Source organism: Balaenoptera ricei, chromosome 1 (assembly GCF_028023285.1).
Source record: "Balaenoptera ricei isolate mBalRic1 chromosome 1, mBalRic1.hap2, whole genome shotgun sequence".
NCBI classification, from domain to species: Eukaryota; Metazoa; Chordata; class Mammalia; order Artiodactyla; family Balaenopteridae; genus Balaenoptera; species Balaenoptera ricei.
In genome coordinates this window covers 33,886,577-34,028,619 of record NC_082639.1, presented here as the reverse complement: position 1 = coordinate 34,028,619, position 142,043 = coordinate 33,886,577, and the positions used below count along the sequence as shown (strand labels likewise).

General features: G+C 51.4%; 1 protein-coding gene across 2 annotated transcripts; it reads left to right on the top strand.

Annotated features, from left to right (window-relative positions):
- Positions 1-37,491: 37,491 nt before the first annotated feature.
- Positions 37,492-136,686, top strand: HIVEP3 (HIVEP zinc finger 3). 2 transcript variants are annotated; one of them, XM_059919977.1, is made up of 7 exons: positions 37,492-37,580; positions 77,926-83,526; positions 87,387-87,532; positions 121,482-121,657; positions 128,104-128,190; positions 132,518-133,416; positions 134,532-136,686. In XM_059919977.1, the coding sequence occupies exons 2-7, from the start codon at positions 78,457-78,459 to the stop codon at positions 135,339-135,341; spliced, it is 7,188 nt and encodes a 2,395-aa protein (XP_059775960.1). In that variant the 5' UTR covers positions 37,492-37,580; positions 77,926-78,456; the 3' UTR covers positions 135,342-136,686. The 2 variants fall into 2 exon arrangements, with proteins under 2 accessions (XP_059775960.1, XP_059775956.1); XM_059919973.1 differs by having other exon boundaries at positions 134,529-136,686.
- The last annotated feature ends 5,357 nt before the right edge of the window (positions 136,687-142,043 follow it).

The window sequence follows — 142,043 nt, the reverse complement described above, 5'->3', positions numbered from 1 at the left end:
TGCTTGCTGGGATTCTCATCCAGTCAGATTCAGGGTGGAGTTGAAGGGGCAGGTTGCACAAAATCAGCAGGAAGGCCTGGGGGAGACAGGACCCAGAGGGCTGGTTTTCAGGCTGGAAGGAGCATGGCTGTGTTAAGGGCCTGGAGCTCCTGAGGGATCCATGGGGGATCCATCTGTATCCCCAGCCAGAGTGGCAGATGTTTCCATGTTCCCCAGCTCTGGAACGTATGGGAGGAAGCCGTCCAGGTACTCTGTATGTCGAGCACCTACTAGATGCCAGGCATAGACCCTCAGAGCTCTCCCAACCTAGTGGGGGCATCAGATACAAATATTTCACTATAATGGGATAGATGCTCTGATGATGTATGCAAAGCAAGTTACAGGAACGTTGTGGGGAGGAGGCTTTTAATTCTACTGGGGTGGGGAGGCTGGTCAGGAAACAATAATAACACCAGAGTGTTCGAAGGAGAGGGAAGGGCGGATGGGGGGATAGGAGGAGAAGGAAGGGCATTCTTGGTAGAGGGAAAAGCATGAGCAAAGACATGGAATGTGAACATTCCTGTTGCATTTAGGGAACTAGTGAGTGATCTTTCCCAGGCCAGGCCCTCCTTGCAGGAGGACTCCAAGGCCAAAGGATGGAGGATTGGGGTTCTCACCACCTGCCCTGAGAGGTCAGAGAGGCTACAGAGGGAGGGAGCCTGAGCAGGGGTGGAGTGAGACCATTTCTAGATTTCTTTGCTGTTGTTAGATGGAGGCTCCAAAAGTTAGCTTTCACACCAGGCCCCACCCCTTCCCATACGCATGTCTCTTTGCCATCCCTTCTGCATCATCTGTTGCTTTTATTCACTGTTACTGTAGTTATTTTCTGAGTGTGCAAGTCCTCTCTGGAGCCAGACTGTCAGATGCACAGGCCCCGTCAGGCCTCATTGGTCTTGCCTGGGGACTCCTTCCTGACCGCCCCCTGCCCATCCCCAGTCTCTCGCCCTGGGCTGGCCACATGGGTGATAGCAATCACTGTTGGATAAAAGTCACGCAAGGGGAGACAGCTTTAAGGCCATCCCAGAACTTCCCTTTTCTTCCTGCTGCTCCCGAAACTTTTTCTTGTCAGACCTGTTACTGTTTTTTTTTGTCTTAATGTTTATGGGGTCCGATTAAATTCTCATTTCCTCCCTTCCCTCACTTTATGAGCTATTGTCAAAGACTGAGTCTCATGTATCAAAGTGCCCTCCAAAGACCTTGAGTGGAGGTGGTGGGAGGGGCTCCCTTTATTGAGCATCTACTACAGGCCAGCTGCTTGATACTCACAATGCACTGACTCCTTTAATTTTATCAGCTCTTATTTGATCTTCGTCATCCTTCCCTGAGATGTGTTATCCTCCCCATTTTACAGCTGTGAAAACTGAGACTCAGGAGAGTTAAGCAGCTAGTAAGGGTCAGAGCCAGGACCCGCACGCAGACTGCCTTAATCCAAGCCTTAGAAGCTGGTGCTCTCCTGCTGCACCTCCCATTGAAAGGCACGAAGCCATACGCAGAGTAAATAGTGCTTGTTATTGATGATCTTGCAAGTCGGCCCCTTGGCTTGGGGAAAACCTGTTCTCACAGCTGCCAGGGGGAGTGACTAATCTTCTGATTTCCTGGAACCAAAGGCCCCACCCTCCCCACCTGGGGTTCACTGGGCCCTGTGGGAGTCCCCAGAAACCCTGGTGAAAAGCCAGAGTGAGGCAGACGTGGTGTTCAGGCTGAGCCAAAGCCTCAGTCTAAAGTGTAGGAAAAAAGGATGCTTTTGTCATTTGGAGAAAACTAGTCAGTGGGCTGGAGGCCATGTGGCCTCTTGTAGTTGTTTACTGGACAGGACGGCCAGAGGCACAGAAGTCCGTCCTTAGTATGCTCTGAATACCTGTGACGTTCCTGGCAATGAGGAAGACGTGGCTGTGCATGGAGTTGAAGAAACTAAAGGGGCGACAGATAGATGAATGAAGTGACTGCACATAGTGGGGCACAAGCCTGGACATCTGTACCAAACGGTGGAGGTTCACAGAGAAGGAAGCAGCCAATGCCACCCAGGGGACCAGGGAGGCTTTCACAGGGGAAGTGGCCTCTGAGCTGACCTGGAAGGCTGAATGGGAGCCGGCCAAGCAATATGAGTAAGGGGAACAGTACAGGGGACTAAATATGCAAAATGCACTCAGCAGGTTCAGAAACAGTGAGCAGTTCTGCATGGTGGGAGCGTGGGGTGGTGCAGAGAGAGGGAGGCTTGGGCAGGTGAACTGAGGCTGTTAAAAGAGGCACTAATAGACAGGGTAATTTAGCTGGGCAGGCACCCACTTGAATTTGTCTTAGGGAGTTTCGCCTATGTGGAGAATGGATGGGAGGGGGAGATGGGCAGGGGGATCAGGGAAAAGGCTGTTGTAACTGGGTGATGATGGTGGCCTAGACTGGGGCAGCAGGAATGGAGAAGGGATTCTGGCTCAGTCTTGGGATGATGGGCGCCTCCATTAATGAAGATAAACAATATAGGAGGAGCAGGATTCTGGATCACAATATGGGAACAAAGTAACAGTTGCTACCGTTTATTGAGCACCTACTAGGTGCCGGGTGCTCCATCAAGGGCTCTATTTCAGTTTCTTGTCAAATCTTCACAGCAGCCCTTTAAGATGAGGAAGTCAAGGTCACCAACATCATGTAAACATGCCCAAGGTCACACAGTAAGTGGGGCTGGGAACTGAAGTCAGGTCCTTGTGGCTCCAAGGCCCATGCTGTTACCCACAGCATCAGATGAAGGATGAGTGAGTGCCTGACTGAGTCAGGAAGCTGGAAACACAGCCCTCAGGCTGGGGAGAGAGGTTGGGACTGAGTCCACCGGCAGCCCAGGAGGTGTTCTCCATAAACTGTAAGAGTCCCTAGTTCTCTGTCCCAGGAGAGAGATGGCTACCTCTGTGAGAAGTGAGGACTGATGTAACAGATCTGTCAAGAGAGCACAAACCACACACACACACACACACACACACACACACACACACACATCGACAAACAGAAAAACACCACAAAGCATCTGAATCCAGGAAATCATAGCCATGGGGTCAGGAGGGTGGAGAGAGGGTGGCTGGTAAGTAAGTGCAAGACCCAAACATAAATTCCCTGGAGACTCTACTGGGTGAGTTGCTCAGCCCCACCTTGAAAGCTCTCCCAAGGCCACTATGGCAGTCCCCAGCCCTTAGAAACCATGGTGTATTCCAAAACTGTATCTGTAATTTGGTTGTTAGGAGTTGGAAACAAAATTTCACAGAGAGACAGCATCCTAGATGACAGATCAGATGCCAACCATCTCCCCTGCTCCAATCTCTTTTAGTCTGTAAATTCTCTACAGCATGATGTTGGCTTCACAGCAGAACCAAGCCCAGTGCGCGCGTGCGCACACGCGCACGCGCGCGCGCGCGCGCGCGTGTGTGTGTGTGTGCGCGCGCGCGCGCGCGCAGTGTTTCCATGGAAACAAGCATTCAGCAATCTAGCCGGGACACCTGGACCACAATCTCCCTGAATTGTAGCCCCAGAAGTAGAATGAATCTTATCTCTCACCTCGTGTGCCCCTGCCCTGCCCCAAGCTTGGCAAACAGCACTGTAGCACTTAGCAAGTTGCACTGGGATGATCTGTTTACCTGCCAGTCTCCATCCTTGGATAGAGCTCCTAGAACACAGGTTTGTGTGTTGCACGTTCCCAGAACAGGGAAGGAGCCTGATTCATGTTTGAAGAATGAAGGAATGTGGGAAAGCCCCCAGGGCCAAGCTCTGGGAATTTCTCAAGACCTGGCCCAGTTATACGCAGGGAAAGGGCTGATAGGAAGGAACTGGCACCTGGCACCACCTGCCTTCTCACCTGGGGCCCATCCAGCTGCAGGATGGGAAAGGTGCCTGGGGCCCCAGGGTAGGGGTGGTGGCTCACGGAACAGAGTTGGGCTCAGGCTTCTAGCCTTGAAGCAAGGCTGCCTGCCTCCATCCTGTGTCCCTGAGCTCTGAGGCTGCAGTCCTGAAGACCTTCTAGCCTCCAGTGAGAATTGGCACCAGAATTGGGATGGGGGCTGAGTCTCAAGACAGAGGACAAGGAGCTTTGGTTGTAGGAGGAGCTGAGTGAAGGCTTCTGGGCTGACACTCCTGGCCTGGAGGATGGCCACAGCTGGATGGGAAGTGCAGCTTGAGGGGTAAATAGCAGGATCTTTGCAGGGTTCCGGAAAATCCAGAGTGACTATGTCTGGCACAATGAAGGTGCTTGATAAAACACACTTTCCTCATGCCTTCCCTGCTACTTTGCTATAGAAGGGAAGTATGGACTGTATGTTTGGGGGTTGGGATGGGAATGTCCCAGGCTGCCTAGATGGGGCTTCACAGGAGTTTGCTAAGGGAAAGGAGGGGGAAGACAAATCCCAAGCCACAGAGAGTTGAAACAAAGGAGCGGTCCAAGGAAAGGGCCTTGGCAGGGCAGCCTCTGCAGGGCTGGCACATCGGCCCAGCTTCCTGAGCATCCATTCCAGTCTGGCTGAGAACCCACCTTCCACCACAGCCCCTAGCCAGGGCCCCTGGAACCTCAGGTACAGCTCTAAATTGGATCACTCTGCCCCTCCTATGGTTAGCTTGTCTCTTGATTTGCCCCCCTGGATCATTCGTTCACTTAACAAACATTTGTAAACTTCTCAGTCTTGGCAGGAGAGAAGAACCAAGGTGGAAATATCCTGGCAGCTTCCAATCTGGAAAGAGGGGAGACCTCTCCCAGCTGACTGAAACTTGGGGTGATGGGTACGTGTCTAGAGGCAGGAACCATTGAGTTGCCTGTGACAACATAAGAGGGTGACTGAATCCATTAGGAGTTTCCAGTGGGGCAGGGCCAGCCTTCAAAGCTAGGAGAGGGTCCTCATCCTGGGGCAAGAACAAGGCTGTCATCTAAGCCTTTGTGCAAATCACAAAATGTCACCCCTCTGGGCATATGAATTATAACAAGACACCCACTTGCTCCCACCTGGAGCTGCTCCCGGCCAGGAACAGTAAGCAGGGCAGAGAGGGCAGGGCAGGAGTGGAGTGAGGGGCAGGGTCCTATCCCACGGGGTACCCTGTCTCACTTGCCCTAATTAAGAGAGAGACTTATGTCAAGGGCAGGCTTGATTCAGGGTGTGAAGGACGCAGGAAGGGTAGAGAGGGCATTTCAGACAGAGGAAAGTCTGCGCAAAGACCCCCCAAAATGAAAGCTGGTGGAAGGTTGGAGAGAGGGCTGGCAAAGGATGCAGAGGGCTGAGCTGCAGGAGATGCAGCTGGTCGATGGGGCCTTTGTCAGAAAGGGGATGACCCAATTAGAGCTGGGACTGAGAGCTGCGAGCTGATGGAAGATGGGGGGTACTGGGCTGGTGGCGATCAACAGAACAGCTGGGAGCCTTGGCAACCAGCCAGCGGGTGTGCAATTGTGTACGTGAGTGTGCAGGCCCAGTGAGTGTCCAGCTGCGATCACACCTCCCTCCACCCCCTGCAGGCCCTGGAGCTGTGGTTCCCTCCCCAGGGCACCTAGGAGTGCAGTTCCCCTTTGGAAGTCGGGGTTTCTCCATTACAGCTGGTGGTCCGGGAGGGGTTTGTTTGCTCTAACCTGGCTTTGGAGGGAAGGTGGAGGCTCTGCCAGAAGCTGTTGTATGGAGAAGGCACAGAAATCCCCGGGGCCACTAGCCCCTGGCCTAGATGGCCTCTGGCCAGGGGGAGTCTAGATGGCCTCTGGCCAGAGGGAGCCTACTCCTGTGACTGGCAGGGCCTTGAATTTGAGGCCATCACTTTGGAGCCAGAGGAAGCCTGGGGCCTCCGAGGCCTTGGTGGAAGCCCTGGTCAGCTTAGTGGTCAGTCACCCTGTGGGTACTTGAACTTCTGTGACCTGGCGAGGGAGTGCCTCCTTCAGCTGGCACCCTGGGCACTCAGCTTGCCTCACTCTCGTCCTGACTTTGGCCCCAGGCCCCAGAACCTCCTGACGTTGTTCCCAGCCAGCAGAGGCCAGGCCTGGCGTTAGCCAGGGTCAGCCCCTGTCCAGCAGAGAGTTGACCTCGGGTGAATCACCTGACAAGTCAGAACCTCAGGGTGCCGCATCTGTAAAATACAGATCCTGGTGAGGTCTCCAGGCCCCGGCCGTTCGCTCCCTCGGGAAGCAGCCCCGTGGGGGTCCCAGCTGGGAGCTGGCCCAAGCGGGGACCAATGTGCTCAGGTCCCAAACCCTGGGATCCGGTAGCTTCTGGCAAAGTCAGGCCGTTGGGGAGCCCCGGGGTGGCCCCACCCTCACCCTGAGGCTGGAGCCCAGGGAGCCCGGCCAGGCCTGCCCCGCCCAGCGCTCCTGAAGGTATATTCCCGCCTTGCGAGGCGCGGGCTTCCCGGAGCGGGGCTGGCACACGAGAGCAAGGCGGGGACCGCGCACTGTGGGAACGACGATGGACGCCCGCCGGGCCGGCTGCTGCAGAGTAGGGGCCCCGCGCGGCGGCGGCGGCGGCGGCGGCGGCAGCGACCGGGGCTTCCCTGACTGCCCTTCCCGGAGGGCCCGGGAGGAAATGACAGCGCGGGAGCCGGGGCGGGCGCGGAGGGAGGGGCGGCGCCCGGAGTGACACGGCCTGTCACCGCGGAGGCCGCCTCGCAGACCCTCCCTGCGGCCTCCGGGAGCCGGGGATTCCCCAGACGCAGACCCTCCCCGGCGGCCGCCCGCCCGCCGGGACCCGGCCGCCCGGGGACCCCAAGCGGCGGGCAGCGAGGCCGGGCACGCCGAGGCCGAGCCGGCCGGAGAGGCGCCCCGCGCGGGCGCCGGGGTCCCCCGGGCTCGGCGACAGGAAACTCTGGGGAGTGAATGGAAAGAAGTGGGTGGTCCTGCCCCTGCGACTTCCCCTGACATCACTGCCCAAATAAGGAGCTTCCAAGCGGCCGCGGGGCGGCCCAGAGCCGCACCCGCCGCCGGCGCCCGCCCGCCAGCCCGCCCCGCGCCCACCCCGCGCCGCGTGGGCCGCCAGCGAGCGCCCCGGGCACCGCCGGGCGGAGCCGAGCCGGGCGGAGCCGAGCGAGCGGGCGCTGCTGAGCCGCGCGGAGGCAGGGCGCGCAGCCCAGCGCAGCCCAGACCAGCCCGGCGCAGCCCAGCCCGGAGCCGCGGAGTCGCGGCCGCCCGCAGGTAAGCAGGGAGCGCCAGCGCCCCGCGCCCCGCCGCGGCCTGGCAGCAGGGAGCCGGCACCGCCAAGCGCGCCAGCAGCCCTGCCGGCCGGCAGCGGGATCACCCTTCGGAGCGCGGCGGGTGGGAGAGGGCTGGGCGCGGGCGCGCGTGCAGGAGCGCGTCGGGCCAACTCCCCGGACCTCCGGGACTCCTCCGCAGCCTGGGGTTGCCTGGTGCACGCGCTCTCCGCCTGCGTTTCCCAGACGCTACTTCTGTCACCGCCCCGAGGTGACACCAGCGTTCCCGCGTTCACACTTCTCTCGCACACTCGTGCCTGGTACAGCCTCACTCGGCCCCTGTGCCCCGAGCAGACCCGCACCCCGCCGCGCCTCCTGGGCCTCGCACTGCCGGACAAGGCGGGACAAAGCACCCCGGTGGGAACTGCCGAATGACTTTGGCAGCCCTAGCCACGCTTCCCCCTGGAGGCGGTGGCAGTTTCAGACTGTCACAGCAGACCGGCCTTGGGCTCCTCGGGCTTACTGGGAGTGAGTTAAACTAGCATTGATCTGGCTCCTCTTGCCCCCTTGCAGAGTGGCACCTGGCACCGGGGATATTGCCGAGGGGGATGTACCTGGCATGGTCAGGAGGGTGTGGCGACTGGCAGGGAGCTAGTCCCGGCCTCCCAGCCTGGGTGTTTCCAGAGCGGCTCTCACTCCATGGGCATTTCTCTGAGCACCCTCCCCTCCCCTCTCAACCAGTGCAGGCTGCCTGGGATCCCGGACAGCAGTGGTGGCTGCTGCAGAACAGGTGCAGGTGTGTCCGCCTCGACATCTGGCAGGGGGCTCTGTGAAGTGGCTACAGTTGCTTATCTGTAAAATATAGTATGTCGTTATTGACGACTTGATCAAGGTCATAGGGAAAAATGATAAAGGCAAGTAATGGGTCCATCATTTAGTGGCTCTGGGCAGATTCCTTAATATCTTTCGGGCTGCATTTTATCATCTGGAAAATGGGGAGGAGGGTCCTCAGAGGAATGTCGTCAGGGAAAATTGAGATCATATAAGTGAAAATGTTCTGTAGATATAGAGCCCTGTGCACATGCCAGTTCCTGTGGTTTGGATGATTCTGGGCTGGTATCTGCCATGGCTCTGCTCTGTGATTTAGGGAGACTGAACGCCACTTCTGTTCTGTCATCTGCAAGAAAGGGGGCATTAACAAGTGTCCCGTGTGCCTGCTAGCAGATTCCCCAAAGTATGTTCTGTGAAACATTAGTTCTCAAAGCTGTGCCACGAGTAAGATTTCCCTATCCTAGTAAGTCTGGCAAATTCTGCAAGCTCTCTCTAACCCTTCTGGCCAATCATAATCCATATTGGCAAATTAAAGGCTTTGAGAAGTACTGCAATAAAAAAAAAACCCGTTTAACATTGTCAAACCCAGCATTTCCCTGGTTGACCCTGTAGCCCTTTTCGGGTTACACATGCTTGTTCTCCCAGGAAACAGTGCTTCTGGAGCTACCAATAGACATGATGTGGTGTCATCCAGTTGCTAAGTTCTACTTGCCTTCTTGAATGAAGAGTAAGCAGAGGCCCAGAGGAGTTGAGTTCCTTATCTGAGATCACAGCTAAACAGTGGCCCAAGATCACCCGGTAGTTAGTGGTAAAGCAGGGACCAGAACCCAGACTCCTCATCCAGTGCTCTCATCCCATTCGGTTACATCCAGAAGTTGACAGTTCTCTTCTGCTGCTTTATGTGGACACCCTGCAGAATACATTTGGCAAACATAAAGATTTAAATGGATTCAATGATGATCAGGTACCTACTATGCGTCATTTGTTGGGGGCGGAGGGAGACTTTAGTATGTAAAGTTCTACCAGATGTGGAGGTTGTGGTGAAGAGTAATGGCACCAGAGTCCACACACACACACACGCATGCACTCCTACACACTCACACGTCCACTTCCAAACACAAATCCCTATCTCCCTACGCTCTCACCCATGCTCACACACTCGACCCTGTATACTCATTCACACCTGTGCCCCTACACCCGCACACACACTCCTACACATGCACACACCTGTCTCTGTACATGCACATAGCCACTCCTGTACACACTCACACACATAGCCATCCTGTGTGCTCTAGGCTGCAGCCAGGAGGCACTAGTGGCAATGGGCACGTCCCCTTTTTCTCATGTCCCTAGAGCTGGGGGCGTGTGCCTGGCACCAGCTCCCCAAGATGAGTATTGAGCACGTGGGAGGCCCTGGCAGGGCCAGTCTGATGTTTGCATTTCCCCAGTGTTTTCCCATTTCTCCCATTTTCTGCCATACTTATCCCCCCACCTTTTTTCCGTCAGCTATTGTCTGGTCACACATGATATGATTGAAACAGCTCTGGCTTCTCTTGTGTCGTTTGTTTTAATCAACTCTCAAAGCTCGGTTAGGGCAAGGGCTTGGTCTCATTAGTTGGATTGGAATCCCCAGCTCATAGGAGTATGCCTGGCACAGAGGAGACGTTCAATAAGCATTTATTGAATGAGTGAGTGAGTGAGCGAGTGAGGGACTACTGGCTGCTAGGATGCCCGTGACCCAGGCAGACATCCAGGTGGATTCGCTGAGCATGTTTGCTGAGTGCCTGCTGGAACCTAGGCACCTTTTTAAGGCAATGCTTGCATTCCAGTGGGAAGAGAGAATGAATCATAACGGACAAGGTAATGCTCACTGGTGATACACACCATGAAGAAACTCCAACAAGGCAGTGTGATGGAGAGTGTCAGGGAGGAACAGGGGAAGCCGGAAGACGGCCCTAGGGCATCCTCTCGGAGGAGTTGGCATTTATCCTGAGACCTGAACCATAAAAAAAGTGATAGCCATGCCAAGATCTGGGAAAGGAGTATTCCAAGCAGAAGAACAGCAGGTACAAAGGTCCCACTGCAGGAAGGAGCAGGGCTGAGGGTCCGTGGAGAGGCCACACTTGGGGCCACTGCTGATTCCCTTGCCAGCACCTTTGAAGGGGGCATTGGCTGGTATCTGGTCTGGGACCTGATTGTCTTCGTGGTACAATCACAAAACCAAACTTGGTCCATCCCGGGCTTCGGGGTGTAGGGCTGCCTCGACTATCTAAGAGGGCTGCCTCCCCATCTTGTCCAACCCCACCCCTATAAATGAGGAAAGGGTTGGGCTCCTAAGACCCCTCCCAGCTCTGCCATAATAGAATCTGATGCTCTGTGTGCAGGAGATTCACAACAGTTCAGGTGGTCCATCTGGAGGGATCGTGAATTAGTTGTGCCGCTTCCATTATTAATAACCATGATGTCATACATTTGTGTGGTTCCTGATGGGCTGCAGAGCACTCTCTCCTGTGGACTCATCTGCCAAGTGAGGGAGGGTTAAGAAGGGGGGGATGGCGGCGGTGGGCAGAGAGACCTCAGATACTGCCACGTGCTGCTGCAGGCTCACCCCAAGCCGCTTCACCCCCGAATCCCTGCTTCCTCAGCTGCAGAGCAGTACACAGGAGAGCCTACTTCCTGAAGCCCTGGGGCTGTGAAGTGAGAATCAGCATGTCAGGGCCTGGCATGCCATCGTAGGCACTTGGTAGCTGTTGGTTCCCATTTTACAGATGAGGAACCCAGAGCTAAGAGCACTGTGGCTTTTCTGGTCCACTCCTGTATCTTCATTCTTCCCAGCACAGAGCTTTGAATAACTATGCTGTTGAATTGATTTGCCTAAGGTTGCACAGCTAGTAAAGGACTAACCCAGGACTTTGGGCTCCCAAGTCCTTTTCATAAACATCACGCTGTTTGGGAATAATTGTCATGGTTAATAAAGACAGACCGTCACACCCCATCTGTAGATGATCAGAATTATTGTTGCTTTGTTGAGAATGCTAAAATTGTAAGGTCTCGGGTTCTGAGGCATGATATCCTTTGTAAAACATTCAACGAATATCTTAAGAAACATGTTGGAACCTTCTGGAAGAGCATGTAGATGTGAAAGAATGACCTCCTGAGGAGAGTTGAGAGCAGTGGTTTAACCAAGAGTGTCCTTTCCTGTTACCTGAGTGCTTGTAACGGAAGAGTTCCTAGTTCTACCCCCACTGTCAGATTCAGAGCTTCTAGGGATGGCATCTAGGCATGTGGAGAAGCCCCCTGGTGCTAGAAGTTCAGCCTGGGGATGAGAAGCCTGGCCAGCTAGTTGCCGGGGAAGTCTGGCAGGCCCTCCATCTGCCTCCTTAGCTGTGGCTCTAACCCCTTTGTCCCCACCTCACATCAGCCATGTGGGAGGAGCACGAGCTGTGGAGCCCCACAAACCTGAGTTTGCATCTCCTGCTTTCTAGCATGTACCTTGGCCAAGTTCCTTTACCTCTCCCAAGCCTCAGTTTCCTCATCTGTAATATGGAATGCTCACTCTTCCCTACAGGGTGGTTGGGTGGATTACAGGAGACCATCTATGTCAGATATCTTATGAGATATCTGTGCCTGGCACGTAGTAGGTGAACAGGAAACAATAGTTTCAGTTATTATTATGAAAAATGAATTATAATAATAAAACAACTGCAGTATTTGTGAACTGGTTGCTACTAAAGGGTTCAATAAAAATAGACCAATTTGCTCCAAACACCAGACTTTTGAGAAGAGAGTCCACTCCATATTGTAAACACCAGTCCTTGGATCAAAGAATTACCAGCTCCGCCATCTTCCCACACCTCTTCGTTGCTCAGTTCCGGCTCTGGTGGGGAGCTGGGGGCTGCGTGGGAACCAGGGCTGGCCTCACTCTCCACACCTCTGACAGATCCATGGGCTCAGAGAGGGGGACGTGGGGTTTGAAGGTCAGTGTTGAGTTCGGGCTGTGCTCACCTACGTCAGCCTGGTCTCCCGTTCCTGAGGTCACTACGTGGAGGCAGTTGAGAGGCAAGCACGTGGGCTTGTGGGAGTCACAGGACGTTGCACTTCTAACCTACTCTGTCATTCATTCATTGATTCTTCGGCAGTGGGTGGAGCCCTTCCGTGGGCTCAGTGCAGGGCTAAGCACTGGGAGCGCGCCTGCATCCTCGCGAAACTCAGAGTCTAGCCACTCACTAGCCATGTGGCGTAGACAAGTTGCATTTCCTCTCCAGATGTCAGTTTCCTCATCTGTAGAATGGGATTGTTCTGGCTACTTCACCAGAGGCAGATCTTGGTGTTTTGAGGCCCCACCCCTCTCTGGAGTGCTGTTGAGGTTTTAGAGTCTCTACTAGAGCAGGCGGGCAGAGGACAGGGCTTCGGAACCGGGAGGAACTCCACTCTGCTGCTGGCTCTGCCTTGTACTTGCTCTGTGAGTCGCTGCATTTTTCAGCTTCTCTGCGTTTCCTTTTCCTCACTTATCTAATGTGGTTATGGCACCTTTGTCGTAGGGCACTGTGAGTGTGAGGTGAGATGGTGATAAAGAGTACCTGTCTGTCAGTAAATGTGACCCCCATTTCCTTTCTGTCTGGCTCTTTACTGTCCTGTGCTTTGCTGCTTTTGGAACGTGACCTCTACCCACTGCTGCCCAAGACCATCAGGTCCCCGGGAATGGGCAGGGGCAGGCAGACAGCCATCCCGGAGCTCAAGGAAATAAGCACATGTCCCTTGGTGAAAAGTGGGCCTGGGGAGGTGGTTCCAGCCCAAGAGGAATCAGGGCCAGGATGCAGAGCCAGGAGTCCTGGGTTCTGTCCAGGACCTGCCACCAGGTCACTGTGTGTCAATTGCCAGTTCCCTCCCCTCTCTGAATCTCAGTGTCCTCACTGAGGCCAGTCTTCCAGATCCCCTGGCATCTTCCTGCCCTGAGAAGCCCATGGGCCTTTGATGTGCACACTGAGTAGCCTCAATAATGGAGTGGGCTGGTGGGGTATGGGGGTTTCACCAGTTTTTTCTAGCCTGGGCTCTACTGGAATTGATCCTGTGGAGAAGCCAGCAGACAGACTCTGGACAAAGAAGAGACTGTGGTTTCTAATTGGCAGAGCTGCTCATGGGAGGGGAGGCAGATGAAGGGACATTAATAGCATGAAATTAAATTAAAAGAAGGGCATCACTCCTTTTTTCTCCCTTAAAGAAGACCCAGAAGGCTCAAAGCCACCTGCTTCACAAATAGCTTTTCTCTCATTTGAATTCAATAGTGTGTTTGGATGGGAAGAATTTGTTTTCAGATGATCAGGATGGAGGCAAGAAGTTGCAGAGTGACACTGGGAATCCAGTCATTTACTGAACGTCTGTTGAATACTTCCCAAATTCTAGGCACAGGGATGCAGCAGTGAACAAAACAGACAACAGTCAGTGCTCTCCTGGAGCTTATAGACTAGCAGAGAGAGGCATATCGTGAACAAAGGAGCTCATAAATGTGTAATACGTCATATGGGTTAAGTGCCATGGAGGAGAAGCAAGTAGGGTAAGAAGTTCAGAGAATGCCAGGGGAAGGATACGGGGGCTCTTGTATGTAGGATGGTCAGAGAAGTTATCACTAAGGTGACATTTGAGCAGAGCCTTGAAGGAAGTATAGAAATGAATACACTAATTTAAGCAGAGTTGTCTTTCTCTATGGTGTACCTGAGAGCCTTTGGAAAGATCTCATTTGAGGCTGAAATGGTCAGCTCAGTCAGGCAGCTCAGTCTCTGGGCCATCCTGCTTTAGATACAGGATACCAAGTCTAATTCATGATCGTCGTTACACCCGCATTAATGATAGTATCAGTGAGCTGGATACGACTCTAAGTGGATGGATCTTTAAACCTTCAAAACGCCTGTCCACATAGACTGTCTTATTCAGTCCTCTAACAAGGTAAAGGTATCATCTCCATGTTGCAGATGTGGAACCTGAGAAATCTATATATGGAGTGACAAGCCCAGGACCATATCCCAAGTGAGGGACAAAGTGAACATTCAAACCCAGACTCTGCCACCCATGAGGTCTGTGTTTCTCCCTGCGGGGCAGCTGGGCACCCAGCATACCACCTTGCATGCAGCAGAGGATGATATTTATTTTTTTGAAAACAAAAATAAATCCATAGACTAAGAGGATATGATGACTAAATGCAATATGGGATCCTGAATGGGATCCTGGCACAGAAAATGGACGTTAGTGGAAAAACTGGTGAAAATATGAATAAAGTCTGTAGTTGAGTTAATAGTAATGTATGAGTGTCAATTTCCACTTGACAGAAGTACCTTGGATATGGAAGGTGTTAACGTTCAAGGAAGGTGGGTGAAGGGTGTATGGGAACTCTCTTCCATCTTTGCAATTTTGCTGTCAATATAGGATTATTCCAAAGTGAAAAATTTATCCAAAAATAAATGAATAAATCCACATACACTCCGACTCGCCAGCCTCCTCCAGGTTAATGAGGAGAGTCATAATGGGTCATCAGGTAATTGAATCCCTGCTGCTACTAGTCATCCCTAGAGTTACCTGTGTGAGAAGGAGCAAAATTATAAACCAATGCCTGTAACCACGCTGGAAGAGGAATGGAAGAGGTATCTCCCCCGGAGGCTGCCCCCAGGTGAACTTCTCGTATACCGTATAACCTATATTTTAGGCTATACCAAGTATGCCCTTTATATGTGATGAAAGGTCACCAACTCATTCTCACTTGATGCTGCAGCAGACAGATGGAAACCTAGTTTTATTTGTAGGGCTGCCTCATGTGACTCTATGAATCGGGGTGACTAATGGCAGTGAAAGAGTGGCGGGAGGTGGTGAGAACAGAATCAGAGAGGGAAGGTGTAACGCCGGTTTTCTCTTATGGTAGAAAACATCAGGGCCAGGGAACGGTGTCTCCTGGAATGAAGGAAAGAGAGCAGGGTCAAGGGCTTCCTTGCCGTGATTTCCTACTCACAAAGCAAGCGGGCTGGGGATCAGTCCCTCCAGCTGAAAACCACTGAGTCCAGAGCAAGTGATTGGTCCAGCCTCACTGTGCAACTGCCCGGGAGACACAGCTTAGCCTGTCTGGGTGACCTGGTCTCCTAACGGTTTCCAGAGGGCTTGTTCCTTGGCATGTGGGCATTTGGTTGGTGTAGCCCTGAAATATAGGACAGGCAGAAGATGCTCAAATGGACAGGAAACCATCACCACGAGTCTGTTAGAAAGCATCTAATGTTTAAAAGAGTAGGGCAGCCACTCCAAGATAGACTTTATTTTAAGCAGGCTCTGATCTTGTGAAATAAAGAAGTCCAGCCTTTCCCATAGTGTGTTTTCTAGAGCACAAGTGCCATGGATGGAAAGATGTGTTACAGGGAGAAAATAAAAGTGCTCTGTGTGCAGTTTTCCAAGCTTGATTGATCAGAGGACTCATATATATACACATACGGTTTTATATATATACTTATATATGTACATATAAGGAATAGATTTTATGTACGTGTGTGTGTGTCTGTATGAGGAAGATGTATACATATATAAGATCGCTGAACTAGAGTGCTATACAGAAACATTTTGGGAAACACTAAAGTTATCTGAGGTCAAAGCTGAAAAAAAAAAAACCCCAAAATGAATGCTAAATTGTGACTCTAAAACTTGTTTCTGCATGTTCATTTTAGCAAGTCAGTTTCCCACATTTTTTTTTCCTATTTTGTTAACTTGACTGCCCTTTTCTCAGAAGAAAAATGGCAAATGGCACGCAGATGACCCTTCCCCCTCCGTTGTGTACTGTGTCCAAGGGAGACTGAAGTACTGCGTGTGTTCCCTGAGATGAGGGTAGCCAAGCCATGTGACAGCTCGGTGGTGGGTCTCTAACCCAGAAACCCTCGTGCGACATGGGTGTTTTGGGAGCTAAAAAAGAACCTCATTAAAAATGCCACTGAAGCCCCAAATTTGGCCTCTGTCAGGTGTGGTTTTCACACAAGGGATCCCCAGCACTTCCACAAACACAGGTGTGTTTGTCACCCTGTACGACGAGCATCTTTACTGCTCCCAGTGCCAGGTCATTGGACATGCCGGGATAGGTGAGATCGCTCTTTGACTACATGACGATTTCTAGCTAAGCTAATCCTCACCCCACTCCCTGGTACCAGACTTTCTCACCCCATGTTGCCCCCAGGGGAGAGTCCTGAAAACTGCCGACCTGACCTTTGGAAACTGCCTGCCAGCCCCTTCCCAGCCGGGGTCCCACCTCAGCCTCCACGTCCCCTGACTCTTTACTCCCATGCGTAAATTCTGCCCCCACCCAAATCCTACTTCTCACTCCTCCAGGCACGTTCCCAACATGTCCGTGTCCCGTCTAAGGTACAGGGTCCAATTCCATTTTCTGATTGCCTCTGTTAGAAACTGAACTTCAGTTTCCTACCTGGCATATTATATCAATGTGTACTTAGACTCCACAAATAAAGTAAAGGATAAGTAACAGAAAGAGGGAAAATTTAAGGAAGGAATTTTCTTTCTCTATAGGTTAGATGTCGGGGAGAGGGAGCTTTTCAGATATCTCATTTGAGGATGAAACGGTTGGTTCAGCGAGGCCCTCAGACTCTGGCCTGTCCCTCATCAGACATGTGTGACCTCAGATGTCATTTGAAGTCTCCGAGCCTCTCTTTGCTCGGCCGTAAACATGGATTGACGCTCCCACTTCCCTCTTGGGGTTTTGATTCAATGCTGTGAAACTTGCGGGGAGCCTAGAGCAGTGCCTCGTGCATAGAAAGCTATGTGTTGTTATTCTTAGGATGAGAATTCCATCAACCAACTGAAAAAACAACCAAGTTGAAAAAAGTGTGCGAAGATGTAAACAGGTAGTTCAGAGAAGTGAAAATGGCTCATAAACATATGACTAATGCTCTAGGTACTAAAAAACAAAGGATGATAAATAAAAATGCTTCTAGAAGGCAAAAATGTGAAAAACTAGAGACAATCTAGTGCTGGCAAGGGTCAAGGGGACTTGTGAGCCTAAACTGGTATCAATGAAAATGATAAAGGTACATACCTGCCCTGATCCCAAAATTCACCAGCTATGGAAACACACATGTACACAAAGATACACACACACACACACACACATATATAAGGGTGTTCCCTTGCAGTGTTGTTTGCAGTTGAGAGAGCTTAAAAATGACCTCAATGTACATCAGGGACGGCGCTTTAGAAAATTATGGTGAATTTGTACTGTGGAATACTTTACGGCCATTTAAAAAGAAAGAAGTGAATCTATAGGTCCTGACATGGGAGGACATTTACAACATACTTTTAACTGGAAAAAGGTTTCTGTGCGATATGTTTAATCTGATCCCATTTTTATACAGAAACAAACAGTTATATATGTGTGTGCACGTGTAGATGTGTTTCTGTGTTCATGAAAAGAGCATGGGAAAATACCAGGGAACTGTTAGTGGTAGTTTCAGCTGGGGAGTAGAAATTGGGAGGGTGAAGGGGGACTGGTCCACGTTTTCCTTTAAATACTTCTGTGTTTTTTAAAAAATATATTTTTAAACAAAGAAAACAAAAAAGAAAGCCCAAGGAAATGAAGAGCAAAGACTAATCTTTATAGCACAGGATTATTGAGAAGATGAAATGAGATCATGCTTGGCAAACATCTAACACAGTGCCTGATGCTTACTAAGTACCCAATAAATGCTTCTGTCCTCTTGGCCCTCCCTCCATAGACTCTGGGCCACCCTGCCCCTCTGAGTCCATCCCGGTGTTTTCCCCAGACCGCGAGCTCAGTAAACACGCAATGGTGATCACAAGCTGGACAGCACACCAGGCGCTGTGTGCACCACCCCAGTGCCTGCCCTCATGGAGCCCCTGGTCTGGGGAACCCACCCTGTTTCATTTCCCAGCCGTTCCCTGGGTCCTTTCTTCTTGGTCTCCTTGTAAAAGGCTGCCTTCCTTCACTGATTGCTGCCGGCCACACCTCCTGTCTCCCAGAAGGAGCCTCTCACCACCTCCCAGCGTGGGGCCGGCTTTGTCACCAAGCACATTCCAAGGGTGAATCTTATCATTTGGGTCAGGTCTGCTCACTGGTTTGTTTCTTTTCTGTTTCCGCTCACGGCCAGGCTTTCCCACTCCCGGGCGGGTGTGTGGGCTTTCCTGGGTCCCTTCCCCCACTAGCTTCCACCTGGCTTTGATGAATTCCATCATGTCTGCTTAAAATCATTTCACTTCCAATTTGCTAATTTACTTCTAGTCTTACAGAATTTTGGCAACCCTGCCAAATTGGGTGCCAGATGCAGATTTAATGAGCATATTTCCAGTTCTTTTTTTTCTTGTCTGCATGGAGATGCTGAAGAGAACGGGTTCTGGAACTAGTCCCCAGGGGGCTCCCTGGAACACCCCACCCAACGTTTGACCTTGAGGCCCCGGGCATGACCTTCCAGCCAGGTCTCTCCCAGTCTGACAGGTGGAGCTCATGTCTGCTCCCCTGGGAAGGGAGCTGTTATTGCATCATTCTCCCAGTCCTAAGAAGCCTCAACCCAGTTCCCATCGTTTGGGCTTCACAGGAAGTGTATTTGGAGAAAATTACTTATTTCCTTCAGCCCATGTCTTCCAGCAGCCATGTGCAGCTCAACAGATGTTCACGGATTCGTCTCTTTTACAAACACATACTGAGCATTTTCTAGAGTGATTTCTCAAAGTGTGGTCTGTTGACAACCTGCAGTGGAATTCTGGGTCGGGGGGGGAGGGGGCGGATAATGCATATTCCGGGGCCCTACCCACAGCTGTAGCATCAGCCTGGATTCCAACCCTGAGGGGATGCTAGGGCCTCCAGCAATTCCAAGTGTTACCTCATTTCAAACTCATACGGACCCCTTACAGAGACATTTTAGTCTCCAAGAGAAAGACTCAGAGAAGTCAAACGGGTGGCTCAGGATCCACAGTGGCGAGTAGCAAAACTGGGACTTGGCGTGAGCCTTTCGGTTCTCAGCGTAGGGCTCTTGCCGTCTCTGGTCACAGTGGCTCAGGGCTGAGAGCTGTTGTTCTCGATCCCAGTGGATTCACAGCAGGCCTGTGCCTGCCCTCGTGCATCCACACACACCCTGCTTCACAGACGAGGACACGGAGACCACGTTCCCACCTTGCCAAGCCGGCAAGTCTGCAGCGCTGTCAAAGCAGGGGCCACGACTCACACCACATCTGGTTCTGAATTCTGTGCCAAGAGACGCAAAGGGCTGAATGGTGGAACATGGACGTTCCCTCGAGGACCAGGAGAAATGGGCAGAGCTCTCCGGTTCCGGCACGGAGGCCTGCCCTGCTGCTGGGCGAGTCACGTCTATTCCTGAGCCTCGGGCTTGTCGTCAGTACAGGATAGGGTTGGCTACGGTCGGTGATTTCCAAACTTCTTTGGAAAGTTCTCACTTCTTTGTGGCCGCAATAAAATCTTGTACAGTGTGTACAGAGAGACAAAACTGGAGATGCCTGGAGTGGCTCAGAGCTTTCCAGGAGGCAATTTGGAACATCTCAGTTAGCATTAGCGTGGTCATCTGTGTGCGTCCTCCGGCCACCCCGCCCCCCAACATGACAGGTGGCTACAGCCTAGCCTTGGGGTCTGGCACCTCGGGCTCCCGTCCGGGCCCTACCACGTTCTGGCTGTGTGACCCTGGCAAGTTGTATCCCTTCTTTGAGTCTCCGTTTCTTCCCTGTGAAGTGGGGACCATAGCAGTTGAGGTGAGGATGAAATGAACTAGTGCGTGCAAAATACTTAGCACAGTGCCTTGCATGTATCAATAGAAGGTATGGTGACTCTTGTTTTCCTTTGATGGGATAGGATGTAAAACATGAGAAGTTAACAGTCATGGCAGAGATTTCCCAGGGCCCTAGAAACACCATGTCGTATGAGTGCTGTGGACGGTGAGGCCCGGATATTTGTGGGTCTGTATATTTCAGCAAATTTTTTAGCCCCTGCAGGGGGTGAGATCTTCTAAGAGAGAAACTCCCTGGTGGGGTGAGGGGCATGGTTTCGACCGAGATTCCCAGGTGGGAGTCCCAGAGTGGGAATGCCGAACAGGCTGGCAGGGCTCACCTGGAGCAGAGGCGGGGCGGGGCACAGCTGAGCTGGTGTGAGTGGGCCTCTGGCTGCTTCCTTCCGTGGGACCTGCTGCCTCAGGGCAGGGCCCGGTCACATCCCAGAGGCCCAAGGACGGGGCAAGATCAGAGCATCATGGGCTTCAAGCCCACGGGGGTGCCCAGTGGATCCCAGTGCTGGTGGCGAGAGGTCAGAGAAGGAAAGGTTGGGACACTGCAGGAACCGGCTGGAACCTCCCGTGCCCACAGTGCCACAGGGCTGGGGACAGTGAGAGTGAGAGAGTGAGTGGCACCGAGGAGGGGATGTTTTCCAGCTCAGTGGGACTATTTCTGGCTCTGCTCCTGTTCCCGCAGTCACTGTGGAAACTGCACGTGCCCAGTTCAGTGTGGAAACATGACGAGTTTTTCAAGAGTGATGTACACTAAGCAGCCAGCCAGGAAGCTGCCGCCACTGCTGCTGGCAGGGTGAGAGTGTGTGTCTGCCCGCCCCGGCTCCCCACCCCACCCCCATCTCCTTCTCTCTCTGCCTGGGCTGCCTTTCTCCTGGAGCTGTATTTGGGGGAGGTGTGTTCTGTGCAGCGTGGTAGGTAGGCAGAAAAACAGCATTCAGAAGACGTCCCCATCCTCATTCCTAGAACCTGTGAATACATTACATGGCAAAGAGGAATTAAGATTGCAGACGGAATTATGGTTGCTAATTAGCTGAATTTTTTTTTAAAATAAATTTATTTATTTATTTATTTATGGCTGTGTCGGGTGTTCGTTGCTGCGCGCGGGTTTTCTCTAGTTGCAGCGAGCGGGGGCTACTCTTCGTTGCAGTGCGCGGGCTTCTCATTGCGGTGGCTTCTCTTGTTGTGGGGCATGGGCTCCAGGCATGCGGGCTTCAGTAGTTGTGGCATGTGGGCTCAGTAGTTGTGGCTCGTGGGCTCTAGAGCACAGGCTCTAGAGTGGCAGTAGTTGTGGCACACGGGCTCAGTTGCTCCGCGGCATGTGGGATCTTCCCGGACCAGGGCTCGAACCCATGTCCCCTGCATTGGCAGGCAGATTCTTAACCGCTGTGTCACCAGGGAAGTCCCTAGCTGACTTTTAAATAGGGAGATTATCCTGGATTGTCCACTTGAGCCCCGTGCAATCACAAAGGGCTTTAGATGTGGAAGGGGAAGGAGACTCATTGTCAGGGATGTGATGTGAGGGAGGCTCCACTGCCGTGGCTGTCTTTGAGGATGGAGGAGGGGGCCGTGAGCCCAGGAATGCAGGCAGCCCCAAGAAGCTGGAAATGGTGAGGGAATGGACTCTCCCTAGAACCTCCAGAAGAAACAGAGCCCTGCCAGCACCTTGATTATTGCCCAGTGACCCGTTTCAGACTTGTGACCTCCAGAACTGTAAGAGAACGCGTTTGCGTTGTTTTAAGCCACTGCGTTTGATGGTTGTATGTTACAGCAGCAGCAGCAGGCAGTGACCGGGGAGGCTGAGACTATCATGGGGAGAGGTCCGCAGAGAGGAAAGCTGCAGCCACGATCTTTTGTTTCCCTGAGGTCTGATCATTGCCTGTTGCCTCACTCTGGACACGGGTCCCCTCTGGCCAGCTTGTTCTCTGAGTGGGCAAGTGACTGTCCCCTCTGTTTCCTCCAGGCTTCCTGTCCTGTCCCCTCTAAGTGACTTCTCATTCCTCTGACACTTGGTGCCACTCCTGGGGCTTGTCACTTGGGGACCTTGCGTTGTCTGCTTTAGCCACCAGCACGCTGCTGCCCCTACTCCCACACCCCTCCCCCGCACCAGCCACTCGCTGGGCATTGCCAGAACCTAGGGGAGGAATTAGTGACTTCTGCCTGTTGAAGCCGGTTGTGCTCCCAACTGGTCGGAGCCACGCTCTGTGCTGTGTGCTGAAAGGGCCTGGACTTGAACACAGGGTGCCTGGGGTTCGGTCCTGGCTGTGGCACCCGGTAACTCCAGCCCTCGGCTGATCACGTCCCTCCTTCCTCATGGAGAGGCTGGAGGGAAACAGGATTGGTGTGAAAGCCTTTGACAACACTGCTGTCCGGGTGAGCGTGGCTGTCAGTGTTACTTTTCTCTCCCAGAGCTGAGTCCAGAAGTAATAGCTCCTCTTCCCACTGTGGCATATGTCAACACCCTGCCTGGAGCCCTTCTCCCCTTGCTTTAGACACTTCCCACATGCCTAGACCTGGGGAAGCCTAGAGAAAACGTGGAGAACCAGGGTTGGGATGTGGGTGAGGCGAGTGAGGTGCCCAGGGTGCAAAATTTCAGGAGGTCCTCACCCTTAGCGTCACGCAAACGTGGTAGGGAAGTCTAACCCCACACTCCCTTAATAGACGAGGAAACTGAGGCCTAGAGAGTGGAATGCCTTGCTCCAGGGCACATGGGGGGCTGGCGGTAGAGCCGGGACCAGAACCCAGGTCTCTCCCCTTCAGCTCCAGGGCAGGTCTGCTCTTCTTCCAATTAAATGCATGAGTGAGTGGCTGAATGACTTTATTACTCCAGCATATATTTATGGAGTGCTTATTCTGTGTTTATAGTGTGCTAGGGGCTGGGCTTCAGTTTGGGAACAAGGCAAGCAGGGTCTGGTCCTCCCCTGAGAATTTATATTCTGTGAGGAAAGAATAAGTAATGAGGCAGTTAGTTCTTTAATTACAACGATGATGAATGCTATCCAGGGGTTGGAAGTCATGGGCTGTGAATGGTTGTGCAGGTTGTGCACTGCACAAGTGCACGTAGCAGTCCTACCGTGGGGCCTCCATTAAGGAGGTTACAGTATAATTTGGAAGACAGGACTAGGATATCCTTAAAGTACCAGTACAAAATCATGAGTACTGGTTTTAACCACCATCATTGTGTTTAAAACAACAGGCTGGAAGGAGGGCCCAGAATTGCAGCCCTTGTTCCTTCTTCTCCAGGGCTCTGGGCCCTCACCTCCTTTCCCTCCTTGTTTGATAGTCAGATCACATGCAGTCAGCCCTCACTGGGAGTCTCAGAGGAGGAGCCCTGCAGCCAGAAGGGCCTGGGAGACCAGGAGGAATGAGGCATTGCCCTCTCTTGGGGGGCAGAGCTCCTGTTGTCCTGGACAGGGTTCAAAGGCAAGGAGTCCTGTGATGGCAGAATAGGCTGGAATCTTCAGAAATAAAAGCTTCTCTGCCTGGACAAAGTCCAGCTCTCAGCATCACCTATTTTCTAGAATGGTGGGCCTGGAAGGAGTCTGGCTTCTAGGAATTAGGTGTCTCCCTGCCACCAGCGCACTGCATGGCTTTGCACCCCGTGCATCTCTGGATGTTTCCACAGGCATGGAGAAAGCGTGTGGAAAAGCATGGGGAGGTGGGTGTTGCTTTACTAAAGTATCTTGCCTGTCTGTCAGGCAAGGCCAGCTCCTGGGCAGCCATGGTGTGATGTCCTGGGGGCCAGCAGCACCCCTCCCACACACTAGTTGGGGGACTTTAACAAGCCCCTCACCTCCCTGAACCTCACTTTATCTGTAAGACAAGAGTGAGAAAGACCTATCTCACCCAACTGTTAAATTTGAAAAGAAGGTCCAATGTGTGCAAGGGCGTTTTAAGTCTCTGGTTTATGAGGACACAGAAATTGCCACCAAATGAGGGCATTCCTTCAAGAATCAAAAGGCCATCTAACTGAATAGATAAAGAAGATGTGGCATATATATACAATGGAATATTACTCAGCCATAAAAAGAAACGAAATTGAGTTATTTGTAGTGAGGTGGATGGACCTAGAGTCTGTCATACAGAGTGAAGTAAGTCAGAAAGAGAAAAACAAATACCGTATGCCAGTACATATATATGGAATCTAAAAAAAAAAAAAAAAAGGTTCTGAAGAACCTAGGGGCAGGACAGGAATAAAGACGCAGATGTAGAGAATGGACTTGAGGACACGGGGAAGGGGAAGGGTAAGCTGGGACGAAGTGAGAGAGTGGCGTGGACATATATACACTACCAAATGTAAAACAGATAGCTAGTGGGAAGCAGCTGCATAGCACAGGGAGATCAGCTCGGTGCTTTGTGATCACCTACAGGGGAGGGATAGGGAGGGTGGAAGGGAGATGCAAGAGGGAGGGGATATGGGGATATATGTGTATGTATAGCTGATTCACTTTGTTATACAGCAGAAACTAACACAACATTATAAAGCAATTATACTCCAATAAAGATGTTTAAAAAAAAAAGAATGCATTGTAGAGTTGCAGTAAGTTGAAAACTTAATTATAAAGATTTAAATTATTCTTGAAAAAAAAAAAAGGCCATCTAACATATTTCCTTAGTGAGAGGTCCATCCTGGCTTTCAGGAGGAGTAGAGAAAGACACGTGGTACTCTGTTTGTTTTTTTTAAAATAAGGAAGAATTATTCTGACTGGTAAATAAATCAACTCCTTGGCAAGGAGATAAAAGAGAAGGGGTCCTTAGAGATGGGCTTGTTCTAGTCTCTGGTTTGACAGAAGGGGAAACTGAGGGCTAGAGGAGAACATGATTTGTCTTCGGTCACATGGCTGGTTAATGGCAGAGCTGGGGTCCTGCCCACCTCCTGTGCCACCCCATACCCTGTCCCATATTCTGGGAATTTAGCTATTTAAAGAACAGTAGGTAGAGACAACCTGTCAGGGAAACAGGAGGGTGACCCCGGTGAGAGTAAGAGGATAGGAAGGTGGGCACAGTCCGGACAGGGGGTGAGCAGGATGGGCAGGAGGGAGGCAACAGCATGGAAGGTCTTGGTTCCGAGTGGCCAGAGGCGGAACGCCCTTCAGATTCCCCTCCTCCTGGAACCGCCCGAAGCCTCAGCCCATCTCCGGGTTCCCAGGATGTACATCCGCCACAAAGGTAAGCCTCAGGCTGTTTGGGGTCCTAGGCTGCTGCACAAAGGGCGATGTTGGGGACCATGGACCTGCTGGTTTGGCAGAGTGACATGTTGCTTGTCCTGGAAAGTGAGTTCCTGAATGTGGTGATGTCAGGGGCAACACCCTGGAAGGCAGGCCAGTGGGGGTGTGTTTACTGGCTGTTACTCATCACTCATTCACTCCGCATGCCAAGCGCTGTGCTAACAAGCACCGGAGGTACACAGACGGTACACGTTGTTCTTTCCCCAAAGGTGCTCGCCGTCTGTGGGGAAGACAGACACACAGGAAGATAACTATCACAGTGTGGTGGGGTCGGTGTTGCAGCAGAGCTCTGGCTGGAGGGTCAGGAGCAAGAGAGAAGGGGGTTCCAGCCCGGTCCCTGGATGGTGGAGGGGCTGGGGGAGAAGGAGGAACTACCAGGGCCGAGCTTTCAAAGGATGGGTGGGAGTTCGCCTGGCAGAGAGGGGAGGGAGGATCTTCCTGAAGAAGGGTTTGGAACCTGGGAAGAAGGTGGCATGTCCAGGTATTAGGTAGCTGAAGAGCAAGGAGTAAGGAAGAGTGTCAGGTGATGGGTGAATCTGGAAGGTCACGGTGGCCGTATGGGGAAGAGGCTCTGACACCCACTTAAGGAACCTGGATTTCTAAGGGCGGTCAGCAAGCACTGGAAGTGGTTATGGCGCACCGTGATACTTGCTTACTCTGAGATGCAGAAACATCGCCCTGCGTGGCGGGGAGAGTGGGCCCAGTGGCGGTGGGTGGACAGGAGTCCAGGGGCTTGAGAGACTCTTACGGAGCCGATTCACTGAGAACCTGGGGACACGTGGAACGTAGGGGGTGCAGGAAAGGGAGCAGTCAGCCACAGCTCCTGGACTTCTCAGGATGCCTCGGATGCTTTGCAAGGCCCCTATGCTGAGGTTCAGGGTTCCACCCTGGGCGGTGGGCTGCTTACCTGGGACAGCAGTGGAGCCAGGGCTGGGCTGGGGCTGTGAGCCCCTTGAGGTCCTGACTGACGCCCCATCTGCTGGTTCCCTCAAGGAGAGCTGAGAACATGTGGATGCTCTGGGGCTGTTGACTCATCTTCACCAACATACCTACACTTAGGGGTGGTCAACTGAGAGAACTCAGAGTTTATCCCCTCGTTCATTGTCGTGAATTATGCTCAAAGCTCTGTGAGTGAAACAGAGATGTGTCACACACATCCTAGTCCTGTCCTCAAAGGTCATGTGGTTTGTCTGTGATGCTGACAAACATTTGCATAAGTATTATGTTCCACATATACAGGGGAGAAAAGGGAAAGGCCACAATAAAGAGACCACGTGCTGTAAATGAGAGATCATTTCTGGCCAGAGAGGGGAGGGCATGGAGGGCTTCATGGAGGAGGTGGCATATGAGCTGGGCTCACCTGGGTGGATGTGGTTGGATTTGGCCACAGTGAAATGGAGAAGAGCATTCCAGACAGGCAAAAGTGCACAGAAGCAGGCCAACTGTGAGCATGGTAGTTTGGCAGGAGCAGGGGTTCTATAGGGGAGCATTGATGTCAGGGGCAGCCTGGCTATTAGTAGAGGAGATCTCAAGTGTAGACTTTACTCTCCAGGAAGAACCACTGAAGAATTTGGTACAGGGAGGGGCGTGGTGAGAGCTGAGTGTCAGTTTATCTGGCCTAGTGGAGAGGGTGACCTTTCAGACGCTGCTAGGTACTGGTCCAGAGGAGGGGATGTCTACTGAGGTCTTAGCAAGGGTGATGGAAAAAGAGGCCTCTATCTATATTTATTGATGTTTATTGAGGCTTTAGGCCAGGCACTGTTCTAAGCACTTTATATGGATGAACTGAGTCTCCCCAAGTCCAGCCATGCGGGTGCTACTGTTATTCCCATTTTACAAATTAGTTTACCGCAACCAGAGATGTTAGGTAAATAACCTGCCTAGGCAGGTCACACAGCTAGGAAGTGGAAGAGGCAGAGATTCGAACCCAGGGGCCTGTCCTCTTAACTTCCACCCTAGAAATGGCTTCCCAAGGGGACAGAGCAGATGAAAGGTGGCCCTGCCAAGGTTGGAACGGTTTCTCCCACCTGTCAGACCCCCCCGGAATGGTGGGGCTGTCTGGCTCTGAGGGCTGACCCTGGTGCTCTTCACCCCAATAAGCAGTGGGGGCCCCTCTGGGCCTGATTGGTTCACCGATTTGAAACAGCCTACATATAGGAGGTGACAATGTAAATAACTGATGCAATGGAAACTTTCTATGGAAAAAGGTACCCACTCAAACAGCTACAAAGTCCAAAAAAAGGAAGAACAGCAGAGCAGACCCAGAGGGCTCTGTAGCAAACAGTTTCCTTTGGCACAGCCTTTTCTGTCTGCCTGAGGCTCTGAGCTGGTGGGGGAGGAAGCCAGCAGCACTGGACAGGTGGCGAGCTAGACCAGAAGCTTGGCTGGATCCCTGGAGGGCCCGGGGTCATCAGGCTTCCCCTCTTAGCTAAGGAGGTAGCCATGTGGGTGCAGAAAGCAATTCTTGCTCCAAACACACACCCTGGTTCTCAGTCTCCTCCGAAGGCCTTGATTGGGGCCCCTCCCCTCTGCGGACCAGTGGTTGAGGTTTTGCAGTCCCCAGTGTCTCCCAGGGCTTCAACCTGCTTTTTTTTTTCCCCCGTGCCCTCCCTGTCAATAAGTTGCATCAGTCTTGTTATGGGATCTGGAATCTTCTTATTTTAGCACACAAAATCATTGTAAATATAAGTAAAGCTAAAAGGTCAGAAATAACCAAAAGAGGAAGAGGAGAAGGCCATTTTCTGGAAAGTTGACTCTGTATTATTTAATTCTTACACCGACCCGAGCTCTGCACTGTTGCTCCCATTTTAGAGATGAGAAGACTGAGACTTGAAGTGTTAAGTGACTTGCCTGAAGCCACACAGCAACAGAGACCAATGGTGCCTGGTTTTATCTAACACTAAAGCCTGGGGCTCTCCTTCTGCTGTGCAAGGCTGTCCACATCTCTGTTTCCTCAGCTGTCAGATGGTAGCATCAGTGTGACAATGAGATAATAGAAGGACAACACTGGCACATGGTAGGCACTCAACAAATGTGGGTTTCCTTCCCTACCCCTCCCTTATGCCTCTACAAACTGGGGAGATGTGATGAGCCTTCTTGTGGGGAAACAGCCCGAGTTTGGGGATCCTTGGGAGGAAGGGAGGTAACCACTGATTTTCTGGCCCGTCTTCCCTACTTGATCGAGAACACCCTGTGGCAGGGGCCAGCACTTCTTCACCTTTGCACCCTGGGGTCTAGCCCAGTGACAGGGAGTGTCTTGTCCAAGGTGGCTGGATGCAGCTGGACCTCAAAGGTGGACCAGTCCAATGGGCTGTTTATTGCACCCGGCTGCAGGAGATTTCCGGTGAGAGGGGGCCATCACTAGGTGTGGCCTGGTATGGCAGGAAACAACTCCTCTACCCTTCTACCCGTGGCAGCTGTCAGCACCTCAACCTCACGTGCAGGCCCTGGGGTTTCATCTGCGCTTTCTCTTCCTGCCACTCTTTATTCTCTTAGACTCCTGGGCTGGGTGCCCTATATGTGCATTCAGGGCCTCCCTCCCCCCTTCCCTGCAGTGTCTTAAAACCATGGATGTTTCTCCTGCTAATCCCCATATAGAGTTTGTGAGACCAGATATTCTTGCCTATCACTAAACGGAATCCATTACCCTGCACTTGAAGTTCCTCTTTTTCTGTCCTCAATACAAATGGAAATATATCACCATCCCCTATTTTTAAAAACTCTGCTTTTACTGGAAAACATTTCCCAGGTCTTCTCAAAGTATGTCCTGTCCATATCAAAGGCTCTGAGCTCCACTGCCTCTCTGCTCATTTTTCTTGTTTGGGACACCTCACTCACTACTCCACGGGAGAGAGCAGCTTCTTGTCTGGAGAATGGGGCGAGGAACCAGGAAGGATCCAGAAGCAGCCCGTGAGCTGTCCAGTGCTTGTGGCAGTGTTCTCAGCCTGAAATGCAGAAACGTGAGGCAAAGGAGCGCATCCCAGGAAAGGGAGAGCCCGAAGCCTACCACAGGGAAGGAGGCGGGAAACCTTGCAGAGCCAACCCCAAAACGGGATCCAGAAAGAGGAGAAGTGGACAGAGGGAGGACGACTTGGATGGTCTCCCACTGTAACTGAAGAAGAGCACAGGCATTAATTGAGTGCCTTTTGTATGCTGGGTCCACACTACATCTCTCACACATTTTGTCTCATCCAGTCCTCACAACAAACCCAGGGAGGGGTGATGTTCTTCACTTTTTACTCATGAGGAAAGAGGCTCAGAGAGGTTAAGTAATTTAGCTGAGGTCGCACAGCTATTAATAGGTGAAACGAGGGTCTGAAACCAAGTTCCTGTGATATCAGGGCTGTCTCTCTGTGCTTTCCTGTGCTGCTTCCCTGGTGTTAGGTAAATGAGGCAGTAATTCTCCCCATTTCCCCTCCCAATTGCTAAGTAGCCCCACGTGATCCCCCGAGATTATTCCATGTGATTCTGCCATGTGAGTCCTGGTGTCTTGGATTTTTGTGTTTTCTTATTGGTTTACAGACCACCGTAACAGAAATAAAAATAAAAATGAGAAAGATCCGTCCCACAATTCCCTGCCCCAAGCAGATCAGACTCAGCTTATCCGTGTACCAACCCCATCTGCAGATGTCCCATTCACAGTGGAGGGACAGTCTGTGTGTCAGGAGGGCAGCCGTGGCCTCAGAGCGGGCCTTGTCTACTTTCTCTGGGATCAGGGTGTGAGGCCCCTTGCTGGAAACCCAAGCCCCCAGGCTCCCCTGCCAGCCCTTAGAAAGCCACTGTGTTGTGACCCAGTGAGGCTGGCCCCTGCAGGCATCCGGGGTTTTTCTTTAACCCTTCATCAGCTGAACTTCCCCTGCAGTGATGCCACCCCAGTGCCCAGGCCGGATGTGAGGCGCCCTCCACCTGCCAGCGGAGGCCGTGCTGTGATGCTTTGGTTCCACAAGGAGGGTGGGGAGGGGAGAGGACGGGCCTCCCTCCTTGTGGTTTTGGGTGGGGCCTGCAGAGGAGCTGGCCCTGGTCCTTCCTGCCCTGGGTAGATGCCACCTTGCAGATGGGCCCCTCTTGCCCTAGTGGGCCTTCCATGTTCAGCTGCTTTCTAAACACAAGACAGTTTTATATCATTTTAAAATTGAAATTTTTAAATTCTAAAAGTGATACATGCTTATTGTAAAAAAAAAAAAAAAAAAAGAAGAACAGTATAGAAATGTATAAAGAAGAAAATGCATGCTCTGAACCCCACTCACTGCACAGTCCCACCCCTAGGATGTGCTGACTACCTAATCCTGCAGGTCCTTTGTGGCATTAAAAGCTACACAGATATGTGTGTGTCTGTGATGTTGCTTTTCCCCTTTTCTCACGCCGTCCCATTGAGGGGAAGTGTGTGTAGCAGCTAAGTGTGTAGGCTCCGGAGTCAGACAGGAACCAAGGTTCACCACCTGTCAGGTCTCTTAGCCTCACTAAGTCTCATGTGGAAAATGGGACCAGCAATAGTGCCTTCCGTCGAGCAGGCTGTGAAAAGTAAGGGAGGTCACTGTGAGAAGTGTTGAACCCAATATTCAACACATAGATAAAGTCACAACAAGTCTCTATTATTGGTAGAAGTATATATTTATTTCTAATTAAGAAAAGTTGTTGTCCCATTATTATACCATTGGGTGGATTTATCATCATTTACTTATTAGGCCAATTCCCTGCTGATGGGTATTAAGGTTGTTTCCATATTCACTGTTAAAAATAATGCTGCAGCCATTGTGTGTGTGTGCATTTGTGCGTATGTTGTGTAAGATGTGTGTGTATTTGTGTGTGTGCACTTTTGAAGCTGCTGGTTCAACATAAATTTTGGTCAGTCCTTCTCTCCAACACTGGATGGTAGCAGTCATTTTTGTCTTTGCCAGTCAAATCGGGGAAAAGGTGATATTGACTTTTAACATATATCCTTTAATTATTAATGAGACCAAGCATCTTTGCATCTTTATTACACATTGTAATTTCTTGAGTAATGATCTGTTTATTTCCTCTCTCCATTTCATTAGCTGTGCATCTTTCCTTATTGTTTTGTGGGTGCTTTTTATGTATTATAGATATTGACCCTGTTTTATATATGTTGCAGATATTCATATCTAGTCTGTCATTTGCTTTGTAACTGTTAATGGGGTCTTTTGTTGTATGTAGTGCTTAATGTTTTTATGTAGTCTATTTTATTAATCTTCTTCTTTAAGAGCACTGAGATCTACTTCAGGCTTTGAACGTTATTTTCCAACACTAAATTATGTAAATATTCTAACAGTTTTGGTGTTTTCATGGATTTGCTTATATGTTTTGTTTATACCTTTAATTCAAATAAATTTTTTTGTAAGTGTGGTACATGTACTCTATTTAAAATAGAATTCTACACCCTCCCTCACTCTGTATCCCATTTTATTGTCATGCCATTTATTTTACCTGCATGTTTGTTTCCTGCTCATCTCCCCTGGCTAGACCCTCAGCTCTACAAAGGCAGGGACCCTTTCTGTTTTGTTCATTGCTGCATATCCAGTGCCCAGAATAGTGCCTAACATATAGTAGGCACTTAGTAAATATTTCTCAAATGAATATACAACCAGCCAGTTGTCACAGCTCTCTTTAAGTAATCCATTCTTTCTCACTAATTTGGAATTCTATCTTTGGTAGCCTTTTCTGTTTCTTCTTTTGTTATTGATCTATTCAGATTTTCTCCCTCTTCTTTAGTTTTACAATTTATGATTTTCTAGAAAATCATCAATTTTCAAATCCACTGACATTAAATTATGTATCACATTCTCTTAAATTTAAAACAGTGTTAATATACATGATTACAATGCCTTTCTTAATGCTTATTTGTGATTTTGCTCTTCACTGCTAGTCAGATTACCCAGTGGTTTGTCCGTGTTGTTTGTCTCAGAGAACTAATTTCTTTTGTTGCGGTTGCTGTACTTTTCTCATTCATTCATTTTTGTTTTCAACTTTATTCATTTCTTCCTTCTAGATTATTCTGGTTTATTTTATTCTTTTTCAGCTTCTTAGGTTAGATGCTTATTAATTCATTTAGTTTCAATCTTTCTTCTTTTACCATAAAAGCATTTACGGTTTGTATTTTCCTCTAAATGCAGCTTTGGTTATATTCCACGGGTTTTTTAAGTAGGTTTCTCAATGTTGTACATTTATAAATATTCTACAGTTTCAGTTTTGCTGTCCTCTTTGACTCAAGTTTATTAAGAAAAGCATTTTTAAATTGTCCTGTGCAGAGTTTTTTTTGGGGGGGGAGGGTTTGTTTGTTTCTTTCTTTGCTACTTGTTAGTTTCCAATTCTACTGTATTGAGAACTGAGCCTGTGATATCCATGTTGGAATTTGAGATTTTCTTGTTGTCTACTACAAAGACATTTGAGATAAAGGTGTTTTGTTTCTTGAGTATATATGAAGTTAAGCTTACTATCTTCAAATCCTCTATATTTTTCTTATATAAGGTTACATGTACCATCAAATTTTGAGTAATGAGCTCAAGATCTCAAGATGTTTCCTGGGTTTTTGGTTTGTTTTGCCTTCTCCTTGTGTTCCTAAAAATGTGTTATTTCGTATACTTTATGGTTCTGTTGTACAGGGTGACGGTAAAGGTTCATGATTTTTGTGTCTTCTTGGAGAAACAAGACTCATTAGCAGTATAAAATGCCCCATTTATTCTAACAGTTTTGCATTTTGACTGATATTAATATTGACTTTCTTGCATTCTTTTTGTTACCATTTTGTCTATTGATGTCCCTTTGCCATTTCTTTGATTTCAACCTTTATCAATTTGTGTGTTACTTCCAAACGGCATATGGCTGGATTTTTTTCCCCCAATCTAATCTGTCCTAGAGTAATTTCATTTATTCACATTCTTGTATTTATGATATGTTTGGTCTTACTTTCATCATCTTACTTTATGTCTTTTGTTTGTTATACTTTTTCCTTTCTTGTTTTCTTTTCCCTTTCCTAACTCTTGCTGAATAATTGAATTTCTTTGCTCCCCCCAACGGTTTTTAAATGTCTGTATCTTATTTTTCTTCAGAAATGGTTACCCTTAAATAAAAAATAAAACCCATACTTCTCTGTCAATGTCAAGAACTAAATGGTATCTAATTTCCAACAAGATGAGACCATTATTATTAACATTTGTTTAGATTTGACTGTGCGTTTTTCTACTCTTAGTGTTCATCATTGTTTCCTGTGTATCCTGTCTTGACCTTTCTTGAATTACTTATTCTGATACAGTTTTTATTTTGTTGGAGTAATTCCTGGAGTAATTTTTTTTTAAGAAAAGATAAGTGGGTGGCGTACTATTTTTAGTGCTTCTCTGTTTGGCTTTGAGACTTGGCTGAGTAAGGGATCTTAGGGCTTTAACCGTTTTTCCTCAGAGCTCTGTAGTCTTGGCTCTGTTGCCCTCTAGCAGTTAATGATGCAGATGTCAAGTGCAAAGTCAATTTGATTCTCAAAATGTGTATAGAGACTGTCAGAGAGGAAGCTGAGTTTATTGCTCACTGGGTAAGGGGGAACTTCACCTCCATGGAGCCTTGGCGTATCTGGAGGGGCGAGGCAAGGTCAGGATTTGTTGAGGATTGGAAGTCTCTAAAATGGGTATGTCAGCATGGGGCTTGACTAGGATTGTGTAAGAAATACAGTACAGCAGTTGCGGACCGGTAGAAACAGTGAGGAGGAATTTTGAGGCAAGGCAGGGGATTCAAAGAGCTTACGGAGCCTTCAGCACGTTTCAGTAATGAACAGTCAAGCCATTTGCCAGGGCTAGAGTCTCGTGAAAGCACTAAGTAATACTCATGAAGACAGTAAGGTGTGTGGGCAGGTGGTTTCTGTCCCCCGCCCCCCCCCCCCAACTTTGGTCTCTCTGGCAACCTGAAGGATTCACTCATTATCCTTGGATGTCAGGAATTCCATCCCTCCTGCCCTGCCCCAGCTCTGCTGCCTCTGTGTGAGTTTCCTGGGTGTTTGGCAGCTGGGCCTTTCCCTTGCCCATGTTGGGTGAGGCTGGCTGAGCTCTGATTAGACTCTCTGTGCCTCCCACTTGTCTGCTTTTCCTCAGACTTGCTGGCCAGCTGGTGCTACTATGGATCTGTTCTTACTTGTACATTTCTCTTTTCATTTCAGTGGTGTCTGGGGGAGAAGACGTAGACAGATGGGCCCAGTTTGCCATATAGAACCTCAAGTGTGTGTGACATTCCTGGTGACCCCAATGCAGGTGTGTCCGCCGGGCTCTCCCACCTGCCACCAGAGGCCAGAGTGGCATTTAGGTTACGCTGAATGAAAGAGAGGAGAGCCGTGGCTCCCTCCTCCCACCTCATCCCATCTTCTCCTCTGACCACACCCCTGGGCCTGACCACATTACCTCACTGATTAAAACGGTTTGGTGACCTCACTCCCCTACAAGATCAAGTCCAGACTATCTCATATACCAAATTCTTTTTTTTTAATACTTTTTAAAATAGATTTATTTATTTTTATTTATTTATTTTTGGCTGTATTGGGTCTTCATTGCTGCGCACGGGCTTTCTCTAGTTGCGGCGAGCGGGGGCTACTCTTCATTGTGGTGCGCGGGCTTCTCATTGCGGTGGCTTCTCTTGTTGCGGAGCACGGGCTCTAGGCGCGCGGGCTTCAGTAGTTGTGGCACGCAGGCTCAGTAGTTGTGGCACACGAACTTAGTTGCTCTGCAGCGTGTGGGATCTTCCCGGACCAGGGCTCGAACCCGTGTCCCCTGCATTGGCAGGCGGATTCTTCACCACTACGCCACCAGGGAAGCCCTATACCAAGTTCTTTCCCTGCCCAACTCTTCCCTCATGAGCTATCACTGCCTGTTACCTCCAGCCATATGGACCGCGTGCAATTTCTCGAACCTTCAGTCAGTTTGGGATCTCCTGTCTATTTACACTGCTTCCTTTGTTTGAGATGCCTTCTCTCTTTCTCACACATTCAGACACCATCAGAATTGACTGCTCTTTTCTTTACGCCTTCACCATGTAGCAGCTTAGAACCAGCGATGCTGTAATGCATTCCTTTGATTTCTTGCCCCTCACCCATCCCCACCCCAAATGTGATCCCCTTGAAGGGAGGGAATAAATCTTTGCTGTCTTTTATCTCCAGGACTTACTACCCAGCCTGGCCCCAAGTAGGCACTGAATGCACATCTGTTAAATGAATGAACGGCCGAATTAGGTTCTAAAGAGATTTGTTCTGTGCTGTGTGTGACACACCATGCCTGGCTCTAGGGGTGGGGGGATGAGTCAGACCAACCTGCCCCAGGCGTAGGCTGTCTACCGAGGCTTTAAGACTCCTGGAGTCTCTGTGCACAGGGGGTGCTGTTACTTACCCTAAGAGGCCAGCAGATGTGCTCTGGGCATTCTGGGGAAGCAGGACTTAAGTCCAGTTTGGCAGGAGCTGGGTGAGCCTTCTGAGGAAGGATGGGTAGGATTTGGCCAGGCAGACATGGTTATGGGGCGAGGGGAGTAGCATGTGAGCAAAGGCTCAGAGGTGGGAAATTGTGGACTGTGTTTATAGAATAACATGTTCTGGGACATTGGTGTTTCTATACGCGGAGGGATAGAGCCAGATGTTTTTATTAATAATTTGAGATCTGTTGGAGGGCATGAGGTCAGATCTGGAGATGATGGAAAAACATGGAGTGGTGAAAAGTTTGGGTGCCTTGGACAACAGAATTGGGAAATCATAGACAGGAGCCACAGAGCAAGTTCAACCATTCCGCTGTGTGGTGGTGCGATGCTGCCCTGGGGTGTGGGACGGGGCTGGCTGGATTTGAGAGCAGCAGGTATAGCAGGGAGGGGACAGCAGAGGGGCTTTGGTTAGCTGTGCATTTGTAGGAATCAGCAGTAGGATGTAGTTGCCAAAACATTAACTATTCCAAGGCTGTGTCAATATAAAGCATGGTGCCCAAGAGAAGGAAGGTGACAGTGCCCCAGGCATGCATGCAGGTTACCCCAGACCTAGATCACTAGATGCACTGGAATAGTATCCACAGTATGACATGGGCTGAACCACGTGCCAGGCATGGGTCTAGGCCCTTTACATGTACTGAATCGTTAAAACCCTGGGAGGTACTTGCCATTCTTAGCCCCTCTCATCAGGCAAGCAAGGCTCAGCAACTTTCCAAAGCAGAGGTAATGAGGAGAAGGCCCAGGCTGGAACCCAGGTACCCCGGCCCTAGGTGCCCTGTTCTCAGCCATCACTCCACACCACCTCCAGCAGACATACCAGAGTACAGCTCAAGGCAGCAGCGTGGATGTGACACGCTGTGCTAGAATCAACTAGAACAGCTCAGGCTTTCTAGATCATGAAACATGTTCCTCTGTATTTTCTTGTTTGATTCTTACCACAGCCTGGTAAGTTGATTATTAAAAACTGGCGCAGTAAACGTTGTTGCCTCCCTTGGCCCTGAATGCTCTGTTTTGTTTGATGGTTTGGGGAATACAATGCGCACTTATGTCTATTATTGCGTTTAATTCTCACCCAGGCCCCAATAGGGGTCACTTTTGCAGGTTGTCTGGGATTCTCTCTTGCCGTGTAAGAAATTACTGCCAACACCGCGGCTTGAAACAACCCTCCTTTGTTAGCTCGCAGTCCTATAGGTCTGAAGTCGGGCACGGAGTGGCTGGGTTCTCTGCTCAGGGCTGAAATCAAGGTATCCGTAGGCTGAGTTCTCATCTGGAGGCTTAGGGGGAAATGCCGCTTTTCCAGGCTCATTCAGTTGCTGGAATCCAGGGCCTAGGGGGTTGCAGGGAGTCAGCAGGAGGTTGCTCTCAGCTCCAAGAGGCTGCCCTCAGGTCCTTTGCACACGGCCCCCTCCACCTGCAAGTCAACAAGTGCATGTCCAATCCTCCCCTTGATTCTAAGCCCTATGACTTCCTCTTCTGTGACCAACCAGAGAGAACTCCGCTTTTAAAGGACTTTCTCAATTAAGTCAAGCCAGGGAATAATCTCCCTATTTTAAGGTCAAGTGCGCCCTATAACAGAACCTAATTGTGAGAGTAAAATCCATTATATTCACAGGCCTAAGGATCACGCGTGATGCATACACCAGGGGGTACAGGAAACCTAAGGGCCGTCTTAGAATTCTGCCTACTTACTGGTGAAGAAATAGCAGCTTATAGAAGTTAGGTGCCAGGTACAAGGTAGAATATGGTAGGCGCCAGGGCCGCCACGCCGCACCGTCTCCCCAGGGACCATGGAGCTCTGGCCTGGAACCAAGACAAGCGGCCTGGGGCGGAGTTGGGGCCTGGGCTTCTGGGACCAGGCAGACACTGTTCTATGTCTAAAGAAGTTGACCAGACAAACTCTTTGACCATGTTTTTCGACCGTCCCCTGCAGGATTCGGGGTACGAACCCGGCAGCCTCAAACTAGTTCATGGAGGAGCCTCAAGCGACACTGGCCAGGAGAGCCCTCCTCCCTTCCAGAGGGGAGAGCAGAGCGTGAGAGGAGGCAGCTGCTGCAGGAGTGGACATGAATGCTGGTTTTCAGAGAGAACAGCGTTTTAGTTTTGGTCATCGAAAGTGGTGCCTTCAGCACAGGTAGGAAACGGGCGGTCGATGAATATGCTTGCTGGGGGCTCCATGTGGTCTTTCTTGCCTGAGCTTGCTAGAGTCCTTCCTCTTTAAAATGGATGGTGATGGTGAAGATGTTGGTGGTGATGATTGCCTTCCTTGAGCCTCTGTGAAAGTTGGACGTCCTCGGGACTTCCTTGGTCAGGAGTAGAAACCTTGAGGGCCAACACTCTTTCACTGCCCCACACTGTCTCCCCCAAAATGCAGTCCTGTCTCCCCAGTCCCTCAGTTTCCATTCTGTCCTTGGCAACAACACCGCTTAAGGAACCACGGCCTCCCTACATGCCAACCCCACCATGCCGTCCTGCTGGCCAGCTCCACCCACTTCTCTGTGCCCCACCTCTGCCTCCCAGGATGGCTCTTGCCTAAAGAGGCCCTGCCACCCCCTCCCTAGTTAGAACATCACAGTGGGTACTGAAGACAGAGCAACATCTTTCAGGGCCCTCCCAGATATGAAGAAATGAAAGGATGTTGGGTGCTCAGCCCAGGCTGCATATTAGAATCACCTGGAGTTTTTAAAAATTCCAATAGCAGGGCCCCATCTCCAGAGAGACTGCCTGAACGGCCCTGGGAGAGGGCCCCAGCATGGCTATATATATGCTTATTTAATTTGTCTTTAGCTCTTTTATTTAATTTGTTTTTAGCTCTTCAGGTATGAGTTGTGGTTTCAGGTTAGAAGTTCAGGCTGTGATTCAGGTTAGGTGTGTGGTGTTAGAAGCTCTTTGGGTTGGGAATATGTCTTTGGATGTTTCATCTGGCCGTGGAGTGCATCAGAATCACCCAGGGAGAAGGAGAGGGGAGGGGGAGAGTACCTCTGTTAAAAAAAAAATAGACTCCTTGGCCCACCCAGGCATGTTCTCTGAATCAGGATCTCAGGAGGTGGGGACACAGGCATCTCTATTTTTATTCTGATGCAGCCAAGGTTTGGGTGCTCTGGGGCCTCTGGAGATGCTTGTCCTGTGTTTGGGTCTGTGGGCTCTGCTGTGAGTCCCAGTGGGTGCTTCCCAGCCTGGTGTGCCGTGAGCAGTGCCCATTCCCTTCGTCCAAGCAGAAGTGTTCTCACTTACAGAGAGGATGACAGGGACCCAGGCAGCCTTCAGAGACAGCATCTCTGTAGCTGTCTGAACTGCCCGGTTGCTGGGCCTGGGCCTCTGCCCACAGCTCTGCCGTACCACGTGGACCCCCTAGACCCAGGCCATGATCAGGGTTCTCCAGAGGAGGTGGAGGAATCATCCCCTGGACTCTGATGAAGAATGACTGGGCATCTGAGCCTCAGTTTGAGGGCATGTTTGATGTGGTACCTAATAGTGGAGGCTCTGGATCTTCCCAAGTTCAAATTCCAGTTCCAGCCTTTACTACTTCGGGAGGCAGATTGCTTAGACTCTCTGCCTCGTCTTTCTTGCTTGGAAAATGGGAGAGTCATGGCTCTTGCCTTACAGGGCTGCTGGCGAGATACAGGTGAGGCCCTGGGATGTTGCCAGACACCTAGCAAGGGCTCCCCAACATGAGCGGCCCTCTGACTCATGCAGGCAGGTCGACCGCCACTCCGCCCTCCTCACTGCAGCACTGTGACAGGTCTGCCATACTCTGCCATCTGGTCCCGGTGCATGAGTTCCTAAGAGAGAGTCAGGGTGAAGTTAAGGGCCAATGCTGCACATGGGGCCTGGCGCTTTGCAGACAAGACTGAGTCCTGCAGAAACCACAGTGAGGCTGGTTCTATTGCCTCTTTTGTACAGGAAACTGAGAACAGAGAGGTGCAGTAATTTAAAGACAGTCACACAGCTAGTAAGGAGCAGAACCTCTGGCTACAAAAGACCCAGTACTTTCTTCTCCACTAAGATGCTTCCAAAAGAAAGGCAGTAACAGCTTCAAGGAGGACTTCTCCCCCAAGAGTATCTACCTTTTAATAGAAGTCAGTAGCACCATAATACAAACGAATGGGTCCCCCTTCCTCGGCCTCCTGGGATACCTCATTGTACCTCGATTTAGCATTTGTCTCCTTGTGCACGTATCACAGTTAGCTGTACATGGTCTCCTCCACTAGCAGTCTCAGGGCAGGGTCTGAATTTATTCAGCTAGGTGTGCAGTAGACACTTGAACTATGCTGGAAGTAGAAACTTCTGAGGGTTGCAAGCAGAGAAATGGGGACACTGTCATGGGAAATACAGATGGGGGAATCCTCCCCAGACCTGGCACTTGTCCTTCCCTACTTCACTCTCAAACTCTCTTTTTTGTCCACGGGGGCCCTGGCAGCTGCATGGAAGCATCTGTAGGGGATGGGACCGGCCCAGAGGGAAAATGAGCTGTCAGTTCCAGTGAGAAATCTGGTCCCCACCCCTTCCCGTGCTCCCTCTGGGGAATACAAGCATACGTGATTAATGGGGTGCTGACTCAGTGCTTCTGGAGTGTCCAGGCACTCAGGGCCCACTGCTGGCACAGCTTCCCCCAGCCACCAGCGGGGAGGCTGGAATATATGGCATCTGAACGAGGTGGAGGGCTCAGGCCCAGGCAGGCAGGCAGGGGTGCCAGGTAGGAGCTGGCCGCGTGCCGGTCTTCGGTGGCCTGGCAGAATCCCCCGTGCCAGCAGGGCCCGTTAATACCATTTGAGGCTTGGGAACGGGTATGTTGGAATTATTTGAGGGCAAGGAGTTGTGGAGTCATGGCCCTTCGCCTTTAGTACAGGCCTGGACTGGGGCTCTCTCCAGAGTAAAGGTAATTTTTGAATAAGCGATTGGAGGATGAATCTAATTTGAAGACGGGTGTGAAAGCATTTTCTTAGCAGCAAAGCTTTCTGCTAGTAGTTTTCAAACTTTTATAGTTTTAGAAACCATTTTAAAAAGTCAAATCCTGCATGGAATGCGAAGTTAAAGTGGTAGTTTATTAACACACATTTATTTTCTAAGTTTAAAATGTTAACATCTATTTATTATGAGAATCCATTAACAGAGCAATGACTCAGCTTTGATGCATAAAAACATTGAACGCTCAGGGTCTAGATCAAGTGTCAGCAAACTACAGCCCGTGGGCCTAACCCAGGCTACCGCCTGATTTTTGTAAATGAAATTTTATTGGAATGCCGCTATGCCATTCGTTTAAACGTTATTTATGGCCGCTTTCCCACTCTAATGGCAGAGTTGAGTAGTTGTGACAGAGACTGTCTGTCCCACAAAGCCAAAAATATTTACTGTTTGGCCCTGTATAGAAGAAGTTTGCTGATCTCTGTTCTAGATGATCATTGTATCGGAATATCAGCTGTAACATCCAGGATTGCTTCGTCATTTTTGTTTTGTTTGGCTTGGTTGCACGATATTAAGAAAATTCTAAATAAGACAATGTGAATTGGTAACAGATTTCTCATAGCTGATCTTGCAGCCCAGGATGGTCTTCAGTTCAATGTTATGTAGACATTTAAGGAGGAGGAGAAGGGAATTCTGGTTTGCATCACTAACAGTGTCAAACAGTTTCTTGGATTCCTTCTTATTACAGCACTCAGGAAGCACACAACCATTTATGACATCTTCATGATAATCCATGTAATCCATTCTCATATCACTGAAAGCTTTAGCATGTACTTGTTTGTGTGGTTTTACAGAAGTGTGTATAGTCCTGAATTTTAAAAACAACAACATAAAGATGCCCAGTTAGGGCTTCCCTGGTGGCGCAGTGGTTGAGAATCTGCCTGCCAATGCGGGGGACACGGGTTCGAGCCCTGGTCTGGGAAGATCCCACATGCCGCGGAGCAACTAGGCCCGTGAGCCACAATTACTGAGCCTGCGCGTCTGGAGCCTGTGCTCTGCAACAAGAGAGGCCGCGATAATGAGAGGCCCGCGCACTGTGATGAAGAGTGGCCCCCACTTTCCGCAACTAGAGAAAGCCCTCGCACAGAAACGAAGACCCAACACAGCCATAAATAAATAAATAAACAAACAAACAAACAAACAAACCCAAAGTTTAAAAAAAAAAAAGATGCCCAGTTAGAAGCTCTGGTCTTTCTAGTTGAAGACACATCTCAATACTGAAGTTCAAGATCCACCCCGGCCTTAGTCCGAGGTCTGTACAAACCACGTTCAGCTGGCCGCCCCCGTTGGCTCGACTCCGTGTTACAGTGTGCCGTAGAACATGTTTGGAAGTTCAGGTCCGTTTTCCATAACAGTTTTAATAGGAGTCAAACTATATTTTTAGAATAAAATTCTCACACGACATTTGAAGAACCTCTGAAACACCTCTGCAGAACACAGTTTGAAAACCGCCCCTTCAGCAAATATTAGTGTTTCTCGTTTCTGTGCTGAAGGATAACGGAGGAGCCAAGGATGCTGAGTCGGGGTTGGGAGGCAGAGGAGTAGGTAGTGAAAGACGGTGGAGGAGAGCAGTGAGGGGATGCTGTCCATGGTGGAGAGGGTCATGGGGCAGGGAGCGGGGGGTGGTCAGTAGTGGGAAAAGTACTTGGGAAACACAGAGAAGCCCCAGGAGCTCCTGCCAAAGCTGGAGGTGTCTCCTAACAGTTGTTGGTGACTTAAACACAGCTCTCCGGAGCTGCTCTAATAACTTCCAGCCATGGGCTTGGGAGAAGAGGTCCAGAAGATTAAAATATGCTCAAAGACATGGTGGGGGAGAGTGTGGAAGGCTCTTACAAATCGCTTCTAATCATCATGCCAAGGACCTCTGAGGCCACTCAGCAGATCCAGGCAGGGGAGGGGGGCAGGGGAGAGGGAAAGGGATGGCAGAGGGGTCCTCTGGGTCAGCATGCCAAGCTGGTTTATGCAGGAGGAGGACACGTGAGCGTGTGCAGTGCTTGTGAGTGACCTGGATGGGGACAGATGTCAAGGCCCCGAGGAGGTGGTGACTGGTGTTGGGCAGTGGCTTTGGGCATTCGAGGCAAAGCCCACATAGCCAGGAGTAAAACCCAGGAGTCCCGGCTCCCAGGCCCCCTGCCTTCCCCTCGGAGGGTGCAAGGAAGGGAGGGGCAGGCTGGTGGCTTTGGGAGGCTGTGGGCTGGAGAGGGCCTCTCGGGGATAAAAAAGCACAAGTTCTTTCTGAGGTTTTGCTGCTCACCCCATAGAAAAAGAACATTGTTAGATTTTAAAAGGGTGACCTCATTTTTTTCTTATTTACATAGCCCTGTTTGTTTATATAGCCCTTTAGAAATAGCAAACGTGTGCTAAGCTTAGTACTCCCCCCACCACCAGCGGCAGAGCCACTGTGCGGGGAGAAACACCTTTTCATCTAAGAGAGGGCAGCCTTGTTTCCGAGGACAGATGGGAGCAAAACGGGACAGGTAGGAAGTTTCGTGGTTTTTCGTGTCGCTTTTCCAAAATAGCCACATGCCTGCCTCCCACTTCCTGCCTGGCTCGACTCAGGGTAGATTTTCTCCTGCAGAGGACTTGTGTTCTGTGAATTCTCAGAGATGCTTGAAGGGATCCATCAACAAGCAAACAGCCTCGACCCCGGAGACCTTGAGCTTGGCACTTTGCGTCCCGCCTCTGCTGCTTACCAGCTGTGTGACCTTGGGCAAGCTGCTTCACCTCTCTGTGCCTCATCTGTAAAATGGGGATAACAACACTCCCTGCGGTGGCTGTGCAGATTAAATGAGGGAGTATGTGTGAAGGGCTTAGCCCAAGGCGGTCACACAGCAACTCTTTTTTTTTTTTTTTTTTAATTAATTTATTTATTTAATTTACTTTTGGCTGTGTTGGGTCTTCGTTTCTGTGCTAGGGCTTTCTCTAGTTGCGGCAAGCGGGGGCCACTCTTCATTGCAGTGCGCGGGCCTCTCACTATCGCAGCCTCTCTTGTTGCGGAGCACAGGCTCCAAACGCGCAGGCTCAGTAGTTGTGGCTGACGGGCCCAGTTGCTCCGCGGCATGTGGGATCTTCCCAGACTAGGGCTCGAACCTGTGTCCCCTGCATTGGCAGGCAGATTCTTAACCACTGCGCCACCAGGGAAGTCCCCCACACAGCAACTCTTAATGAATCTCTTAATCCACAACAGCAATTGTGATATCCGTCCCCCGCCTGGACAGTTAGTTATGGCAGCCTCCCAGCCACCTTCCCTTCCTGCCGGCTTGTCTGCTCCAGCCCATCCCTATGTTGGCCCAAAATAATAGATAAAGCTCCAATCTGACCGTACTATCTCTTCCTTAAAATCCACCCAGAGCTTTCAAAGCCCGTGGCCAGGATCCGCGAAACTTTCTTTCGAAATGGCCAGGTGTAAATCTTTTAAGCTTTGCCAGCCGTACAGTCTCTTGCAGCTACTCACCTCCATTGTTGCTACGTGAAAGCGGCCGTGGACAGTGTGTAGAAGACCTGGCGTGCCTGTATTCCAGTAAAACTTCATGAACAAAAACAGGCAGCGGGCTGGATTTGCCAACCTCTGACCTACGAGTCGGGTCCAACTCCTTAGCTCAGCATTCTTAGTCCAGCCGTTCCCGTCATCTCCATCCTTCTTCCTCCTCCTCCCTGGCTCCTGTGGAACTCCTCACACTTTAATCCTTTGCGCATTCTCTCTGGACTTTCCTCCTCTGCCTCCTGTGTGCCCCTCCCCTGTGGCATTAGGAAACTTTGCTCTGGGATTCCCTATCTTTACTTCTACTCTGTCGTTACTGTTAGAGAGCACCCCCAGGCAGGAATTCTACCATTCTCCTATGACACTGCAGTGCATGTGTTGGTCTTTGTAGATGCTCAGTAAGTGTTTGTGATCAAACACAAAGATCTGCGAGAAGACGGTTGCCCTCAGGGAGCTTACAGGCTGGTTAGGAAGCCAGGATGTGAGCTGGTGAAAAGCCAGCCAGCAACCAGGCAGGAAACGAGGGTGCATGGATTTGTCGGGATATCGATGACAAGTTGGAGGAAGGAGAAGGCGTTTGAGTCGGACCTTACAGGATGGAAAAAAGACTAGCAGAGAGAGGGAGGTCAGGAAGGCTTTCTGTGCTGGGGAAATGGCAAGAGAAGAGCAGACTCAGGTCTGGTTCAGGGTGATGAATGGACAGACCAGTAGGGTGAGGGTCTGATCAGGGGTTGGGTGGGTGGTGAGGGAGTTTGGACTTCATCCTGCGAGCCAGAATTTCTCTAAGTGTGATCCACAGCTCCCTCCGCTCCAACAGAATTGCCTGGGGTGTTTCTTTAAAATGCAGCTTCTGGGGCTCTGTCTCAGACTGGAGGCTAGGAGCTGCAGGGGGTTAAGGCCACGGTCCAGAAGAAGCTGCAACATTGTTGGGGGTGATGATCATGAATATTCTTCAGATTGACGTCACCTGCGGGCATCACAGCCAGGCTGGGGAGAGTTGAGGTAGGGATGCTTGATCTTCTCCCAAAGCAGATGAGGACACCCAAACTCAGACACGGCAAGTGACTTGCCCAAGGTCACACTGTGAATTACCTGCAGTTATGGGCCTGACTAGTTCTGGAACAGGGCCTGGGGTGGTCCTGGAGGTTCCACAGAGGTGGGAGGGACAGGCATGGTGACTGTCGCAGTGCCCAGAACAGCCTGGTGCACACTGGTACTTGGTCAGCAAGTGCTGAACAAATGAGGGCATGGGTGGGGTGGGTGGGTGGGTGGATGGATAATATGGGGGCAGAGGAGAGTGGAGGTAGTTTTGAGATAGTTCTGATGTTGCAAGCCTGAAGGTTTAGGAGAATAGTGATACCAGAAGCGTAGGAGAAGAAAAGATGAGTTTGGTGCTAAGCATATTGAATTTGAGAGGCCAGCAGGATGGCCAAGCCAAGAGGTTGACAGCTGGAAAGGCAGGGTTGGGGAGTTCCGGGGACAAGGCAGGTGATGTGTGCAGCTGTGGAAGCTGCTAGTAAGACAAGGTGAGAAATGTAGAGAGAGACAAGTAGGGGATTAAGGACCAAAACCTGAGGAACGAGCACAGGCATCCAGGAAAAAAAAGGTTCGGGTGAAAGAGTCAGAGCAGTGCTCAGAGGGCCAGGAGCGGAGTCAGGATGGGCCGGGGCAGACGGAGAAAAGAGAGATTTCAACAGCCAGTCACCCGGGTAACTCAGCTTGGGCCCCTCTTTAGAATAAAACCAGCCAACCTCAAAGAAATTGTGCCATAGGTAAATAGAAATGTCAATCCAAATAAAACCAAAATCACGAGTTTCTGTTTGCTTGGGATTTGTGCTCCCTGCCGGCAGATCTGCAGGTGTGGGAGAGTGGGCGAATCCTGGACCCGCCTGTCCCACCTGTCAGGACAAGCCCTGCTGTTTTGTCTCTGCCCGGTTCTGGTTGGCATGCTTCCTGGGGATCACTCTGTTGCTTGGAGCCTTCGCCTTCCTCCCCTGTGCCTCACTTTCCCGCTTCCCTTCCACCTCTCTCTTTATTCATCCAACAGATATTTATTATTGGGAATAAAGCTCTGTGCAGAGGAGCTCAGCTGAGGCCCCTGAACACAGTGGGGCCTATAAGTCACCCACTGGAGAGATTTTTCAAAAACAGAGAGAGATTCCTGAACTTGCAAATTCAAGTTGCCTAAAAGCAAGAAGGAGCCAGCGATGCCTGGGTCCTCACAGCCCCGTCTGGGCCGCTTCTGTGTGGCTGCTTCTGTGAATGAGCTGTTCTGGATCAGCTCTGCCTGGGCTGTGGGTCTGGGAGGCACTGAGGCCCCGGTGTCAGGGTGTTTCCCCCATAAGGCCCTAAAGATATAGCATCTGGGCCAGCTCTAGCTGGCCTCCCTGGAGCTTTCAGAGTCTCTCCTTTCATTGATCCTGCTTGTGCCACCAAACTTGTCCCCTCCCCCCACCCCTAACACACACACACACACACACACACACACACACTATGTCACAGTGACACCAGGACCTCCGTCACCATCATCCATCCTCAAAGGGGTAGATCACCTTTAAAATCAGCCCTGCCTGGACAGATGGTGCCGCGCACCGTTTTAAGTGACAAAACACACACATTCCTGCCTCTGAATATATTGTCACCTTATCACGTATTGTTTTGTGAGATATTAAAGATATGAACATATTGTCTATAAAATAAATATAAAGTTATTATCTTTTACTTATATAAAGTATGTAGTAGGTGACAAGATGACATCAGGAAAGGAAAGGAATCAGGCGGTTAGGGAGGGCTCACCAGAGAAGTGGCATTTGAGCAAAGACCTGAGGGGTGAGAGAGTGAGCCCTGGGGCACCTGGGGAAGAGTGTTCGGGCAGAGGCGGGATCCTGCCGGGTGGGAACAGCAAGGAACAGCAAGGAGACCAGTGTGGCTGGAGGGGCAGGGGTGGGGGCAGAGGAGGAAGATGGTGGCAGAGGGTGAGTGTGTGCAGATAATTGAGAAGCCGCTGGAGGTCCAAGCCCTGGAGTGGCCTGATCTGCCGAATATTCTGGAAAGCCCAGCCAGCTGTGTGTGGAGACCACACTGCAGGAAGCCAGGGCAGCATGGGAGGCTGGTGCCGGCATCAGGAAGCGATAATGTCGCAGACCAGGGTGGCAGCTGTGGAAAGTGGTTGGATTCTGGGTATAGTCTGAAGGCAGAGCCGACATGATCCACCAGCAGATGGGATGTGTAGTGTAAGAGAAAGAGATTCGGGAGGAGAGCCCTGCTGGTGCTCACATTTGCTCACTCTGCTCTCAGGCTAGTCAACCTCTCTAAGCCTGTTTCCTCATCTGGAAAATGGGGCAGTTGGATCGATAACTTCCCAGATCTCTTCTGGCTTGAAAACTCACCACTTCAGCTTAGGTCACTGGTGGCTGGCTTTAAGGATGTGGGGTGGAACTTGTGCTTTAAAAAGGGGGCTCAGACTAGACACAACTGACAAAGAAAGGAAAGGGAGACGGGCATTCCAGGCAGAGGGAACGGCAGGAGCACAGACTAGGGGGCAGGGTCAAGAGGCCCAAGAGCGATGCTGAGGAGCAGCGAGCAGACTCCATGGCTGGGGCCGAGGACCTCGGGAGGAGGATGCCGGCGGCTACAGGGACGGGCATGCTACGCCCTTTGGAATAAACCAGCAGGTTCAGGGCCCGAGCATTTTTTGCAAATACTGAGGCCCTCAATTTTGAGCCTTTTCAGATGGATACACTCAGGGAGGAAGGAACAAGGCTTGGCTGCTGTCCGGGGAGAGTTAACCTCCTGGCCCAGCATTGCATAACCACAAAGCCTGCTGAGCGCAAGGAGACTCTTCTGTGTAGCAGCCAGAGTGGCAAGCCTGGTGGCTCTGGGCTCTGGCACCGTCCCGCAGCGGAACAAACAGCCCTCCCTTCCTAGATAATGGCCCTCATTGAGCATTGTGTCCATGGCCAGCACCCAGCGCAGGGCAGCTTAGCCTGGGTAAGTTTCCTCTCTTGGCTGCTTAGCAAAATGTTTACACTAAGCCTTTCTAGTAAGACGGTTCCTACGAACCAGCAGGCGGAGAAGCTAGAGAAAAGTGCCCCCCAGCGACCCTGCTCCCGGCTCAGAGAAATGCTTTTGCACACCCCACGTGTGAACCTGGGTTGGTCATTGCCCTCCAGGACTCTTTTGTAAAATAAGGCATTGAGCTGGAAGATGCGTGAAGGTCTGTCCGGTTCCAAAATTATCGGCATTTTCTCTAAGTGAAGAATGAGTCCATTTTCTCATTGGGTGGGGGTAGAATTAGTCTGTCCTTTAATACTTCACAAAGGGCCTTTTTCTCAGGAAGGCATGTGTGTGATTGGGGGGAGCTGAAGATAAGAACTCTGAACCCTGCCGACTTGGATCTCTCCTACTGCACCATTGGCACCAGCAAAGACGCTGCCCCTCTGTGCGTGTGTCCTTCAACGGGGAGGAGGTCACCCCAGAGGATGCTGTACTTTAAGAGGTATCTGGACCAGCCGTAGGGGACACCAAACCATGTGGACAGAGGAACATTTGGGGAAACTGGAGTAGAGAGGACTGTCATCAACCATCCTAGGGGTCATCCTGGAGAAGAGGGGTCAGAGGTGTTCTGTGGGGTCCTCGGGACAGAATCAAAACCAGTGAGTGAAAATCGCATGGCTCATCCTTAGGAAGACACCTGGAACAATAGGCCCCATAATAATCCAGCCCAAAACACACATACCCTTTGACCCATGGTCCCACTTCTGGGAATCCGGCCTATGGAACAATAGCACCAGTCCGTAAAGATATGTGTACAAAGGATGTTTATTGCAAAATTCCAGTGGCAAAAAAATTAGAAAAAAATATGACACTCAACAGTAGGGAAGGCTCGAAGGTATTATATTCAACCCGTGGCCCATCATTCAGCTATTAAAAAAGAATGAGGGGATTCCCTGGCACTCCAGTAGTTAGGACTCTGCGCTTTCACTGTTTCACTGCTGAGGGCCTGGGTTCAATCCCTGGTTGGGGAACTAAGATCCCATAAGCCAAGCTGTGTGGCGTGGCCAAAAAAAAAAAAACAAGAGAGAAAGAGACAGACCCTGTCTCTGTTTAGAAAGGCAGTGAGTGCAGTGGTTAGGAACACAGAGGCTGGAGGCAGACTGCCAGGGTTCAGATCCGGATCCCGCAAACTGTGTTCCATGACTCTCTGACCATCAGTCTTCCCTTTGGTGAAGCAGGAATTATAATAGTGCCTGCCCTATGGGCTTGATGCAGGTGCCTGGTATGTAGGAACTGCTCAAAAAATGTTGGCCTTTGACCTAGAAAGATTGTCCGTGAGAAAAGCAAGGTATGGAGAAGTGTACACAGGGTGATTCCATTTTTACAGAAACAAAAAAATGCTTCCCCAACCCCCCTTGCAAAAAGAGGAGAGCAATGGCTGCCGCCCCAGGTCTTGAGTGGCCTCCTGAGCGCAGTCCCTAAGGGAGGCTTGCGTCGTGGGCAGGAGCGTGCACCAGTGCTCTTGAAGGTCCCTTCCAGCCCTGAGACTCTGAGACGTTGTAGGCCCATCTTGGCAATCTCAGCGTACATCCTTGCCTGGCATTTGACCCAACCAAATAGTCTGCTGTTCACCATATATATGCCAGGGAAGACTTGCCATTTTCACAGACGAGGAGCAAGGACACTGTTGGTGGCTTGGTTTTATAAAAATGCTCATTGCCCCAGTGTGGTGCCCCATCAGTGGGGCCCATGTGGATCCAGCTGGGACTCTCCAAGTGCGGCCCAGACCCCACTTGGCTTGTGTGAGCCACACCAAGGATGCCATGGCCTAGGCTGGAGATGAACTCTGCCTCGGTCGGCCTCAGACACGCTCAGATTCACCCCCCCCCCAAGTGCCACAGGCTTCAGGAGTCGAGGGAGAGGTGGCAGGCTGAGAAGACCCCCAGCTGGGGTGCACCTGACATGGAAATCAGCACCATTTCCTCTGCTCCAGTTAGAGCCGCTTGAGATGGGCACAGAGCGTTATATTAGCAGAGAGAAAGCACACTTGTTTAAAGGGCTAGTACTAGATTTATTCATGTATTTAACAAATACATTTAAATTTTTAAAAATATTTCAACCAAACAACGACAGCAAAATACACAATAATAGAACAAACAGTGGTAAAACCCACTAACCGGCTTAAAAAAGACTTCAGCAAACACAGCAGAAGCTGCTGCATAGCCTTCCATAATCGCAGGTCCCTCCCCACGCCCCCCAGAGGTGATCATCCTCCAGAACTTGCTGTGAACATCTCAGGGTTGTTCTCTGAACACCTACTATGTGCCAGGCAGAGTGCTGGGTGCTGATTCACCCTGGGGAACAAAACAGACACGGTTCCCACCCTCATGGGACTTGTGGAGTTGGGTGAGACCCCGGTCCCTCTATTAGAGGCCTTCGATGAGCGCCAGTCTTTGGTTACGTAAATGGTCACCTGTCCATCTGAGGCAATGACAAAGGCGAGCCTGGAAGAAGTCCTGACACCTGCCCTGTCACCAGCCTTGTGACTGGGGGCAAGTCTCCTGAGTGTTGGTCTGTCACACATGAGCTTTGAACTAGATGACATTCAAGGGCCTTCCAGCTCCACGATTATGGGGGGCATGGGGGAGCCTAAACCACATCTGCCCAGGGACCCACTCTGGCAGGTGGAGGGGGTGAGGGGGAACTTGGCTGCTCATGAAAGGGGGGCGCACCCTCGTGCATCCGAAGTGAAATGGTGGCGGGGGGGGCTTTTGTGCAGGACACAAACCACTAGTAGAACATGAGGTAGTTTTAGGGGAACATGGGTGAAATCCATTTTTTTAAGAGTAATTTCTTACTATTAAAACAGTTAAATAAACACCTACAGTTGCCAGTTACACCCATGATCCCTACTGCTAAGATGAGGCTATGTTTTAACAAGTCAAATTCAAGTCAATGTAAATTAAAGTTTTATATAAATAACCGTACAGATGGTATGTGTTTCTGGCGAAACGTGACATGGTGGTCACCAAATGGCACAGCATTTCCCAAACAAGAGCTAATGATGTAAAGGGTGGGGCCCACCTGGCATCTTTAGAGGCCAGCAGAGCCAGCCTGGAACTGGCACGTCACAGCCCAAGAAGTATTGGAGGAATGACTTCATGAATGTCTCCCTCTTTGAAACAGCAGGAGAGAAATTCCCTTCAGATCTTAGTGCCAAGAAGAGCTGCGCTTTTTCTGAGAAACTGCTGTGCTTATCGTCAGGACACTGAGAAGGTACGACTAACTGTGTTGTCCTTCCTTCTTTTACTGCCAGGAAGCCTTACCCTGAACCTAGGGCCCAAACAGAGCCGCCACGTGGGGCTCCTAAGCTACTTATCCATGTTCTTTTACCCCTTCTGCTGTAGACCTTACGTCTTCCATTTCCCCTGGGTTGATGCATCATTTTTAATGCAAGCTCCGATTTTGTTTGTGCAAACCACCTCAGGTCCTCTGTGGAATAAAGCAAGTTAAAATTGAAAAAAAAAGGAAATTAAGTAATTAATTAATCAATTCCTGTACAAACTGCCTAAGACCAAAGCATTCTTGGCTCTACTTAGCCTGTTGGGATTTCCTGCCAGGAGGTGCTGCTTCCCGGCTAATGTCTGGGTTAGACAGAGACGGTGGCCACTGTCGGTTCTGCACCCCTAGATCTGAACCAGCCAAGCGCTGAGGACCCACTCCTCCAGGAGCTGAACTTCGAGGCCACCTCAGAAATGGGACTCTCTCTCCAGACTCAGGGCTGGGCATGGCTCTCTCCCTACCAGAGAATCGGGTTTGCAGGCAGCTGTTCCCTTGGGCATTCCTGAGGGCACTGCAGGGCTCTCAGTCCCCCTGTGTGATTGGTTCCTACCAGCTGGTTCTGCTGCTGGCCCCAGACTGTCCAGACTGTGACAACATCTCCTGTCTGACTCCCATACTGCCCAGTCCCGTACATCTGCTGCCAGACCCTATGCTGTCCTGAGGGCTCATAGCGCCCACTCCAAACTGTATGGTCTCCCTGGCATTATGGCCTCAGAACCTCTGGGGGCCAGGGTGCTCTTAGAAGCACCATGAAATACTAATATTTTTAAAGCAAATGAGTAAAAACATTATGCTAAGTGAAAGAAGCCAGACACAAAAGACCATGTATTGTATGGTTCCATTTATATGAAAATGTCCAGAATAGACAAATTCATAGAGACAGAAAGTAGATAAATTAACAGTTGCCAGGGGCTGGCGGGGAGGGGAATGTGGATTGACTGCTAAGGGGTATGGGGTTTCTTTTTGGAATGATGAAAATGTTCTGGAATTACATAATGATGGTTGCACAATCTTGTGACTATACTAAAAACCACTTAATCATACATTTAAAAGAGTGAAATTTATGGTATGTGAATTATACTAGATACCGTCTAATGGAGCAGGTTCCAAAAAGTTATGTTCATGAGAGAGACACTCAAAGTTTAGAAAATTCTATTTATTAATAGATTAATATAGTCACTAGTCTTGAAAATGAATACACCCCCTTTTCCAGAAAGGAATCAAGGTGACTTCTGTAAACTATCCGTTAGCTAAGGTTTTCCACAATTATAACTTCATTCATTCATTCGTTCTTTCACTCACAGACACCCATGAGTGCCTACCATGGGGCAGACACAGAGAACGTCAAGGGAGTTAAAACACAGTTCTGGGGACTTCCCTGGTGGTCCAGTGGTTAAGACTTTGCCTTCCAATGCAGGGGGTGTGGGTTCGATCCCTGGTTGGGGAGCTGGGGTCCCGCATGCCTCGCGGCCAGAAGGCCAAAACAAAACAGAAGCAATATTGTAACAAATTCAATAAAGACTTTAAAAATGGTCCACATCAAAAAAAAAAAAAAACTTAAAAAAAAAAACCAAACAGCTCAGCTCTATAAAATCTGTAGCTGGAGATACGACATGTGAAACCATTAGTACAGTGAGGGGTACAATAGAAACTGTCTTGAGCCCAGCATGTAATAGTAAGCATTCAAAAATTGGCAGTGATCTTTGCCACAGGAGAGGGGAGCTATGAGTGACCTGGACAGGGAGATGGGTGTGATCCTGTTTGGGAAAGAGAAATCGCTCACTTGGGCCAAAACCCATTAGGAAACCCATTTGGAGAGGTTTGTGGCATGTAAGAAGGACTTGGAGTTCTTGGGAAGGGAGTGGGGAGTCCCTGCAGGCCAGTGAGCAGGGCTCTGCCTTGCCTGGCACCCAGGGAGGTGAGTCAGCAGCCAGCGGTCCTGGCTGCCCTCCACCACTCCCTCCCCGGGGCATCCCTGTAGTTCCCCCTTCTAGGTGCCCCAGAGCCTCACGGTCTGTGCCCTGGAAGGGGGCACTGTATTAATCCTGCCAGACTCGTGGGGACAGCAACTAGCTGAGGCCACCCCCTTTCTGCATCACAAACAAGAAACACCACTGGGTCTCCTGAGTTTCTGGGTGAAGGAAAAAGAGACCAGGATTTCAGGTCCCACCCCTGCCCATCTTCCAACCCCTGCCCATGTGTCTTTTTGAATTATGGTTTTCTCTGGGTATATGCCCAGTAGTGGGATTGCTGGGTCACATGGTAGTTCTATTTTTAGTTTTTTAAGAAACCTCCATACTGTTCTGCATAGTGGCTGTATCAATTTACATTCCCACCAACAGTGCAAGAGGTTTCCCTCTTCTCCACACCCTCTCCAGCATTTATTGTTTGTAGATTTTGTGATGATGGCCATTCTGACAGGTGTGAGGTGATATCTCATTGTAGCTTTGATTTGCATTTCTCAAATAATTAGTGATGTTGAGCATCTTTTCCCGGAGAAAACCATAATTCAAAAAGACACATGCACCCCAATGTTCATTGCAGCACTATTTACAATAACCAGGACATGGAAACAACCTAAATGTCCATCAGCAGAGGAATGGATAAAGAAGATTGGTACATATATGCAATGGAATATTACTCAGCCATAAAAAGGAACAAAATTGGGTCATTTGTAGAGACGTGGATGGACGTAGAGACTGTCATACAGAGTGAAGTAAGTCAGAAAGAGAAAAACAAATATCGTATATTAATGCATATATGAAGAATCTGAAAAAATTGGTATGGACGATCTTATTTACAAAGCAAAACTAGAGACAAAGACATAGAGAACAAACGTATGGATACCAAGGGGGAAAGCGGTGGGTGGGATGAATTGGGTGATTGGGATTGACATATATACACTATTGATACTATGTATAAAATAGGTAACTAATGAGAACCTACTGTATAGCACAGGGAACTCTACTCAGTGCTCTGTGGTGAATGCTCTGTGGTGACCTAAATGGGAGGGAAATCCAAAAAAACGGGGATATATATATACGTATAGCTGATTCACTTTGCTGTACGGTAGAAACTAACACAACATTGTAAAACAACTATACTCCAATAAAAATTTTTTTTAAAAAATATGAAAAGTGGGGATGGTGCTGGCCTCATAGGGCTCTGGACGGGGGCACTTAGGAAGATGATTCTAGGCCCTGATGAATTAATTTTTCACATCAACATACTGCTCCTGGTTCCTGAGTTCAGGATACCATGTTTGTCAGGGCTAAGGATGGACCAGGAACACAGAGTCAGATCCTGGGTGCAGATCAGGGAGCAAGGTACCCTCGAAGAACATTGGTCTGAGAATTAGAGGCCTGGGCTGTGGATCCCGCCTGGTTACGTTCCAGCCCTGTGTCTGGGGAGTCCTTCAGCCTCACTGAACCTCTGTCTCCTCATCTGCAAAATGAGATGATAAGGCCCTAACCAGAGGGCGGTCTTGAGGAACTTTTCAATTGTGAAGTGATGTTCAGACCTTGTGATTACAATCTAAGGGGGGAGAGGGAACATAAACAGTAGGTCGTCTCTGCAGGGAAGAACCTGGTAAAATCAGATGAGAGGATGACTATGGAAGCCTTTACTGAGCTGTAATCATGGCACCCATACAAGGTAGCATTATTCATATTATTGTTATTATTTGAAATAGAGGTGTAAGCACAACCCAGAGGAAGGGGGAAATTGGTTCTGTCTGGGACACTGGAGGAGACCCCAGGGAGGGGCTGGCAGCGTTGACAAGTAGGATTTAACCAGACAAAACAAAAGGGAAGAAGGGGGACCAGACAGCAGGGCCGAGGGAGGGGCTTGAACCCTGGCCAGGAGGCAAAAAGGGTCGGGGGAGTGGGGCACAGGTGAGAGGGAGTGGGAGTAGGGGGCTGGGAAGCTGGAGAGGTGGAGGGCATGGGGCCCAGGGTAGAGCGTCACAGCCAGCAGGAGGGTCAGGTACTGTACAAGAAGCCTGGAACATCCTGGGGGCGGGGTAGTCTGTACCCACACAGGCCTCATCAGAAGGCTTGTTTGAGGGCCAGACTCAGGCCTTCTGGGGGAGTGGGCCTCAGGGCAGCTGGTAAGACCCAGGCCAGGGAGTAGAAGCATCCAGGGCGGTAAAGTCCTTGGAGCCCAACTATGGTCAATACCCTCTTTTTCAAATATGAGAACAGGCAGCACAGATGGGGGACGACTTGCTCAGGGAGCCCAGTGAGGCGGGGCAAAGCCAAGTCTCTAGATCTCCAGGCCTGAGCAAAATTCACGCCTTAAGCAAAACTCCATTTTTTCCTATTTCCTCGATTAAATGTGCCGGTGCCATGCGTGGAGGTTGTATGGGGAGGTGGCCGCAAGCAGAGCACACACTCGGGAGCCACCTGCTTGCCTGGGCTCCCAGCCTTTATTGAATGTGTGCCCCTGGGCAAGTCATGTGACCGTGTGTGCCTTACTTGCCTCATCTGTCAAATGGACTTAGAGACATTACCTACCTCGTGGGGCTGTGTGTTTCAAATGCTTAGCAGAGTGCCTGGCACGTAGTCAGCGCTCAGTGACATCAGCAGCCCTTGAAGTTATTGCAGTTGATTCCCAGTTTGTCTCGTTGTCACAAAATCCGATTCATCCTTCATAAATCACCAGCCCCTTTATCAGTCTCCGGCTTATCTTTGCTTCTGGCTCTTTTCCTTTTTCCTGAGTTAAATGCTCTTGGCCTGAGCTTGTTTTATAGGGAGGAACTTGGGGCATGTTATAATCCATTCAATTTAGCATCTGTCTGTTCTATTCATTCACTCATTCGTTCGTGCCTGATTCCCTGGGCAGCCAGTGACCTATGCTTAGAGCTTTGGGAAATACAGAGCCCTGATTCCCAAAGGGTTCACCTCCTGCCCTACACCCACAGCCCCTGACCTTCTGCCAGGTGGAATTTTCAAAATCATCTGGTTTGGATGGAGAAAAGGATGTGTGGATTGCAAGAGCCTTTCTTTTTTTTTTTCCCTGTAATGCAGTCTTAGAAAATTATGCCTGACTATGTCTTCTTGCTTGGTGAGGACAGAGCACGAGAGATTTAGGGGGTGGGGGTTAGAGAAGGCTGAGAGTCGCTCCCCTCAAGGACACAACAGTGCCCCCCAAGTGCTTGCAGAGTTCAGTTGTCATCAAAAAAGGAAGACCCAGATCAGGACCCAAAGTGAGACTTCCTAACAAGAAATTGAGGTTAGAATTCAGTGAGTATTAAATTAAACCCAGCTCCCTGGGGCCCGAGAAGCTGGGCTGATTTTACACTGGCATACGGGTTAACCTCCCCTAAGTTAAACTCACAGAGGCCCCCACCCATTCAGTGACCTGTATTTAGGAGTGGGGCTGTGAGCCTGGTTTTCAGGAACTAGTTATCTTGTCCCTCTCTGGCCTATCTTACAGGGTCTCTTTCAAGAGCCTGCCCTGATCCCTTTATCCAGTAAGACTCCCCTAGCCCATCTGCCTTGACCCTCTCTTGTTCTCACTAATTTACCCACCCTTTGGCCAACATTAATTATTAAGCACCATTTATTTGTATGCCTGCTACTGTGCTAGGGATATAATGGTGAATGAGCGAGGACCTTGGCCTAGAAGAAATCTGTCTCTTAGGGGAGAGAAGCCCATAAAGAAATAAATTACAACATGGTGTGAGATGTACGGAAGTGTTTGACTGAATGCAAGAGGGTTGCAGAAAGCTTGCCGGAGGATTTGATGTTTGGGGTGATGTATTAGTCGGGCCTCTCCAGAGAAACAGAACCAGCAGGACTTAAATATATATAGAAAGAGATTTATTTTAAGAAATCAGCTCACACGATTGCAGAGGCTTGGTAAGTCCCAAACCTGCAGGGTGGCTGGGAGGCTGCAGACTCAGGGGAGTTGCACTTGGAGTCCTAAGGCTGTCTGCTGGCAGAGTTCCTTCTCTCTGGGGCAGGTCAGTCCTTGTTCTGTTAGGCCTTCAACTGATTGGATGAGGCTCACCCACATCATGGAGGGTAATCTGCTTGACTCAAAGTCTACAGCTTTAAATGTTAATCTCATCTAAAAAATACCTGCGTCTTGAACAATGTTTCACCCTACATCTGGGTACCATGGCCCAGCCAAGGTGCCATCACAGGTGGGTTTGGAGGACATTGAGACATTTGCCACATGTCTAGGAAGGACAGGGCATTTGGGGCAATGGGAACGGCATGTGTTCTGAGAACTCTTCAGCTTCCTGTGGCTAGAACACACAGATTGGAGGGAGAAGGGAGAGAAGAGGCTGGAGACGCAGGCAGGAGCCCACTGAAAAGACCTTAAAAGCCACACCCTGGAGCCGAAACTATGTGGGGAGCCTAGAGGGTCTTGGGAAGGGGAGTAACTACGGACTAGAAACAGCCTCTGGAGCCCCTTCTCCCAGCACACTTAGTGTCGACAGCTCCATGGCCCTCAGCTCCTGGGCGACAGTGGGTGGCAGGGTACAGGGGTTGGCTAATTAGCTACCTCCAAAGGCTCTCCCCAGAATCTGAGAGAAAGCAAAAGAGCATGCCAGGTGCCCATGCAATGGCTTGCAGGCCTCTCAGACAGTCAAGTCATTGACACTACCTGGTGGGCCACCAGGCTGCCCAGGTGAACAGGACCAGCTGTTCCTGCCCTTCATGGAACCTCAGTGGGGAGGCTGGAGTTGGGAGCATTGAATGTGCTCTCTGCAAGAGTGGACACTGTGGGCCCCTCAGCTGGAAGGGCCCATCTTCCCCTGGTGTGTCAGTCTCCTAGAAGGGCCATTGGCCTCTCTGCCAATGAGTCACAGCCCAAAGATTTCCTAACAGCCAGAGCACAAGTGTCCACCTCCACGTGTACCCTGAGAATTATTAGATGACAGAGAAAGCCATATTTGAAAGGATGACATCATAATATTGGAAAACAAGATAGAATGCCTTCCATGAACCAAAAATGTTGATAAGTCTTAGGAAGATAGGAAGCCCATGAGATGGGGTAGATGGAGAAATCAGAGCAGAAGACACTACAGCCAAGACTCTAGAAGCCTGAGTGATTTTTATCCCAGAGAAGCCAAGTATAGGTCAAGCCAAGAGCCAACAAAACAAAGAACAGGAATGGGCTGCCAGGGTTGCAGAGTCCCTTGAAGAGCTTTTCAGAAGAGGAATTCCAGTGCAACCCCTCTCACTTTCTACATGCAGAGGCAGGCAGCCAACGACAGGCCAAATCCCAAGAAATGCTCTCTAAGGAAAGTAACGGGGCCAGGACCTAAGAGACAAGCCCAGCTGAGGGAGTTCCAGAACTCCCCAGCCAACTCAGTGTTGTGGTCAGGGACAAGCAGGGAAATATGGCAGCTCTGCCTTGGAGTGAAGGATATCACTGTGCCCAGTGTGGAGTAAAGCCCTTCTTTTGGCAATTGCAGGAGTCCACTGGCCAGCTTCCCCTCCACAGTCCTTACAGGGAGACTTGCCATCATAATGCTTTACTCTTTTATAAAGAACCCTAAATAGGATGGATTCATGATTCCATCGTCACATTCAAGGGCAAACCTGTCAGAAAAATAGACCAAAGACCTCATAGGAAGCTCTGTCCAGTTCATTGTTGCACCAGTATTCTTTTTCGCTTCTTCTGCAGTAATGAAAATTTTATCAGGGTACATGGCCACCCAGCTAAAGACTACATTTCCTAGGCTTCCTTGCAGCTAGGTGTGGCTCTGTGGCGGCTGTGAACCCAAATCACAAGTACAACTCCCAGGCTTGCCCTCTCCTGTCTCTTTCCCTCTGAATAGGGTGTGGACAAAGGAGATGGAAAGCAAATGCTGTGGGTCACAGAAGAGAAAGATCAAAGAAAGCCGCACTGTGAAGCCACCATATCAGCCCACAGCCACTTACACTCAGACTGTTACACAAGATACAAGTAAACTTCTCTCTTGTCTAAGCCACTCTTACAGTTGGGTCCTTGTTACAGGGGCTAGAACCTGTATCCTAACATGTATACTATCTTTACAACATAGTTCTTCATTTATAAATATGTGTGGACAACTGGGGTCACCAAACTTTAGAAGAGAACCAATAGCAGAAAAAGAAGGCCCAAAATGGAAAAAAAGAAGAGCTCACTCCAAAGGAAGGGAGTTCACACGTAAATGAACCCTAAAATAAATTACCATTAGTATCCTTGGCAATAATTGAGAGATTATCTCATTTAATAGAAAGGAATCAGTAGCTATGAAGATGGAGCAATCAGAGAAAAGGAAATAATTATTGAAAATTTAAAATATGACTCCTAAAAAAATGCAGTGGGTGAACTGAATAACACAGTGAATATAGAGGAATACCAAATTGGTAATCTAGAAGTTCAAACTAAGAAAATATCCCAGAATGTAGAGCAAAACATCAAGGAGAAAAAAGTGGGTGGATAGATCCAGGAGGTTCAGTATCCATCAAATAGGAGATCTGGAAACAGTGATGACAGACAGTGGCAGAGGGAGAGGGAGGCATGGAAATAGTCAAAGATGTAACAAAAGAAAATTTCCCGGGGTTGAAGAAACATGCACAGATTTTAAAATTGAAAAACCACACTGAATTCAGGACAGGAATCAGTGAAAAGGAACATTTAGACATTCAATCTTACTGAAACTTCAGAACATCAAGGATAAAAAATGAAAAGCTTCCAGAGAGAATCAAAACTTACATCGGAGTCTCTCATCAGTAACACAAGATGCCCAAGGACAGTGGACCAGTGCTTTCAAAATTCTGGAGGACAATGATTTTGAACTAAGAATTCTATCTCCTCAAACCTTGAAAGCAAAATAAAGGCTTTTTATGTGTAAGAGTTTAGAAAGTTCAGAAATTCCCTGGTGGTCCTGTGGTTAGGACTCGGCGCTTTCACTGCTGGAGCCCGGGTTCAGTCCCTGGTTGGGGAACTAAGATCCTGCAAGTTGCGTGGACAAAAAAAAAGAAAGAAAGAAAGTTTATCATTCAGTCAGTCGTTCGTATTTCTGGAAGAAAAAGAAAAACCCTGGAGTTATTTCTATCAATACAAAAAGGAATCAAAAAAGATGACATAGAATTCAAGAAGTGAAGGAAGGCATAAATACTTTGTAGGAGCATTGCTTGGTTCTTAACTTGTGGAAGACTTTTCTTCTTGCGACAAAGTCTTGGTCATGTGGAATTACATTTCTTTCTCTTGGGTCTATTCATACGAAGTGGTTCCCCAGGAAATGATCTCTTTACAATCACATTGTTTATTAGCTTCAATTTTTAGAATTAACCTATAGACTAGACAATTATAATATGGAAGAAAATGTAAATGTTATGAAACTTGACAATATAAGGATACTGTAATAAATGTATAACTAACAGGAATTTAAAGGTGGACAGAAGAAAGGAGGTGGAAAGGTGGGAGAGTGCACGAATTTCTTCGTTGTTCATAGAAATGAATAGATCCTGTCTAAAGTTGACAGACCAGGAAATAGCAATTTAAGTATATTATTGGAAGATGTTAAAGGCAACTGCCAGAACAACCAAAAATATATAATGGTGAGATGGTGTGGAAGGAAGTTGGGAGAGAGGGTAAATACAAAAAAAAAAAAAAACCCTCAGCGTTCATAGGAGAGTCAGTACTGTAACTGAGTGAGGATGGTTTCTAATTCTGGGCCTGGAAGACGTTGAACCAAAATTCAAAGGGAAATTAACAATTTTAGAAGAAACGGGCTGCACAGCCACACCGGGGCTGTATCTCATCAGTACGTGTTGCCATGCAAACATGCCGTGCCTGTGACTCCAAACATCAGACGTGTCGTGACTGTGGGAAGGCTCATTCATTCACTCAGCCAGTGTTATAGGGAGCTCATTTAAATAAACAGATCTGAAGACTGACTTGATTCATATCTTCAGCTTCATGTCCCACCACTAAGCTCTACACCCCCGACCCTCTAACCACACTGACCTACCTTCTCACACACTCAGGGTTTCCTCCAGCATCATCCTGCCTTTGCTCGCACTGGTCCCCTTTTCTGGTTGGTGAAATCCCGAGCGTCCTTCAGAGCCCAGTGTACCTTCTCTAAAGCCTCCCCTTCCTCCCCACCCCCAGCCTGTACTCAGAGCAGCCTCTTTCTATCATGGCATCTACCACACCTTATAATCTATTTTTGTTTGTGTCTCTCTTCTCATAGGCTTTGTATTTTTCAAGTGCAAAGTCCATGTCTTTTTTAAAATTGCGGCATAACATACATATAATTCTGAACACACAGCATAAGGTTACAACTCAAATAGTTTTTACATATATGCACTCATGTAATATATATGTAACCAAATCAAGATGTAGAACATTTCTATCACCCCAGAAACTCCTACATGCCCCTTCCTAGCCAATACCTACCTGCCCCACCAGAGCTAACCACCATTCTGATTTCTAATACAATAATTAGTTTTGCTAAACTTTAATTAAATGGAATCATACAGTATTTAGCCTACTGTGTCTGAACTCCTTTGCTTATTATTTTACCTGTGAGATCCATCTGTATTTTTGTCTGTAGCAGTATTTTGTTCTTTTTAATTACTGTGTGATAATCCTTGTATGAATATACCACAACTTATTTATCTATTCTGTTTGTTGTTGGCATTTGGGTTGTTTCCAGTTTTTTGCTGTTTCATAACATAAAGCTACTATGAACATTCTTGTTTGCATTTTTTGGCAGACATTTACATGCATTTCTGTAGGAAACATTCTTAACAGTGGAATTTTTAGGTCATGGGATAGGTGTGGGTTTGGCTTTGAAGATTTTGCCAATCAACTGTCCAGATGGTTGTGTCCATTTACTTTCCCACCAACAATGTACAAGAAGAGTTCCAGTTGCTCCACTTTCTTGCATTTGGTATCATTTTGTTTGTTTCACCTTAGCCATTCTGGTGAACGTGTGGTGGATTTAATTTGTATTTCCCTAACGAGTAATGCTTTTGAACACCTTTTCATATGCTTGTTGACCATTTAGATAACCTCTTTTTTAAAGTACCTGTTCAAATCTTTTGCCATTTTAACAAAATCATGGTAAAATACACAAAACATAAAATTTACTATCTTAACCCTTTTTAAGTTCAGTAGTATTATTTTCACTTGGTTGTGCAATATCGGTGACTCTCCAGAACTCTTTTCATCTCGCAAAAGTGAAACTCTATACTCATTAAACAACAAATCTCCATTCCCCTTTCCCTGCCAGCCCCTGGTAACCACCATTCTTTTCTGTCTCTATGAAGTCAGCTCCTCTAGGTACTTTGTATAAGTGGAATCATATAGTATTTGTCTTTTTGTGACTGGTTTATTTCACTTAGCATAATGTCCTTGTGGTTCAACCATATTGTAGTATGTGTCAAAAGTTCCTTCCTTTTTAAGACTGGATAATATTCTATGCATGTATATACCACATTTTGTTTATTCATTCATCCATCAGTGGACACCTGGATTATTTCTACCTTTGGGCTATTGTGAATAATGCTGCTTTGAACATGGGTGTACAAATATCTCTTTGAGGCTCTGCTTTCAATTCTTTGGAGTATATACCCAGAAGTGGAATTGCTGGATCATATGGTAATTCTATTTTAATTTTTTTGGAGGAACCACCATACTGTTTTCCAAAGAGGCTGAACCATTTTGGCTTCCCACCAACAGCGCATAAGGTTTCTCTACATCCTTGCCAATTCATGTTATTTTCTGGGGTTTTTTCTTTTTTTTTTTTTTAAGTAGCCCTTCTAATATGCGTGAGGTGGTTTCTTGTAGTTTTGATTTGTATTTCCCTAATGATCAGTGATGTTAAGCATCTTTTCAGGTGTTTTTTGGCCATTTGTATATCTTCTTCAGAGAAATTCAAGTCTTTTGCTCATTTTTTAATCTGGTTGTTTGGTTTTTGTTCTTGAGTTGTAGGAGTTCTTTATATATTCTTCATATGACCCCTTATCACATATATGATTTGAAAATATTTTCTCCCATTCTGTAGACTGCCTTTTCACTCTGTGGATTGTGTCCTTTGGTACACAAAAGTGTTAAATTTTGATGAAGTCCAGTTTATCTATTTTTACATTGGTTTCCTGTGCTTTAGTCTCATATCCAAGAAATCATTGCTAAGTCCAATGTCATGAAGCTTTTCCCCTATGTTTTCCTCTAAGAGTTGTATAGTTTAGTTCTTATGTTTAGATCTTTGACTCATTTTAACTCTGGCCATTTTTAATTGGGTTGTGTGCCTTCTTAAAATTTATTTTTAGGATTTTTTTTATATTCTGGATGAGTCCTTTGTTGAATATATATTGCAAATATCTTCTCCCAGTCTGTGGTTTGTCTTTTTACTCTATTATTGGTATCTTCTGATGAGCAGAAGTTTTTCATTTTAATGAAGCCCAATTTATCAACCCTTTCCTTTAAGACTATGTGATTTTGCTTTTTGTGAACGGTGTAAGAAGTCTTTGCTGGCTCCAAGTTTATGAAGATATGTTCTTTTGTTTTGTTCTACAAACTTTATTGTTTAATCTTTTGTATTCAGGCCAATCATCCTTTTCACATTAATTTTTGTGTATGCTGTAGACAAGGTTCATTCTTTTCCATATGGATATCCAATTGCATCAGTACCATTTGTTGAAAAGGCTAACATTTCCCCCACCAAATGCAATCACACCTTAGTTATAAATCGGGTGACTGTATATGTGGGGGTCTGTTTTCTTACTCTGTTGTTTCCACTGATTTTTGTTGTTGTTGTTGTTCTCTCCCTTGTGTTGATGCCACACTATCTTGATTACTGTTGCTTTTTATAGTAAGATCTATCATTTATGTCTGTTTTCATATTACTGGCCTGGCATTGAGAAGATCCATGTAATACTTGCAGACTGAGTGAATAAATGAAGAAATGAGTTGCAAAGCAATCATTGTAACTGCTGTATCATTACTAGTATAGTTTATAGCCATCTTGCCACATGGGCAAGAATGGTGGAGATCATAGGTATTCTCTACTTTTGTCATTGCCCACTTTGGAATACACTTTGTATGTCACCCAGTCTCTCTGGTCATTTGTCCTTATAGAGTTTATGATGTGTGCATATGTGTATTATAGTGTGTTCTATATATTACCCTTTAGAGTGGACCAAAGGACCTTAACTACCTAGGAAGCTTGTAGGCAGGTGTGACTTTTGTACCATGGGCGTTTGCATAGAAACAAAATGACATCAAAGGAACAGCTAGACCTGCTGGACACCCATGAGAGAGCAGGCCATTGGGACAAACGTGGAGGGCAGGTGTTTCTTAGGACTGGCAGAATGCGAATGGCTGGAAGACAAGTCTGCCTGACTGTGCCCGGCTTTCATTTCAGGCCTTGTTCTTCCTTAGGCTCTTTTACCCACAAGTACTTCCTGGCCCATTTAAGGTAAGCAGGTCGAGTTAAGTTCAGATGCTCACCAAGTTCTTACAGGTGTACAGAAGCCTCTTTTAATCCTTACTGGAGCAAGGCGGTTATAAATAAATAACGAGATAGGTGGGTGGATAGATAACTAGATTTATAACAGTAGGTAACTTCATAAATTAATTAACTACAAGCATCTGGGTTTCACTGGGCCCTTGTTGAGTTCAGGCTACAGTTCCTGATCTTAGTTCATTTTCAGTCTCAGTGGGAACAAGACTTAAACACAGTAGCTACCTTTTTCGGTGAAAGAGGGAAAAAAGAACTCTTCACAAGGCCAGTCCACAGGATGGGAAGGAATGCTGCTAGGAAGAGCATTTGGTTACCTGAAGCGTTAGGACTGTGATTCATATCTGAGTCCTGTCTGCAAGGCTGGCATGGTTCCAGCTGCCTTGAGGGTCTCCACAGCAGAAGTCACCCGATGGCCCACGTTTAGGTTCCAGCTCTCCCATTACCAGCTTTGTGATTTTGTGTCTCAGTTTCCTCATCTGTAAAATGCAGATGATAATGGTCCCTGCCTGATAGAATTATTGTGTAAAACACTAAGAATGGCCCTGACACATACTAAGAGTTCAGTTGTTTGGTCTAGACACAAGGCATTGGTTAGGACCATCTTTGCCTTACTTATCACAACCACAAATAATCAGGCTAAGTCTGGGCTTCCAAAGGTCTGGCGGAGTGGAGTTCTGGCTGCATTGCTGTTTGGTCTTGACTATAAAACCTGTTCCTGCTCTCCTGGAGATGTCTCTGGAGATGGCCCCTCCCCTGTGATGTCAATTCCACCTCTATCCCTGGGCTTTCTAACAGGAAGACAAACACCAGCCAGTTATAACTCACCCGGGATTACCTAGATTTCTCTTTGCTATGAATAGAATTTGCTTCTCCGACCAGTGTGTACAAATTCCAAGCCTTGTCTGGGTCTTGGGGTTGGAAGGTAGGAGGAGAAGGGAAAGTAGGAACACAGAGACAATCATCTAAGGGAAATGATTTGGGAGCTGCCCAGACAGTGAATAATCTATCATTCATTGCTGATAGAAAGCATTTATCAAGAAACTCAGCCCTGAGGTTAACAGGGTCATGCAGAGTGATTGCACATAGGGAGGAGAGTGGTGTAAGCGGAGATGGCTGTGGTTAACTGGAAAGACTTCCTGGAGGAGCTGGATGCTGGGAAAACAGGCAGAATCCACCCAGGGCCCTTCTGACCAAGGTCAATGCTCTTGGGGGTTTTCTAGGCAGTGGCCTGAACTCAGGGTTCAAATCCTACCTCTGCCCTTCCTTGTATCATCTGAAGCAATTAGCTTCACCTCTTTGAGCCTCAGTCCTCTCAAAAGGGCATCTGTGTGAGGATCAATATGTCAATGTTTAGTATAGTTTGGGCACAGAGTAGATGCTCATTTAAGTAATTTTAAAATATTTTTAATATTTTACTCAGTGCTGGGTCCAGTGCCCGGCACTGAAATACAAAGGTGAATAAAGCCCAGCCACTTCCCAGTTTAGGGAGAGACAAGTTTCCCAGGAAGATACTGATGAACTGGTTAAGCCACAGGTCTGACCCAAGGCAGACATCTCAGGCTTCTCAGGGAAGCAGCACTATTTGACCTGTTGGACTAGTGGAAAACTTCTTCTTCCCAGCATAGGCAATCCATCAGACCAGAGGGTGTGAGGGGCTGGTCACCCTGGAAACCTGACCCAGCCCAGCAGCACACCCTGGGCCACCCCATAGGACCAGACTGTGCCTTCTACCTGCTTTCTGAGGGTCAGTACTGACCCCAGCTCAGTTGGAAGATCTGTTTGGCAGAACTGAGCCTTCACAGTTTGGGGCTTTTTCTTGTCATTCTAGGACCTAGGAGGGAACTTTTGAAATCTTCTGCCCACACCCTGAACGGCCTGCATACGGGGCTCGGGATCCTCAAAGCCCTGGAGGGGAGAGAGGCAGCAAACTCACCGTTCCCTGTGACCACATTCCGGCCTCCTGAGCACTGCATGTGTTGAACCTCCCCGCTAGACTACAATCCTTTTCTTTCAAGTCTAACCATCAAGATTTTCCCCATATTTCAAGGCCTAGTTCAAGCTCATGTGCTTTCAGGAAGCATTCCCCGACTCCTCTGTAAAATCAACCTCCAGACTCCTTTCTCTGTCTGTTCCCTGGGGAACAGCACTGTGTTCAAGCAGAGAGGTCAAGAGCCTGTAGGTTAGAGTTAATGCAAAGTGAAAGCGCTGGGTGGAGAGAGGAGGCTGGACAGGCTGGGCGGGGCCTGATTGGGACGAAGCTGAAACACCATTGGCTGCATCTCCCTGCAGTTGGGAGCGATGGAGAGTTCTTGACAGAGAGAGGGGCCTGGTGAAGTTGGCAATTGAAGAGATTTCACTTTCCACAGTAAATGGTGGGGTGGGGTGGAGGAACACTGGGGGCCTAGAGGTAAGGTGATTAGTTACAGGAGGCAATTAGAGGAGTTTCATCAGTTTCCCCAAATATGGGGCTGTAGAAAAGTTTATGTCAGATTTTTACAAAGGGAGTTTTGTAACAATATAGATTCTGAGGCCGTTTTCCCAGAGATTCTGTTTCAATGGATCTGGATGGGGCTGGAACCTGTGCTTTTAGAAGATGCCCCAGGACATTTCAATGGAGTGAGGGTGGACTATTCAATAATGATGTCAGGACAACTGACTAGCTACATTGAAAAGACACTAAGCTTTATCTCTACCTCACTCCTTACACAAAAATAAATGCCAGATGGAGCCAAGATAGAAATGGAAAGGAAAGGAGGGAGGGGAAGGATGGAAGGAGGAACAGAGGGGTGGAGGGACAGAGAGAGGGAAGAAAAAATTAAATCATAAAGGGACTAGAAGAAAAGTGGGCGACATTCTAAAAAATAATCTTGGACACGAAACCTAAAAGTCATAAAAGGAAAGATTGATGATGCATTTGGCCACATAGAAACAAAATTTTTCTGTTCAGCAAAGTTAAAGATTAATAATAAATAGAGAAATATTTGCAGTTCATAGAGAAAGGATTAATATCCCCAGTATCGAAAGAGTTTGTATAAACAAATAAATATATAATTCATTAGAAACATATGCAAAGGATATGAAAAATAATTCCCTGAATGAAATAGTCGTTTGATAAGCTTATGCACAGTTCTAAGCCTTGTTCTAGAGAACAAGAAATACAGATTTAAAAAATAATAAGGTATCTCTGTGGTAAGCAGACTAATGATTACCAAAGATGTCCACATCCTAATCCCTGGAACCTGTGAATGTGTTGCCTTTCATGACAGAAGGAACTTTGTAGATGAGATTAAATCAAGGATGTGGAGGTGGGAAGATTATTCCAGATTATCCAGGTGGGGACCAACATAATCACAAGAGCCCTTATAGGTGAAAGAGAGGCAGAGCAGTCAGTGTTGGAGTGAGTCGATGTGAGAAAGATGTGGTAAGCCACTGCTGGCTTTGAAGGTGGCAGGGGCCAGGAGCCAAGGAGTGCAGGCGACCTCTAGCAGGTGGACAAAAGAAAATGTTGAGGATCACACAACAGAGCTGTGTCAGGGGCTTCCTGCTACAGGTAACTGGGTCCCATGCAGTCAGAGTGACTCCAGGCCTCTCCCACTGCCCTTGCTGGAGGAGACACACAGAGCCTGAGAAACAGGGTAGCCGACGATGGTGAGGAGTCCAGGTGCTCTGCCCCCTGGCTCTCTTCAGGTGCCCTACCTGCCATCCTACCTGCAGCCCAGATCTGTCTTCTCCTGAGGAGCTCCCAGGGAAGCTGAATCAGAGTCAGGCAGTCCCTGCCATTCAGGGGAATTGGCCCCAAACAGAGAATTGGAGGACTCAGGAATTTTCTTCCGTTTGGCCTGAACACCTCCTAGCTGGCTCTCCATGGGCAGATCATGCCTCTCCTCTGGGCCTCAGTATCCTCCCAGAAGCAAATTAAGATGATGGGTACAAAGTGCTGTGAGTCTGAGGACAGGATATTCTCATGCAGTTCATCCATTTGGCTGTAATGGAGGCCAGGATTCAGGCCCCTCTGAGAGCTGTCCTGCCCTGGGCCTCACTGACCAGTCACCATTTCACAGGAACCCAGTGACCAAGAGGTACACTGGAGGCTCCAAAATCTCCAGCCTCAGTAGGAGAACCACCTAGTACAGCTTTCATGGAGGCAGCGGGATGGACCAGCCCATCTGGGAAAGCTGTGTGCCAAGATTGCAATGACTTAATCCATGAGTATCTTCAGTTCTAGCTTGAGCCCTGGGTTGGTATGAAGCATTCAATCTGAAAAGTGTCCCAGGAAGTCAGGTCCATAAGACCTGTCACCACCTGATCACTTGCCTATGCTTTTGTCCCCACTGCTGTTACCACTTGGCCCTGCCCAGCTTGGGAACCAATACCTCTCTTGTCTGGGGGACTTAGAAAGGCTATACCACTAGCTGAGTGGTTCAGCATTGTGTTAGCTTCTTTGGAGGCCCTGCTTTGACCTACAGATTCAACATCTGCTCTCATTTTTCGAGCACCAGGTGTGTACCAGACACAGGCATACCTTGAAGATGTTGTGGGTTTGGTTCCAGACCACCACAGTAAAGCGAGTCACACAAATGTACTGGTTTCCTAGTGCATATAAAAGTTATGTTTACACTATACTGTAGTCTACTAAGTATGCAATAGCATTATGTCTAAAGAAAGCAATGTACATACCTTAATTAAAAAATACTTTATTGCTAAAAAATGCAACCCTCTTCTCAGGCTTTAGTGAGTCATAATCTTTTTGCTGGCGGAGGGTCTTGCCTCAGTGCTGATGGCTGTTGACTGATCAGGGTGGTGATTGCTGAAGGCTGGGGCAGCTGTGGCAGTTTATTAAAATAAGACAACAGTGCAGTTTGCCGCATTAATTGACTGCTTCCTTTCATGAACAGTTTCTCTGTAGCGTGCAATGCTGTTTGGTAACAATTTACCCTCAGTAGAACTTATTTCAAAATTGGAGTCAATCCTCTCAGACCCTGCTGCTGCTTTATCAACTAAGTTTATGTAATATTCTAAGTCTTTTGCCATTGTTTCACAAAATCTTTTCGATTTTGTCTTCACAAAATCTTCACTAAGAGTAGATTCCATCTCAAGAAACCACTTTCTTTACTCATCCCTAGGAAGCAACTCCTCATCTGTTAAAATTTTATCATGAGATTGCAGCAATTCAGTCACATCTTCAGGCTTCACTTTTAATTCTCTTGCTCTTTCTACCACATCTGCAGTTACTTCCTCCACTAAAGTCTTAAACCTCTCAAAGCCATCCATGAGGGTTGGAATCAACTTCTTCCAAACTCCTATTAACATTGATACTTCGACCTCTTCCCATGAAATCACACATGTTCTTAATGGTATTATAATGGTGAATGCTTTCCAGAAGGTTTTCAATTTACTTTGCCCAGATCCATCAGAGGAATCACTGTCTATGGCAGCTATAGCCTTATGAGATATATTTCTTAAATAACAAGACTTGAAAGTTGAAATTACTCCTTGACCTATGGACTGGAGAATGGATGCTGTGTTACCGGCATGAAAACAAGATTAATCTTGAACATCTCCATCAGAGCTCTTGGGTGACCAGGTGCATTGTCAATGAGCAGTAATAGTTCGGAAGGAATCTTTTTTTCTGAGCAGTAAATCTCAACACCGGGCTTAAAATATTCAGTAAACCATGTTGTAAACAGATGTGCTGTCGTCTAGGCTTTGTTGTTCCATTTATAGAGCCCAGGCAGAGTAAGATTCAGCATAATCCTTAAGAACCCTGGGGTTTTTCAGAATAGGTAAATGAGCATTGGCTTCAACTTGAAGTCACCAGCTGCACTGACCCCTAACAAGAGAGTCAGCCTGTCCTTTGAAGCTTTGCAGCCAGGCACTGACTTCTCCTCTTCAGCTATGAAAGTCCTAGATGGCATCTTCTTCCAAATAAGGCTGTTTCATCTATATTGAAAATCTGTTGTTTAGTGTTGCCACCATAATGAATTATCTTAGCTAGATCTTCTGGATGACTTGCTGCAGCTTCTACATCAGCACTCGCTGCTTCACCTTGCACTTTGATGTTATGGAGACGGCTTCTTTCCTTAGACCTCTGCTAACGTCAACATTTTCTTCTGTAGCTTCCTCACCTCTCTCAGCCTTCATAGAATTGAAGAGAGTTAGGGCCTTGCCCTGGATTAGGCTTCAGTTTAAGGGAATATTATGGCTGGTTTGATCTTCTATCCAGACCACTCAAACTTTCTCCTTATCAGCAGTAAGCTGTTTCGCTTTCTTATTCGTGTTTTCACTGAAGTAGCTCTTTTAATTTCCTTCAAGAACTCTTCCTTTGCAGTCACAGCTTGGCTAACTCTTTGGCACAAGAAGCCTAGCTTTTGACCTATCTCAGCTTTCAACTGAGATGCCTTTCAATGCCTTCCTCACTAAGCTTAATCATTTCTACCTTTTGATTTAAAGTGAGAGACGTGTGACTATTCCTGTCACTTGAACACTTAAGAGGCCACTGTAGGGCTATTAATTGGCCTAATTTCAACATTGTTGTTGTCTCAGGGGATAAGGAGGCCCAAAAAGAGGGAGAGAGACGGTGAATGGCCTGTTGGGACAGTCAGAAAGAACACACAGAACTCTTATCCATTAAGTCTGCCATCTTATACGGGCATGGTTCATGGAGCCACAAAACAATTGCAGTAGTAACATCAAAGATCATTGATCACAGATCATCATAACAAATGTAATAATAATAAAAAAGTTTGAAATATTATGAGAACTACTAAAATGTGACACATAGACAGGAAGTGAGCAAATGGTGTTGGAAAAATGGCGCTGATAGACTTGCTCGATGCAGGGTTGCCACAAACCTTCAATTTGTAAAAACTGCATTATCTGCAAAGTGCAGTAAAGCGAGGCACAGTTAAATGAGTTATGCCTGTACTTTCTATACGTGATAATCACACTGAGTGCTCACAACAGCCTGCGGCCTAAAAGCAGCAGAGCCAGGATTGCCATCCAGGCCAGTGCTCTTTCCACAAGGCCAGGGCAGCCCCTCAAACAGAAAGACTTCCCCTGATAACAGTGATGGCCATTATTTCTTGACTGTTTACTACATTCCAGGAGGTACTATACTAAGCATTGCATATGAATTAACTCAATTTAAACCACATGTGGTACTTTTATTGTCCCCATTTTATAGGTAGGGAGACTGAGGCTTAGAGAGGTTCCCAACATTTCCAGTTAGGAGGTGGAGAAGCCAGGATTCAAACACAAGCTGAGTTGCAAAGCTGCCTTTGGGATCGCATGCTGCGTTGCCCTGTGTGTGGGCTTGGTGACCAGACACCTGCCCCTTCGCAAGAGCCCATCATGTCCTTTAGGCCTGGACCCCGGTCTGTGTTGCTGCATTTCCCTGTATCCCAATGTTCCCAGGCCTGGGCTCTGTCAAGCTCTTATTAGACTCCCCAGGACTAATATTGCACTGCAACCGCCTGTGTGAGTTAGTGTGTTTGTTTGACTGCTCTAAAAGGGACCGAGTAGATGTGGCTTAAGACGAGCTAGACGGTGTCGTTCTCTCATGGGGGCAGGTGACTCTGCTTCACGCCGTCCCTGGAGGTCAGGTTCCCTTCCATGTGGTCAGAGTTGGCTTACCACCACTACTACTTCCATGTTCCTTCCTGAGAAAATGAGGACGTGGAGGGCAGACACCTTTCTTTCTGGCCATGACCTACGAGCTACATCTGTTGGCCAGAGCTAGTTGCAAGGGAAGCTGGTAGATACAGTCCAGCTGGGTGACCACAGATCCAGCTGATACTCCGGGGCTTCAATTACGAAAGGAAAGGGGAGCGGCTAGTGGGAGACATTTTCAGTCTCTGCCACGTTCCCCATTCCCAGCCAGAGCCCCACCATTGGCCTTGGCCACTCTCTGTCCAGACTTCCTTCGGTGGCTCTCTGATGACCTCTTCCGTTAGTCTCCAGACCCACATCTTCACACTCACCCTCTTGCCACCAGCTGAGCCCCCAGCCACTTTTACTTTTCTTTGCAGCAAAAGAATTCTGCCCCATCTTGTACACACACACACACACACACACACACACACACACACACACAGTGTCACACACAGAGATTCTCAGAAGGGACACTGGTTTTGGTGTTGGGTCCTTAAATAAAAACACGTTCTGTTTGCCTCCTGTCCAGCCTGTGGCCTTCTGTGCTGGGTTTCAGCTTTTGAAAATAAGGGGAAGGCTTGCTTTCCTGGTGTTTTTTTTTTGTTTTTTTTTTTATAGCTACTTTATTTATTTATTTATTATTTATTTTTGGCTGTGTTGGGTCTTCGGTTCGTGCGAGGGCTTTCTCTAGTTGCGGCAAGCGGGGGCCACTCTTTATCGCGGTGCGGGGACCGCTGTTCATCGCGGTGCGCGGGCCCTTCACTATCGCGGCCCCTCCCGTTGCGGGTCACAGGCTCCAGACGCGCAGGCTCAGTAGTTGTGGCTCACGGGCCCAGCTGCTCCGTGGCATGTGGGATCTTCCCAGACCAGAGCTCGAACCCGTGTCCCCTGCATTAACAGGCAGGTTCTCAACCACTGCGCCACCAGGGAAGCCCATTTCCTGGTGTTTTTAACATCGGTATGTTTTATTATTTAGGGTCAGTAAAATTTTGACCAGATGTTGGCATATTGGGGTGCACGCATGCATGTATATGTGTAACTAAATTATAAGAACTTTATGCCCCAAGTCTGGGGCAGATTGACCTAATAGCCCCTGGACATCAGGCTCCTGTCCCTGTCTTGCCTCAGTCTTCTCTAACTTGGCTGGTGACCCAAGCTCCCTAGTCTAGAGCCTGTGCAGATTCAAGTTGGCCCCCTGCCAGGACTGGTGGAATTGACCACCTGACAGAGCCCACCTCCCACCTCCCCTTTGGGAGCCCTCTGGGCGTCCACTCTGGGCTATGGCCACGTTGTCCCTGCACCTTGGATACGAAAGTGGTTTCCAGTTTGGTTTCAGAGCTTCAGGCCCCCTTGCCTCGGCCCTGTTGGCTCCTCCCTCACTTCCCACTCCCCTGAGGCCTTTGTGACTCCAGCCCCAGCACCCTGCTCTCTTCCTTGTTGGGTTGTCCTAATAGCTAGGCCTATGGAAGCTTCTGGAAGTGGGAGCCAAGTTGTCTGATATGCTAGCCAACTGGATCTTGAAACTCAGGTTCTCTTCATGGTTCTAAGCTGGCTTCTAAGCCAGAACTCTGAAGGCTGTGGCCTCAGAGGCAGGCAATGTGGACCCCAGAGCCATTCTGCCACCATCAGCAGAGGACATCCATCCTCCCTCTGGCCTGAGGCTCAGGCCCCTGTTGGCCCAGCTTCTGGGCCCTGTCAAGAAAACCCTCTACCTCTGACCTCATGTCACTGGTGACTTTTACAGGTGTGCTCACCAGTTCTCTGCAGAGGCAGCTTTTTCTTCTGTTACTTCAAGTTTATATTAAAACTTTACACACACCTTCAGAAGCACAGAAGATAGAAAAGAGCCATTTTCTTAGTGTCACTTGGTCACAGTGATTGGAAACAGTCCTTCTAAAGGGATTAAAGAGTTAAGTAAACAAGTGATGATGCCAGTGTGAACTGTAATCCATTCCAAGGCTGAAGCCTTCTTAGCCCTCCTAGGTTTGCCCCAGGTCTGCACCCAGTCCTGCTGCCCCCTCCCATTGCCTCTCGTATGAAGGACCCTTGGCCTGTCATGAGGTGTGGAGCAGGGCAGCAGAGAGCACTGGCCCAGGAGCCCGGGGACCTGTGTGGCCTGAAATAGTCATTGCCCCCTGCAGCTCAGGTGCCCTCTATGCAGAACGAAGGGGTGGGCCTTTCGGCTCTCGGGCCTCACTGACCCACTCCTTCTGGGTCGCCGATGGTGCTGACATGTCCTGGCTGCTCCTGCCCCAGAGGGTGCTGGCAGGAGGGGCCTCTTGGGAAGAGCCCCGAGCCCGGCTCACAGGTGCAGCCTGGATGCTGACCCCAGGCAGGTGGTGCTGGCCCAGTGAGTCACCTGATGACACAATAGCCACCTGTCTCCCTCATCCATCCCACCCCTCCTACCTGGCCTGGGACTCTCCAAGCCCCAGCCTCTGGGCACTTCCCCACCTGCCCCTGGAGAGCCTGTGGCTCGGTGAAGGGAGAACCACAGGACTCGACGATGTAGAGTCCTCCTTGGCCAACTAACCCCCACCCAGACTGATCGTTCACCACCCAGTCATGTGGAGGGTCCCTTCCATCCACTGGAAGAAGCAAAGCTTGCCACTAGCTAGTATTTTGGGGGTGCTTTGAGATCCTTGCATGAAAGGATCACTAGAAATAGTAGGTAGCGTCAACCCTTTATTATCTATACAGAGCACCCAGGGGCCTCCCCCTCCACGCCCCCCCTACAGGTACAGCCAAGCCCGGGAGTTGCAGACCAGTCCGGAGCACAGTTCTGCATCTACACGGCAGATGCTGGCTGCCTCATCTGACTTTTCCATGACTCAGCACTTCTGCCCACATTAGCTTGGATAAATGAGGCCTGGGGGTAATGCCACCAGGATGGACTCCCCAACCTCAGTCTGCTCCCCATTTCTCCTGTCCGGCAGCCACAGTGAGGTTAGGACATACGTTGAAAGGCCCCCTTGATTGTTAAGCCTCTGGACGCCCACTGATGCTCATTGCCAGGGATACAGCCACGTCCTGTAGCGCCAAGCCGGTACCTCCATAGAACAGGGAGCCATAGACTGCAGTGCCCATTGTGCCACAGTGGTCCTAGGGGGCATTTATTCGCCGAGGTGGAGATGAGCCCTGGCCAGGGGGTGGGAGGCAGAGGGTGGTCTGCCTCAGCTACCATCACCGTGCAATTTTTAGGGAAAATCACATCATCCTGCTAGGCCTCAGTCTCCTAATCTGTCAAGTGAGGGGATGAGACTAGGCAACCAGTCTCTAGGAATCCACAGGAGACCATGGTGTCATTTCAGTCCTCACAGCAAAGACCAAAAGTTTGTACCAGACCCCCAGAGATGGTACTTGTGCCTGGTTTGGGTCACAAGGTAAATATTGACTGTAAGGGTAGCCATTTGTTCTGATTTGCCTGGGACAGCCCTGGTTTATTGCTGTTGCTCCTCCATAATTATTAGTTGTACCTCTTTCCCTCTCAAAAGTGTCCTAGTTTGGATGATATCTTACATGGCCACCCTATTGACAGTAATATGATGAAATGAGATTTCCCTGCTTTGGGAGAATGCTCTCTGCCGGAGTCAAAGGAGGGCTTTGACTGCTCAAAGAATAGCCTTGGCTGAGTTGTGACCTTCCATTGACAAAAATCAATCACTGCATTTGCTTGGAGGGATGTCATTTGAAGACATAGGTGATCTCATGCATCATTCACTGCCCCTGTCTGAAGTACCACATGAAAAAGTTCTTTTCAATCAATCCTCTGCTTCCTGCAAGGAACTTATATATTTCTTCCTCTCTGGATATAAAGACCCTGTAATGGACCATATCTCTCTTTTCTCCTTGACTGCCAGGAATCTCAGATATAAGTGTATAGCTGAACTATAGAAGCACCGTAAGCCGTTATGATTGTTATACCAATATTCTTTCCATCCCACCAATCCTGACCTCCTGCCTTATTTACATTTTCCTTTGTTCTGATTTGTTATTCTTATTTACAACTTTCTTATATTATTTATAGCTTGTCATTCTTTTAAAAATATTTATAAAATTTTGTTATAGTTACATTGAAGTCTCTATAGAACCAAGATGGAAAGGAAACAAAAAAGGAATAAATTTATAGAATATAATTTTTAGTTAGTTATTGAACTACCTGCCATTCCATGGCATGTCACTATGTCCGAGGTCCTGCCATTTGAGCGAAAATTATTTGAGTCTTTCAGACTTGTTAATTTTCTGAGCACTCTGCGAAAGTAGAAGAAGGAAACTTTTCAACACTGCATCAGCAAACACCCAATGAAAATAAAGGTGAGGTCATGAAGGGAGCCTGAGATCAGGATGCCAGGGGCAGAGCAAGCCTGCAGGAGAGGGAAGAAGGCTGCAGAGACACGGTCACCGCCCCCCCAGACCCTCGCCCAGGGGACAGACACCTGCAAGGTGACTGGGGAATAAAATCTGGCCGTGGGGAGCCTGAGTTCAAGTGCTGGCCCTGCCTCTTAGGAACATAGGACCTTAGCAGGCCACCCTCCCTCTGCAGTCCTTAGTTTTGTCCACTGGAAAGTAAGGTGGCTGGTGAGACAAAGTTCACAGTGACTTCCAGCTTTGAAATTCTCACCATGCTCCTGGGGAGAGTGGCTCTGCCATGCCCTTGGAGCCCAGGAAGCCTAGGCTGCCTGACTTCTGGCTGGCCCTGGCAGGGCACACACACTTGGGGCTCTGCTCTGATCAGCTTTGCCCCTCAGTTTGGCAAGGACCCCCATTCTGAACTACTTCCAGGGTATCCCTGGGGCACTGACTGGACAAGGAAAGGTTGAACACCTGGAGGAAACTTCCAGAATGACCCTCCAGCTATTGCTTGGCAGATCTGGTGGTCACGCTGTGTTAGACTGTGAGCTCCCACAGGCTGGGGCAGTGGTTTTAGCTTTTCTATGAAACACTGGTTTGGGAGGTGGGTTAGCAAGGGTTAGCAAAGCCATGAATGATGCCCTTCCTGGACACCCTCAGAACCCAGGGCCAGAGAGAAATACTAACCCGAGAACAGTCCCCCTCTTAGAAAGCTCATCTCCAAATAACCCACCGGCCCCAAATCTTGCACCAGCCATGGGACTGGCCGGGATTCATCCTACAGCATCCACATACATGTTCATGTTGGACCCCACTGCAGCCCGAGATGCAGTTGAGGCAGGAATTGCTGTTATCCCATTTCATAGATGAGGCAACTGAGGCTTAGGGAACTGAAACCCACTTGGAGTCACTCTCTGAGCAGGGACTGGAGCCCAAGCCTCCCATCGCTAAGTGCCCTGAGGTTCCCAGAGCGCCCCCTGCCTCCTGCTCCCAACGCTCCACACAGCCACGGTCCTCAGAACCACAGTGGGCATCACTGAGAATGCAGACAAGGGAGGTACGAGCAGTGCTTCAATGCACAGAGCCTGGAGCTCTGGGTTCGGGTCGGGTCTCCCTGGTTGACCTGTAGGGATCTCACCAGGTCGGAGCTGCCTGAGCTATGGATGAGTCACAGTAACTCTCTCTTCTCTTCTCTTCTATTTCTGTGTGTGTTTCTGTGTGTGTGCTCTTGTCAAGTAGAAGAGCGTGACTTCCCCTCCGCGGCCGTTCATCTCCAACACGGGACAAAAGAGGAGAAGAGGCGGGACGGAGCTGCCCGCGGCGTCCAGCGTGGCTTCTCTCGTGCGGGGACCAGGGATGCCTGGACCATGCACACAGCTGTCTCCAGCCGTCAGCGGTTCACATAGCACACAGGGGACTTGTGGGGGGCCACTTGCCACTGCCAACTGAAACAATACAATGGCAACACTGACATCCTTCATGACGTTTCCACGACAGACATTCAGGCAGAAAGTGCTGGCGCGTTTTCTGTCTGCAAAGTAGAGGGCCATGCCTCACTGACGTGAACAGTCTGGGCCCTGATGACCTGCTCTGAGTCCACTTGCACCCAGTGACACTTGCAAAAAAACTCCCAAAACCATCTTGGGTTTGGCTTCCACAGCTCTTGACCAATGTGCCCCAAGCCAGACGCCTCCTTGGGACGCTTGGATTATTCGTAAATGCGGCCTGCCCCGACCTTCCCTGAATAGCATCTGAAGTCCCGTGGAGGTCATGGATCCTGAACAAAGTGTCAAGGGCACCAAGAAGGCTGAGGGAAGTCCCCGGAAGCGGCTGACCAAAGGAGAGGCCATTCAGACCAGTGTCTCATCCAGCGCCCCGTACCCAGGCAGTGGCACGGCTGCCACCCAAGAGGGCCCCTTCCAAGAGCTCCTAGCCCCACAGCCCTTCCCAGGCCCCTCATCGGTTCTTAGGGAAGGCTCTCAGGAGAAAACAGGCCAGCCGCAGAATCCCCCCAAGAGGTCCTCCATCGAAGCCTCGGTCCACATCTCGCAGATTCCGCAGCACCCTCTGACACCAGCATTCATGTCGCCCGGCAAACCCGAGCATCTCCTGGAGGGGTCCACGTGGCAGCTGGTTGACCCCATGAGACCCGGCCCCTCAGGCTCTTTCGTGAGCCCTGGGCTCCATCCTCAGAGCCAACTCCTGCCTTCCCATGCTTCCGTCATTCCTCCCGAGGACCTGCCTGGCATCCCCAAAGTCTTTGTGCCCCGTCCCTCGCAGGTCTCCTTGAAGCCCACAGAAGAGGCACACAAGAAAGAGAGGAAACCACAGAAGCCGGGCAAGTACATATGCCAATACTGCAGCCGCCCCTGTGCCAAGCCCAGCGTGCTCCAGAAACACATCCGCTCGCACACGGGTGAGAGGCCCTACCCCTGTGGCCCCTGCGGCTTCTCCTTCAAGACCAAGAGCAACCTCTACAAGCACAGGAAGTCCCATGCCCACCGCATCAAAGCCGGCCTGGCCTCGGGAATGGGTGGAGAGATGTACCCCCCAGGGCTGGAGATGGAGAGGATCCCTGGGGAAGAGTTTGAGGAGCCCACTGAGGGGGAAAGCACAGATTCGGAAGAGGAAACAGGCAGCACGTCCACTCACCCCGCAGAGCTGTCCCCGAGGCCCAAGCACCCCCTCCTGTCCAGTGGTTTGTACAGCTCTGGGAGCCAGGGTTCCAGCCACGAACGCTGTTCCTTGTCCCAGTGCAGCTCAGCCCCGTCGCTCGAAGACCCTGCCCCCTTCGCAGAGGCCTCATCCGAACACCCCCTGAGCCATAAACCCGAAGACACCCACACGATAAAGCAGAAGCTGGCCCTCCGCTTGAGCGAGAGGAAGAAGGTGATCGACGAGCAGGCGTTCCTGAGCCCGGGCAGCAAAGGCAGCACCGAATCTGGGTATTTCTCGCGCTCCGAGAGCGCCGAGCAGCAGGTCAGCCCCCCAAACACCAACGCCAGGTCCTACGCCGAGATCATCTTCGGCAAGTGCGGGCGGATCGGGCAGCGGACCGCCATGCTGACGTCCACCTCCACGCAGCCCCTCCTGCCCCTGCCCACCGAAGACAAGCCCAGCCTGGTGCCTCTGTCTGTGCCCCGGACGCAGGTGATCGAGCACATCACCAAGCTCATCACCATCAACGAGGCCGTGGTGGACACCAGCGAGATAGACAGCGTGAAGCCCAGGAGGAGCTCCCTGTCACGGCGGAGCAGCATGGAGTCGCCCAAATCCAGCCTCTACCGGGAGCCCCTGTCCTCCCACAGCGAGAAAACGAAGCCCGAACAATCACTGCTGAGCCTCCAGCACCCGCCCAGCACCACCCCCCCTGTGCCTCTGCTGAGAAGCCACTCAATGCCTTCTGCCACCTGCACCCTCAGTACCCCCCCACACACCTTCCGAGGCAGCTACTCCTTCGACGACCACGTCGCCGACTCGGAAGCCCTGAGCCGCAGCAGTCAACTGTTTACCTCCCACCCCCGGATGCTCAAGCGTCAGCCGGCCATCGAACTACCTTTGGGCGGGGAGTACAGTTCCGAGGAGGCGGGGCCGAGCAGCAAAGAGGCAGCCTCCAAACCCGCAGATGAACCGGAACCCAGGGAAAGCGACCTCACCAAAAAGACCAAGAAGGGTTTGAAAACGAAAGGGGTGATCTATGAATGTAACATATGTGGTGCTCGGTACAAGAAAAGGGACAACTACGAAGCGCATAAAAAGTACTACTGCTCGGAGCTGCAGATGGCAAAGCCCGTCACCGCAGGTGCTCACGCGTCTCCGGAAGCTGAAAAGAGCCAGGCGGAGCACGAGCCCTGGTCCCAGATGATGCATTACAAACTGGGGAGCACCTTGGAGCTCACTCCACTGAGGAAGAGGAGGAAAGAGAAGAGCCTCGGGGACGAGGAGGAGCCACCCGCCTTTGAGTCCACAGAGAGTCAGTTCAGCAGCCCCGGGCCATCTGAGGCTGCTCGGAACCTTCCCTTGGAATCCACCAAGTCACCAGCAGAGCCGAGTAAGTCAGTGCCCTCCCTGGAGGGATCCGCCGGCTTCCAGCCAAGGACTCCCAAGCCAGGGTCCAGTTCAGAATCAGGGAAGGAGAGGAGAACCACGTCCAAAGAAATTTCTGTCATCCAGCACACCAGCTCCTTTGAGAAATCCGACTCTCTGGAGCAGCCCAGCGGCTTGGAAGGGGAAGACAAGTCTGCGGCCCCGTTCTCATCACCCCCGCCCGCCCCGCATGGACGCTCGGCTCACTCCCTGCAGCCCAGGTTGGTCCGTCAGCCCAACATTCAGGTTCCCGAGATCCTGGTGACCGAGGAGCCCAACCGGCCAGACACAGAGCCGGAGCCGCCCCCTAAGGAGCCCGAGAAGACGGAGGAGTTCCAGTGGCCCCAGCGCAGCCAGACACTTGCCCAGCTCCCAGCAGAGAAGCTGCCACCCAAGAAGAAGAGACTGCGCCTGGCGGAGATGGCCCAGTCATCCGGGGAGTCCAGCTTCGAGTCCTCCATGCCTCTGTCTCGCAGCCCGAGCCAGGAGAGCAGTGTCTCTCTGAGCGGGTCCAGCCGCTCCGCCTCCTTCGAGAGGGACGACCACGGAAAAGCCGAGGCTGCCGGGCCCTCGTCCGACACACGCTCCAAACCCTTGGGCACCCACATGCTAACTGTCCCCAGCCACCACCCGCACACCCGCGAGATGCGGAGGTCAGCCTCAGAGCAGAGCCCCAATGTTTCCCACTCCACCCATATGACCGAGACACGCAGCAAATCCTTCGACTACGGCAGCTTGTCCTTGACAGGCCCTTCTGCACCAGCCCCAGCAGCTCCAGCGGCCCCAGCAGCCTCAGCGGCCCCACCAGAGAGAAGAAAATGCTTTTTGGTGAGACAGGCCTCTCTGAGCAGGCCTCCCGAAACCGAGCCAGAGGCCACCCACAAGGGAAGACAGGAGAGTGAGGAACCAAAGCCCTCATCCAGTAAATCTTTGGCCAAAAGCCCATTGCCCCCGATTTCCTCTGCAGCCACCTCACACAGCGGGCACCCGGGAGGCAAGAGCCAGGTGCAGGACAGACCCGCGCTGGGGGCCACTCCACCCTACACAGAAGCACTGCAGGTGTTCCCCCACCCCATTGCTCAGCTCCCCTTGCAGGAGAAGCCGTACCTGCCCCCGCCCGTCTCCCTTTTCTCCTTCCAGCACCTCCTACAGCATGAGCCAGGGCAGTCTTCAGAGTTCTTCTCCACCCAGGCCATGTCCAGCCTGCTCTCCACACCGTACTCCATGCCCCCGCTTCCTCCCTCCTTATTTCAAGCCCCCCCACTTCCTCTCCAACCGACTGTTCTGCACCCAGGCCAACTCCACCTCCCCCAGCTCATGCCTCACCCAGCCAACATCCCCTTCCGGCAGCCCCCTTCGTTTCTCCCCATGCCTTACCCTGCCTCCTCAGCACTTTCTTCTGGGTTTTTCCTGCCTCTGCAATCCCAGTTCGCCCTTCAGCTCCCTGGTGATGTGGAAAGCCATGTACCCCAGATCAAAACCAGCCTGGCCACACTGGCAACGGGAACCCCTGGCCTCTCCCCCAGCACAGAGTACAGCAGTGACATCCAGCTGCCCCCCGCGGCTCTCCCATCCACCTGCTCAGCACCCACGTCAGCCCCTCCGCTGGCCCTGCCTGCCTGTCCAGACACCATGGTGTCTCTGGTTGTGCCTGTCCGCATCCAGACCAACATGCCGTCCTATGGGAGCGCCATGTACACCACTCTTTCCCAGATCCTGGTCACCCAGTCCCAGGGCAGCTCAGCAACTGTGGCTCTTCCCAAGTTTGAGGAGCCCTCATGCAAGGAGACGACTGTGTGTGGGGCAGATGTGTACGAGGTTGGGCCCAGACCGGCTGGGGTAAGTGAAGAGCAAAGCAGAGGTTTCCCGACTCCATACCTGAGAGTGCCTGTGACATTACCTGAAAGAAAAGGCACTTCCCTGTCATCAGAGAGTGTCTTGAGCCTGGAGGGGAGTTCATCAACAGTGGGAGGAAGCAAACGTGTCCTTTCACCAGCTGGCAGCCTTGAACTTACCATGGAAACCCAGCAGCAAAAAAGAGTAAAGGAAGAGGAGGCTTCCAAGGCAGATGAAAAACTCGAGCTGGTGAAACCATGCAGTGTGGTGCTTAGCGGCACCGAGGATAGCAAGAGACTAGAGAAGTCCCACTTGGGCAGCCAGGGCCAGGGCAGGAGGGAAGTAGAAACACTGTCCAGCTTGTCCTCAGATCCATCCGACCCAAAGGAAATTCCTCCCCTTCCTCAGCCCTCATTGCCCCGTGTGACAACCCCGGGCTCAGAGGCTTTGAAGGAATATGCCCAGCCGTCTGGTAAACCTCACCGAAGAGGGTTGCTCCCACTGAGTGTGAAGAAAGAAGATTCCAAGGAACAACCTGACCTCCCTCCACTGGCACCTCTCAGCTCACAGCCTCTGTCAGAAACGTCCCCCAGGCCAGCCAAGTTGCAAGAAGGTACGGACTCAAAGAAGGTACTGCAGTTCCCCAGCCTCCACACGACCACTAATGTCAGTTGGTGCTATTTAAACTACATTAAGCCAAATCACATCCAGCATGCAGATAGGAGGTCCTCTGTTTACGCTGGTTGGTGCATAAGTTTGTACAACCCCAACCTTCCGGGGGTTTCCACTAAAGCTGCTTTGTCCCTCCTGAGGTCTAAGCAGAAGGTGAGCAAAGAGACATACACCATGGCCACAGCTCCGCATCCTGAGACAGGAAGGCTTGTACCATCCAGCTCCCGCAAGCCCCGCATGACAGAGGTGAGTTCAGCCTTGTTTTTCTTCTCCCCACTGATTTTAAAAGTCTTTGCTGAGCTTTTAAAGCCACATTGTCCTCAAGTTCCATTTGCAAAATGAGAGCCAACTGAGTGGGCAGATTTCCTCTCTATCAGCTGTGACTGATCACCTTATCTATTGGGTTTCTTTGTCAGTGTCCCTCATATCATTGGACTAGATACATTTCAATAAAGTGAGCTTTAAAGTGATCCACTTTCCCATTAGCTTCTATTGAGAAATCAAAGACACAATCTCAGCCAAAAGACAGTTGGAAAACTGCCACTCCAACATACATTTCTCCCTTATCTGGTTAGTCTTTTCCTATTCTCCACATCTACCATTTCTGTTCTCTGGTGCCACTTGAAATCTTCCCATTGTCAGAGAGTCTAGAATTTGATGCAAATGACTCCTGAAATATTCCTTCTTTCTTTTCTGTGAGTAGGAGAGCAAATAGAGCTTGGCTGCAGTATCCCTCTTTACCAGTAGGTGGCAAGGTCACAGCTTGACTCATCTATGCTAGTGGTAGCACACAGCCCCGACTAAGGGCTCATGTTTACTCCTCCATTGCCTCTGACTTGAGGCTGCATCAGGAGGCATAAAATGAACTGATCCCTGCAAGTTCAGGAAGATTGACATTTGATAATTCCAGGTTTGCTTCATACCAGTGACACCTCCGTATCCTGACAAGGCCAGCGTAAGGATTTAGGCCATGATGTGCTATGCTGACTTGATATTTGTGGAATAACACTTGGTCTTATTGGTTGAGTAGCCTCACTGTGCCAGGCATTGCTCTGTGCCCATGAATCCAGTTGATGCTCATCTCCACCTGTGAGGTAGCAGTGTCATCTTCATTCTGTAGATGAGGGAACTGAGGGTCAGAGGGTGAGAGAGGTCCAGGTCACATGGCAAATATTTGGCAAACCCAGAATTTGAACCCAAACCTGTCTGACTCCAGAGAGTCTATTTTTCTTCTTTCAATTATTTGAGGAAAGAAAACCTTAAAAGTGACTGCAAATTTAGAGATGTTCATTAGTGTGTCTTCGGACCAGATTCTTTGACCAAATAAGTCCCCTAAATTCCTATTGTAGATAAATGAACAAAACTATGTTCGATAACTTCTCCTATATTTGTATCCTGCTCTTTTATTGAGTGACTTTTGTGCATTGAATTTGTCCTTAGCTCTACTTGATATTCTTCACCAAACTGTTTCCCAAATTTATTCTCTAAATATCCTTGTCAGTCTACAGACATCCTTAACTGAGGTTTCCACTTTCGCCATAAACATCATGACTGATTTTCTCTCCAGTGTCTCTTACTGGCGATGGCTACTCCCAAGATGCTGTTGTAATTATATTCACACTTAGAACTTATAGTGCACTTACTATGTACCAGGTACTGTGCTCAGTGTTACTTTTATCCTCACAACCACCTTGACAGGGTTCTATATCACTATATGATTGATAAAGAGACTAAAGCATAAAGAAGTCCGGTAACTTGCACAAGGCCCCACACACAGTAAATATCCTGGCTTCAAAACTAGATCTCACTCCAAAGTTCTTTTGGATGCTCAGGACTGCTCCTCTGTTTTAATGATTGAACACTGAAAGGTGGTTTAAGAAAAACAAAGAGTTAATTTGGCTTAACTGGGTTTGACAATCATTTGTTTAAAATGCTGCTTTCCTAAAATGAGCTGAACCGTGCACACTTTTTCCTGGAATATTCCGTTTGATTCACTGGCATGTTGCCTACCAGAAGCTCACCAGTCTGGTCCGTTAATGTAACTGCATGGCCCACTGATTGATGCCTTTCTATAATTACACCTCTCTCTGGTCTCAGCTTGCGTATCTCCAGTGACTGGGCACTCACCACCTCTTAGTACAACCCAGCCCATCTTGGGACAGTGCTTTAAGAAAGTTCCCTATTATACTGAGCTGACATTTGTCATCCCATAGCTTCCATTCCCTGTTAGTAGCTCTGAAAAGGCCCTTTGGGCTATATCAGCATTTCAAAGCTCTTCCTAACCATCTTTGTGCAGGTCTATGCCACCCAGTCAGGTTTGAGTTTGGCCACACACATTTTTTTTCAATTTAAACCCTGGAGAAACCCAAGCTTATACAAGAGTTCACTTTGCAGCCACATTTCATCCCCCAGGTTTCTCCTTCCTTTTTTCTCTTTGGGGATCATTTTGACAACCACATGCACTATTGCAAAGAGATTAAGAGCAAGGGCTTCAGTGCCAAGTTGCCCGAATTTGAATCCCACTACCTCACTTACTAATTGACCTTGGGCCAATTACTTAACCTCTCTGAACCTTGGTTTCCTCATCGATAAAATAGAGACAATAATAATACTTGGCTCATAGGACTGTAGAGGTAATTAAATGAGTTAAAATATGCAAAGTGTGTTTAGAACAGTGGCTGGCACATTGGCACTTGATCATCATTATCTGCAGTTATTCACATTATTATCATTAAAAGCTAAAGTGGATCCCTGGTCCGCTGCTCAATTCCAACAGTGTTTCCTGGTAGAGTGGCTCCTGCCACCAAAACCAGCCTCCTCTAGCTTGGCCCTGACATCACAGCTGGTTGTGAGACAGAAGTCACTCATCAGCCTGGGGGAGGCCTCTTGGTCCTTCCATGGATGGCCCAGATGGCAGGCTGAGATGGAAGTGAAAACAGCATGCTCTGGAAATCCCTGGGTATTGCATAAAATCACCTGCCTTCTGCCAAAGCAACAGTCCATAGCCTCACTTGGTTTCCACTCCCCATCTCCAATTCTGAAGAGATTTTTTTTGGGGGGGGGGGGTCACTGAATCATAGAAGTTGACCCTGGAATGAATCTCCAAGATGGTCTAATCCCCTCAGACTCTGAGGCCCAGAGAGGTGAAGTAATTCACCCAAGGGTGGCTCAGCATGCAGTGGCCTATGTGGTGCTAGAACTCAGATTCCCTGATTCCCAACCAGCTACCTTTCTGCTGAGCCCCAGCCCATCCTTGTAGGGGCAGGTGTGGTGACTGGCACAGGGACTTCTGTCCTTAGATTGTCCCAGCACCGGGAGACAAGGTTGCTCCTCCTGCCGGCTATCAACAGTGCAGTTCCTCATGACCTTAATGACAGTGGCATGAAGTAGGATAAGAATCTCACTGCTGGCCCCAGCCCCCAGCCCAGCATCGCCGCTCCCTATTAAAGGGTGCACCCACCCCTGCCACCATCAGAGGATCTAGGGGACGTGTTATCCAGCCAGCTGTCACCACCGAGGCCCTTATCTCTTGAAGAGAACAGGTTCCCTGAGATACACGCCCACCAGGCCCATGCCCATCAGTGGGCGGCACAGCTTCTCTGCGTCCGGCTCTGGGGCGGGGGACTCGGGGGGTGCTATTGGTCAGGGCCTTCAGGAGACCTGCGTTCTGCTCCCAGCAATGCCCTTAACTTGCTGCGTGACCTTGACTTTCTCATCTATAAAAGAAAATTGGGCTGGTTAATCTCCAAAGGTGGAGGCTTCATTTATGTATTCAGCATTCCTCAAATGCCTTCTCTGAGGCTGGTGTGACCGAGGAGACCAAGATGAGGACCTGTCCCCAGAAACCCCTAGACTAGTGTGAAAAAGAGAGCAAACGCAGCTGTCATGGGAAGGCCTGGTCTTCCCCTGAAAAAGACCTGGTCCGAGTCCCAGTTCTGACTTCACCTCTCTGAGGATCCGTTTCCCTCCTTCTGTAACGTGGGGCTAATAGCACCTCTTCACTGGGTAGAGGGAGGATGAAGTGTAGGTGTGCGATGCCATCAAAGGCATCATTCCGTGACCACCCGTTAACCAGCCATGATTTTGTCATTCCTGCGGTGGGCCAGGTTCGCCTCCCTTCGCTGGTTTCCCCGGAAGGCCAGAAAGAGATAGCTAGAGTGGAGAAGGAAGAGGAGAAGCGAGGGAAGCCGGAGGAGGACGCTCCTGCCTCCAAGAGAGGGGAGCCGGCGAGGATCAAAATCTTCGAAGGAGGGTAAGAATCACCTTTGGTTTGCAATGTCTGCTTCCCATGCAGTAAGAGCTCGCGCCCGCCCGAGGGCTGGGGGTGGTGTCATCTGCGTTCAGAGGTGGTGAGCATCTCAACGGGCAGGGCTGTGCCCACAGGAGCCCTGGGCTTCCGGCCTTCCAGGAGGTGCCATCTTTGTGGGACTCGCTGACCACCTCTGCTAAGGAATGCGGGCTCCTTGGTTGGGGGTGGGGTACGCCAGGTATGTGCTGGGGACTGGAGCCGCCTGGGTCTTCCCCCAGCCTCTCTTTCCTCACATGCTGGCTGGGTTCCTAGACCCCGCATTGGGATTGATAGTGATTCTCCCAGGTCCTGTCCGGACTGCTGTTAACCTTGGTGTATGTTCCCCAAAAGTCACCTCTGTCCTGCCTAAGCAGCCACCATGGCAGGCCTGGTGTCCCACAGGGGCACTCGGGCTCTGCTGACAAGGCTGTTTACAGGGCTGATAGCGCACTGCACATACCAGCTGTGTACACCGGTCTCTGTTCTGACTGGCCGGAGTCCAGGACTCATTGGTTGGTAAATATTTAGAATAATACTCCTGGTTTTTCACCGTCGGTGCTTTGTCTTTGTAAACCTAATGATAGAAACATCTCAGAACTCTCAACTGTGGGGCTCCCCGGGCTCCAGCAGGCTGCCTGGTTTCAGACCTGCTTTGTGGAAGTGTTGTGCAAGCTGTGTTCTTTGTGACCACGTGTGTGCTTCTTGGGACGTGGGTGTCTGTACGCAGGTCCCGTGGTGTCTGTCTCAGGGTCCTGTGTCTGTGTCCCCAGTGTGATCAATGCAGCCCTCGTCCTACCCAGTCCTGAATGATAACAGCACGGAGGAAAACCTACCTCCCAAGGAGGATGGTCCCCATGAGCCCCAGCCAACACCGAATGTTATGGGACCTACGATTCTCCAGCACCTGCAGGTGCCTAACTCACAAGGTCAAAGTGGGAGGTGCTGGATTCCTCTGTAGCGCTGGGAGAGCAGACACTACCCAGCTCCCCAAGGCCACCAGTGGGCATCCTCCGGTGGCACTGACCAGCAGGGGCTCTCAGGAGAGGGAGTGTTTGGAAACTGAACTTGGGGGGTTGGCTTGTCATAGTGACAGGGAGGGGATCAGGGAGGGCAAACATCCTGCAGTGGCAGGGACACGTCCCCCGGGGGGGAGAAATATCCTTTTCAGAGTTCCAGTAACTGCTCCACTGAGAAACACTAGACCAGAGGTTTTTCGAAATATTTACCCTCCTTCCATCTGGGGACTGACGGGTATCCTCTTCTGCTACTTGGTTAGAGCGCCCCCGTGTGTCTCTGTGTTCTCACATCATTGGGGTCCTCCAAAGGCCACATAAGACTTCATCCTGGGATTGGTGCATCGGTCACAGCCTTCTCCCAGCAGTTTCAAGGACCATCTGTGGGGCCCCAGGGGGAGGCTGAGTGTTAGCGGCCATGAAGGAGGGGGTTTGCTTCTGCCCTGAGAGGCAACTGTCCCCAGACTGGAGATCTGGTTCCAGGCGGCTCCCTGCTGCCCTCATTTCCCCCCGGGAAGCCTGAGCCCCGAAAAGGGCAGTTGGCAGGAGCCTCTCCCCACCCCAGTTAGTTCAGAGCTTCAGCCACCGGAGTCTCTGCCACACGGTCTACCTTCAGCTGAAAGGTGAAGGCCACACCTGAGTCCCCTTCTCCTCTTCCTACAGCCTAGGCAGGGGTCCTCACTGTAACCTACCCCCACCGTCCCACCCAGGTCATCATTTAATCCTACCTGCTCTGTTCAGAATCTCCCTCTCTTCCCAGGTCCAGCATCCCTGCCCCCGAGCAGCTCTCCCACTTACCTGTTCCACTCAGACAATCCCCTCACCTCTCCAGCTCTGCTTCCCATCTGTAAAAGGCGATAATTACATACTTTGTGGATGGTCAGGGGATCCTGTTGCCACCCCGTGTAAAGGCTGCAGTTCATGGTGCTGACAAATGGGCATCGGAGCATTTTTTCACCACTGTGTCCATCGCTTTTATCCCCTCCAGGATAATCTCACTCTGTCTGTCAGCTGCGAAGAACGTCATCCTCACTCTCTCTACTTGTCACATCTAATTTGAGCGCTTTGGTGGGGGGGTTATGTAATGCCGCCGGTCAGGTCATCTTCTCCTGCAGCCCCGCTGTCCCATCTGGGCCCCCGCTGTACCTCCCACCCTCCCTTCTGGTGACCCCTCAACATTTACAGCTCTCTTGGGGCTGGTGGCACCCCCAGGAGCGTTTGCAAATGTGGGCATGAGAGTTTGGGTTGTCACAGAACTGGGGGCACCTCTGGCAGTTCATGGACAGGGCTGGGTATGTGACCATCCTATCACCGACCACAGAACCACTTGTCCCACCCAAAATGCCAAGGGTGCCCCCCACCCAGAAACACTGAATAGACCCTTCAGGCACACCCACCTGAGGTCACCAGGGCTTTGCCTTTGGCCCATTTCTTCCTTCCTTCCTTCCTCCCTCCCTCCCTCCCCTCCCCTCCCCCCTCCCTTTTTTTCTTTCTTTCTTTTGTGTTTTTTTTTTAACACAGCAAGTATTTGTACTTCACTCCCTATACCTGTTTGACAAGGGTCTGCAATGGGGTTCTGTTCCTGGGAGTCACTCAGAGATCCAGGCCAGCCAAGGCCAAGAGGGTAAGATGGGACAGTGGTGCCTTGTGCACTGACTCTTCAGGCTTCCACCCAGAAGCTTCTGCTCCCATCTCATCTGCCAGAGCAAACCGCAGGCCTCACCCAGCTCCCTGAGAGTGGGGAAGCACAGCCCTGCCATGCACAGGGGAGGACCAGGGCTCTTTGGTAGACAGCACTGACTACTCCAGAGGATTTACCATACATCTGCAACTTGTTGTTTCTACTCAGTGATGTTCTGAGATGTGGTCAGGTTGATCCATATAGATCTCATTCATGGCCGTGAGTCAAGAGACCAGACAGCAAGAGTAGATGCTGGATGAGTCCAACAGGCAGGAGTCTTCTCATCGCTAGTCTCCTTACTATTCTTCTTGACGTCCAACCAGCAGTTGATCAATCACTCAATCCATCCAGGAGGAGCTATTTATTCAGTGCCTTATGGGTGCTCTGTGCCAGAAGATGCCCAGAGCCAAGGGGGTAAACTGTGGTTCTCCTCTCAAGGAGCTTGGTTCAGGTGCAGCACAAGGCCCAGTGCTGAGGTGTGGACCCCCAATATTTAGATGATCACAGCAGGCAAGGACTCCCGAGGCTGGAGTAGCCAGAGATGGCTTCCTGGAGGGGGAGGGCTAGGCCTGGAGGGTGCATGAGACTGGGACAGGCAGAGAGGAATGGTGGGTCGGTCGGCAGTCTGGGTATAATGGTGACTTACGCACCTGGTCAGTCAGACTAGTTTCTTCTGGCCTTGAGTGGTCTCCCTGGTCGCCGTCATCCACCTCCTTGGCTTCAAACCTCACTGTGCCAAGGACACTAAATGTGAGTCTCCAACTAGGACCTCACTCCTGAACTATAGACCATTGCTTCTGATGCCTCACAGGCACCTCTGCCTGGGAGACTAGGGCACCTCGAACTCAGCATGCATTGGACCAAGCCCTCCAATTGCCACCAACGACATCTCCTTCCACATCCGGAGCCCAGATGATGCGCCCAGCCCTTCACACTCAAAATCTTAGTGTCATCTTGGACACCTTCTTGTCCCCCAACCCTCCCCCTTCCAATTAGTCCCCAAAGTCTGGTGTCCACACCAAGTGGTCCGTGACTCAGAGGTGGTCTCTCTGCACTCCCTGTACCACAGCTCTTACCCTCCTCTCTCCAGGCCCCCATGTTGGTGCTATTGGGTGTCTTTGATCATGGTTCTGCCTGTGTCACACCTCTGCTCCAGAGCCTTCTGTGGCCGCCTTACCTGCCAGATCCAGTTGCAACTCAGGCTGGTCTTCCCGGCCCCACAGTCTCACTCACCCCTGTTGTGCTTCACCTTCTGTGCCTGCTGGGCTCTGCCCATTGCCAAATCCTAACCACCTCCAAAGGGCGGTACTCAGCCCTCTCCTCTAACTAACCTCTCAGATACCTCCATACTCCCTAGTTCTCTGCGTTACTTCTGGAATAACAATGGTACTGAAATCCATTCCTGTCTCCCCTGCAAGTCCCCTCTTGGCTTGGGTCCCAGGGCCATGCTTTGTCCACGCTATACATGCGTTCCTATTTACCGCATTGATTTCCGGCACCCAGCCCCCGCCCTGCATTCCCCGTCCCTTCCACACCCGAACGCAGTCTACATCTTCCAGGCAGCCTCCGGGAGTGCCCATCAAGAGCATGTTGACTTTCTCACCCAGCATCCCTGCATTTGCCTTGGTTGTTTTAGAAGGGCTCCTTTGTTACGAGAATGTTGATTTTACACCTACAAAGTTATGCGGTTCATTGAGGGTAATGCCTGTGTTGTCCTAACTCAAGTTCACTTGTTGCAAGGAAAGGTGAGAGCTCAGCCCAAAGGGCTGGTGTGGAAGAAGAGGCTAGAATGGATAGGAGCTACCTGGATGCCATAAGTGATCATCCAGGCCCAGCTGGGGGTGGGGGTGGGGGAGGGGTCGGTGCTTAGGCCTGAAGGGAATGATGAGATCAGAGGGTGAAACCATGGAGGCCAGCCCCAGCTGGGGTGGTGAGTCCTCAGAAAGGTGGCCATTGTCAAGGGGCTAGGGGTGGGCTGGGTTTAGAGAGGCAGCCCAGCCTGAACTTGGAACTGGAATACAGGGCAGGGGACAGAAGCCCAGCTGTGGGCTGGGCCAGTGAGTGTGGGTATGGTGACTCACAGGCATGGGGCTGTCCGGGGCTGCCTCCCAAGCCCTTCAGGCCTTCAGTAGAAGGCATCCACGCCAGACCCTGCCACCGCCAATGGCAGGACTCAGCCATTGAGGGAGGACCATCTGTGCTCCTGTCCAAGGGTACTGACCCCCATCTCTTCCCAGCTCTCCAGTCCCGCCCAATACATCCCTCCAGCCACTGCCTCTCTCCTAGTCCGTTCAATTCAGCACATCCAAACTTAAAGTTTCCCACCTTAAAAACATTCCTTTTACTAAAGGGCTTATTCGCCAGATTTTTCTGTTTCCCTCAAAAAGAAAACTCCGGAAAGCGATGACTATACTTGCTCACGTCTCGTCTTTCCTCCCATCCTCTCTCAGACTCATGCCAGTGGGGCGCTGGTCTCATCACACTTCAAAGGCTGCACTTATCAAGGTCAACAGTGACCTCCAATGCTGAAGAATTCCGTGGTCAGTTCTCATTTCTCTTCTTTCCTGACCTGCTGGCAGCATTTGACACAGGTGACCCCTCCACCCTCCTCGAAACACTTTGTCCCCTGGTTTCCAGGCGGCCATCTTTCTTGACCCTCCTCTTCTTTGCCAGCAGCACTTTCTCGTCATCTTTGGTGATTTCCCACCATCTCCTGATCTCTAAACATTAGGGCCCCCAGGGCTCAGCCCCTGGGCTTCCCCTTTTCTCTGTGTAAACTCACTCCCAAGGTGGCTCTGTGTACCATCTATAGGCTGATGACTCCCAGACTCGCATTTCCCGCCGGACTTCTCCTCGCGGCTCCGTGTCAGGTCTCAGCCATCTGTGTGATGGTCACCTGGGCATCCGATGAACTCATCCTTAGAACACAGCACAGCAGATGCTGAAGAACCACTGTGACTCCTGGGGCTCTTGGTATATTTGTTAAAGAAATTATTTTGAAAGTTTGCTTAATTTGGTACAGTTCCACTTGAAGGAGTTATATTTTTAACAGGTGTGCTTTTCTATCTCATGTATTTTCATTTCTAATAGCTGAATTTATTTTTACTGAGGTCTGAGAGTTTATGCAGTATATCCACATGTGGTTTATTGTGTACCTATATTTTTAAAAGCAAGCACGTGTGCGCACGCATATGTGTGTGTGTATTTATGAAATAGTAGCTTGGAGAGAATAGTTTTAATTTTAAAAAATTTAAAGTTTGTTTGCTAATAATTTTTCACAAACCCATTTCTTCTTGGACTTTGAAACCTAAAAGTGCAGCATATTTTCTATCCTAAATTTCTAAATTTCTACTCTGTGTAGCCCCATCTTACTGTGAACTCCAGATTAAGGATGTTGTTGAATTATGCCTTTGGGAATATTTGTTACCTCTGTATATTTATTGGGGACCAAATTGATTAAACTATGAATTAAATACATAATAATAAGTTGGAGGTTTTTGGATAGGTGTAAAGAATAAACTCCGCAGGTAAACCACTCTAAAAATCCAAACTGGAACAAAAAAAGCTTGCTACCTATGTGTTCATAACGTAAAGGTTGTGAAATGTAAACATAGGCAGAGAAACTGTGTGCATTTGCTCATTCGCTGAATGTCTTTTTGAAAGTTTTTTGAGTGGCCAAAGAAAAAAAGATATACTTTGAAAGAAGGAAGCAAAATCACTTGTTCAAACTCTGCACAGGCAACTTCATTTTTCCTGTCTTCAGGCCCCAAACGGCTCTGTCTCACCTCCATTAACAAATCCTGTCAACTCACCCTGTGAAACCATATCCAGAATCTGCCCATTTTTCCCACCTCCTGGGTCAAACCACTGCCAAGATTCATCTGGTTTGTCACGGTGTCCTGCTGTAATCTCCTGCTTCCACCCTTACCCACTACAGTGTATTCTTAACCCGGCAACCAGAATGATCCTGTTTAACATCAGCAGACCCTGTCACTCCCACTCTGCACCCTCCACAGCCCACAAGTGGCCTGTGTGTGCTGGCCCCAGGTCCTCCCTGACCTCTGCCTACCCCTCTACCCTTTGCTTCCTGTGCTCCAGCCGAGGATCTCTTTGTCAAGACATGCTTCTGCCTCAGGGCCTTTGCACTTGCTGTGCCCGCTGCCTTGAACACTTTTTTTTTTAATAAATTTATTTATTTTATTTATTTATTTTTGGCTGCGTTGGGTCTTCGTTGCTGCACACGGGCTTTCTCTAGTTGGGGCTAGCGGGGGCTACTCTTCACCGCAGTGTGCGGGCTTCTCATTGTGGTGGCTTCTCTTGTTGTGGAGCACAGCCTCTAGGCACGTGGGCTTCAGTAGTTGTGGCATGTGAGCTCAGTAGTTGTGGCTCGTGGGTTCTAGAGTGCAGGCTCAGTAGCTGTGGCATACAGGCTTAGTTGCTCCGTGGCATGTGGGATCTTCCCGGACCAGGGCTCGAACCTGTGTCCCCTGCATTGGCAGGCAGATTCTTAACCACTGCGCCACCAGGGAAGCCTCTGCCTTGAACACTTTTTCCAGGGTCCCGCAGCTCCCTCGCTTCCTTCAGTCACACTTTGGTGAAGGCCTTCCCAGGCCACCCTCCCACATGTACCCTCCTCTAGCATTTCTTATCCCCCTTCCCTTCCCTGCTTTATTTTTCCCCAGAAAGTCACTAGTTTGTTCTGTTTCCTCCACCAGAATGTACACCCTGTGAGAGGACAGGAATTGTGCTTTATTCATTGCTGTATCCCCAGTGCTGAAAATGGTGCCTAACAGTGCTAGAGAATGTTTATTAAATGAAGGAATCTCCCTTTACCTGAGACCTCAGGTGAGGGGCCGGATCCCTGAACTCAGCAGCTCTCAGAATCCGTAACAGGGTGGACGCTCTGGGTCTCAGGAAGGAGCAAGGACACAGAATCAGGGCCGAACCAGGCCAGACAGGACCAACCCACCAACCTGGAGTCAGGCTTGCTCTGGGAAGGTGAAGTCAGGTGGCCTCGGCTATGGGGCAAGCACCTGGGGCTGGGAGCCAAGGTCGTTTGCTTGCTGACCTGCCTTGCAAGTGTTACAGGTAAAAATGAAACATGATTCCAAAAGGGACCAGCTCATGGGCTGCCAGCTCCTAGGCCAGTGCCTGCTCTGAGCAGATCCCTTGTGTCTCGGGGGCCGGAGAGAAGTGGTCTTGGGACCCAACTCTGGATAGAGGCTGCTGTCCTTCCTGGGTGAGTCCAGGCTGCCAGGGCCCTGTCTTCTTCCTGATCCAGTGCCTTGGTTTCTCTTTAATTCTCAGACTTCTCCCTGGAAGTGTAGACATGCAGCTCTGAGTGTGGCCCCAGTGGGCCGGGAGTGAATTGTCCAACCTCCATCACATGCGCCCACACTGGTTTTGTTCTCTTTCTGTTTCCCCCAAATCCTGTTGTTTCATCTCTCCTAGGGAATGTGACCTGAGCTTTGAGAAGGGGGTGGGGGTAGGGGAGTGTGGGATATTGCAGAGTGCAGGTGCGACATCCAGTGGCTCAGACCAGGGAGACCACATTGGAGATGGGGGTGGAGCTAGAGGACTTCTGGTGAATTGAATATGAAGGGTGAGGACGAGAAGCTTGGAATGAAGAATGACTGCCATGTTCCTGGCTCGAGTAACAGCTGGATGGATGGTGCTGCCATTTACCGAGATGGGCAGGGATGGGGAGGAGAGTAAGAAAGGGGCTCGGGGAAGGGGAGATCAAAGCTTGGTGGACATGTTCACTTTGAGATGCCAGTCAGACATCCAAGTGTTCAGGAAGGCGTGTGGCAATTGGATATGTGAGCCTGGCCTTCAGAGGACAGGAAATACACATTTGGGACATGCGTTTGTCAATGAGTAGATGCTGTTTAGGAGGATGAGACTGCATGGGGTCACTTGGGGAGAGGAGAGGAGAAAAAAGAATAGGGCATCCAGGACTGAGCCGGAATATGCCAGCAGTCAGAGGGCAGGTAGAGATGAAGCTGCAAGAGTCTGAGAAGGAGAAGCCAGAGGAGTGGCGGAGACCTGGCAGAGTGAGAAGTCATGGAAGCCAAGGGCAGAGGGAGTTCAAGGTCATCTGTGCTGAGGGCCGCTTAGAGGCCCAGGGCAGGGAGGCCAGGCAAGTGTCCACGGGATGTGGCCACATGTGGGTCACTGATGGGACCTTGATGGGCGCTGTTTTGGGAGACGGAGACCTGAAGGCAGCATGTGTAAGTAAACCTGTCCCAAGAGGCTGGCTATGGAGGGAAGGAGGAAAAAACGAGGGGGTGAGGGGTGGGACCTGGGTGAGTGTGTATGAGGCTGAGCAGGTGGGTGTTTACACAGAGAGATCTTCAGTGTGCTTGTGCTGCTGGGGGTGTGGAGGTGGTAGGCGCAGATGACAGTGCCGGGAGAGAAGGGGCCGAGCGCAGGGCGGGGTTCTAGAAGAGGTGCAAGGGGTGGGGCTGAGCTGATGAGAAGGGGGTGCTTCTCCTAGAGTAACAGGAGGAAAGACAGATGCGGGTGCGCTGCAGGCAGACTGATGGTTTGCGGGGGGAGTGGGGAGGGTTCTCTCAGCCCCCATCCAGACCTCTTCTCACTGTTCCTGGACAGCTACATTCCCAGCAATAGATTCGTGAATGGCTGTTTTGAAAACAAAAGCAGGAAATGTCTGTTCCTAGGAAACCACTTAGATTCTTGGAAAAGTTATTCCTTTGTAAAGATTATCCTCCAAATAAATATCTCAGAGGTTAAATTGTCTAGTTAGATTGACTCTTTGTACTGGCCTAGCATCTTTCTCCTGAGCAAAAGGCTTCCCAGGGAACACTGGCTCCAGGCATTAGAGAAAGCTGATTATGTCACTATGAAACCTAAGTCACCAACAGTGGGAAAAAAAAAAATGAAAAAGAAAAGACATATTGATCATGGGGCAGACTGAGTGTCTGAGTATGCTGGGGCCAGAGTCCCCAGAGCCCTGAGGATGGTCAGGGAAGACCTAAATGCATCCTATTAAAATTTAAAGGAGAATCCATTTCTCAAGCAGACACTGCCTCTGGTTGCTGTAGGGGGTCTAAGGCAGCAAGGGGCTCAGCCTGAGGGTTTGGGGGTGCGGGAAGTGGAGTCCTCATGCCAGCAGGTGGTGACCCCTGGCGGCTACAGCGAGGACCAGGCATCCCCTGGGCCTGGACAGCATCTGCCTGAGTCCCAGCCTCCTTCCTGTCCTGGGGAATCAGCCTGGGCACCCAGGAGGAAGCTGGCTTCTCCCCTTCTCTTCTGTAGGCGAAGCAGCCTCTTAGCCAACAGTGGCACGTACTCTCTATCTCTCTTTCAGTTTTTATTTTTATCAAAATTGCACAGAGTTGAAAAAGCCAAATACTTTTACAAATTTCGTTATGGAAAACAGCAGCACCCTTCTTTCCCCCACATTTTCTGCCCGGCCCAGAAGCAATAACTTTCATCTCTTTTAGCTGATTTTCTTGGTTGACCTCCATATCTCTAAATAATGTGCCTGGGTTGCTACTACCAGGCGCTTCAGATTAGGTATTAGCTAGTGACTCAAGAGCCTTTCCTGGTCCACATATGCCCCCTCATCCCCCATCCTCTCATTAGACTGTACCATTTATGCTTCATAGCTCTGTCACGTAATGAACTGTAGTTACTTTGGCTTTCCTGTACAGCTTTTATTTTCTCTAGGAAAAATTGTGTATGTGTTAACTTCATTAGTTTTCTATATATGTATTGCTAATTCAATCCCCCAATTCTCACCTCACCAACTCTCCCCTGCAAATGTTCAGGTGCAGCGGGTCCTCTGTAAACTCATCTTGCTGACACAGTCCCTCCCTGAGGGGTCCAGCTGGCTCCTGGCCACACGGGCTGCTCCCTTTGCCTGGGGCACAGCTGCCATTCCCAGGGCTGCCTTCACTCTCGCCCTGGAGATTCTCTTACCTATGTTGGATCTCCTCATCGACTTACGTCTTCCTTTTCCCCGGTTTACTTCCTCATTGTCACAGAGACCATCCTTCAGCATGGTCTTCTTGAGAAATGGCCCATGAGAGGTGAGCTTTTTGATGCGTCACATGACTGAGAATACTGGAATATTCAATTCCTCAGTTGATTGAAGTGTCAAATTCCGGGTTGAAAGAGTTTTGAGAGCATTGCTCCCTTGTCCTCAAGCTTCCACGTTGCTCTCAAGAGTTCCCGATCCATTCTGATTTCTGTTCCATCCTCTGCAACTGTCTAAGGCTCTTCTCTTCCTCCTTAGAGCAGTGACATTTCACAGGCATGAATCTCGGTGTGGGGTACTTTTCATCACTCAGCGACTCTTTTAATCTGGCAAGTCAGGGACTTCTGCTTTAGAAAATCTTCTTGAATGGTTTCCTTGATGATTTCCTCTTCTCCATTTTTCTCTCTCCTCTCTTTGGAGCTCCTGTTATTTAGGTGTTGGACCTCCTGGCTTTTCTTTTTTTTTTTTTTTTGGCTGCATTGGGTCTTCGTTGCTGTGCACGGGCTTTCTCTAGTTGAGGCGAGTGGGGGCTACTCTTTGTTGCGGTGGGACTTCCTGGCTTGTTCCTCTAATTTTCACACCTCTCTGTCAGAATCCCCATCTCTTAGTATTTTTGCTCTACTTTCTGGGTACTTCTCTCCATTTTGTCTTCCAGCCACTCATGTTTTCATTTTTCAAGAGTGCTTTCTTTTCTCTGAACATTCCTTTTAATAATATCCTATTCGTATTTGGTTGATTTCAGTATCTTCTCTCTCAGAGGCTATTAACTTTAGTTGGCTTTGTTTTGTTTTTAGTGTTCTTTTCCACTTGGTTTCTGTTTCCCTCAGGTTCCCTTCATCCTTGTGTTTGTTTAGTCTCTTCTCTCAGGTGTCTGATAACCTCTGCTGTCTTCCCATGTTAAGAGTGGGAGGCCCAGAGACAGCTGGGCGCCTGGGTGTGAGAGTGAGGCTTCCCCGTCACTGCCCATCTGGGCTGTTCCACTGGGGAGGCTGCAGTGGCAGAGTCTTAGGTCGTTCTTCTTGGGCGAAGACTCCAGTTTCACACCTGAAGATGGCAGGGTTCATTTCCCATAGCCCGGGAGCCACAGAAAGGAAAAAGGTGGGAGGGGAAAGGGAGAGGAGTCTCAGCCTCCATGATGCATTCACTCCATCCCTTCATTTCTTTGTGATTCCCCTGCCCTGCCCTTACCTGGTCTGATGTCCCCCTCAAATGCCTTCCATCTCCCCCTTTGCAGAGAATAATCCTCCAGGCTTTCTCAGGGGTGGTCTCCTGGCTGCTGGAGTTGAGGAAGGGATGGGGTCTGACTGCTTCTAACAAGACTTTCCACTAGTCATCCTTATGTTGGTTCCCCCCATCCCCACCTGCAGAGTCCTTGGGGGGCCCTGTGGTGTAAATTGGGTTGGTTCTCATATTCCCTGCTGTCAACTTAGATTCCATTGTCTTGAGTCTGCAAAGTCTTTTTCACCCATCCATCTCTTTCCAGCTTCCACAATTTTATTGTCAGTCTCCTCTCCTGCTCTTTTCTTCTTTGTGGGTTTATTATGCCAAAAGAGATGGGGGGGGAAGAAAGAAAGAGAGAGAGAGAGAGAGAGAGAGAGGGAGGGAGGGAGGAAAGAAAGAAAGAAAGAAGGAAGGAAGGGAAGAAAGAAAGAAAGAAAGAAAGAAAGAAAGAAAGAAAGAAAGAAAGAAAGAAAGAAAGAAAGAAAAAAAAAGAAGGGAGGGAAGAAAGAAAGAAGGAAGGGAAGAAAGAAAGAAAGAAAGAAAGAAGCAAGGAAGGAAGGGAAGAAAGAAAGAAAAAGAGAAAAAGAAGGAAGGAAGGAAAGAAAGAAAAGAAAGAAAGGAAGAAAGAAAAGGAAGGAAGGAAGGAAGAAATGAAAGATGGAAAGGGAAGGGAAAGGAAAGGTAAATAAAGAATGTTTCCCCACCATCTTCAATAACAGACTCCTAGTAGGGTTGTTTTTTTAGGCACAGAACTCATTCTTCCAAAGAACTGTTCAGGGAAGGTCACCCTCTCAACCTCCCCCACAGGTTCCTGGGGCCCCTGTGGCACCTTCCTGAACTTCTAGGACTCAGAGGAGCACAGGGGAAAGGGCCAGTGTTGTAAAAAGTCTGGAAAGTCCTTGGGCATTGGCCTGAGACAGAATCAGATTCTAGGCCCACCTCCAGCAATTACTGGCCAGTCCCTAAAGTAGGACAGTGGAATCTACTTTACAGGCTCCTTGTTAGAATTGAATGGTAAGATACTATGGGCTGTTTTCCCAGGCCTGGCATAGAGGAAGTACTCAGCAAAGAGACCACTTCCTTCCTTGCTTCCTTTCTTCACTGTCTTTACTTCCTTCCATCTTCCTTTCCTCCCACCCCCTTCCGTCCGCCAGCATGATTGTGATCTTCCCCAGGCTCAGGTGTTCTTTCTTCCCAGTCAGTAGAAAGCCACTGAAGGTGTAAGCCAGGCTATGTCTCTGATGGCTGTGTGTGGACAGCACATCAGGAGGGCAAGAGTTGGAGTTTGATCTATGGACGATAAAAATGAAATCAAAAAAGAAAAATGACACATGGGTTGGGCAGATGGAGAGTGTGACACTAGGGTCCACCTGAATTTTATTAGCTGCAAATCACAGGAAACTTTACCTTTTCCATCTTTGGGTGTTGTTTGAAATGAGGCCTCACATGGAGGGAGGTAAGTGGGGTGAGTCCTGGAGCTGGAGACTTTGGGCAAATCATGTTGCAGTCTCTCCATTGGTAATTGGGGGATGTGGGAAAGGGCTTGGGTCTTGGATTCCAGGGCTGGGGACTGTGTCCTGACTCTGCCTTTACTAGAGCTGAGGCCTTGGGCAGGCCTTTGCTCCTTGTGAACCCAGGTTTCTCATCTGTAGCATGAATGATGGCCATGTGGCTTGGGTGAACCATCTCTGGCTCTTGTGATGTGCTGTGTAGGATCTTTCCAGCTGTTGTCCGTCGATGAGCCATTTCAGCTCTGCACTCAATACTTGAGGAAGACATTGCTCAGAGGCAGCTTACAGGGAAAGGTCTGGGCAAGAGGGCTGTGCGGGCTGGTTGCAAGCCCTTGTCTCTGCGTCAGAGAAGCTGCCTTTTCTAAAGGTCAGAGAATCTAAGCCAAGCTCATCTGCAGGGTACCCCTTCCTGGGCAGGAGACCTTGACAGTGTGCTCTGGCCTGAGATAAGACATCTGTTGGGAAGAATTTCCTCTTGGAGCCCAGAGTTGGGTGTTGGGTATTGCTTGCCTGGACACACACAGGTGAGGAGATGAGGGGGGCAAAAGACATACCAAATCTCCAGAACCCACTAGAAAAATGAGGAGCTTAAAAAAACGAGGAGAGAGTCGGTCTGGAGTCTCTTGGTCTCTTGGAGGAGGGGTCCCTGCTGTGGTCTGTCCCCCAAGCATCAGCTGCACCTTGCTGCCCAAGGGGTGAAGGCCCAGTCCCGGGAGACACTGACACCCTCCAGCGGCCACATCCCACCTGCGCCTGCCCACCTGGGTGCCTTCAATCATGCTCTTCGGTGCCTCTCTGGAGGTGGAGATACCTCTCGGTGCTGTTGTGAATGTTAAGTAGAATCAGACGCGTGAATCAGCTGTCCAGGGTCTGGCCCTCTCCATCCCACCGCCCTGCCAATCAGAGGGGATGAGTGGCATCCTTCATTCCCGCCTTCTGAGCAGGGCTCGTGTCTCAGTTCAGCAGCAGAACATGGTGACAAAAGCACGGTTTTGGCATCAGCCAGACCTGGGTTCAAATCCTGGCTGTGCTACTGATTAGAAAGTCACTTAACCTCTCTATGGCTCAGGTTTCTCATCTGAAAAATGGGAATAATAATAGTAACCTATCGATCAAAGTTGTTGAGAAGTAAAGGAAACGAAGATGTTGGTGTATAATGTACCCGGCACAGTGTCTTATTCTGCCATGAATGATCAATATTTCCTTACATGATTGCCTCTTCAAGTAAGGGGTCAACTAATGTCTCCCCCTTCTGCAAGCACACTGTGGCAGAGTGTAAACACTGAAGCCAAACCACCCGCGTGGGAATCCTGGCTCTATCACGGCGACCGGCTGATCTTAAGTGAGTTGTGTAATTGCTCTGTGCCTCAGTTTCCTCATCTGTAGGATGGAGATGATAATAGTAATTACATCTCAAAGAGTTCATATGAGGCTTAACTCATGTAAAGAATTTACGGTGCATGATGAATAATAAGCACTTAATAAAAGTCCACTGGTTTCATTATTATGAAAGCGTCCCTAGAAATCATTTGATCCAAATTCCTCACTTTGCCAATGAGGAAACCATGGCCCAGGGAGGCGTTAACACAGCATAGGAATGATAGAAGCCGGTCTCTTGGCCTTCACTCAAAACACACCAACAGGAGGAAGGGAGGAAGGCTGTGTGGTGAGTGTGTATGAGGGTACAGGACCTGTGCCATCTCACCGTGACTGTGGTGATGGCAAGGAGGTGGCATTGTGGTGAATCAGGCTGGGATTCTGAAGCACTTTCAGCTCCCGTGAAAAGAGACGTTCAACTCCAGAGGATTCCTTGGGTTCAAGAGATAACAGGGTGGCCTGGTTGGGGAGCCAAAACCAAGCAGGTTAAGGAGGGCCTCCCCTCAGGGGGCGGACCCTGCACGGGGAGTTAGAGCCTGACCAGGCAGGGAGACCTGGCATGGCCTTGGATGGAAGCAACATACCCTGGAGAATTCAGGGGTGATGCTTCATGGGGTTGGCAATTTACGCTTAAACAGTTCAGGAAAAGGAATTTTTTTTTAACTATACTTTCAACTTTTCTGTATGTTTGTGATTGTTTGAAAATAAAAACTTAAAATAAAAAAGAGAGAGAACCAGTTTGTCTCAGAAGAAGGGCGACCAGGGGAGCCAGGAATTGAGGAGAGTTTAAAAGGGCAGAGGCTGCCAGGGGCCGCCGGGCAGATCTCTGAACAAGTGGAGTTGGCCAAGGCCAAGAGAGGAAGCTAAAGGCATCAGACCAAGGAGGGAGCAGGGCCTGAACTCCAAGCAGAATTTTGGATCTGTGCTGTGAACAGGCGTCATCTGTCACCATGGGTGGCTTGCAGACCAAAGAAGGACAGCCCAGCTGGCGGGAGAGTTTGGGTCCCCAGGAGAGTGTGTCCCGGGGCACATCAGCCAGCAGAAGGCAGATTGGGCTGCAGCCCGGGCAGCAGGGGGCGGGCGTGGTGGGCAGGCAGACTCCCAGGAACATAGTGGCAGCAGACAGGGCGGACACAGGAGCCAGAGTGAACCTAAGGCAGCCAGGGAGAAGGCAGGCTCTGAGCAAGGTCTTATAACCCGCTGGCGAGTGTGGCTGGCAGACTGGGGCCAGGAGGCCGCCAGCCAGGGGCGAGGCTGGGCTTCTGGGGACTGAAGCCAGGAGCAGGCAGGGCACCTCCCCAGGGAAGACGGCAAGGAGTGGAGGCGGCCGGTGGGCCCGAGGGCAGGGAGGCTTGTCCGCAGGCTGTGCTCTTCAGCCGGGGGCCGGAACTTTAGGGGCCAGGGAGGAAAGTGTGCTCGCCCAGGGGGGGCCAGGTTGGATGCAGTCTGGTTCAGGAGGAAGGGGAGCCATCCCCTAGTAAAGAGGAGGAGACCAGTTCCCGTAGACTTTCAAAGCGTCAGCAGATCTAGCAGCTGGGCTGCCTCACATCCGTCTCTTGGAAGTTTCTGGGACTGCTTAGCTCGGGAGCTCAGGTCCAGACTCTATAAACCATGATTTTCCTGAGCTCTGTAACCTCCTAGTGGCTGCCTTCTGGCGGCTCTGGTTTCACCGTCAAGCGGTAAACCCTTCCCGTGAGGAGGGCAGCTGGGGACTTGTGTCCCCCTCCTTCATGGTCAAGGGTGAGGGGGGAGGAGCCCGTGGGGCAGAGTGGAGGTGGGGACTTGAATGGGTCTGGACCAGGGGAACAAAGTGTCCCCAGGGAGCCAGCCACGGGCTGAGCAGTGACCCAGGGGCTCCAGCTGGAGCTGAAGGAGGCAGCTGTGCCATGGATTCATACTGGGCAGGGGGCCGTCCCCCGGCCAGACTCCAGTGCGGTGCCCGTGGGGTCCGGTTGCTGCAGGAAAGGGCAGAGCAGTGACCACGGCTATCCGCACGCTGGTCCAGGCTCTCTTCCTTCCCCCTTCTAGGGGCCAGAGTGCCATCAGTCAGCCCGCCCTTACCTGAGGCGGGGGAGAGGCTACTGTGAACGCAGTGGGGCTTTGCCTGGGGTCTGACAGCACTGGGCCTCCATTGTGCTCGCTCAGATCCTCACAAAGCGTCCTCACCCTTCACCCTCTTCCTTGGGTCTCCTCTGCTCAGTGTGCCTGGAAGGGCCCTCCCAGCAGGGACGACACACTGAAAGTAGCCAGCTGGGCTCCCCCAGATGTCGGGCCAGCCCTGGCAGGAGCCCGGCCTCCTCACTTTTCTCCCTAGTACAACCATGAGATGCACGGATGAGGGTCAAGCACCGGGTCCCCGAAGGAAGGAGTGAGGAGGCGGTCTGGTTTTCAGCAGGCTCTGCACACAGGCCTGACCGTCCACCGTGGGGCCGGGCACCCTCTCAGCACCCCACCTGCTGGCTGGGCCTGGGTGCTATCCCTCTGCTCGCGAGGAATCAGGGTGATCGCTCCCATATCATGCTGGGAAGGTTGCTTCCGTCCTTGCAGGAATCCCTCACGTGTCTTGTCCCCTCCCTGGACTCCTGGGCCTTTGGCTCCCATCCTCCCTGGCCCACTTCATACCAGGTGCATCATGCACCTGCTTACCCAGATGAGAGCGTCCTGCGGGCTGTGATGCAAACCGTCAGGTTGATTTCAGGCGGCACCTGGACAAATGCTCCTTATTACATTTGTCATGTTTTATTTTAATGTCTGTTAGGAATTTGTAACCTGCGCGTGAACCGGAGATTTTGTGACTGTGAGCCCTCGGGGTGAAGCTTCGCTGGGGCAGGAACCTCAGGCTTCTGCTCAGGCAAGCCCGTCTCTGAGCTCAGACTCCTGGAAGGCCCGAAATGTGGGTCCCTGGTGTGGGTTTCGAAACATGACTCCGAGGAGCGTCACCGCAGGCCTTTGTGCAGTTCACGGGAAGATCGCTTCCTGCGGGTCAGGTGTGGCGCTAATCGGGAGGGAGACCGGGCAGGCTGGCCTGGGCTGTCTCCTGCGGTCTCAGGGAAGATCACTGCGTCTGGAGTCTGGCAGACCTGGGAGCCACCCTGGCTCTGCCCTGCTGGGCTGTGTGATGTGGGGCGGACTGTTAGCCCACCTGTGCAACCGCTCCTCACCTGGAGGGTGATAGGAGCAGCGCCACCTCCTGGGGTTGAGGTGAGGACTAAATGAGAAGACGGCCTCGAGCGCACCGCCCCAGCAGCTTGGAGCCAGCATGTGTCTGGAGATGGAGCCTGGCATGCCTGGAAGAAAGCCGGCAGGGCAGGACAGAGGCAGGGATGGGTGGGGGTCAGGAGCGTGGCCTCCGGGGCCGGGCCAGCTGGGTTGAGTCCTCGCGCCATCACTGCTGGGTATGTGACCTGGAGCAGGTTGTTCAGCCCCTCTGTGCCTCCCTTTCTCGTCTGCAAAGTGGGGAGAGTACTGATGACACAGCCAAGGGCTGTCCTGGGGACTGAACGCTCAAAAACGGCAGCTTGGCGAGTCCCGCAGCTGCGCTTCTGGCACCTCCTGGCTGGCTTTGCACCTGTGTCCATTGACCAGGAGGGCTGGGCAGTGCTCAGGAAACACCGCTGAGGACATAGCGGTGAGCTGAGCCAGAGGACGAGGGGCAGTTAACAAAGGCAGAAGGCGGGGGAGGGAAGATTGTTCCAGATGGACGAACTGGCCCAAGGCTGGAGGACCGGGGTGCTGGTGAGGCTGAGGCTGGAGGGGGAACGGGGTGGCAGTGAGTGGGGGGCGGCCTGAGAGGACGAGAGAGATGGGTAGGCTGGGAAGGGGCCTGGGATGGGGTCACAGGTGTCAGTGGGGGATGGGGAAGGACCACTGTCCCTTTTCCATCAAATAGAAGAAGCTATATCATTCACCTCATTTTTTTCGATGGGAAAGTGGGAATGCACAAATGAAAATAACTATAAATTATAAACACTCCATGCATTTGGGGCTATTTTTAAATCCCCAAAGCCTGGTATTCCTGTAACTCCACCAGACAGTTGGCCTTAAAGCCAGCTCAGAAAGAGCCCTTACTAGCTCCCCAGGTCCTTCCAAAGCACGCTGTGGTTGATTAGGCCCCAGACTATCTCACTAGGCTCCTCTCTCGGCCCTAGCCCGACCCTCCATACATCCCAGGCTCCTCTGCCTCTGCTCCTCTGCTCTTGCTGTTCTCTCCACCTGGAGGGACCTCTCCTCCTCTCCAGCTCCCAATCCCCACAGTTGACTGTCCTTAGAGCCCAGGTCAAATGTCCCCATTCCACGGAGTCTCCCAGACCTTTCCCCACCCTGCCACTGCCTGCCAGACATCGCCTCTCCTTCCGAAGCCCCCGGACCTGTTATCTCACCTTGTCTTGACATTTATTATTTTCTGTTTGGTTCAGACAAATGGATGTTTCCCCTGATGGCCAACATTAGAGCCCACGGGCAGGGGAAATCCATTTCATACAATGCGTGTACCGTTTACAACGTGTAAATTTTAAAATGTAGACGGTGGGCCGATCAGAACGATCTGTGGCAGGCTGTGGTGCCACTTGCTAGCTGTGTGGCTGAGGGCAGGTCTCTGTGCATCTCTGGGCTCAGTTTCTCCATCTCTGGAGCAGAGGCAGCTGTCTCCGCCTCCCAGGCTGTTGTGAGGCTGGAGGACACGTACGGCACCTGCCTCCACTCCCAGCAAACACCAAGGAGATCTGCAGGAAGCCTCAGCAGGCTCTGTTCTCATTCAGCTGCTCCGAGCTGATTCTGCATCTCATCTGAACTTCATGCTAGCCACGGGGCCGCCTTCTTGCCGACGGTTGCTCTGAAAGGTCCTTCACATGCTATAGATAGCGGTTGTAAGTGATGCCCCAGCCAGGCAGGGCCAGCGCTGCTGGAGAGCTGCCCTCGGGCTTTCTGGAGACACGGTGTGCTGACTCAGTTCTCTACTGGCACCGGGCCTGGTGCGGGGAGGTGCGTGGGGATGGAGTGGTCCTTTGTGAGGAGGTCACACCCAGAACCATCAGACCCGGACCCAGTTTGGGGACAGCAGACTCTGGCCGTCGTAGTCCTGGCTCTACTGTCAATGCCTGTGTATGTTTGAGGGGGGACCTCAGGCAACTTACTGACCTCTGGTGACCACTGATTGAGATGCAGCACGTGGCCTCCTAGACGGAGCCCTGTCCCACCTGGCAGTCCCCTCGCCCTGCTGCCACTACCCTTCCACCAACCTCCCCTACCCTCCTTTGTAGTAACAGCAGCCGTGGCCTGTTGAGGGCCTGCTGTGCCCCAGGTACAGAACTCAGCACTAAGCACTTCACAAATATAAGTTCTAGTCCTCATCATCCCCTGCTGAATAGTGAGGTGGGTAATGGCATGAATAGTACTTATATGTATATACACACACACCCCCCTTCTCCAGATGAGGGGTTGAGGCTCAGGGAGACGAAGGAACTTGACCATGGTCACTCAGGTAGTGAGACACAGAGCAGGGATTCAAACCCAGACCTCTGTGGCTCCAAATCCTGTGTTCTTTCCTTCACAGCCCCCTGCCACTAACTGGGCACCCTGCCTTCTGCATCCTCTGACTCTCAGCCACCTGCGGGGCAAACCCCAGCTGAACCCTGTTCTTGCCCCTCCATGTGCCCATGGCCAGGCCCTGAGTGGCCCCCAGTGAATGCTTATGGATACAGATGATGATGATGGTGGTGCTTCCCCAGGGCCCATGGTGGAGGACGGAGTTGGCAGGGGGAAGCGTCCTCTCCCCTCTCCCACTATCTCTCCATGTGCTGGAGAACATTCCTCCCATCAGCAGCCTCTTCTCCAGCCAGAAGAGCCAGAAGGGTGCGTAATCCAAAAAGGAGCCTTGAGAGATTGGTGCTCACTGGCTGTGTGACCTTGGGCAAGTTACTTTACCTCTCTGAGCCTCCGTGTCCTCATCTGAAAAAGAGGAATGCCATTACCCACCTCACTGATTTCTAGTAAGGGATAAATGAGGTCCTATAATTTGGAAGATGTCCAGTAAGTGCTGAAGGATCACAGATGTTTGGTTTGTATTATCACTGCTGCTCTGTCCAGTGCAGAAAAGGGCTGAGCAGTAGTGTCAAGTCCAGTAGCCACAGGCAGAGGCATCATGGGCAACTCTGTCAGACTGGAGACCTGATCATAAAGGTGACATGGAGCTCTGACCAATGAGAGTGTTGCTTCATACTCAGGCAGACCATAAAGAAGACCCTTTTGAGACTGTGTCAGAAGCTGTAATCTTTTGAGACTTGCAACCCTAGGGTGAGCACTGGAATTAACAGAAGTGAGGAAACTGGCTCCCAGAGGTGAAGGCTGTTAGGGGACTGAGGAGAGCAAAGCATGATAAAGGCCACACAGGAGATGGCCTGCTGTGTGAGGTGTAGTTCCCAGTCCATGAAAAATGTCTTCAAGGAGGTTCAGAAGCTTCTACTTGCCCTGTACATCAGATAATTCCAAAAGGGCATGTCCCTGGTGACCAGCACCTCATTTTCATACTCTGGGTTTGCTTTCTCACGTCCGGCGCCTGGTCACGTCAGGTTCACTGCACTGGGAACAGATGAAATGTTTTCTGCTAAGTGGTCAGCACATCTGCTAACCTCTGACAAGACTTCATAGACATGGCATTTCTGAAGGCTAACCCAGCCAGCGGTGGCAACAGTCTGATCTCAACGTACGCGCTCCAGAAGCTTTCAACAGCCATACCTCTCACCCTGTCTCCCTCTGTGCAAAGTATCCAGCCCTTCTGTCATGCTAAGAACTGTCCAAAGCATAGAAAGCTTTTAACTGAAGGGGAGATGAGATATGATCAGTCGGCAGGAGCTCACGTCGTCCATGGACCATTCCTGCTTGTGTCTGTGCCATGACCTCAACCCCACATTCCAGTGGTGAGGACACTAATTTGGCTGCAGCTTTGGTCAGTCATTTAAGGTGAGGGGTTGGTGAAAGGCTACCTGTAAACATAAAGCTCATATGGTCCAGTCTACCAGCCCTCCCTGGGAAGTCTTGTTTCCTGTTTTTCAAATGCAAGTAACCAAATCCCTTTATTCTTAAACTTGGAATTTCTTCTAAAGCTGCTCCCCATCTTGCACCTCTATCATCCTGATATAAATCTGACAGTTTGGTTAACTTCACTGAGGCTTTCATGACCCCTGCATTTTCTTTACTGGGCCCTGATCCTTTATCGTACTGATTTCCATTTCAGTGACTGTGCTGTGTCCATTTAGATTCCAACTAGACCCATTTACCTCAAGTCCAGCCTCCCTCCCAGCATAGGAATCTATTGATATTTTGCCCCAAATCTGAGAGGTCATTTAGTCTGTGCTTGCACACTGTCCATGGCTGGGAGCTCACTACCACTCAAGCTTGCTTTGTTCCAAGTTTTTTGCTCTGGGGTTGGAAAATTCTTTTTTAAAATGAGCCCAGATCTTCCTCCCTGTCTTTTTTTTTTTTTTTTTTTGGCTGTGTTGGGTCTTTGTTTTCTATGCGAGGGCTACCTCTAGTTGCAGCGAGCGGGGGCCACTCTTCATCGCGGTGCGCGGGCCTCTCACTGTCGCGGCCTCTCCCGTTGCGGAGCACAGGCTCCAGACGCGTAGGCTCAGTAGCTGTGGCTCACGGGCGCAGTTGCTCCGCGGCATGTGGGATCTTCCCAGACCAGGGCTCGAACCCGCGTCCCCTGCATTGGCAGGCAGACTCTCAACCACTGCGCCACCAGGGAAGCCCTTCCTCCCTGTCTTGGTTCTGCTTGTGGACTGAGCTACCTCCCAGGAGGCTGGCAGTCGTTGCACCTGTGACCTAAGGTATCTGTGGGCAGATTTTCCATGAGCCCGGCTTCTCTTCTGCTCCCAGCTGGTGGGGAGCAGATCTACTCAGAGCAAGGGCCAAGAAGGTGCCTGCCATCATGGGACAATTAGAATGGCCTCTCTTTCCTTCTCCCGTAAGATTTGAGTCTGTAAGTCTGTGGCCTGAATACACAGCCCACTTGTGTGTTCTGCAGGTTGAAGCAGCCAATGATGCCAGCCACCCCCTTCTTGAGAAAGGGTCTGATGTGCCTCACAGTAGCTACCCCAGTGCCTTCAGATGTTTGGGACAGCCTTGCCACGGTCATTACCTCACAGGTATTCCCCAGCACAGAAATGATGCCTTGCATTTATTATGGGAATTTAATACAGTTCACAGCCTTTTCTCATCTTATTTGCATCTCAAGGCACATGAATTTCTGAGCATTGAGGAAACACTGAGGTTTCCCAGGGCGTGGTGACACAGCAACTCATAGCCATTGGCCCACAGGCATTGATCAGGCACCCAGTGTCTACACACATTTCATCAGCTGCTACCACAGATGGCCTCGGTCAGGGTCCCCTCAAGCTGCTGTTGCACGCAGCCCCAGAGGGCTGCTTCCAGAGCAGGGCTGTAACTGAACACCTTCCCCATCCCCCTCTGCCCACAAGATACAGGCCAGGCTTTTGCGCCAGCCCCTGAGGTTTTTCTAAGCCAGCCTCCATTCTTGCTTCTTGCCATATAGAATCATGCCAAGGCTTCCACAGTATAATTCCTGTAACACACGCCTACCACAGAGTAAACACTCCACAAATGCTAGCTGTTTCTTTTTCCATGACAAAAGAAACACCTCTGACCCTGGCTGACTTTCTTTTTAGTGTTTTTTTAGTAAAGAATAAGACATGCATTCAATCTCCAGGATCTGGTCACTTCCCCATTCTGGGCCTGTTTCCTGTCTGGGGAACAAGGAAGTGAAGCTGGGAAACTAGCTGACCATAGTCCTGCATCAGGCCGGGCTGGCTCCAGCCACAGTGGGTGGCGGGGTGGTGGTTCTCTGGGTGCTCTGGGCCATCCCATCTTAAGAAGGACAACCTGGAGAGGTTGGGAAAGTCTGGGGAGGAATCTGGAATCCATCTTGAGTGCGCCTGTTTGAGGCCTGGAGCAGAGAAATCTTGGGTAGAACAGCATCCTTTGGAGACTGTCGTGTGCAAAGAGGGGTTGCGCTAAACAGGGCTCAGACTACAGAAGGTCATCAACTTTAGCTTAATAGGGGGAGAGCTGCCCAGAGGTGGAAGGTGCTGCCTGGGACACCGAGGGACCCCAGGTGCCAGAGGTAGATGCACCCGTGGTGGGGTGTGGATGGGCTGCCCTGAGAATGACCACATCAGAGGATGCACGAGGCCCCTCCCACCCAGGAAGTCAGAGGTTTTAAGGTCCTTCTGAACATGGATGTGCTTTAACAGTAATTTCAAATTGATTTTAAATTCACAGAACCCTTTTTTACAAAGTTCGGTTTACATAGATGCCTATTCTGAAAAGCAGCTCAGTGTGGTGGGGCAGGTGAGGGCCCAGAGCCTTGCTGCTCTGTCTCCCCCTCCGTGAATCCTGAGCACAGTGTGAAAGTCACTGTTCTAGACCCTGCAGGTCAGGGCCTGCTGAAGGCTGGGGCGCCCCCACGTAATGGGCACCTTTAAGAAGTCCACTCCTCCTCGGTAGTTTCATTTCTCTGAACGCGACAGGCCCAGCTTCTGGCATCCTGTCTCCCTCCCTAATCTCGCCGTCTGGTCGGAAACCGGGCCTTGGCTGCATTCTTTGGACCTGAGCTGGCTTCAGCGCAGGTTGGCTGCCTGCTCGGTGGTTCTTAGGCTTCTGCACTTGGTCATGCACTGCACAGCGTCTCAGCTTATCGTATCAACTTCTTTAGAATAAAAGTCACCTCCTCCCCTTAGACCGGTGCTGGGCATCAGACCCCTGAGCTATATACTGTCTTCCGGGTAGTTGATGCCGATTGCTGATGTCCCCCTAGAATGAAAACTCACACCAGGAAAAGCGAGGAAAGGGCCCAGATGGCACAAACGCAAACCTGCAAAATGAATGCAGGCTGGCCTCCGTGGTGGGAGTCCTGGAAGCTGTAAAAGAAGGCTCCTGACCGGCTCTCCCCTCCTGCCTCTGTCAGACAGCCCCAACTTCTCAAATCTGTGTGCTCTTTCCTCCCGCCCTTGCCTCTGCCCCGGCTGGGGCTCCAGGCAACTACAACACCACTCCCCAGCTTCCAGGCCTGTCAGCCCACACCGTCCTCCACCCTGCACCAGACGGGGGCTCCCAAGGCAGGAGTCTCACCAGTCAGACCCGACTCACCCAGAAAGACCGGGATGAAAAGCACTTCTTCTGCAAAAGCCACCTAAGACCCACCCTGCTGGTCCTCCTCTGATCCTCCATGGCACTTTGTGCGTTGTCTGGCTTACGGATTCTACCTCTTTGTTTCACAGTCTTTTAAGTACCTGTTATTCACACTCAAGACTGAGGTCAGAGTCTTATTTAGCTTTGCGTTTCTGGGCCAGGCTCAGACCAGGCCTTAGTAAGTATTGTTGAGTAAATACAAAGAATACTGCTTAAAATAGACCCTCCGCTGGTGGGCTCTGAGCCCGTGCTTGTGTTACATATGTGCTGTGGAATTCCGGGCACAGCAGGCCTGTCCCTGGACAGCACATTAAAGGCCCCCCATCCCGGATGTAGTGATGTGATATGATTTCTGCAGAACCCTGACAAAACGAGGGTCTGGGATGTGCCCAGAACCCGGTGTGAACTTCCCCCATGACCCACAGCTCAGCCTCCCCAGTACATTTGTCATCAAGGGGTATGTTCCCGACCTCTTGGCAACTGAATATTTTTAGCAAATACACAGCTCAGTGCCAACTGGCACTTGCTCCTCTTCCCACAGACATCCCTTCCTTTTTGAGCTTCACCCGGAGAGCAGCACGTCACTGCAGACAAGCTGGTGGGCTCGCTGTGGCCGGACCTCCTGGGGGCCAGTGACCCCCAGGAGCTGACCCTGAGCCTCACTTCATGGGACACAGGCTGCCCGCAAAAGTGGGCCTCCGAGCAACAGTGTGGACATTTCTGGTCGCATCTTCCTCTCACTTTGCGTGATTATATCCAAGCTGTATGCCCCTGGGGGAAAGCATATTTGGCCACAAGATCATAATAAAAACAGAAATTTGACAAGACTTTAAAATATCCAAATTTGGAGAAGAGGTGACAGTTTTATGATAAAATATTGATATATGAAAACGTCAATAATATACATACAGAACAGCCTCCTAGGAGCTCCGATTAGGAAGGTCACTCGGAGGTCATTGAGTTTATCCCCTCATTTAAGAGAAAAATGAAGCTTGGTGGAAAGAGAAGTCATGGGTTTGAAGGTCAGACAGGCATCTACTAGCCGCATGACCTTGGGGAAATTTCTTTCAGCCAGAAGTTTAGCTCTGGGCTATTTCTGCCTCTCCTATTTTATTTGCCTTAAACTGTGTTTTTAAAAGAGGAGATTTTTTTTTTAATATTTATTTTTTTATTTTTGGCTGCGTCAGATCTTAGCTGCGGCATGCGGGGTTTTCGTTGCAGCTTGCGGGCTCTTCGTTGCAGCGTGCGGGCTTAGTTGTCCCGCGGCATGCGGGATCTTAGTTCCCCAACCAGGGATCAAACCCATGTCCCCCTGCATTGGAAGGCGGATTCTTAACCACTGGACCACCAGGGAAGTCCCAAAAGAGGAGATTTTAAGTCTTAGAATTTCATAGCAATTAAGCACCTGAACTTTGTAACACGTGACCTGGTTTCAAATTCTAACTCTGTTAACTTACCGGCTGTGTGACCTTTGGCAGGTTACTTAACCTCTCTGTGACTCCATTTTCTTATGTGTACATTGGGATGATTAGAGTCCCTGCATCATGGGGCTGCCTTGTGGTTTAAATGAGGAAAGGTATGCAAAGCATTTAAAATACTGGTTGGCACCCAGTAAGAGCTATATAAGTGTATGCTAATATTATTAGTTTTTTAAAAATCTGGATTTGTGGTTTTCTTGAAAACCTGGAAGATCTGACAGCCTCATACAACACTTGGCTGGAAAGGTGTATCCACTGTTCCTTTAGAGAGGGACCGTGCGCTGCCTTCCAGCTCATTTCAATCCCGACCCCTCCCCGCTCCTTATACCTCCTCTGTTTTGCGCAGTCATGTGGCCAGCTCACCCCGCCCCCACATCTAGTGCCCTGAGGCTCCATTTGGTCAGGAATGAATATATCTATTTATATTTTTTGGATAAATATGGAATATTTGAAGGATAAATATATGCATTTTACAGCATTGTTACAGGAGCAAACAGGCTAATCCACTGAAAGCTGCCTCCATCAGTGAGCTGCCATAACCACTCATTCCCTCCTGCTCTAGGGCCTCCCAGCCTGGCCTCTGGGTGAACAGCACTAGTGATGGGGAGCTCACTACCTCACAGAGCAGCTTCATCGCTGAGTCTTTGTCATACGCAGAGTCCAAGAACAACAACTCACCCATCATCTTGCCTGAAATGCCATTTAATTTCCACCGCATCCCCTCTTCTGGAATCTGGAGCAGAGGGATGTGCCACCTCCTTTGGGAGCTGTGATCTGAGTTCCCAAGTGCTTGGTGGAGGCTTCAGGTTTCAGAAATGCCTGCCAAGAGTCTAGAGCCACAACCCAAGGGGTCACGTGCTGAATGATCAAGAGTCAGGCAGCTCAGCATCTCCAGTTGCAGGATTGGAAGAAGAGACGTGGCTGAAGGCAGGAGGGCAGACTGTGTCACGCATAAGAGCGCTGGGGTCAGACCTGGGTTCCAGTGTCTGCTTTGCCACTTTCTAGCTGCCTCGTGACTTTGGGCAAGACACACAACCTCTCTGTTTCTGTTTCCTTCTCCATTAGATGAAAATAATAAGACCCTCCTGATTAAGGGGTTGTGCAAGATTCTTTTTTTTTTCCTTTGAGTCCGTGGGTCTTAGACCTGCAGCATAAGAATGAAAAGAGACCCAGAAGATTCTGGCAGCTCCACACCCCTCCTGGCAGCCTCACTTACCTCCTGACCCAAGGCAGTGGAACAGAAAGCTGCTTCCATGGGAGGGTCCAGGACCCCTGGTGCTGCGTGACCTCAGGCCCTCACAGCCCTGGGCCTCAGGCAGTCAAGCTCAGGGCCCCTGTAACTGAGACATTCTGGAATCCACAGAAACAGCTCTTTTTTTTTTTTTTTTTTTTTTTTTAAGAACAAAACCAAGCATTTTCCAGACTGGCTGACATCCCTGGCTTGTCAGATCAGCAGAAGACAGGCAGGTGGTGGGGCTCAAAGAGCCATGAGTCAGCTGTACCCAGGCGGTGAACTGTCTTGCAGGCTCAGAACAGGCAGGAGGCTGGGCGGGCGCTTCTTCACCGGGTGAAGGGCAACCTGTGGCACAGGCCTCCAAAGGGCAGCCTTGGGTGGAGGGTGGAGGGGCCAGCAGACCTAGGAGACACGACCATGCCCCTGGGGGTCCCACCATGCTTTTCTGGCTTCCTTCCCTGGCTCTTTGCATGGCATTTTTCTGCAGCTGTCAACACCCTCGGTCCCACCCAGAGCTGGTGGCCTTTCAGGAAGGGCTGCGGGGAGAGTGATGCCGTTCTCATCTGTCTGCGGTGTTACAGGCCCCTGAGAATCTCCATGAAGGATGGTGCTAAGGAAACTTGGTCAGCATCACCTAAAAGCATTCGTGCAGTGTCTGTGCGGGGATGGGGATAAGTGGAAAGATCGCTGATGGTGTGATCTTGACCATGTCACTTGAACTCTTTGGGCCTTGGTTCACATTTCTATAAAATGGGGACAATGGCAAAGGGCTGATGGGAGGACTGAATGACGTCAGGCATGTGGCGGTGGTTGGTGTATCTAAGGGCAAAGTTTGACTATTCCCAAGGGAGGGGAAGTGACTTACCCGAGGTCACCCAGCAAGTTCACGCAGGAGCCAGAACTCAGACCCAGGTCTCATGCTGACTTCTACCCTATGAGCACAGTGGTTCCTACCAGAAAGTGGGGAGTGTTCAGCCAGCCAGTCTACCGTGGTTACGGGGGGACTGGCTGTGTGCCACGTCCACGGGGAGCCCACAGTGTCAGGCTGAGCTTGTGCTCAGGGACTCTTGGAGTGGGAGCGTCTCAGCTGAGAGTCTCTAGGAGACACGAGGAAAGAAGGCCTTGGCTTGGCTTTCCTCTGTGCAGCGGTGAGTACCGAGCACTTGCTGGGTATCAGGCACTGAGCTAGGCCCTGGGGATGCGCTAGTGAAGGAGGCAGATGTGCCCTCCGCGTGGGGTTAACGGGGACTACATTGTGAGAGGCCACACAGTACACACAGCTTGACAGGCACCGTGAAGGAGGAGTGGCAGGACCCCCAGGCCCAGGGGTGTGGGAGAGGGCTCTGAAGGAAGGGGCCTTTTGGCAAAGCCCTGAAGGAAAGAGGAGCTGGTCAGACAGTAGCAGGCGGTGGGAGGGGTGGACGCGGGGGAGGGAGAAGGCCAGAGGAAAGGGACTCAGAGGCACTGGATGATGTTGTGTTGTTGATGGGGAAGTGCAGTTAAGAGAAGAGCTGGAGAGGTAGCTGGGCCAGGTGGTGCCCGGGGCCTTCTGCACCCGTTGAGTGAGGGGCAGGGCTTTATCCTGAGAGCAGGGGGAGGAGCATTGAATGGGCCCCTGGGCTGGGAGGAGTGGCAGGACCGGATGTATTTGGGGAGAGCCCGCTCTGGATGTTTTGTGAGGAAAGGATGCTGCGGGTTAGGAGAGGGGATGGTGGCCTGGGCTAGTGGTGGCAAGGAGGTGGGCCTCCCTGGAGCATATGTGGGTTGCGGCATTGACGGGCTGTGGCGGTGGATTGACAATGAAGACTGAAGGGAGTAGAGGCACCAGGGACGCTGGCCTGGCCACCACGGGATGTGCATGCCGTTTACTGACTCGGGGACCCAGGAGGCGGTAGTACAGGTGGGGGGACATGGAAACATGGTTCAGGGCACGTGGGCTGTGACCACCAGGGAGATGCCGAGGGGGCAGTTGGATGTAGAGCAGAGGGGTCAGAGCTGGAGATAGACATAGGGAAGCCATCAACATCCAGGCGGAAAGTCAGGCGTGTGCGGGGAAGCTCACCTGGGGGAAGATGTGAGGGGAGAAGAGGGCAGGTTGGTGCCTGGGGAGCACCAGCATGGGAGGCGGGGGTCAAAGAAGGAACTTGCGGAGGAGACCCGGTCACCAAGCCAACAGGTGTCTCCAGAGGGCGGGCAACAGGGCAATAACACCTCTGCCACTTGGGTTTAGCAGCCTGTGTTGTTGGCAGGAACAGTCAGCAGGGGAGCTGGGCTGGGGCGGTGAGGAGGCGTGACTCTGCCAGCGTGATGGCCCTTTCCAGACTCAGGCTGAGAAAGGAAGCAGACAGAGCGGTCGCTGGAGCGGGCTGAGGTCCAGGGGGACTTTGGGGTTGGTTGGTACCGAGAGAATTGAGCTTGCGTCCGTGATGGTGGGATGTGTCCGAAGGCGGAGGTCTGAATCTGCTGGGGAAGGGGTGGGACCTTATAGAGAGGGGCCTTGCACAGGCTGGAGGGGCTGACCGTGAGCTGGGAAGGGGAAGAGGGTCCAGCTCACACTGGACAGCTGCCCCATATCTGTCCCTGGACTTGGCCCTTTGGGAACCACAAAGCTGTACAACCCCAGTGGCCTTCAAGGAGCAGAGAAGTCAACAGGCTCCAGGCTGGCTAACCAGGACTGCCCTCTTCAAGTCTCAGGACCCCCAGTGGCCACACTCCTCCAGATATCCACAACCTGGACCCCCCTGGCTGCCTCCTCCTCTAACCTCTTTTCTCTGGCTCCCAAATCACATTCTCTCCTGGTTCTCTACCAGGAGATCTCTGCTTGGGGGTGGCTTTTAGTGCCATCTTTCTCCCCGTCCTTACATTTGGGTGCCTCCTGGGCCCTCTCACTGCCCTCTTCCTGTTTTTATACTCTCTTGACCTGAGCCTGCCTGCCCCAAAGCCCGTCCATCCCCCACGAGGGGTGACACGTGCTAAAACAGTCTGCTAGGGGGCCACCCAGACACGCGTGTGAGGCGAGGGATGAGGGCTTCATCATTTCCAAGTCCTCAGAGTCTGGAAACCAGGGGCCCTGCACTCTCTCCCCCGTCCCATCTCCAGCCGAGCCAGAAGCTCTCAGGACCCAGATTCCAGCCACCTGGCCTCTCACACGGCCTCCGGGGGTCACTTGGGGTCATAGTGGGAAGTGCCAATAGCTTTCAGGAGCCTCCTGGGGTGGCTGGCCCACCCGCTGCGCCTCAGCGCAAATCTACATGTCCCATCCTGAGTCCCATGGATTTCCAGCTGTGTACTGGACATTTCCTCAACTCATTCTCAGGATCATCTCACACTCAGCAGTTAAGGACAAGGGTCCTGTATCGCTTCTGTCTAAGCCCGCAGATGGTACCACTTGAGCTGGCCAAGTTGAAATTCGATCTTTGTTACTCCTTCATGGTGGCCCCTGCGTCATCTAGATGGCCACCAAGGCCTGTAGATTCAACATCCAGAAGGACTTGAATCTCTGTCCTAGAACACGTGCCTTGTACCCAGATTCTAAGTCTCTCTTCTTCCAGACCATTCCCCATGGTGCCAAGGAAGCATCTTCTCTTTAGACTTTGTTTATCTTTAATAAAACTTCGATCAAGTCTCAGCTTCTTAGCGTGGCATTCAAGGCCGGTGGTGATCCAGCCTGTCCTGCCCTCAAACACTCCAGGCCTCTTAGCACCCGTGCCTTTGCTTCTGGGGTCCCTGCCTGGGGGCCTCCCTTCCTGCCTCCGTCTCTCAGCATCCTCTCTGGCCCCTTCCAGCCCAGGCTCCTCCTCTGTGCTACCCAGCAGGTTGTGCACCTTCCATGGAGTGTGACGAAGTGGTGTCTGGGGTTACATACATGCCTCCCCACCCCACCCCCAAGTCAAGGCACCACCCTTGGAGGGTCAAGCAGAGTCCTTTCTCTGTGTGTGTGTGTGTCTCCATTCAGGCGACTGCAGGTGGTTTAAGCTCGCTATGGAAGGAGAACGAAGGGGCTGAGAACAGCCAAGGTAGACGGACTCTAATGCCTTCTGAATTGGCTTAAGCACAGGGGGAATCCCACATGTGGTAGAAGTCAGGGCAGCTGTGGGCCTGGGTAGGAGGAGGTGAAGGAAGGGGGACCCCGACGGCGCCATCATCGTTGGAAGGGGGGGGCTGTCATGGACCCGCCAAGCAGAGCCAAGTGGGGGCTGGTGTCCAGGGCCAAGGGGAAACCAAGCCATTCTCACTTTCTTCTCCAGATGGGAAAAGGGCGCCCCAGCTCAGACTGGGTCCCAGGGGGACGAAGGGACCTAGGAATTTAAACCCATGTAGCTGGTTGAGGTCTGGGGGGCGTGCTACGTGAGGGTGAACTGCTGGCACAGGGAGGCAGACACCCCCTGCTTGCCCACAGGGTGCTCTCCCTAAGAGCAAAATGAGTCCCTCTCCCCTTAGCCCCCCATGGCCTTCCATGCCTCCCCTTGAAAGCAAGATGGTGCTTTGCCCTGGATCAGGGCAAGAGTTGGCCCCCAGCCTGAGGACTGGGTGCCTAAAAGTGGCCCATCGGGACCCGTAATAGGAAGAAAGGGTGGTTTTAGACAACTTGAGAGGCACCGGTTGGCCAAAGTTGAGGCGATCCACTTGTACTCTTGGACAGCAGTTCGTGCATGAGTGCGCGGGCACGCATGTGTGTGTGTGTGTGTGTGTGTGTGTGTGTGTGAGAGACAGAGAGAGAGTGTGTGTCACTGCATGGGTGAGGGTGAGTGTGCCAGGGTGTGTGTCAGTGTGTGAGTGTGAGTGCATGTGTTTGCGTGTGAGAGTGGGGAGGTGATGTGAGTGTGTGTGAGTGTGTGTGTGTTGGTGATCGCTGTGCCGCTGCCTGCCGGCTCCCTCCCTCAGAGTTCCCTCCTGCAAGCCCATCCTTGTGGCGTCCTCTCAGCTGTAAGCTGATGGCCCCAGCGGAGCAGGACTGAGTCCCAGCCGTTGTCACGGCCTCACCTCCCCCCAAGCCCCTTCCTGCCTCTCTGCACCACCCCACCCCCGAGTTTGGGTGCCAACTCCTGGGCAGGGGGTGATGTGCGGGGTGAGTGTGGGCACAGGCAGGCCTCCTGCAGGCCAAGAGACCACACCTCTCCCAAGGCACCCGTGCCTTCAGATCCCCAGGCCTCATGAGTCAGAAAGCTCTTCTCCTGGAATTATGCCAGGATCCCCTCCCTGGACCCCGTCGCAGCCTTCCACGTCCGCATCGAGACACTCACACATCCACAGCATTAGAGCAGCACGGCATTTTGACAAGGAGGGTATCAAGTGAGCCTGTGAGACTCGTGGGTTCCTTCCGAGTGGAAATAAGAACATTCTGATTCTGGGCCAAGAGCGCAGTGGCGCTGAGGCCCAGCGGGTGGGCCAGCCACCCCAGGAGGCTCCTGAAAGCTATTGGCACTTCCCACTGTGACCCCAAGTGACCCCCGGAGGCCGTGTGAGAGGCCAGGTGGCTGGAATCTGGGGCCTGAGAGCTCCCGGCTCGGCTGGAGACAGGGGAGAGAGTGCAGGGCCCCTGGTTTCCAGACTCTGAGGACAGAGAAACGATGGAGCCCTCGTCCCTCCCCTCACACGCGTGTCTGGGTGGCCTCCTGGCAGACTGTTTCAGCGCGTGTCGCCCTTTGTGGGGGAAGCACGGGCTTTGGGGCAGGCAGGTTCAGCTCAAGTTCTGTCCCTTTCTGGCTGTGGGAGCCTCAGGCTCTTAAGGGCTCTTTGTGGAGACTGTGATTGAATTCGGGCAAAGCGCCCAACACAGAGTAAGCACTCCGTCAGTGGTGGCTGCCAGAGCCGTGGTCGTTATCTGTTTCACTCTCTTTGTCACACGGTGGCCCAGAGCGGCTGCTCTTTGGGAGCAGAAGCTGGCACCGAGGCCGGGTCTGGACCGGAGGCCCTCTGTGCCCCTGTGGCTTCCCTCCTGGCAGGGAGCACCAGGGTCTGCCGCCTCCGAGGGAGAGAAGGGGGCAGCCCCCCTGTGTGAGGGCAGGGCAGGTGCAGGGCTCCCTGGTGGATCCCCCCACCCGTGGTTCTCTCTGCTCCGCGACGCGTCCTCCTCTCCCGATGCCCCTAAGGGCCGGATGCAGCCAGGAAGCGCGTGCATCTTCTGAGGTGGGAACCTGCCTCTTCTCCTACTTTTTTGTTCCTTTACCATGACGCCTGTTGCTCATAGGTACAAATCAAACGAAGAGTATGTATATGTGCGAGGCCGCGGCCGAGGGAAATATGTTTGTGAGGAGTGTGGAATTCGCTGCAAGAAGCCCAGCATGCTGAAGAAACACATCCGCACCCACACTGACGTCCGGCCCTATGTGTGCAAGCACTGTCACTTTGCTTTTAAAACCAAAGGTAAGAGACGGTCAGCGGGGCACTGGCCCTGCCCGCTGCAGGGAGCTCCCCTCTGGGAGCCCCAGCACAGAGCCCGGGGCCCGGACCTCTCTGCCTGGGGCCTGGGCACCCCCGATTCCTGGGCTCCCCAGTGACAGAGCAGCCGCCTCCAGACTGGGCAGTGGCACCCCTCGGCTGCCCTGCCCGTGCTCTTGGATCCCACGCCGGCCCCTCCGCCCTCCACCCCTGCGATCCCCACCACGGCCAGGCGGTGGCACTCTCGCACACAGTTCCTGGTCTTGTATTTGATCTCATCACCCCTTCCTTTTGCATGTCTCCTTAGCCCTTTATCCACCGACCTGATGAGCTCCAGCATCCACACTGGTCACTGCCGCTCTTGAGTTTGGAAATCCATTCCACCCCGAGCCACTTAACACACTCGCATGGTCACCTTTCATGCCAGACTTTGCCCCTGCCTCCACCCCGCCTCACCACTCAGACCACGTTCCCGCTCCGTCCAGCTTCTCTGCAGCTCTTGACACAGGGCCGGGCTCTCCCCGACCCCCGAACGGCAGCCCTGTCATTCCTGCCCCCGAACACTGCACAGCAGGGTCAGCTCAGGCTCTGGCAGTCACCTGTGAAAGGAAGGAAGGCTGGCCGGTGAGGGTACGCAACCAGAGCGCTGTGATGGGTGATGGGGGGTGGCCAGGGCCACTGCAGCCACCCAGGACCCGGGTGTGGACCAGTGGGGCCGTGTCCACGAGACTTGGACCGAGTTCTTCTCTGCTCCTTCCGCTGGCTGCTCCCACAGGGCAGGCAGGAAAGGCATCGCAACCCGCTTCTTCCTTCCTGGTAGCTGAGCAGACTGAGGTGCCTCAGGGGGAAGCCTGGGGCTCTCGAACCCCTGGTGGCTTCAGCCTCTCGTGCTTCGCAGTTTCCTGGCTCAGGGTTGGGCACGAGGGTCCTGCCTTCTCCTTTGGGCAAGCTGGGGGCCTCCACACCAGCCCCCACCAGAGCCACATGGTTTTTCAGTAGATGGAACTGGAGAGCTTTGACGCCTGTTGACCTTCCTTTTGTTGGTAAAGCTGCTCCCAGAAAGAGCAGTGGGCAGTGGCTCTGAGGAGGGCCCCTCGGGTCTTTGAGCCTTCCTTACTTCCTCCTCCTCTTGCTGGCCCCTTCCGTTCTCTTGGTGCTAGGGCAGGGGGCAGTTGATCTCATCCCCTCGCTCATGGCCCCCTCTCTGACCGGGTGCCCATCTCTGGTCTCCTGACCCCATTAGGCTGCCCTCCTCTGTCCTCTCACCATCATTCTCAACTGGAGCTCAAACCTTCCCACCAAGGTTTTGGTTTGAATAGAGGTGATCATCCTCCTTCCTCGCCCTGACCCTCTTCTTTCTTGGTGTCTCATCAGCAACATTCCAAAGGGCATTCAGAGAGAACTGATAGGCCTGGAGCCCTGCCATGTCCAGGACAGCTCACCTAGCAAGCCTCGGTCCTGGTCGTGGGCTCTGTCCCACACATGCCCCCTACAACCCCACCTTCTCTGGCCTTAGGCAGCCCGTTGGGACTTTATGGTGGAGAGAGATGGGAATAATCCACCAACAGTTCAAATAATGGCCTTTGACTCTGAACGCCAAAAACCTTTTTGTCCAAGCCCCACTTGGTGCAGAAGATGGGTCCCTCGAAACAGAAATGACTGTTAAAGCCGGAGCTGTAACTATAAGCCAGGACCCCTGCCTCCTGGACATCACCCCCACCACCTTCCTCTCTGTGAGCAGTTGCCCCCTTGTCTGGAAGGAGTGGCAAAATCAGGTGGCCAACCAGGTGGCCTCCAGAGTGGATCACAGCTGCTGGCCCTGTGCCCAGGTTGTGTCCAGGGGGCCCCACCATTCTGTTCTCAGCATGAGGAGCCCAGTCCTGAGAGGGTCTCCCAGCCCAGGGCCATGAAGAGCTGCCCACCACCGTGGAGAACCGTCATCCTGCCACGTGAGACTGGAAGGACCCATGGGGCTGAGTTCCCAGCCGGAGCAGTCTCCCAGAGCAATCCCTGTTCGATTCCCTCTGACTTTATTGAGAGGAAAGGCCTGGTCTTTTTCTGTCAGGTCTGTGAGAGGCCTGGGTCCCTGGCAGGAACACCCCTTTTCCAGGAGATTCCTGCATTGGAAGCCACGTGCCAAGCTATCTGCCGTCCCTTCCTGGGTTCCTCTGAGCCAGCACACAGCCCTGGAGGGTCCAGAGCTCCTAACCTGAGGGGAGGGTCTGCAGGCCCTCTGAGTGCCCTGGGGGTGGAGCCTGGGGTGGAGCCCTGAAGGGCCCTCCCAGGAGGGTTTGCTCTCACCCTGTGATGGGGGGAGGGCTGAGCTCTCTGCAAATGCTGCTAGAGGCTTCTGGAAGATGACACCTTCCAGAGCCGGAGCAGTGAGCACATCCAAAATCGTGGAATGTCAACCTCTGGGACTTAGAGAGGGGCCAGTAAGGGTGGTGGCAGGTGGAAGCAGAGCCAGCTCCCTCTTGGCTCTCTCTGAACGAGGCGGGGAGCGAGGGAAGCCGCAGGACACTGACACTCCTGTTTCTCCCTGGAGTCATGGACCCTTCAGCCACCAGCCCAGATGCCAAAGGTCTCCTCCTCTCAGGGTTCCTGCCTCCACACAGCTGCCTCCATCTCCTCCCTCCCCTCATCCTCGGGCTCGGGCCCAGCCAGGCTGCGTGAGAGATGAGGCTGGGTCAGGTGGTCCTCAGGGCCCTCTGTCACCACCACCTGGCTGCACCCAGCCCGGGAGCCCTTCCTGTCTGTCTCCGTCTACCTGTCTGTGTCTCCGTCTCTGTGTTAGACATCGTGGCAGCAGCTCCGGCCCCTGGGCGCTAGCAAGGGGTTGTCTCAGTGGGTGTGGCCAGGAAAGGCCCACTGGGATGTCCCTGTGGGGGTCTGGGGTCCCATGTCATCTTCTCAGAAGGTTCCCAGAGGCCAGCAGAGTGGCTGTGCTGGGTACAGGCTGTTGCACCGATCGCCTCGGGACAGAGCTGGCAGTTTGGGGCAGGCCTCAGGGACCGAGGGAGGGCGGTTGGTCAAAGCCCAAAGCTGAATGGGGCAGACAGGGTCACCGGCTGATGCCCTCAGTGGAGGGTCCGCCTCTGTTCCAGATGCCCATCATTTTCCATCCACTTGCCTTTCCTCCTTCATTCCAGGATTGTCGGGGTTTTGGTGGGGGGCCGGGACAATGGTGAGAAGCTGTGGACTCTGCTTGGCAAGCCCAGGCTCTGACCCTTGACAAGGAAATGGTGTCCAGGCCAAAGAAAGACACCTGAGGTCATTTGGTACACCTCCCTCAATTCACAGAGGGGGAGGTAGACCCACGGAGGGGAAACCAAAGAGGGCGCCGGATAACACTCAGGGCTGCGCATCTGGCCCTGTAACCCCGTGGCCTATCTGGGCAGCCACTCAGACTCCCACCTCCGCCCTGCAGCCTCCAAGGGCAGGGGCAGAGGAGAAGCTGGCGTCCAGGGGCTGCCCGGTGCCTTCTCCTGGGGGTTCTTGAGCCCAGACTGACTGGTAAAGCCAGCTACAACACAAGCATCACCTCGGTATCTCTCTCCTCCACACCCCCGTGACTGTGGCAGAGTCCCCCGGGTGCTCAACAAAGAGCGATTACTGGGGGGGGCACACAGTATGGGAAGGAAGGAGGTTCCACGTGGTGGGCACCTGCTGTCCGCCAGGCACTCTCTGCTGGCACTCTGCATGTTTCCCCATCAGCTCCTCCCAGCGTTCCCAAGAGGTAGGTATTACTTTACAGTTGCAGAAACTGGTGCTCAGAAGGTTAAGAAACTTGCCCAAGAGCACACAGCTAGCAGGTGGAAGAGCCCAGACTCAAACCCAAGGCCATCAAGCTCCTACACATGCTGGTTCTCTTCTGCCAGAGTGGAGCAAGCAAGGTCTCTGGAGTCCTGAGACCTGGTTCCACGTGGGGCTCTGCACTAGCTAGCAGTGTGGCTTTGACGGGTTGGTTCGCTGTGTTGGTGAATGGGAGCCCTCCCACAGCATCCCGTCACCTGATAATCTCGTCTAATGGCATCATCAGCACCAGGGCCGGGAGTTAGAACAGAAGCAGGAAGACCCTGGGCCTGGTGGGTGTGGATTACATGGTCTGTGAGGTTCCTTCCAATACTTTGCTTCTGTGATGAGAAGAGCATTTCCCACTCATGCTTATTACGCACCCATTGTGTGCTCAGCATCTAACTTGGTTGAGTAGAGACCCGAACCTTCCAGGCAGAACAGGTACAACAATAACGTCAGAGCCAGAATGAGCAGTGCGCATAGTCCCCTGGGGTCTGGGATAGTCAGGGGGTGGCGAGCTGGTCTCAGAACCTCAGAGGATATTCAGTTTCTCTGGCCCGTGGAAGACCCCAGCTGCCTTTACCACCCCCTTGACGTGCTGCTCAGGCTTTGCCTGCTCACAACAGTGAGGGCAGAGGCCCATGATGTTGGACAGGGAATGTTGGGGACCTTCCGGCCCTGGAATGACTCTGGAAGTTATGGCTCTGCTCTCCATTTGGCCAGGAGTAGAAGATCCAGGTTTCTGTCTAGTTAAAGGAAGAAAATCTGACTTGGGAAGGATGGAGTCACAGACTAGGACTAAGGGAAGGAAAGAGGAAAGAAACAGCTTCTCTCCATCCTTGCCGCCCTAGACCTGCACACCTCAGGCAATCTCAGCTTAAGGTTCCCTTTACCCTCTCAGCAAAACCCTAAGGTTCCTTAAAATTCTCAGAATGATTAAGAAGCACCCTTTGGTTCATCCATGGACCCTCTCTCCCTATTCACCCATCTATCCACCCATCTATCCTCCTGTTTATCCATTTCTCCCATCCTCTCATCCGAATAGTTGGTCTTCCTATCCATTTATCTTCCCATTTATTTTCTCATCTTATCTGTTCCTCCACCTCTCCCATTTGTCCTCCCACCAATCCGTCCTTCCATTCACCTGCCCATTCTTTTATCCTCCTGTCTGTTTGTCCTCCCATGCATTTGTGTGTGCTGCGTCCAGCCAGCCAGCCAGCCAGCTATTCTCCCACTCACCCAGGTCTCCTCCTCTCCCATTCTCCATCCTCTCATATGTTTATTGATCCATTTTCCATCTATCCTTCCATTTATTTTTGTCCTCCATCTGTCTATCCATCTGCTTATCTACTCATCCAGTATCCCATCCATCTGTCCAGCTCCTTCCCGCTCATCCTGTTCATCACTCCATATTTCCTCTTACCCACTTATCCATCCGTCCATCCATCCGTCCGTCCATCCATCCATCCATCCATCCATCCATCCATCCATCTCTCTATGCGTCTGTTCTTGGAGTCTATTCTTCTCTCTTCCATCTATCTGCTCAAACTTGCTAACTGATAAGATTAGTGAGACAGAGCACCTGACTCAAGGAATTTACAATTTATTGTATGAACTACCATATGGAAACTCAGCAATCGACAGAGCAACAGTGAGCACATCACAGTGTGGAGGCGGCTGCTGAGCCCAAAGGAACACCCCGAGGCATCTGGCCTGCATCCTTCAGAGTCAGGCTGGGGGGTCCTCCGCTGCTCCTTCACAGAACGTGCCTGCCCCCAGGGCTTTGCGGCCTGTGAAGCGCTGTGCGCACGTGGGGGGGAACTGGTGTCACTGTCTTTCCCCTGATTCCACAGAGCGGCCACCTCTGCTCTTCAGCCCACTGGGGACAGAGTCAGCCGCGCCCCGAGGGCTGCTCTTCAGCCCACTGGGGACAGAGTCAGCCGCGCCCCGAGGGCTTCGTAGGCTTGGGGAAGGGCAGAGCCTTAGTTCGGCCTTCCCTGCACGCACCACCACCCCCGGCCGTGTCTGCACGGCAGTGACCTTGGAGGCCCAGGAAGGGGACATGACTCTCTAAGGAAGTCAGGACTTGGGCCCCAGCCTTGTGGTGCCCAGGTCCGGGTCTAGCAGATTTCTCTACACCTTCTGCCCTCTCTCCCTTTCTAACAGTAACTTTGTCCTGGTTCCTCTTCCCAAACCCTAAGATTCTTCCCTGGGGGCTGCCCTAACAGGGTCCTCAGCCAGAAGGGCACCCTCAGCACCCATCCCCCATGCTGGGTTAACGGGAGCCCTGATCTCATCCCGGTATTTGAGATGGCCGGTAATCCTGTTTGATGAGAGTCACCAGCTCCTGGGCCCAGAGTTAAAGGCAGGAAAAACTTATTGCACATGACTTGTCTTTTAATTTATTTTTTTGTTTGTTTTTTTAATCAGCATCTCACTTCTTCATTATACCCTTTGTCCCCTCACACCCCTCACCCACCCTACCCCAGCTCCTCTGTACCATCCTGCACGGGGTCTGTGGCTGCACATCCCACCTGAGCACCTGGGCGGAGGGACGTCCCAGCACCTGCCAGCCAGGCGCCGCCCTGGGCCCCTGCCCTCCAGCCGAACCTGAGTCTGTTCTCATTCCTTTCCAGGGAATCTGACTAAGCATATGAAGTCGAAGGCCCACAGCAAAAAGTGCCAAGAGACGGGGGTGCTGGAGGAGCTGGAAGCCGAAGAAGGTAATGAATTGCCAATTCCCGCCTCCCCCTTCTCCCTCCTCCCCATCTCCCCCTTCTCCTCCTGTCCCCCTTGCCCTCCCCTTGCTTTCTGTCCTCCTCTCCTCTGCTCCGCCTCCTCCTCTCCTTCTTCTCTGCCCTCTCCTCTGGTTTTCCCAACTGCAGGGAGACAGAGGTTAAATTCACAGGATGACCGCTCCCCCTCACAGCGCGTGCTGGGAGCCATAGCTGTGGTGCATTAAGGTCTGCCAGGCAGGTGGCAGGTGGAGCGCCCGGCACCCCGTGGGTGCTCAGTGAATGTACGATGAATACATTAACACATGAGTAATTACAGTCAACATTGATTGAGCACCCACTCTGTGTCAGGCATGCTCTAGACACGTGCCATGATTATCTTGGCAAATCCTCACGGTGACGCTGTGAGGTACACACCCACACTCACACTTACACACTCTGGGCATGAGCCTGACACCCGGGCCTTTTAGAGCTAGAGGTTTTCAGACAGACCTGACAGCCCCATGTCACCTCCCAATCCCATCCCCTATCCCAGCACCGCACCCTGACCTCAGTCCCCCGTTAGCAAGATTAGAGCCACATTAGAGCCAGTTTCTGAGAAGACAAGGCAGGGTGTGTGGCTGGGCCCTGCCCAGCCTCAGCATCCAGGGAGGAGGCCAGAGGGGCTTTTTTGGCAGGTAGATGAGCGGCCAGAGGTACTCCTCCTGCACTGGGCAAACCTTTGACCAGATTCCCTAAAATCAGAATCAAGAATTACAGTGTGACAAAGAGAGGTGTGTGTGCCTGTGTCTCGTTTGTTTTTGTTTTTCTGATTTGGGAATGTGTCTACAGTCTTACAAAAGAGTTAGGTCACATTTCCTTTTAGGTGAAATAAATCACCTTTATTGAACAGAACACAGTGAACTTGGGGCTGTACCCCCGAAAATGAGGATGTGGGGTTACCATTCTTATCAAAAAAGCACATCAGGCCATTTACAGATGTCTCACTGAGTCCTCGTAACTGTGGTAGAAACTTGTGTTGCCCCGTTTTCAGTTGAAGACATTTAGTAAAGCTCAAACAGGTAAAGGCAGTTGCCCGAGGTCAGACAAAAACGCTGGCTGCAGTGCCTGGTGGGCTGGATGGGGCAGCTGCACCCAAGCCCAGAGCCCTCCATGGGTGGGAGGCGGGCGTTCCGACTAGCACTGCACCGGGGGTCCACTGAGGGACCCTGAGCGGTCCCTGCCCCTCTCCCACCTTCATTTTCCCAATGAGGCCAAAAAGGATGACCTTATTTGAGGATGAAATCAATGCATTCGTTCCAGAAATAATTACTGAGCACAAGATCCGTTCTAAGCCCTGTTCTAGGTGCTAGAGATTCTGCAATGAACGAAACCTAGTTCCTGTCCTGGGGAAGCCTGCATTCTAGAGGGGAGCTGGGCAATGAACAAATGTGGAGTAGGGCAAGGGTGATGAGTCTGAAGCAAAGCATCCGTGAGGGGCTGGGAAGCGTGGAGAGTGGCCTCTGTTCGGGTGGTGTGAACAGGGAACAGGAGGCGAGGTGTCAGGAAGCCAAGTGGGGCCTCTTGAAGGGCTCTCCCTGCAAAGGGAACAGCAGGAGCAGAGCTCCTGAGGGCCGGAGGCGGGGGGAGATGAAGTCTGAGAGAGCCGTGGCTGTGAAGGCCAAGGGATGGACTTGGCCGCCTGGTGGAGCAACGCCCTCTGCCGTTCCCTGACGCTGTATGCAGAGGATGGCCGGTAGGGGGCGCGGCTGGAGGCAGTGATCCAGGCTGAGCACGTGTTGGACTTGGGTGGGCCGAGGGAGGTGGGGAGACGTGGTCGGACTCTGGATGCATTCCGCAAGCAGAGCCGAAGGGGTTTGCTGACGTAGTGGGGCGGGGGGCGGGGAAGCAGGAGGGAAAAAAATAGCCAAGGATGACTCCGAGGTTTATGGCCTAAGAAACTGGAAGGATGGAGTTGCCACTTCCTGCGATGAGGAAGGCTCGGGGAGGAGCTTGCCTGTTAGTCGCGAAGTGACGGTTGGGAGCACAGCTTAGGAACGACTGCCTACGGGTGGCCGAGCGGGCGCCGCAGCCTCGCCCCTGAGGTTGAGGAGGTTGAGCACCAGCGCCACCGTGTGGCCGGACGCCCTCGGCGCCCCAGCGCGCTTCATTCCTCCGGTCCCAGGCCGCAGAAGGGCGGAGCTTTGTGGAGCCTTGACAGTGAGGGGCGTTGGGAATGGGCCGTCCGGCTGGGGCATCCCATAGAGCCCTGAGCGAGTCCAGATGTGGGGGGCTTTGCGAACCCTGTGCTGGGCAAGGGACCCTTGGCTTCCATCACTCCTGCTGGGTGCCTGGGGCAGGCCACCGGCCCTCTCTGCCCCTCAACTTCCTCATCTGTAAAAAGGGACTTTAGGATCCTTCCTGGTGAATATCAGGAGCCGGTGGTCCTGACTCGGACTAGTAGCACTACCCCTCTGACCTTCAACTGCAAGATGAGATGCTCTCATTGCTGCCTGTCTGCTGAGGTTGTGAGGTACTTGGGATGAGAATAGCTAAGGTTTATTGGGTACTTAATAGGTGTCAGACCCTCACGATCCTCCCGGCAGCTTCATGAGGTGGCTTTTATTAGTCTTACTCACATTTTACAGACAAGGAAACTGAATACAGAGAGAAAAACTAAATAATTCAACATTATACAGCAAGGAAGGGGTGGAACTAAGGTTCAAACCCAGACCATTTCCTGCTTCTCAATGCATAAAAACATTTTGAAACTGGCAGTGTCATAATGCAAGGGTTGTAAACCTTAGTCCTGGGCTCTCTGGGTGATCTTGGGGAAGCACTTGCCTGCTCTGGGCCTGGATTTCTCCACATGTAAATGAGAGGTGAGGCGAGGTGAGCTCCAGGGCCCCCGCTAAAGTCTTAGGCGGGAAAGTAAATGCGTGGGGCAAAACTTAGAGATGTTTTGCACCCCCTCGCCATCCCTACTCCTTTACCAATCCCCAGCCCCTTCCCCACTCTCACTGTTCTGCTCCTAGCTGCCAGGAGGCCATGCCCTTGACCCCATGGCCCTCCCTTCACCTGCCAGCTCCAGCTCCACCCCATAGTTTTTGACCTACATCCTCTTGAATGCCGACTGTCATCCATTGCAGGCATCTTACTGCTGTGTGTTGAGCTGTTTGGAAGCACAAGTGCTGGGCTTTCTACCCCCAGGGCAGCTCTGCATGGTGGGGTCCAGAAGCCTGGTTGCACCAGTGGCCTGAGTCAGCTTGTGTGTCCAGCTCTCTTGGTCAGTAGTTGAGTGGGTACTGACATGAGCTTAGTGTTGGGCCAGCGGGGCCCAAACCCTCAGGAGCCTGCCAAGTGGGCTAGATGTTAGCGGAGCTCCCCCTGGAGTCCTGATTGCTGCCGATTTCATAGATCCCCAAACTAGGCCTGTGTCCTGTTAGCGGTGACCCAGCTGGTTGGGCTGCGCCACCAAAAGCCAGACCAGGAGGCTGGTATTTCAGAGCTCCATTACCCCCCAGCTGAGAGTACCAGGGGTTCTGCAAAGACAGTACCTTCTCTGGACATGAGTGGCTGGAATGAGGCCCTGCTCTGCAGCCAGCCTGAGGCCAGCTTAGCCAAACCCCCAGAGAGGCCAGGGCCTGCCACCTGCCAGATACCATTGTATCAGCCGGCAGCAGCCTGGCCACAGTGGCAGACGTGTATGTAAACTGACCATGCCCAGTGCTGCTGGACTGGCCAGCAAGGCTGCTGTGTCCCAGAGTAATAGATTTCTTCATGGATGTATTGAGAGTGACTATAATTATTTGAGCCCTTGCTGTGTGTCAGGAGTGTGTTTCCTCTGCCTAGCAAACCCTGTGAGGTGACTGTCAAGTTCATTTGACAAAGGGGGAGACTGAGGCACAACAGGGTGACTTAACTTGCTCATGGTGGAGCCAGCACTGAAATACTAATGAAAAAGAAACAAAGAAAAGACCTATCTTGTTTGCTATGGTTCAGTCCCAGCCCTACTACTTACCTTACCTGGACAAGTGACTCCAACTCTTTCACCTTGGTTCCCCATCTGTAACGTGAAGATAAGAATAGTGCCGACCTGGCGGGATTATTTGAGGACTAAGTGAATTAACACACGCAGGCCCTAGAACTGAACCTGGCACATGGTAGATACAAGGTAATTTTTGCTGTGGTTATTTACAAAGCGTTCCCATCCTCTCAACGATCTTGTGCCATTGCCGTGGCTGTCAGGCCCCGTTTGCAGACTGGGACTCTGGGGCTTAAAGCAGAGCAGCCTGGGGCTGGCTCTGACCTCGGGTCTCCTGTGTCTGCCCCTCAGGAACAAGCGATGACCCGTTCCAGGACTCGGAAGGGCGAGAGGGCACAGAGGCCGTGGCGGAGCACCAGTTTTCAGACCTGGACGACTCGGACTCAGACTCGGACCTGGACGAAGATGAGGATGAGGACGAGGAGGAGAGCCAGGACGAGCCATCAGGACCGTCCTCGGAGGCACCCCCGCCCGGCCCGCCAGCCACGCTGCCGGCAGACTCCTTACCTGTTCAGGGCCCCCAGCCCCCAGATGCCACCTCTGGCAACGAGGCCACCAGGAGCAGCTCAGTCTCAGAAGCCGAGGGCTTGGCAGCCGGCAGCTGCTCCATGTCCAGCCAAAGCATCCTGTGCCTCCCCCGGCTGGGACCGGCCCCACCGGGCCCCATGGAGAAGGACACAGGCTCGGCCCTGAGCTCCAAGGCTGTGTCCCCAAGAAGGCCGTGGTCCCCGAGCAAAGAAGCAGGCAGCCGCCCACCACTCGCCCAAAAACACTCACTAACCAAAAGCGACTCGTCTCCCCAGCGACATTCACCGGCCCGAGAGCCACTGGCCTCGGCCCCGAGCCCACCTGGCCCCCAGACGGGCCCTCTCCCCCGTGGGTCTCCGAGACTCGAGCTGTCTCCTCTCACCCCCCACCCCCTGGGTAGGGAACTGCCCCCCGAACGCGAGGGCGCCACAGACCCAGGCCCGCACAGACACTCGCCCACGAGGAGATGGTCTCCAGGCCAGGCCGAGTCACCGCCACGGTCAGCGCTGCCAGGGAAGTGGGCCTTGGTGGGGCCGGGCAGCCCCTCGGCGGGCGAGCGCGGCCCAGGCTCAGGGCTGGCCCCAAGGGCTCTCTACCCACCCGTGCCTCTACCTCACAAGCTTCTCGGCAGAAGCCCAGCGGAGACCTGCACCTCCACGTGGGTGAGTTCCCGTCTCCGGGGTGGCTGGGCCGCTTCTCGCCGGCAGGTGGGGGGCTGTAAGCTCACACCTCCCTGAGGCCTCAGACCTGGAGCTACACCCCTGCCAGCTCAGCCGTTACCAAGAAGATGTGTACTGGGCACCTCTTATGCCAGGCACTGTGCTGGGTGCCTGAAACCAGTTAGTTTAGTGTCCGAAGCAGCAGAGCACGGACTCTGGAGCTGGACTACCCAGGATTAAAACCAGGTTCTGCCACTTATGAGCTGTGTGGCCTTGGATGTGAGTGTAAATACTTGTGCCATTTCCTCCCCCCGCACCCCCATCCCCACGTATTCTTTAAGCAGATGGCAGAGCTCAACCAAAATCATCACATCTCCAGCATGACTGCCACCAGCACCCTCAGAGTCACTGCAGCCAACACCATCCCTGTCACACCATCAGCACTGTCACTGTCACATCACCACTGCCATCTGCCATCATTACACTCCAGCCACCCCATCAGCTTGATCGCTGTTGTCACAGCGTCACCATCACCACCGCTGTCATGATCGCCAGCACTGATATCATTATCATCGTCAACTTACCTTTCCCCTCCCAAAACCTTTTCTGTCACCAGATTGTCATAACCCAACACCGCTGCTCACCACCAGCAGAGATTCAAGCTCCAGGGGGAACATGATCTAGGAATCTTAATTTGATTTTTAATTTTGGGGTCGTGTGAAAATTCCTGGACGTGGGAGAAGGCCAAGAGCCTGGAGTAGGGACTCATGTTCTAGGGTTAAGTTGGGTCAGTACCATTTGGGGAACAAGAGAAGCCGCAGAACCGAGACAGAGGGCCAGGAGCATAGGGGCCAACCAGGCAGCCCCATCCTCTGAAGACAGACGAGCTGGCTAGAGGCGGGGGACCATGTCCTGAGTGTACCCACGGTCACCGTTCCAGAGAGGGCGCCCACACAGGGCCACACCGTAGGCAGGGGTTGGGACTCGGTTCTGGGCCAGCTCAGCCAGGACTTGCTCTGTGATCTCAGCAAGTCCCCTCCTCACTCTAGGCCTTGGGGTCTCCGTGTGCCCAGCACATAATCCTCGCCTCACTCTGTCTTATTTTCTGACCCCAGCAGAAGGCCGAGTCGCCAAGTCCCTGCTGTTCACCTGGCCCTGCTCATCCTCTCTTCTCCCGACCCTTCTCCACCCCCCATGACTTCCACGGCCACACGCCGGCCCGGACAGAGGAGAACATCTTCAGCCATCTGCCTCTGCACTCCCAGCACTTGACCCGCGCCCCGTGCCCCCTGATTCCCATCGGCGGGATCCAGATGGTACAGGCCCGGCCCGGGGCCCACCCCACCCTGCTCCCCGGGCCCAGCACGGCCTGGGTCAGCGGCTTCTCAGGGGGTGGCAGCGACCTGACGGGGGCCCGGGAGGCCCAGGAGAGAGCCCGCTGGAGTCCCACCGAGAGCTCATCGGCCTCCGTGTCCCCCGTGGCTAAGGTCTCCAAATTCACACTCTCCTCGGAGCTGGAGGCCAGGGACTACCCCAAGGAGAGGGGGAGGACGAGCAGGGGCCTGGGCAGACCTCCCGACTGGGAGCCCCACGCAGCCGAGGTGGCCGCAGAGCCCGTGCCCACGCACAGTCCCCGCACCCCACCCGAGGCCTCGCCCCGGCCACCCCAGGGCCGCCGGGCAGGGTCCCGGAGCCCCCGCCTGGAGTCACCGCGTGCACTGGCCAACCCCTCGGCCTCCGCCACCCCGCCGCTGGACCGCAGCAGTTCCGTGGGCTGCCTGGCCGAGGCCTCCACTCACTTCCCAGCCCGGAGGAGGAACCTCTCCGGAGAACCCAGGACCAGTCAGGGTTCCCCCGAGCCCTCGGGAAGTGGGGGGCCCGGGGCACCTCCACACCCTCCCGAGGACCGGGGACCCCGGAGCACTTAGCCTCTCCCCGACCGCTTCAGCATCTGGCTTCCGGTGTTTGGCAACAGACGTTTCCAGCCGACTTCCTCGAATCATCTTGCTGTCACGGGCTCCCTGTCCCATCTGTTGTTCTGTCCGAGAAGCTTCTGCTCAGCCCCCGTCTGTCTTATCTTCCCACCATGTATGCAGTTACCTGTGCCTTTTTCTGTGACCTTTTGTTGCTTGAAAAGATACAAACAACACACACACACACACAAACATTAAAAAACCCCACGAGGTATTTGAGGCTGTGAATATTTAGGTGGGGCTTCCCCTTGGGCCACTGTGGTCAGCAGCCATCCCCAAGGCTGGCAAGAGGCGGTCAGTTGCTAAGAGAAAGGGGAATGCACTGAAGCAGAGAGAGAGAAAAAAAGAAACTTTAAAAAATATATAATTAAATGTAAAAGCAAGCACTCCTATGTACAGTTGTTTATGGTTCCTATTTATTGCTGCTTTATCCCACCCCAGCTAGTGGCCTCCCCCGGCTGCCAGCAGAAGGGCCAGCAGCCCGAGGCAGAGGGACAGGCAGGGAGACTCCACGGGCAGGCCCAGAAAACTCTGACTTTCTTTTTCCTAGGACTTCCAACACAAAATATTTGGAACAGGTAGAAGGTAGGAGCTGGTTGGTTCCCCAGGACTCCCAGACGTCCAGGTGGTCTGAGTCGTGATCCCATCCTGGCATTTGACTGGTAGACAAATCCCCCTGCCCCCCGCCCCAGCACCTCTGCTCCTTACCCTCACCCTCAACCTCCGGGCTGGGAAAGGAGTCCTGACCATCCAGCTCCTGGTTCCTGAGCACCTGACCTCGGCCTTGCTCTCAGGGCCCCAGCCACTGGCTGCCGTCCTTCTTCTAGAAACTACCCACAAGGCTGAAGTGACAGGGCCCAACCCCTGGGGGTCAAGATCCAAGGTGCGTTGCCTTGCCATTCCTGAGGCCGGGCTTGGGCTTCATTTTACATTTGGTCCCTGGGGTACAAAGGGCCCTATTTGCTCCGTGGCTGGGCTTTTCCAGTGCTCAGCACTGGAAGTTTGCAAGGACACATTTCTGGACCACTTTGCAGCGGGACTGGTCCCCCTGTCCCCGTCCCACACACCGTCAGGCCTCCACTACCCCCAGGAAGTACCCAAACCCATGACTGGTGGGAACTGCCCAGGCCTCCTATTGGTTGGCTTAAATCTCTTTTAAAAAATAAAATTAAATATATATATGTAAACCTGGAAAGACAATGGTGTTTGATATTTCCCCTAGCCTCCTATTGTCCAAGGTCATTTGAATTCTTCTCCAAAGCAATCGGTAATAGTTAGTGCCTCCTTCCTCATCCCCATCTCCTCCTTTACGAAGCTGCCCTGTGTTTCCTGATGCAAAAGCCTGCTTTGTTTAAAAAAAAAAAAAGACTAGAAATTAAAATCCCAAGTTGAAATGTGGAACTTGAACTCTAGCATGTTTACCCAGCCCTGGGATGGGTGGGGTTTTCCACAACAACCAGAAATCATTTTCTTTAGTTTCTACCAGGGGGAGAAAGCACAGGGACCACGGTCATGGCCCAGCCAGGCTAGGTGCTAATGCTGCAGAGCAGAGACCTCCTTGGCCAGTCCCATTCCTCAGGCAGGCTGCATGAATCGTGTGGCCATAAGGGGCTCCTGAGCTGTTGTTTCGACAGGACACCATAAGGTGCATAGGGCTGGGGCACTTCTGTGAGCTCCCCGCCCTCCGGCATAATTCCCTCTTCTGCCCGTTCAGGACCTTTCCCTGCTTGGCCTCTGCTGCCAGGACAAACCAGCCACAGGTCAGCCTCCAGCCAGACCACCTAGTTCATTTTCCTTTGGCTAAAACAAAAAGGGGACAATAGGGAAGGACCTACCTGGGGGTCTGCTGGGCTCCAGGGTATAGGGGCTGGGGTTAGCCAGCACTTCCTGGCTGTCTGACCCAGAGTCTGGGGCTCTCGGCCACCCTGGAAGAAGGCCAACGAGCCCAGCCTTGGCTGTACTGGCACTGGTCAGGTCTGGCAGGAGGTGGGAAGGAGCCTGAGCCCCAGTCACAGTCTAGGCCAGAGGCCAGGGCTTTCCTCATCATTACCTTCTGGCCCCACCCCAGGGGCTGCCCAAGGACTGGAGACTTCAAGCACTGAGGCCTGGGAGCTGGATAAAGGGCATTGCTTCAGCCCAGGCTTGAAATATTCCTGGGCAAGACCTTCCAGTCCCAGACCTACAAAGCAGCAGACTGGGCTCTGCTAGACTAGCCCGTGACCTTGGGGGTGGCCGGGCCCCTCCCCCAAGCCCTGCGCCCCAGCTCTCCTGGGCATCATTCCCCCTGTATTCAGACAGCCCAGCTGCCAAGGTTTCCTTCCTGGAGGCCTAGTCATGGCCGGTGTGGCCAGCAGGGGGCAGTCCTCACGGCCACTCGGGCTCACAGGCACAGGCAGAGGGGACGAGGGCCAGGAGTCACTGGAGATCCATTTCTCAATGACAGAGACACACTGTGCAAGCAATCTGGCCAAAGGGCTTACTGCCCCACACGGGTGCCCAGAGAAATGGAATTGATGCCACCAGCCTGGGCCGTGTGTCACTGAGCGTGGCTCTAAGCCCCTCTGCCAGCCTCTCTTCCGGCTCCCCCAAGCACAGAGCTCCCAGCCCACACACCCACCCTCATAATGTAGAAAAGACTCTCACCCCACACTCTCTCCCACCCCCCACCCCGGGACCCAGTGCCCTGCTCCCAATCACTTGCACATTTACAGCTTGCCTGTGACCCTGTTGTCCCTGTTAAGGGACACGGTAGAGAAAGCAGTGCTGATTTGTTGCCACGGACACCTGTCATGTGCTCTGCTGAAATGTGCCGGATGGCCATTCCTTGGTACAGGCCTGCTGTGGTCCTCGGGTGTCGGCAGGGTTGGGGGGTGTGGGCCAACTTGCCGAGGTTTCAGAGCCAGCCCTTGCCTTGGGGATTCCAAGCCACCTGCCCCCCAGGGCTACCCTCCAGGATGCCCTTCACCCTCAGCAAGCTCAGGGCCATTTTGGGTACTAACCTTGCTCCTCTCCAAGGCGCCTTTTTACAAGCCTGCTGCCCCTCCCCCCGCCAAAGCCCTGACCACTGCGACCCTCCAGGAGGCTGACAGCAGTGAACTTCCCACTCTCCCACCTCCAGCAACTCCAACTTCCAGACCCAGCAGTCCCTCCTCGAAAAAGTCTGAAAGAATTAGTTTCCGGACCCCTCTAACTCCTGCTCCATCCTCACCCGGCCCTTTTGAATAGGAACAAGCAAGATAACAGAGCTGAGTTGCTCTCTAGTCCTTTCTCCAGGCAAATCTTCTTTAAAGCAAAAGTCCTCCCTGGGCAGCCATCCGTGGAGACAGATCCGCAGCACTGACCAAGGGGAGAAAGTTCCTAAAGACCTGTTCCACCAATTCTGCTTCTGCATTGCGAATCCCGTCCGCTTTCCATTGGAAAACCGCTTCGGCACTTATGATCACTTTACTAAACCTAGTGTTAAAAAAGGAAGAAAAAAGAAACCGAAAAAAGAAACGTGTAGGCAAATGTAAGATACATGCTCTCTGTAAGATAAAAATTTGCCTTTTTTTTTCTAAAAGGTGTATGTATTCTGTATGTGAAATTGTCTGTAGAGAGTTTCTATGTTCTTAAATGGCAATACATTCCAAAAATCGTACTGTAGATATGTACAGCAACCACACTGGGATGGGGTAGTTTTGCCTGTAATTTTATTTAAACTCCAGTTTCTCCACTTGCATCTTGCAATGTTGGTATGGTATATATCAGTGCAAAAGAAAAAAAAAATCTCAACAAAAAATCCTGCAGGTCTAAAGCACAGAGTCTGATGTACAAAAGGAAAAAACTGCTCAGTATTGATGTGTGTGACCTTTGTTGTAAATTACATCTGTACTGTGAATGAGAAGTTTTTACAAGTATAATAATTGCCTTTATTACAGCTCTGGCTGAGTGTTCAGCCTGAGGATATTTTTTAAAAAAAACAGCACGTTGGAATAAATTTGAAAATCCCAACAGAGGCTTGCTTGCCTGGCTCATGGTTTTTCTTAGGGTTGTAGAATGGAGGGACACTTGGAGTCCCAAGTGCTTCTTTTGCTACGGAGAATCAGGCCCAGAGAAGGCAAGTGAGCAGGCCACGGTCACACAGCCTGGGATTCAAGGGGCCCCTCCCTTCCAGGCCTGGCAGGAGGCACAGGTACATTGCCATGTGGTTTGGGGTCTATATTCATTTCCTAGGGCTGCCGTAACAAATTAACAAACTAAGTGGCTTAAAACAGCAGAAAGTTATTCTCTCACATTTCTGGAGGCCAGAAGTCTGAAGTCAAGGTGTTAGTTCCTTCTAGAGGCTCTGAAGGAGAATCCGTTTTATGCCTCCCTGCTAGCTTCTGGTGGCTGCAGGCGATCTTTGGCCTTTGGTTTGTAGCTGCATCACTCTCATCTCTGCCTCTGCCTTCGTATTGCTGCCTTCTCTGTGTGTCTCTTCTAAGGATACTCGTCATTGGATTTGGGGCCCACCCTAATTCAGTATGATCGCATCTTGATCTAAATAAGGTCACACTCTCAGGTTCCAGGGGTTAAGATATAGCTGTGAGCCAGGCTATAGCAGTCACACTTAATTTTGAGGGGTCACCATTCAGCTCACTACAAGGTAAGACCTGGAAACTGATCATGACACAGCTATTTACTGCCTGTGTGACATTGGGCAAGTTACACAACCTCTCTGGGCTTCTGTTTCCTAATCTGTAAAGTGGAGGGTTGTTGTGAGGATTAACTGATACAGTGTATACAGCATGGCTAACAGAACCTTGAACATAGTAAGCCTTCGACAAATATCCTCTGAGCGGACCTTGCACAGGGTGCTGGGGTTACAGAGATGAAAAAGACAGGTATAGGTCCCCACCTATTGTATTGTATTCAACAATGGCTTGCTGAGCGCCAGTGAGGGACTAATCATCGGATATAACAGTGAACAAAACAGACAGTCCTGCCCTCAAAGAGCTTACATTCTAACAGGAGAGGCCATCCTTAAGCAAATAATGACATCATGAATTACTCAATCGCAGGGGCCATAATTGCTGCTTCGGGAGAGAACAAAGCTCTAGTCCAGAGTGAATCTGAGTCATCTGGAGACCTTTCTTGGAAAACTCCTGAGGGCCTGAGGGTGGGGGGTGGGGGCAGGGGTGGCAAGGGTGGGGGGATGGTGGGGGTGGGGGTGGGGGTTGGGGGGATGGTGGGGGGTGGGGTGGGGGTGGGGGTGGCAGGGGTGGGGGGATGGTGGGGGCGGGGGTGGCAGGGGTGGGGCATGGTGGGGGTGGGGGCGGGGGTGGGGGTGGCAGGGGTGGAGGGGATGGTTGGGGGATGGGGGAATGGTGGGGGGGTGGGGGCGGGGGTGGCAGGGGTGGAGGGATGGTGCAGGGTGGGGGTGGCAGGGGTGGAGGGATGGTGCAGGGTGGGGGTGGGGATGGGGCGATGGTGGGGGTGGGGGGGATGGTGGGGGGTGGGGGCAGGGGTGAGGGGGATGGTGGGGGGGTGAGGGCGCTGGTGAGGGTGGCAGAGGTGGGGGGGATGGTGGGGGTGGGGGGATGGTGGGGAGGTGGGGGCTGGGGTGGGGGATGGTGGGGGGCGTGGCAGCAGGGATGGGGGATTGGCAGGGGTGGGGGGAGTCCAGAAGGAGCAGAGGAAGAGGTAGATGGACAATCAAGAGAGGTCCTCAGGGTAAAATGCCGCCCACAAGTTCAGCACTAAGAACCTAAGAGGGCCTACTCGTTTCAGCAGCAGGGAGATCATTGCTGACTTAGGGAAAAGTTGGCCTAGCCCAGCTCCTGGCCCGTGGGAGGCCCTTGGTAGACACTGCCGAGTGTTGAATGAATGGTGGAGGCTGGGGAGTGAGGAGAAGGGGGCAGTGGGGACAGCAGATCCAGACACCCTCCCAGGGGCCTGCAGTGGAGGGCAGGGGACAGCTGGAGCAGCAGCTGGAGGGGTGTATGGGGTCCAGGAAAGAACGACGCTGAGTGTGGGAAGGAGATGGTGAGACCCCAGCCTGCTTGCTTAGGAGGAGATGCAGACACCTCTCCCAGTCTGACCCAAGGGAAGAGGCGCAAGCGATGTCAGTGACAGAAGTTGAGGACATTCTCTCTGTGCAATGGAGTGAGGTCACCTGCTGAGAGGGGAGGAGGAAGCTGCAGGTGGGGGAAGATTGGAGACTTGAGAAGGTGTGAATGGCCTTTGAGGGGAGCGGGAGAAAGCTGGCCAGGGAACGGTGTGGCACCGCTCCTGCTCAACGTGTGGTTTGTCCAGCAGTGCTCAGAGGCCACGCTGTGAGCGTGGAGAGGTGGCCAGGTAGATTCATTCCAGGGGTGGGGGTGGTTTTGCCCGGCCACGGGACAGAAGGAGTGGGGTACGGGAGGTAAGAGAGTTGGCCAATGAAGAGGTGACGTTATGGACCCCTGAAGTCACGAGCTCAGAAGGAAGCAAACGGGTGGCTTCCACGGAGCAAGTCCAGTGGTCAAGTGACTGGGGATTTGGATGAGAACAGAGGAGAAAAGGCTGGGAATTGTCTTAGCTCATTTTTCCAGAGGCAGGACAGTTGTGGATGAAGGTGGTGTGGACCACAGGTGTGGGTGCTGAGCTGGAAGGAAAGAGGACACGACTGGAGATGAAGAAGCTGGGAAGCGAGTGTCC

Excerpts from the sequence above, each read along its gene's own strand:
- HIVEP3 (XM_059919973.1), top strand. The coding sequence starts at position 78,457 with ATGGATCCTGAACAAAGTGTCAAGGGCACCAAGAAGGCTGAGGGAAGT. Across the intron at positions 83,527-87,386 it reads GCAAGCCCCGCATGACAGAG|GTTCGCCTCCCTTCGCTGGT; the intron begins GTGAGTTCAGCC and ends GCGGTGGGCCAG. Across the intron at positions 133,417-134,528 it reads AGACCTGCACCTCCACGTGG|CAGAAGGCCGAGTCGCCAAG; the intron begins GTGAGTTCCCGT and ends TTCTGACCCCAG.